Here is a 120,283-nt window from a genome sequence, read left to right as displayed (position 1 = left end):
TTTTACTTATTGGGTTAATTATTTCCTTCCCCGCTCTATAATTTTGGCAAAAGGTGGGCCCCAGAAGGGATGATTGTTTTCACTGCTGTCTTGATTAACTTTAGGTTTGGTTGGGATGGGCGTTGTGAAGTCCTTGTTTAAGGAGGCGTGGGTTAGGCAAAGCTCATGGTAGTTGTTTATGTTGTTTTTGCTGAGTGCCGGGAGATAGGAGGAGGGAGCTTTGGCTATGTTAGATGGCATTCTGTGCAGACTCAGTCTTAAAAAACCCACGCCAGTTATGCAGGGACAGACAGCTAAACTTGTGGGGCCATTTTAGAAAGAACTGCATTCAGTCCAGTGGATGATGATTTTAGAAGGTACTTTGTTTAAGCTGAGGGCACTAGGGACGTCCTATCCAAAAGACAATGTGGTTTGAATCTCTATATAGAGCGCCTTGAGGCTTCACCTCTGACCCAGCAGAAGGGTTCTTGCTGGTTCTCATTGTGTGTTCCTACTCCATTGATTGTCCTTTCTCTTTCAGAGTTCTTCTACAAGGATTGTCCCATAAATTGGCGGCTGCACAAGGAAACATGCTATTTCTTTTCTCAAACCCCACTGCCATGGGAAGTAAGCAGATCCATCTGCCAGTCAAGTCAGGCAGACCTGGTCATCATCGCTGACCGGGAGGAGCAGGTCAGTTACGGATTTGTTGAATGCTTTGATGTGATTGCTATGAAGCATCTTCCCTGGTGTATTTCAAAGTGTTGTAATCTACACAATTGTAACCTTAATTATATTCAAAATTGATTTTTCAGTCAATATCAATCTATAGATCAATTATCAATCTATATGTTTCTCTATCAGCTAAGTGTCTATCTATGTAGCCATACACATGCACACTGTTGGAATAGAAGTCCTCAGGTCTATTAGTGATCAGAGATGATTGAGGCAAGGTTATGGGAAAGAAAATATAAAAAAGAGCCATTGCCCGAGCCAATTGCTTTGACGTTATACAGGTACAATATAGGCAGGGCCACTTCAATTATGCCACAGGGAAGGACAAAAGTATGTGGCAAGGCAATTTATGAGGCATAATGCAGCACAGTTTGTGATAGTATTACTTATTTTGTCATTTTGCTCACAATACCGCTGTTTGGGGAATTGAGTTCACCTCATTAACACCATTTTAACAACAAGCAATAAGGAAGATAACAATGACTAGTCAGTCTTTGCAGAGGGCCTTCCACTGCATGGGAACCTGTGTTGCTGCGTTTTGATCTATTTGAGCTTGCTTACATTTTTTTGTTCAAGTCTGCAGATTTTGCACCAGTTGATGGATTATAAGGCAAATCCAGGTAAATCAAGTATTATTCAAAAACTGCCATGGCTGCAGAATCACATAATTCTGGTGGCCCAGAGTATAGGCAGCAGCAGGATATGACTGGTCCCTTTGCTAAAAATACTCAGTCAAGAGGCCATAGTGCAGGTTTCACTCCAGTACATAAGATGTGTAGCCAGCAAAACAAGATCAAGCTTCTCTCCTGCATGTATAGAAACTGTTTTATATATCACTTCTCTGTACATGTATGTAATTTCTGAGATGTGTAATTAACATGATTTTCTATTATTCGAATAATGCTAGGTATAGTTCAGACAACAACACGTGCATCATTCACAAACGTAATATGCACAGAAGTGAATTCAGCTCTGCAAGCCTTGCTTACACAGATCAGTAAACGTTTTTTAATATTGTGCATTCATGGAGAGGATTTCATTGAGTGTAAGTGTATTGCAGAGACGTTTTAAGGCATGGGCAAAGTGGGCTCGGGCCCAGGGCCCCAGCCTTTCAGGGGGGCCCCCATAGATCCAGCTCTGTTCTGCAGAGAGTCTTGCCCTGATGACCTTAAATAATTCTTCAACAGTTTTAAATACTGTTTCCCTTTAATTTTTTTTATGTGAGTGATGTGTAAAAGTCTATTACAGACAGAGAAATGTTGTGTTTATGATTCATGCAACATTCATAAAAAAAGTTTCTTTTAGATCAAAACAGCAACACATGTATGAGAAATGGGAAAGTGTCACAGATATTATTTGCAGTAATATTAGTGAGCTGTTGCTGTATTACAATATTGAAAACACACATCACCATCCCTGAATATTAGATGTAACAGCTTTAGAATTTGGATGACTGTGCCTATGCATCGTCAGTGACCTGGCCAATGATGGCATGAAAGAGCTGAAATTGAATCACAAATTCAAAGTTGTTCTGAAAAAAGGCCCCCCAAAATGCATTCTGCCCCGGGCCACCAAAATTCTTAAGATATCCCTGGTGTTTTGCAGTGGCGATGGGCTCCAATGAGACAGCTGCCAGGGTATTGCTCATCTACTGACACCCACTGCTCTTCTGCCAGGCATCCTAAATTCTGATGCAGATGTGAACCCTACTTCAGCAACAACTGTCCGTAGGACTATTGGAGATGAAAGATGCAATGGCGGTCTCATACTTATGTGAAGGAGCAGCCTTTCATCAGGGGTCATGTACCATCTCACTTGTAGATTCCCAGCTGGCTCTCGAAGAACCTAAAGCGCAGGTGTTCCATCCACTCGAGTTCTTGTGTCTGGCACTCATCACAACAGAGCCATCCCCTAGGTTGGATCTAGTAATATTAGAGTAAATGTGCACCGGCATGGGTCATCCAGCCTGAAGCCAAGTCAATCAATCAATCAGGAGCCTGTAAAACCTGGCTACTCACCCGTGAGGGTCTCAAGGCGTGGGGGGTGGGCTGCTGGTCCATGTTGGTAGGAGATCATTCAAAGAGCTAGATGTTGAATTGGGTCAGCAACGATGATTGCCTGAGGTGGAGGGGCAGGATGTTCCAGGTCTTGGCGGCAAGGTGGGAGAAAGGCCTTCCACCAGTTTTGGTGTTGTGGATCCTGGGGACGAAGGCCAGGGCGAGTTGGGCGGAACGGAGTTGTCTGGCGGGTGTGTGGAATGTGAGGCTGTGGTTCAGATATGCTGGTGCATCGTCTTGGAGAGCTTTGTAGGCATCTGTGTGGAGCTTGAAGGTCATTCTCATGTTGACTGGGAGCCAGTGGAGTTGCCATAGGTGGTGTGTGATGTGGCTGCATTGGGGGATGTCGAGGACAAGTCTGGCTGCGACATTTTGAGTGTTCTATAGTTTCTTGAGCTGTTTCTGGGTGACGCTGGCGTACAGTGTGTATCCGTACTCAAGTTTGCTGCTGATGAATGCGTGGGTGACCATCTTTCTGGATTCTGTGGGTATCCATCTGAATGTCTTTCAGAGCAGGCGGAGTGTGTGAAAGCAGGCTGAGGAAACTGCATTGATTTGGCGGTTCAGTGTAAGTCCAGTATGATGCCAAGGTTGTGTGTGTAGTCAGTGGGCGTGGGGCGGTTCCCAGTGTGGCAGGCCACCAGGGCTCATGCTAGGCTGAAGGGGTGGGTGACACAATGAGTACTTTGTTCTTGTCTGAGTTGAGTTTGAGGCAGCTGTCTTTCATCCTGGTAACAACGGTCTTCATTTCGCTGTGGAAGTTGGTTTTGGCGGTTGTGGGTTCGTTGGTGAGGGAGAGGATCAGCTGGGTGTCGTCAGCTTAGGAGACTATGTTGAGTCTATAGCTTCTGACGATGGCTGTGAGCGTGGCCATGCAGACATTGAAGACGGTGGGGCTCAGGGTGGAAACCTGGGGAACTCTGCAGATGATCTTTGCGGGTACTGAGAGGAAAGGGGGTAGTCTACTTTGCTGTGTTTGGCCGGTGAGGAAGGAGTGGATCAAGTCCACTGCCTTGTCATAGATGCCAGTATTGTTCAGTCTTGTGATTAGGGTGCGGTGGGAGACAGTTTCAAATGCGGCTGAGAGGTCCAGTAGGATGAGGACTGTGGTCTCCCCGTTCGAGGAGGATGTGGATGTCGTCGGTGGCGGTGAGGAGTGCGGACTCCGTGCTGTGGTTGCTTCGGAAGCCTGATTAGGAGGTGTCCATGACGTAGTTCACTTAGATGAACTCGGAGTGTTGAGCGTTTATGGCCTTCTCGATGATCTTGGCTGGGAAGGGGAGGAGGGAGATGGGTCTGTAATTCTTGAGGTCTGTTGGGTCAGAGGACAGCTTCTTTAGCAGGGCATGATCTCAGCGTGTTTCCAGTCGTCGGGAAAGGTGGCAGTTTTGATAAAGCAGTAGGTTTGATGAGCTTTGATCGGCAGTAGGTTCAGGGCTGCATCTTCATCTCCTCACAGTCTACCGTCCGTGATCAAAGTCTGAGATCTTGAAGACGGAAGTAATCAGTAAATAAGGGTGAGTTGCCAGGCATTGTCCTTCCTCAGACAGATTGCCACACGCAGTTGTAGAGAGGGTGGAGGGCCAAGGACTCAACAAACCGGTCCCCTTGATGGCCTCAAAGGAGCGGTTTGGAGCAGAGCTGGGTTTAGTGTGTGCCATGTTATAGATCCAATCATAGGAGTTACATTCGTCCAATCCTGCACTATCTTGCTAGCAGTGAGAGACTTGACATGCGCTCTAGAGAATGTCCTGACATAGAAGAAAAACTACAAGAACAACTGTTTCACTTTTGTGTTCCAAAATGGAGTGCCTTCAGATGCACGCTGGTAAAGTATCACTCTGTATTGAGAGGATCACTACGCCATACTTACACTCAATGTACACGCTCGTCGTGAATGCTCAGGAGTGTAAGAATTTCTTTGGAAATTTAAACATATGTGAAGCTTTCACTTGCCTCCCAACCTGTGCTAAATGTACTTTTATTATTGATTCTGAAGTTACCAGGGTCGGACTGGAAGACCTTCAGGTTAGAAATCATAAATGTGACTCTGCAAGTGTAAAATGCGCATACCTGCAATGTACATTAATTACAAAAAAAGTCAACATGCACACCCAGGAGTTTAAGGGATAACGTGTGCAACATTTACAAACTGTCTATGTGCACATGGATAACAGAGATGGTGTAGGGGGAGCATTGACCGTGGGAGCAAATCCATGATTGACGACAATGGTATAAACGACAATGGAGTAGTGTTGGTAAATGAATTGTTGCATCTGTGTGTGCACCCAGTGAATGGATATTTATGAGATAAAGCACAAAAATCCAGAGTATTCTGGTCTTAGTGCTCTTTTACCTCACCTGGTCCCTTTATTCTCCTGCAGCTCTTTATCAGAAATGCAAAGAAGGTGGGCTTATACTGGATCGGCTTGACAGATAAGGATACAGCAGGTGCCTGGAAGTGGGTGAATAGCTCTAAGGTACAATCAGAGACGTAAGTCAACCACAAAGCACTATACATTCATAGTTTATATGATCATAATTTATATTTCAGAGATCTAATTTTTTTATTCATTTATCTAATTTGTCAGAATTTTTCCAAAGCAACTAATTCTAAATACATCGGTAACGCTAGTCAAACCAGTATGTAAATTATTTAATGTTATGTTTTGGGACAGAAATATTGAGGCTGAAAAAAAGATGTGGGTTTGAGAATTTGACATCAGTGGCATAATAGAGTGAAAAGAGATTGGCACCATGGAGCAAAACTTTCCAATAAAAAAATGTAGAGGAGAAAGAGTGAATGTCTCATTTTTTTTTTAAATATATTTTTATTGCAGGAATCAGCCAAAATTACATAGTAGATCAAAGACATATCTGCAAAGGAAAACAGAAGCAATAGACCCCCCCCCGTGGGGGAGCACCTCTCGTATACAGCTATTCAGCCCACAACCCGAAGGCCGGGCGGCGCCTGCGATGAGTCCACACATGAGGGTCTGGTAGTCTGCTGAAGTTGATCTGAATAAATGAACGGACTTCGTCTGCTTTTCTAAATCATCCCAAACCCCCCCCCTATTTCCCACCCAACCCAACTCCCCCCAGAGGACCGGGGACTAATCACGCAGTATGAAAAACCCAAATGAAAAGGAAATGAAAGTGTCCTACGCTCCCCCCTCACTTAGCCCCGCCATCAGTGTGTTGTGCGTGTGATCAGAGCTTGTGGAAGGAAACCCTTTCCTGCTGTATAGAAGAGCAGTGTAATGTATGTCTAATGGGACTCAGGTTGTGCCACATCATCACTCTCGGAATCGCTGGAAGAGTTGTAATCACGCAAGGCCTGCACTAATGTCTCCCATTCCAGTGCAGCTTCTAGCACCTTCTCATTCTGCTGCCGCCGCGCCAGTTGGTACCGCAGGGTGCTCTCTCCCATAGCCCATTTCAGGAGTTAATTGTGCCATTTACTACCAGTTGGATCAACTCGTGCCTTCCAGTGCCTGGTTATCTCTCTCTTTGCCAGAATGTGCCCCAGGTCAATGAACTTGCTGGAGATTTTGTTTTTAGGGGTATGAGGGAACCAGTGTAGGACCCCCACCGCCGCGTCAAAGGTCAGGGATCTCCCAGTGACTCCATTAAGGGTGTCACCTATCAGCAGCCAGTATGAGGACAGCGCTGGGCAGGACCACAGCATATGTATAAGGTCAGCCGCAGGTGTTCTGCATCTGGGGCAAGCCGCTGTATCTGAGGCGAAATATTGTTGAATTTTCGCCGGAGTCAGGTAGGCCCAGTGAAGTACGTAAAAATGAACCAACTGAAACCGGGCGTGGCGCGTTCCTTTCCAGGCACGACGCATCAGTTGTGCCCACGTGGTTTCCGGTATGTCTTTCCCAATGTCGGCCTCCCACCAAGTCCTGAGTGTATCGAGCGGGGGCAGCCCTTCATTGATCAGTCTAGAGTATAAACACGTTACCGTCTTGACCGTCCCCGACAACATCATGGCATATTGGCACACCGGTGATGTTGGTGGCTCCTCCACACCCTCCACACCCTTCTGCCAATGCATCTGGATCGCTTGAGTGACTGCTGTGTGGAGCAGGAAGTCACCTCGGGGAATGTCAAAGCGGTCCAGAATCTCCTGGAAGGGCAGCAACATTCCGTCCTCATTGAGGTCTCCTACTAGTTGTAGCCCTGCGTCTTCCCAGTGCTTTAAACGCGACCAGTCTCCCCCGAGTGGCAAGGCAGTGATCATTCCCAGCGGAATCTCCGGAGCATACGGCTGTTTCATCTCCCCTCGGCCATGGGCACGATTCCAGCATAATCATTTTTTTTTTTAACATCATTTTTATTGCATCACCAATATAAATGTACAGACAAGATATTCAGCAAAAATAGCACGACATGATCCAATTCAATTGAGGACATTCGATCTTCATCCGGGGGGATCACCCCGCTCTTGACGCGGGTGGCTTCATCTCCGTCTTGGTCTCGTACTTCTTACATTGTCTGACCGCTTCATTTTGCACATAACCCTGGAATGCGTTTGTGATTTACGCCCCTCCCCCTCCCCAAATTTCGGTGCCCCAACATCCCTCCAAACCAGCTTCCTACCCGCCCTCCCCCGTGGTCGCGCTGCGCTTGAGTAACCACGTATTAGTGCCCGGTGTGTTGTAGGAGGAAGCAAACAATCGCTAAGGTGTGTTCTCCTGTATAGTGTTAGGGTCTGCTCCAGCTAGTTCGCTCTCGCCTTCCTGCCCCTCATCGTCCACATCCCTGAGCGCCTGCACCATCACCTCCCATGCAGTCGCCCTTTCCAGTGCTTTCTCGTCATTCGACCTCCAGGCCATCTGGTATCGTAGGGTACTATCACACGCGGCCCATCTCAGACACTCCCCATACCATCTTTTATACGTGGGCCCCACTCTGGACTTCCAATTTCGTGTGATCTCCCGCTTGGCCAAGATAAGCCCTAAATCTATAAATTTACTTGACATCGTATTTCTAGGTGTGTGTGGGAACCAGTGAAGGATGCCAACTGCTTTAGTATATTGGATATCCCTGTCCGTCGCGCCGTTAAGGGCCCGCCCAACTTCCCGCCAATAGTCGCCTAAAGAGGGGCAATCCCACAGCATATGACATAGATCCGCCCCTGCTGTATTACATCTGGGGCAAGCAGCGTCGGTCGCCCCAAAGTACTGTTGGATTTTCCCGGGTGTGAGGTATGCCCTGTGGATAATATAAAAGTGGATCAATTGGAACCTGGCATTCCTCGAGCTCTTCCGCGCCCTCCTCAGCAGTTGGCCCCAGGTCGTGTCTGGTATCTCCACCTGGAGGTCCAGCTCCCACTTGGCCTTCAGGGCTGCCAAAGGTTGCAAGGCCTCCCGCTGCATCCTCGAGTACAGGCACGTGACGGCCTTAAAGGTACCCGCCGCCATCATGGCGTACTGGCAGGCCATCGAGGTGCCTGGTTCCTGCAGCCCTTCCCCCCAGTGGGCTCGCATGGCGCCCGTGACTGCCGCGTGCAGCAGGTAGTCACCCCTTGGTAGGTCAAATCTCTCCTGCAGGTCCCGAAACGGCAGCAACACCCCATCTTCGTAGAGGTCACCCAGCACGTGTACTCCCGCCTCCTCCCATCCTAGCAAGCGTGACCAGTCACCTCCATGTGGGAGGGCAGTGACCATTCCCAGCGGTATTTCGGGGGCATACATAAGGCGGACACCCGCCCGCTTACGGGCCCGGTCTCAACATAGCCGTAAAGTCTGCTCCTCGACCGTCAGGTCTCCCACTCGGAGTTCCTGGTGCAGCGTAATATAAGCCAGAACGTGTCGCGGGGTGCCTTCCACTCTCGCGTCCTCGGGACCTCTATATACTCTCGCCACCTCCTGAGTAAAAGTCTGCAGCTGCGCGGCGAGGTAATATCCTTCGAAGTCCGGCACTGCCATACCTCCCTCATCTTTGGGGCGTAACAGCGTGTCGAGCGCTATGCGTCTCCTACCCGTGCCCCACAGGAACGCTATGATCTGTGACCTCAGGCGTTTGAAAACCGAACTCGGGATCCATACCGGCAGTGTCCTAAAATAATACAAAAGCCTGGGCAGGGCTATCATTTTAAGCAGGGAAATTCTACCAGCCAGGGAGAGCGGTAGAGTCGCCCAGAAGTCCATAGATCCATGCAGGGCGTTAATACAGCGAGTTATGTTGCCATCCAGCAGGTCGGACGGGGCGTGGTAAACATAAACCCCTAGATAATGTAGGCAGCGCGGCTCCCACCGGAGTTCCTGAGCAGTGAGTGGGCACGGCTCTCCCGGCCTCAGGGGAAACAGGCAGGATTTAGGCCAGTTGACCCTCAGGCCCGATAACCTACCGAACTGCTCCAGTAGCCTCCGCGCCCCCTGAAGTTCGGCGCCGGCATCGGCCAAAAACATCAACAAGTCATCCGCATATAAGGAGATGAGGTGTGGCCTCCCCCTAAAAGGTAAACCTGCGTAGTGGCGGCCCAGTCTGGCTACCGCAGCGAAGGGTTCCATTGCCAACGCAAACAGTAGCGGGGATAGGGAACAACCCTGTCTAGTGCCACGCCTAATCGGGTATTGTCTTGAGATCAGTGCACCCACTCGGACCCTCGCTACCGCCTCAGTATAGAGGACCTTGGTCCACTGTATATATCCGTCTCCCAACCCGAAGCGACGCATCACCTCATACAGGTATCCCCATTCGAGGCTGTCAAATGCCTTCTCAATGTCGATGGACAGGACAAATGGGGAGACGGTATCTGGCCAGTCCGCACCCATCAGTCTCGTGAGTCTACGGATGTTATGAGTGGTATTGCGTGTCGGTATGAAACCGCACTGGTCACCATGAACCAGGCCCGTCATGTGCACTAGCAATCTGTTGGCCAGAATTTTACTGAGGATCTTGTAGTCCGTCGTCAATATAGACAACGGACGATACGAGGACAGCGCCGCACCCTCTCTGCCCGGCTTCAAGAGTGGGATCATAAGGGCCTCGCACATAGAGCCCGGGAGTCGGCCCTTCTCCTGCGCCTCATTGTATACCTCGCGCAGCCGCGGAGCAAGATGCTCTAGGTATTTGCCATAAAATTCGATCGGTAGACCGTCAAGGCCCGGGGTCTTGTTTCTAGCCATCTGTTTTACAGCACAACCTATTTCTCCGAGGGAGATGGGCCGCCCTAACTCTTCTGCCTCTGAGTCCTCCACTCGCGGCAACTCTAGCCCGTCCAAGAACCCCTCGAGCTCCTCCGTCCCTCCCGTATCTCCACTCAGATAGAGCCCTTCATAATAAGCTCGGAACTTGTTCAGGATCCCGGGTTGGGAGTGGCAAGGCTCCTCCCCTGGCTCCTGGATCCTCATGATCGGCCCTCCCCCCCGAATAGGGTTAGCAAGCCAAGCCAACATCGCCCCCGCCTTATCACCTTCCGCATGCGCCCTCGTCACGTACGATTCCAGCATAATCATATAGTGCGTTCCTCGAGCGTGAGGTCTTTCAGAGCTAACCGTTGACGCAATGCGATGTAGGATATAACATGTCTGGGCATACCTCTTGCCCTCCCCTCCCCTCCTCTGGGCCTCGGAACTCCCTCGCCACCTCCTGGGTAAAGGTTTGCAATTGAGCCGCTAAATAGTACTTTTCGAAATCTGGCACCGCTAGGCCCCCCTCTGGTTTCGGTCTCATCAGGGTCTTGAGCGCCACCCTTCGGCAGCCCGATCCCCAAAGGAACGCCACTAACATGGAGTTGAGGAGCCGGAATGTGGCCGGCGGGATCCAAATCGGGAGCGTTCGAAAGTAATACAACAGCCGAGGGAGTGCCACCATTTTCAGCAGTGCTATGCGTCCAGCCACCGATAGCAGCAAGGTGGCCAAAAAGTCCATACTGCCTCGTAGTGCGCGAATACATCGGGCTATATTGCCGTCTAGGAGATCGGCAGGGTCATGGTATACATATGCTCCTCGGTATTTGAGGCAGCTAGGTTCCCATCTGATCTCTCTGACGGTGTCAGGTCGGGACTCCCCTTTTCGAACCAGAAACAAGCAAGTTTTGGTCCAATTGATTTTGAGGCCCGAGATCTCTCCGAATGTCGTGAGGGCCGTATCAGCCCCAGACAGGGCATTGCCCGAATCCTCGAGGAAGAGCAGCAAATCATCGGCATAAAGGGAGATGTATTGTAGCCCCGATAAGGTCTGTAGCCCACCGAAGTAGGCCCCAGTCCGAATCGCCAATTCCAGCGGTTCTACCGCGAGCGCGAAGAGCAGGGGGGATAACGAGCATCCCTGTCTCGTGCCTCGTTCCACTGGGTATTGTTGGGAGACCAGCGGGCCTGTTCTCACTCTGGCCGTCGCCGAGGCATAGAGTAACATGGTCCATCGGGTAAACCCCTCTCCTAGACCAAAATGCGCTAACACCCTACGTAAATACCTCCATTCTAGGCTGTCGAAGGCCTTTTCCAGGTCAATCGAAAGGAATAAGGGGCACGGGGCCTCTGCGTGGGATTCCTCCAGTAAACGGAATAAACAACGGATATTCATAGTCGTATTGCGTTTAGGGATGAATCCCGCTTGATCCTCGTGTACTAAGGAGCTCATGTGACCTAACAGTCTCGACGCTAGTATGCTGCTCAGAATTTTATAATCAACCGTTAGCATCGATAGCGGTCGATAAGACGCCAGGTCATTGGCCTCCCTGCCAGGTTTGAGGAGGGGGATCACTAAGGCTTCGCACATCGAGCCGGGGAGGCGTCCCAGTCGTTTCCCTTCCCTATATACCACTAACAGTCGGGGAGCCAGGAGGTCCACGTAGGTGGAGTAAAATTCCACCGGGAGCCCGTCGAGGCCCGGAGTCTTGTTTCTCGCCATCCCCTTTATGGCGCTACGGATTTCTCCGAGCTCTATGTCTTTGCCCAAGTCCTTCGCTATTTCAGGTTCCAGTGCGGGGATCTGCAAGTTCTGCAAGTAGTCATCAATCTGGGCAGTGTCCTGGGTTAGTCTACTACGATATAGCCTTTCATAATATCTCAGATAACAGTCAAGTATCTCTGGCTGTGTGTGTACCTCGGTTCCCTCCGCAGTGCGCATTGTCACCGTTGGGGCGGTTCGTCTCATGGGATTGGCGAGCCAGGCTAGGAGTGCGCCCGATTTATCCCCCTCTGTCAGTGACCTGGTGACATAGGCCTTATAGTCGAAACAACGCAATTGTTCGACTTCTACAGCTACCGCTTCCCTCGTTGCGGAAGTTTGTTCCTGAAGTTCTGGATGGCCGGGACGGAGAAGCTCCATCTCGTGGAGTTTCCGGTCAGCGTTGGCCAGGTCATCAAGGATGACCCTTCTCATTCCCACCTTCTTAGTTATGCAGTAGCCTCTAACCACCACCTTAAAAGCATCCCACTCTGAGGCCCTCGACCCGGCTGTGCCCTCGTTCGTCACAAAATATTCAGCGATTTTGTCCTCTAGGTCCGTCTTGAACACTAGATCCTCCAATATCTCGGGGTGCAGCTTCCAAGTGGGTACACTAGGGACACCCGGAAACCATCGAAAATCCGCTAACAGGGGGTTGTGGTCAGAGATGGTCCTGGTCAAGTATTCAGACCGCACGGTCGCGGACACTAGTTCCGCCGATCCCAACAGCCCATCCAGTCTCACATGTAGTTCATGCATACCAGAGAAGTATGAGTAGTCCTTGGTACATGGGTGTTGTGCTCGCCATTTGTCCGTCAGCCCCCATTGAGTCTGCCACTCTCTCCTGCCTTTAGCCACCCGTCGGACTGGGGAGTCCGGAAGGGGGGGGGTGAATGATCGATATCAACGTCCACCACCGAGTTAAAGTCTCCTCCGATCAGGAGGGTCCCCGACAGGAAATGGGCCAAGGAGCCCGATAGCGCGGTCAGGAAAGCGAGTTGGTCCATGTTAGGCGCATAATTGCAACAAATGTTCAGAGCCCTACCCCCCAATGTGCCAGAAATTGCCACGTATCTTCCCTCTGGATCCACCACGGATTTGGTAACCTGCAGGGGAACTCCAGGCCGCACCCATATCAACACCCCTCTCGCGTAAGCTGAGTATGTGGTGTAGTATACTTGCCCTCTCCACCTACGCTGTAACGCCAACCCTTCTGCTTTAGTAAGGTGTGTCTCTTGTAGCAGCGCAATCTGCACCCCTCTACGCACCAGGTAAGCGTGGATCTTGTGCCGTCTGGACATGGTGTGAAGGCCTCGCACATTCCAAGTGATACATTTCAGATTAGTGACATCAGCCATTGTCCCATATTGTTTCATCTAGGTTCCTCCAGCAATGCTCATTTATAGACAGTTTTACAGTCAATTCAACACCAATAACAACAGAACTTCCCCCTGCAACAAACTCCCTTCCACCCTCCCCAGAACAGGTCCCAAATAGTACCATCTAGTCCCCATCCAAACCGTGCCCTCAGAAAACCCCCCTTTCCCAACTATCCCTATGGTAGCCATCGCAGGTGAGCCTTAAGGGCCGAGTGGGGGTCGAGCGCCAACAAGGGGTCACCGAGTCTCAGGCTGCCGAGACACGACCGAGCTCCAGATCATGAATATCGGGCATAAAAGGCCACCCCAACCCATCCGGTGATCCATGGCCCAGCAGCGACTTCTAGAGACCCTTCACCCTCCGCCATATTCCCCCACCCAAATGGAATCAGCTCACCCGAGTTCATCCCTGCCCATCTAGTAGGCCTTCTGCCGAGTCAGGAGTAATCACAGGTAGGGTCACACTGTCAGTCTCCGAGTCCTCCGTGTCCGATCGGCCCCCATCTCCGCCAGGTTCCGAGTCCTCCGTGATGGGTCCGCCTTGGGAGCCAGATAAGTTGGAAACCATCTCCAACACTCCTCGCCGCTCGGCTGCAGTCTCCACCTTCGAGGGTCTGCCCGGTTTACCGCGGCGGCTCCGGAGTCTTTTGGATCTCCGTTGTTGTCCATCCTCCGACGTCGTTTGAAAGGAGGAACCAAAGCCATCTTTACCAGCCCTGTACAGTTCAAGCCAATTGCAGACGTCCTCCGGATTTTCAAAGAATTTGGTCGTGTCGTCAAGGATGATGCGGAGTTTCGCTGGAAAGAGTAGGGAGTACTGAATGCCCTCGCTCCGCAACTCTCGTTTGACCGCTAGGAAAGAGGTCCGCTTACGCTGGGTTTCATAAGTGTAGTCAGGGAAAATGTTCACTTGACTGTTCTCCACCTGGTACGGGCCGTTATGCCTGGCGGCATTGAGGAGAAGATCTCTGTCCCGGAAATGTAATAATCGCGCCACCACCGGGCGTGGGGAACGGCCTTGTTGAGGAGGCCTGGCCGGTACCCTGTGTGCCCGTTCCAGGGTGTAGAAGGAGGAGAGCCCTTCAGTTGCCACTGCAGTCCGGAGCCAATTCTCCAGATAGGCCACCATGTCGTCATTTTCAATCTTCTCCGGTAGGCCCACTACACGGATGTTATTCCTCCTATTGCGCCCTTCAGCGTCCTCCGCTCGTCTCTCCAAATCACCGATCCGGGTTAGGGCATCCTTTATCGTAGCGGCCAGGGTCTTTTGCGCTGGTTCCAGGACCCTCACCGAGCTCTCCACCTCTTTGACCCTGTCCGAGAGCTTACCATGATCCGCTCTAAGAAGGCCCAGACTCGTTGCGACTTGAGCAATGTCCTGTTGCTTTCCGGTGTACGGCCGTGGTGATATAGGCCTTCTACCGTTCCCAGCGTAGTGGTGCGGAGTTCCCCCACTAGTCAGCCCTCCCTTGGTGAGCCGCAACCGAGTCTCCGGGAGCACCTGAGGGGGGAAGTAGGAGCGATCACCGCCAGGCAACGCAGTCCCGCTGGACCAAGTTAGGCCCCAGTCTTCCGCCACCGATGTAGCCGAACCTCCGGCAGGACGTAAGAGTGTTGTATCGCCGCTTGCAAAGTTCCGCAGGACCCGAGGGGGTCCGGACTCAATGTCGTAGAGTACCCTCACCGTTAGTTTCAGGGTCTAGACGGAGTAAGTTCGGCCATCTCGGGCGGCTCAGCGCCTCCAGCCACGCCCTCCGGCAGTGAGGACCTTCGCAACGCCGACAGATTGATCAGCTATCTTCCGGTATCTGTAGCCTCCCGGGCCGTCGGATGGACCGCCGCTTCTCCGAGGGAGGAGATGGAAAGAAGGCGAGCGCGGAGCCAGCTGTCTCCTCCGGGCTGAGATTCTCGCCAGTTCTATCGAGCTGGAGCGGGCGCCATCTTGAACTCCGCTCCGCTTCCTTCGCAACTTCGGTTTTCGTCGAGACCAGTCGGTTTTCGGGTTTCTCCAGGTGCCCCACCAAGTCGGCCTTGCAACGCTCTTCAATTTGATCGGGGCGCTTAAGACTCTCGGGATTCAGGATAAATGCGGGCTCAGTCTCGGAGCCGAGCTCTCAGGCGGCTCTCAGGCGGCTCTCAGGCGCTCTCCTTAAAACAATGTAGGAATCACCTTAAATTCAGGAAATGTCTGAAAACCTTTCTGTTTAGCTCATTTTAACATCTATCCTGTTGGATCTTAATAGTCCTTCTGATACAATTTCTATTCCCTGTGGCTTCTCTCAGGTTCTACACCAGGTGTCACCAGCGCGGAGATACTCCTTCGGGAGTTTATTCATAGCGCTTTATAAACCTGCAAATAAAAAAAAAATATAATAATTGGGTGGGGCGTCAGGGAGTGCTTGGGCTTGTCTGGGGAGAGCATTGCCAGTTCCCCTACTCTGAGCAGGGGACCAGGCGCTGCGGCTACTATCAGCCCATGCCTATGCTGTCTCCAATAACTTCAGGCTAAGACATTACAATTGTAATTGCATTTATATAGCTCTTACTACCCCTGACGAGGTATTGAAACGCTTTTTCGGTGAGTATCATGCTACTCTTCACGAAAAAAGGATTAGTGGTGAATTGGTATAATGAAATACGAAATTAATTTTGAGCGATGGACATGTTAGTCTGATATTTGGATTGAAAAGTATGGTAGAGGGATAGACGAGCAAAGGGTTTGCATTTATATAGCGCTTGCTACCCTTGATGAGGTGTTGAAGCGCTTTTCAGCTAATGTTGGTGTCGGAATTACACTGGGAGTAGTTATTGCTCCAGGTGAAATTGTGCCACTTGTATTGAGGACCTAAGTAAAGAACAAAAAGGGTAAGGGGGCTAGTAACAAAATAGGAAGAAGACCAAAGAGAGGGAAATAAAGTGTAGGGAGGATATGAGGGGCATTGGTGGAGAAGCAGAGTCAACTGATTTAGGTACAATGCAATAATAAACCGAGAAAATAGGATGAAAAGTGTTTGAGGGGAAGATTGAAGATATGAGTGAAAAAGAGGAATGTTAAAAAAAAAAAACAGTGAAGGATTCTCTTGAAATTGGGAGTGAAAAGATGCACATATCAGGGAGCCCATCAAGGAATGAACAAAAGTCTAACATAGCATACAATATCCTTATAGTGACCCACAAACACAATGTAATGTGACACACTTCAACACAACAAAATACAACAAAGCACAGCAGTTTGACTTGCAACCGGGCTCTCAGGCGAACACCGCCATCGGCGTCCAAACCACGCCCCAAGAGTGAATGTCTCATAGGCACTTGTTATGAAATCATTGGGTTTTGTTGAGGGGATGCAGGAGGACCAGAATTCCCAATTTATGCCATTATTCATGCACAATTACATGTTTTCTCCCTGAAATGGGGAATAACCAAACCGATCAGAGCTACAAAGTCCTTTACTGCAGGTTTTTTCAGTGACTTCAGTGATAAAACTGCAGGTATTGAGCAGGCAGAAAATGTCATCAGAGGGTCTGGTGGGGAGTGTGGGGTGGTTGGGTATTGGGTGGGGCGTCAGGGAGTGCTTGGGCTTGTCTGGGGAGAGCATTGCCAGTTCCCCTACTCTGAGCAGGGGACCAGGCGCTGCGGCTACTATCAGCCCATGCCTATGCTGTCTCCAATAACTTCAGGCTAAGACATTACAATTGTAATTGCATTTATATAGCTCTTACTACCCCTGACGAGGTATTGAAACGCTTTTTCGGTGAGTATCATGCCACTCTTCACGAAAAAAGGATTAGTGGTGAATTGGTATAATGAAATACGAAATTAATTTTGAGCGATGGACATGTTAGTCTGATATTTGGATTGAAAAGGATGGTAGAGGGATAGAAGAGCAAAGGGTTTGCATTTATATAGCGCTTGCTACCCTTGATGAGGTGTTGAAGCGCTTTTCAGCTAGTGTGGGTGTCGTAATTACACTGGGAGTAGTTATTGCTCCAGGTGAAATTGTGCCACTTGTATTGAGGACCTAAGTAAAGAACAAACAGGGTAAGGGGGCTAGTAACAAAATAGGAAGAAGACCAAAGAGAGGGAAATAAAGTGTAGGGAGGATATGAGGGGCATTGGTGGAGAAGCAGAGTCAACTGATTTAGGTACAATGCAATAATAAACCGAGAAAATAGGATGAGAAGTGTTTGAGGGGAAGATTAAAGATATGAGTGAAAAAGAGGAATGTTAAAAAAAACACAGTGAAGGATTCTCTTGAAATTGGGAGTGAAAAGATGCACATATCAGGGAGCCCATCAAGGAATGAACAAAAGTCTAACATAGCATACAATATCCTTATAGTGACCCACAAACACAATGTAATGTGACACACTTCAACACAACAAAATACAACAAAGCACAGCAGTTTGACTTGCAACACAACACATAACAAACCACAAAATTACAAATAACAAAACATGGTTGGCTTACAAAGTTGCATGTGTTACCACAGTTAGATTGACCTGGAGCAATCATTTGGGGGAATCACCTTGTGAATGAATTCTTATGCATTATACAACAGGAAAAGTTAGACTGACTTACCTAACTTAGGAGTGTGTACTCCTCAAAAGCACTATCTTGTGGACATAGTGGAAGAAATATTCATTGCATCTCAAGTCGGCATCAAATAAGGTCAAGTCTTGGGGCTCGGTGGACAAATGCATTTTCTGCAGAAACCTGTGTTTGACCTCATGGACATGGGTTTAAATCTCCATAGTTCTACTGTGCCCTTCATGCTTCTGAGGTCAATGAAATGAGTTCATTGAGTTGGGTAATTCTGAACACCTGGTATTCAACCCCAAACTTTACGAATATATGTTATGTTCAGAAGCTACCATGCAGAGGTATACAAACATTTTAGTTAATTGTACCTAATCTCTTGATTCTTATTTTTTAGATTTTGGAACTGCAACCAACCTGATAACTCTAGAGGAATGGAGCATTGTGCCACATTGGGTTTTAATGGCGAGTGTGAATATCTGAGGGACTGGAATGATGACAACTGTAAAAAGGAACATAATTTCATCTGTGAAAAAGAAGCTGAAGATAGAAAGATGGATTTCATCCCATTAAATACAGAGCCAGACAATGGATCGCTGCTAATTTAGCCCTTTTATGTTTAAAAAAGACAACCTTTATTTGGATGCAACAGAATGCACAGTTAACATTAGGGAACAGGAGTTAGTTTGTGAAAACCTTTAAGAAATTAGTTTAGGTTCAAATGTGTTGCTTATAATTATTAATAACCATCACAACTTAATCAGCCATTATAAATCCATGTATAAATAAAAATCATTTGTAGGTCAACTGGTTCACTTTTCCCATAAAAAACAATCAATGAAACATCCTTTCCAGAAAATACTGAAATATAAAAAATAACTACGCACTGTACGTCAGCATCCCAACCGATCTTCTTCACCGACTTCAAAACTCCCAAAATGCCACTGCCAGACTCGTTTTTTGACCGCATCAAACACCACTCCTCAGAGAGCTCCACTGGACTCCCATCCAGAAGCACTGCCAGTTCAAATTTCTCACACATGCATCGAAGTCACACACTGCATACCTCAATCTCCAGGTTCACTCTCCCAACCCACACAACAACGTCCCTCAGTTTCGCTCTCACTCGCACATACACCCCACATCCACAGAAGTAGAATGGGAGGTTTATCATTCTGCTATCAAGCAGCCAAATTCTGTAATGACCTCCCCCAACAAATCAGGGACTCCTCCTCACTTCTTGAATTGCACAAATAACTGAAGACCTGGCTACTCAATTAGTCTTCTTGCGGACATCGAGACTGCCTGTATTCAGGCCGAGCCTCACCACGCTACTACACTGGCCTACTCTGCGCTTGGATACCCTCACGGGTGATAAGCAGTGCTTTACAAATCCACCTTATTGTACATCACAGCTACACATATAAGATGAGAATATGTGCAAATTTGTCCATAAAACATATTTTTTGTCTAATTCAACGCACAAATATTCCTATTGATAATACAAACCCATGCCAAGGCAACCTTTCAGATACTCATTTTGTGGATTTTCTAGGCCTGGAGGTTGCAGAATTCCGGTACGCGACCACACACAATGAGAAATCTGACCTCCCCGCTTTGAGAATCTCGCCAGGATGTTTATTTTCCACGCTCGCGAGCGGCAACTTGATGTTGCTGATCGCGAACGAGGAAAAAGTCTCTCCGGGATGTTGATTTTGCTAGCTCGCGGTTGCCAACTTGACGTTGAGGACCGCGAGCAAGCAAAAAATGCCCGCTACGCTACGTGTTTTTGCACTGTGCTATGTGCAATTTGCGTAGTAGCGCAAACTACGCATGCTCCGCGAGCGTATCGTAGTACTACGCCCAGGGTTACAAGGCACTGATATTGCAGTTTCCTAGACTACACTCCCGCCTGCTTGCAGAGGGAGCTCCGCCCTGGGGCGTCCCCTTGGGGCCACACTTGGCTCACCCTTATGGCTGGCCCCAATCTTATAGGATTATCACGTGGAGCATCAGGGGGATGCATACTATGTCCAAGCGGTACAAAATTCTCTCCCACCTGGATAAACGAGGAGTGCACATAGCTCGCCTGCAATAGACCGACCTGTCGGCAAAGGAGGGGGAGGCTCTTAGGCATGGAGGGCAGCCCTAATTTGGACCAGGGGACGTTCCTGGCTAAGATCACAGGTACATTGGCATCCTACCTACCGCACTCTGTAATTATCGGGGCGCCTTTGACTGCATGGCTTATCCCCAGGTGGATTCGTCCCACCCACCCCTGAGAGACCCCCAACAAACAGAATAGCGAGAGCATTCACTGATTGGCAGAGCTGGTGGGGCTCACTAGACTCCTGGAGGCACCTGAATCCCTATGGCAGGGATTAATCCTTTTACTCCCGGTGCATGAACTTCATGTTAGATTAGGCACGTATCTATGTTCCCCAGACATTCACACCAAGGTTCATACAGTACAATAGTTGACGCGTGCACTATCTGACCACAGCCCAGCCCTCCTGCACATGCGATGGGGATTACTGCGACAATGAATACCAACATGGTGCCTGAAAACTGAGGCCTTAGAGGACCAGGTTTTCCTTGAGGAAGCCAGGGAGTGTGTTGCGTCTTACTTTGCTGATAATGCAAACATGATTAACTCTCGACTGACAGAATGGTACGCGTTTAAAGTTGTAATTAGGGGCAAGTGTCTGGCGACCTCTATGGGAGTGATGTGTACACTTGACACAGACTTTGAGACGGCGGACCTGGCACTAGGTGCATTGGAGGTACAGAGACCTGGACATCCAGAATTGGGACAGCCCCTACTGGATGCCAAAGAGGAAGTGGCCAAGCAAATGGAAAGATTACATAATTTTGACTACAAGAAATACATGGAAAGTACACACGCAGAGTGGGAGAGAACTGGTCCTCTACTAGCTTGGTTGGCTAACCCAGCACCGAGGAGCTGTCCCATACTTGAAGTAGAGATTACTGAGGGGCGCATGCCATACCGACAAGAAGAGATAAATCATAGATTCCTGGGGTTTTATTCCAACCTATATTGCTCCTGTTTGCGACAGGAAGAAAGGATAATCAGGGACTATCTGTACGCTGTCCCCTTCCCCTCCTTGGGAACCGATGAGGTGGACAAGTGGAGGGGCCCCATAACCATACAGAAAGTGAGAGTGGTGATTAAGGGTCTGGCTAAGGGTAAAATGCCTGGTACGAATAATAATAATAATAATAATAATAATAAGGACATTTGTAGAACATGCAGCTACCTCCAACTGAGGTGTCCCGGGAGACAAGGTAGAAGAGAAAGAGCAGGGAGCAGACTACGGAAGGCTAAACAGCCAGGTTTTTAGCGCTTTTCTAAAAGCCAGTTCTGACTCCAACTTGTGAAGACGGATGGTATACCCATTGAGTTTTATGCTGCCTATTCCTAAGAATTGTCTCTGGTGGATTGCTATAAGGCGGCACTGGAGGAGGGTCAACTTTCAAACTCTACCCGGGAGGCACTGATTGTCCCTCTATGTAAAACAGGCAAATCTTCCATCGAATGTGAGGCTTATAGGCCATTATCCATGTTAACCTTAGACTTTAAGATACTAAGCAAAATACTGGCAACAAGGCTCCTACCACTAATGACTTACCTCATTCACCCGATCGGACGGGATTCAGCACAGGACGTAACACGGCTCTCAATATATGGAGCCTCACTGCACTAATGGCAGATTGGAATGAGATGTTGGTTGTAGAGATGGTATTCGCGTTAAATATGGCAAGAGACCGGTGGCATGGGTTCGAACATTGCGGACCATATCGAATCAGTGTGAAGTGGAGGGAGGCACACAACAGGGGTCCCACTTTCTCCACTGCTATTTGCTTTAGCCATGGAGCCCTTGGCCTCCTAGCTTGCACAGGAATATGATATCAGGGGATCCGCCTTGGGCATAAGGTACACCATATAACCCTTTATGCCGATGACCTCCTGCTTTTCCTGGGGTGCGTGGGATAGGATCTGCCTGGTGCTAAGGCATTGATGGTGGAATTTGGAGAGATGTCCGGGTTAAAGATTAACTGTCAAAAGTCCAAACCTTTTTCCCTTACAAGCGACAAAGCCCTCCCTACCGGACTGGGAAACCTTTAAATGGGAACCCAGATGCCTCGAATATTTGGGAGTAAAAGTTTTTCACTCCCGCTTGGACATTTTTGAGGGCAACCTGGGGGCAGCCTTGCAGTCCCTGAGAGCCAGTATGGAATTCTGGAGGGGCCTCCCGCTCTCCTTGGCCGGGAGGGCGGCCCTACTTAAAATGGTTGCTTTACTACGACTATTATATTACTTCACTGTGCTCCCGATGTGGAACCCCCGATATGGCACAGGGAACTGCACTCTTTAATATCAAACTTTCTGTGGGGCTCAGGCCGTATACAGGTTGCCTTGAGAACAATGCAGCATCCGGCGATCGAGGGAGGGCTGGCGGACCCTGACTTTGAGAGATGCTACTAAGACGCTCAGCTACAGTGGATGGCACAAGCAGTGGAAGACTGGCAGGCTCACTAACAAGACCCACTCTTACCGGACCAACCAACACTATGGAGGATATTACTGAGAGTAGACAGAGCTTCAACAGAGGAACTCAGACACTGTACAGGTGATGCGGTGATGCTGGAGACGCTCCTTCCGAATTACACACACCTGCACCCCCCACTTGCCCGAGCTTCCCGTGACAATATTGCGGGCACTCTCACGCAGAGGCCAATGGGAAGGACTCGGAAACTGGATGTTAATGGGGGTGATACTACTGGGGGACTTGTATAGAGATGGGGAGCTCATGCCATTTGATGTCTCCTGAGAGGGATATGATCTTTCCCAAGGACACTTCCTGCTACACTCAGGAGTCATGGCCGCGTTTCGAACACACTGAGGAAAGGGAACGACCAAACCTCCACAACATGCAGCCTGTGAGTACATAGGTACAGCGGGGGGCAAAATCAAAGCACTCACTTGCCTTTATGGGGCCCTGGGGAGGGACACCATACGACCATTAACCGTGTTATGTGAAAGATGGGTAGAAGAGTTGAATATACCCCTGGATAGCAAAACCTAGGAAAACATATTGATAGGGATCCCTAGGATAACTTACTCCGGGACGAATTCATAAATTCTTCAACAGAGAAGACGCAAGTTGCCTGAGATGTGGAGAAGTGGGAGCGGAACTCCTCCATATTCACTGGACTTGCCCACAATTAACGCACTACTGGAATTAACATTTTCGGCCACCATTGTGGATGTAATAGAGTGACCTGTCCCATGCTCCCCAGCACATTGTCTACCAAGACATGGGTTACTAGCAGGTAAAGACCTGGTCTTGATAATAGCTAAACAAGAAATAACACGACTATGGAAATCACCTGTGGGTCCCAGCATTTCAAACTGGAAAAGATAGTTAGAGAAATGGGCGGGCGTCGAGTGGAGGGTGCTCCTTAAAAATGCCAGGCGGGGAATCGGCTCTTCGGAGAGAGCCAGAGCATGGGGGACACGGGTTGAAAGTGTACGGGACCCGGCACCTGAATCAGGGTATTCCCCCCCCCGACGGTGAGATCACTTCAGAGGAGCCTGGAGCAACAGCATAGGAAGGGGTAGAGGGAGGGGTGAGCATGCAACTTATTCAGTAGCACCTGTCCTCTATTCTGAAATGACACAGAGAAGTGGGAAATAAGGAAACAGAAGGAAAACAGAAGTAGGACAATGGTAGAGGTTGCTGCAAATCATTACTATATTCAAATTGCTGGTACTGGTTGGATCTGCAATGGGGGGAAGTGTGTTAGGGAGTTGTTGTTTTTTCTGGAGATAGAGAGGGGGTAGATATCTAACTGCAGACGCATGGATTCAACCACTGATAGAACAAAGCTTGGATTCATATGTTGATGACACCATGAGGGTGTGAATAGAGCATACAGCCAGAATGTAATGTGTATTTTATACTGCCTTAAAACCTCAATAACATATCTTTAAAAAAATAAGGAGTAGCAAACTTGTACCACAAAATATTTCTAAAGCAGAAGTTGTAAGTGTTCAAGCTACCCTCACTCACCTCAAAGGTACATTATGCAGTGTAATGCAGCACATTTGTAATAGAATCAGTTCATTACTTTGACATTTTTAGGTCTCGCTTGTGGACAGCACATGCACTGTGACGGTGAGATGTTTTGTTTACCAGAAGGGGCTTGGAACCCACCCATTGTTTACCATTTGTTGGCTTTGTTGTCACTCTTTTTTGCTGCCTCCTAATTGGCCAGTGCTTCCTGTTGTTTTGTTTGGAGCATGGAATAAGTACTGATTGAATTACTTTGATTAGTATCCTTCAACTGTCTAGCCACTGCTCTCTGCATTTCAGGTACTGTTTTCTTTATGTCCCTGTCCATTTTGCTTCTTTCCCTACCCATTCCCACCCTTGTCTGTGGTGTTTCTTCTCCTCTCCTGCCTACCCTTATCCATAGTGCTTATTCTTCTCTCCTGCCCCTCAACCTTATCTGTCCTGTTTCTTCCAAGTCTCCCACCCCCCCAGTTGTCAGTGTTACTTCTTATATATCCTACCCACTACTATCCCATTATCCGAGCTGCTTCCTTCCTCCCACCCTTCCCCCTCCCCCTTTTGTCACTGATGCTTCTTCCATCCCACCCCATCCTCCTGTTGTCTGTGCCACCAACCCACCTGCCATAAAAAAAGCGCTGGGATGCGGTCAGCGCTGGATACCTCATAGCGCATTTTTTACTGTACCGCTGCCCGCCACCCTTATTCCCGTTGTCCTATCTCTGCCACCCTCCCTCCCTTTGTCCGTGTTGCCCACTACCACCCGCTGTAAGAAATAAATGCGCCATCACACAGCCAGCACTGGCTTTTCTAATTAGCTTTCTCTTTACAAGGTACACCTAAATGTACGTAGCTTTCTTAGCGGCATACGCTTAGCCTGAATGTGGTTTATGCTAACATTAACCAAAAAGTGTTAAATGTGGTAAAAAGGCCAACTGTCAATCCAACAAATTCGAATCCCTTTTGTGAGAAGGAATACATATTTAAAACAGTTGGCAGGCTGCCCAATGTTGCTGGAGAGGTGTGGTGCAGCAGCCAGGGCAACTGACTTCAGAGCACAGGGCTCACGGTTTGATCCCCGGCTCCGGAGGCAGCTCAGCTCAGCACCATGTGACTGTGGGCAACAGCTCACTTAATTTCCACGACGGCCCTCAGCGCCTTGAGACCCATTAGGGTGAGTAGTTTGCGGATTCCAAATACCGGATTTATGATTTTCTTTGTGTTTGATACATAGTTGGAGTGTAATTCAAACAAACTCTCTAGATATGATGGGTTCATGCCACAGGCATAATTGGACCCCATGCTGCTAAGACTACTAAAGGAAAGAACTGCCGCAGGGATTCTGCTCCTACACAGAACTGTGCATAGAGACTTGGAACCTCAGTGAATTAGGGTGTGCCAAAACTCACCTTAGTATCCAAAATCCCCTACCAGACTAGCAATCAGTGTCTCATTGGTTCTTCCATACCCCCAATGATTAGACAACCCAGAACATGGACTTAGAACACCTCAGGTAACGTGGAACACATGAACACTCTTTCGTTATACTCTCATACCAGTCCAAAACGAGGAGTAAATGAAGACACGTGCAAGTTTGAAAATGTATTTCTAATGCTGTGTTCTCAAGCGCAGTATCTTAGCTAATACAAGCAAACATATTATTAGCAACAAGGTTATAAGCATAGTTACTCTTCCATAAAATACAAAGGGAGAAAGCATGTTAAAATGCTATAGGGTAGAAGGCTAAATCGCACCTCAGTCTTACCCTCCCTCTACAGAAGGTCTCTTTGGGTTTACAAGGGCGCCCCCATACCTCTGGTCCTAGTGAGGTTCCGTGAAATCTGAACCCGTATTATAAAGGTCATGGTTTCATTACGAATTTGATAGTAGCGAACCGTAACTAGTGAGTGCGGCATGTACGAGTGATTTCGCCATGTTAAACCGATGGTTTCACTGTGTATTCATGGATTCTGTTCCGAACCCTCGAATTCCATTTTGTGTACGGCAGCCATTTTATGGTTGCCCTCACATAGGCCGATGACTACGGCCGAGCGAGTCTTTTAGTACACGTACACGTTAGCTGACTCCTAGGTGAGCTGAGCGAACTGACCCCGTTGCCTGAAGCCAGCCTTGCTAAACCAGTTCCTTGTCCGGTAACTGATCGATATTAGGATCAAAGAGAAGGACATTGCTGAGTTTATGGCACACACACACACCCTTCTATCTTGCTTCTCATCTGTTTCTGTTCCTTCTTTTATAATCTATTTATGATATGGGTTGTGGTCTTTTATTATGGGTTAGTCCGGCCTGCTCAAGCAAGAATGTTGGACTTTCCTGTGTAATTAATGGTGGGCTGGACAACTGAAATGTTCGGTTTGTCATCATGCAATGCTTTTGTCGTGTATACATGGGATTGGTCAACTGTAAATAAGGAATGTTTGCCTGAAGCATAATTTTCGGCATAAAAAGGGACGACCTGCTTTGTAAAGTTGAGCAGTTTCTGACAAACCTACTTGTCTCGTACTTCGTAGACTTCTGTTCCCGGTTGCAGCCAATAAATTTGATCTTTGATGCCACCGAGAAGTATCCTGTGTCTCTGTATTCTAGGACAGGGGAATCCGAAGACTTTGGGCGTGTCCCTGGCGCCGCTGGGTTCTAAAACCCGGTTCTTCACTAGTAGAAAGGTATCATATCATTTTCTACTCCAGCTCTCTGCATGCGAATGTTCTCCAACTGTGTGTGCATGCTCTGCGCAGTGCATTATTAAACGCACCAAAATCAGAGGTGGCCACAGCTGCATATGTGTTATGTCTAGGACATGCGCTGATCAGACCGAACAACAACCACTGTGATGAAATAACATTGAAGGCCTCAGCACTCACTGTTCAGACATAGCTTACCAAGCAGGGCTGATACTATAGAAAAACATATTATTCTTGTGTGAAGGAAATATTCTGATAGACTCATTTATACTATTGTGTGCCGTGTGCAGAAGCAGCAGAGAGGAAAAATGCTGTTTAAACTTCTAATAAGCTCATGCTAACTTAACACAGTGTAAAAGGCAAAGCCCATCTCCATGACAGAACCACATGGCTTTGAACAGCAACAGGTTTGCCCTTTAACACTAGTTTTGTCTTCTAAACCATCCACGAGGGTTAAACAATCGTTTTAAGGGCCCGAAAGTATTATAAAGGATTAATGGGTACGATAGAACATGCAAGCATCAGAATGTACTGGGCTTCTTCCCTCCCAGCCTGCACTCCACCCTTATCTGTCTCCCTTCTTCCCTCCCAGCCTGCACTCCACCCTTACCTGTCTTGCTTCTTTCCTCTCAGCCTGCACTCCACCCTTATCTGTCTTGCGTCTTCCCTCCCAGCCTGCACTCCACCCTTACCTGTCTTACTTCTTCCCTCCCAGCCTGCATTTCACCCTTATCTGTCTCCCTTCTTCCCTCCCAGCCTGCACTCCACCCTTACCTGTCTTGCTTCTTTCCTCCCAGCCTGCACTCCACCCTTATCTGTCTTGCTTCTTTCCTCCCAGCCTGCACTTCACCCTTACCTGTCTTGCTTCTTTCCTCCCAGCCTGCACTCCACCATTATCTGTCTTGCTTCTCTCCTCCCAGCCTGCATTTCACGCTTACCTGTCTTGCTTCTTTCCTCCCAGCCTGCACTCCACCCTTACCTGTCTTGCTTCTTCCCTCCCAGCCTGCACTCCACCCTTACCTGTCTTGCTTCTTCCCTCCCAGCCTGCACTCCACCCTTACCTGTCTTACTTCCTCCCTCCCAGCCTGCATTTCACCCTTACCTGTCTTGCTTCTTCCCTCCCAGCCTGCACTCCACCCTTACCTGTCTTACTTATTCCCTCCCAGCCTGCATTTCACCCTTATCTGTCTCCCTTCATCCCTCCCAGCCTGCACTCCACCCTTACCTGTCTTGCTTCTTCCCTCCCAGCCTGCACTCCACCCTTACCTGTCTCTCTTCTTTCCTCCCAGCCTGCATTTCACCGTTACCTGTCTTACTTCTTCCCTCCCAGCCTGCACTCCACCCTTACCTGTCTTACGTCTTCCCTCCCAGCCTGCATTTCACCCTTATCTGTCTCCCTTCTTCCCTCCCAGCCTGCACTCCACCCTTACCTGTCTTGCTTCTTCCCTCCCAGCCTGCATTTCACCCTTACCTGTCTTACTTCTTCCCTCCCAGCCTGCATTTCACCCTTATCTGTCTCCCTTCTTCCCTCCCAGCCTGCACTCCACCCTTACCTGTCTTGCTTCTTCCCTCCCAGCCTGCACTCCACCCTTACCTGTCTTACTTCTTCCCTCCCAGCCTGCACTCCACCCTTACCTGTCTTACTTCTTCCCTCCCAGCCTGTATTTCACCCTTATCTGTATCCCTTCTTCCCTCCCAGCCTGCACTCCACCCTTACCTGTCTTGTTTCTTTCCTCCCAGCCTGCACTCCACCCTTACCTGTCTTGCTTCTTTCCTCCCAGCCTGCATTTCACCCTTACCTGTCTTGCTTCTTCCCTCCCAGCCTGCATTTCACCCTTATCTGTCTCCCTTCTTCCCTCCCAGCCTGCATTTCACCCTTACCTGTCTTGCTTCTTCCCTCCCAGCCTGCATTTCACCCTTATCTGTCTCCCTTCTTCCCTCCCAGCCTGCACTCCACCCTTACCTGTCTCCCTTCTTGCCTCCCAGCCTGCATTTCACCCTTACCTGTCTTACTTCTTCCCTCCCAGCCTGCATTTCACCCTTATCTGTCTTGCTTCTTTCCTCCCAGCCTGCACTCCACCCTTACCTGTCTCCCTTCTTCCCTCCCAGCCTGCATTTCACCCTTATCTGTCTCCCTTCTTCCCTCCCAGCCTGCACTCCACCCTTACCTGTCTCCCTTCTTCCCTCCCAGCCTGCATTTCACCCTTATCTGTCTCCCTTCTTCCCTCCCAGCCTGCACTCCACTCTTACCTGTCTCCCATCTTCCCTCCCAGCCTGCACTCCACCCTTACCTGCCTTGCTTCTTTCCTCCCAGCCTGCATTTCACCCTTATCTGTCTCCCTTCTTCCCTCCCAGCCTGCACTCCACCCTTACCTGTCTCCCTTCTTCCCTCCCAGCCTGCACTCCACTCTTACCTGTCTCCCTTCTTCCCTCCCAGCCTGCATTTCACCCTTACTTGTCTCCCTTCTTCCCTCCCAGCCTGCACTCCACTCTTACCTGTCTCCCTTCTTCCCTCCCAGCCTGCACTCCACCCTTACCTGTCTTGCTTCTTTCCTCCCAGCCTGCATTTCACCCTTACCTGTCTCCATTCTTCCCTCCCAGCCTGCACTCCACTCTTACCTGTCTCCCTTCTTCCCTCCCAGCCTGCATGTCACCCTTACTTGTCTCCCTTCTTCCCTCCCAGCCTGCACTCCACCCTTACCTGTCTCCCTTCTTCCCTCCCAGCCTGCATTTCACCCTTATCTGTCTTGCTTCTTCCCTCCCAGCCTGCACTCCACCCTTACCTGTCTCCCTTCTTCCCTCCCAGCCTGCACTCCACCCTTACCTGTCTCCCTTCTTCCCTCCCAGCCTGCATTTCACCCTTATCTGCCTTGCTTCTTTCCTCCCAGCCTGCACTCCACCCTTACCTGTCTCCCTTCTTCCCTCCCAGCCTGCACTCCACCCTTACCTGTCTTGCTTCTTCCCTCCCAGCCTGCACTCTACCATTGTCTGTTTTGCTTGTCACCCTCCCACCCCTCATCCTTGTCCATGTTTCTTCTTTCCACCCCAACCCACCCTCCTGTTGTCTGAGTTGCTTCTTCCTTCCCACTTATCACCCTATCGGTGTATGGGTGGCCCACCCCCATGAGCTATAAGAAAACAATATGCTCTGACGTGACCAGTGCTGCCCACGTGTTTTGTGCTTTTTTATCCTCCCGTTGACGTACCCTCCCAGTTTCTTATTGTCCATGTTACCCACCCTGCCAGAAGAACAAAAAGCACTGTGGCGCTACCAATGCTTGTTTCACATGCTATTACTGCCTGGGCATTGTTGATGTATGCCAATAACCAATCATTTATGTGCTACACTTGATAAAGTCTGTTTACTGCTTCCTGTGTTCTTTTTTCCAAATAAAACCAAGAAAATTGTGTTTCAAAATCAAAAAGAAAAGTTTCTGTTTAATACAAAAAGAAAGCAACAGACAACTGAACAATTTTCCTTGCAAAGGACCCTCCACTGCCAGGTTATCCATATCGACTATTTTTTTTAACTTTTCTTCCATATAAGCTAGAATACTTTTTTTGTTGAAATCTACAAGTTATGCAGCAAGTGATGGATCTTGTGGGAATCCATCATTATGCGGAAAACAGAGAAGGGGTAAAATAGCATGATTCCAGGGGCTCTGACAATAGGTGGCAGCAGTATATAGTTTGTCCCCACTCAAAAAAATGTTTCGATGAGAGGCAACAGTGCAAGCTTCACTGTATTATATAAGAATTCGAACATACTCAGCAACACTGGAGAGCTGGGCGTGCTTCCTTTTCCAAGTTGGCGCTCAGGAGTGGCCTCCTCTTCCCCATCTTCTGCAGTCACATTCTAAACCAAAAAAGTTATCAGCATTAGCACATTTCCTCTGCGCTTCTACAACGAGGCTCTAAAACCGGAGCAAACTCCTCTCCCTTCCTGCGGCAGCTACACAGAGCGAATATCCCGAACAGCGTGGGGCTTGGTGACCCCAGAGCCCCAGGGAGAAGCCAAACAAGGTATGTGTATGCCTTCTCCTGTTGGAATTCTCTCTGTGCGCTTTGCTGCAGCATTTCCTGGTTGCAGTTGCATGCTGCCAGCGCCTTTCCACTAGTTCTGGGATTCATATGGAAGTTGTATCTGTATCCATAATTATGAAGGAAAAACAGGTGTTTGCGCACTTGAGATGCTTTTTTGTTTGGCTGTGGGTATGCTGTCTTTAGATTGTGGTGCAGTTTCATTTGTCTGCAGTCCAACAGCCTGAATCACGGTTTAAAGGTTAAATTTCCCATATGAGGCTTTACAAGTGTTTGCAGGGATAATATTCCTCTGGAGACAACTGAAGCACAAAGTGTGGCATAAGAGGTTCTTGCTCCACCGGTCACTGCACATCTGAATGAGTGGGTTATACCCGAGGGGACGGACATGGGCGTCTACTTCGTGCTCATTTTTTATAAATTGTGTACTGTTTTTTTTCTTTAACATCTAAGCATGTGTTACATTAAAGGCTTAAATGATTAGAAAATGTGTTCTACACCCCATAGACATTTTCTTCACCTATGGGTAATATATTGTAACTTTAATATTTGTTTTTGAGACTTTCTTCCATGGTTTTGCTCAGCTGTGTTCGTTACATTGTGCATTATGTTTCTTCTGCAGTGCTCTGCCCTCAATTGTGTTATGCTAAATTGGGAGAAAAAAAAATGTATGCTTCATGTTTTGGACATCAAGACACTCCTTTTACTTGTGATCAGCAAAACAGAAAGGTCCATAGATTCCCAAGTTTAAACAACGCTTATATAAGCTCCTTTTTTAGGTGGTTGGAGACACACTCGAAGCTCTGGACCTCTTGAGCTTCATAAAAGAAGACAGGTTTAGGAAAAGAAGAGTGTGTACTCCAGAAGTCCTTTAGATTACAGTGCGACATCTTTATCCAAATAAGTACTTGTTGATCACTTTTGGAGTACACACTCTTCTTTTCCTAAACCTGACTCCTTTTACTTGTACATGTTTTACTTCAAAATATCGGCATCGCAAAATGCTTCATGGTCATTTTGGGATGTCATTTTGCTGAGTCAACCACATGATTTTGGCGAGGAATAGCAATGTGCTGTTGCAAACATACAGATATATATATTGCAAGGATCATGCGTCGAATGTTGCCTCCAGACAGTTCTTAGTTTGAACCACAAAACCTTAAAGAATGTACTTTAAGTAATCCTGTCCTAATTTGAACTATATTAAGTCAGAACTGTACAATGTATATACTTGTGTAGTGTGTAGGGCAGGCACAGCCTTTCAGCATTCAGCTCTATATTTGTGGATTACGTTATTTCATTTTCAAATCTGTGTATTTACTTCCTTGAAAGGTTCTCTTTGTTCAACAGAACAGGACTCCACAGTTCAATCACATTAAGATCATTCTTTACCATTTCCAGCAATCTGGTCATAATGGCGTCTCCTTGAGACAACACATCTTAATATGGCACCTGACCTGTGCTGAAACACCACGCCCTCACTGCCAGAACCAGGAAGGGGCATGAAGGGGACCGGTGAAGAAGAACAAAGAGTAAGGAAAGCAACATCTTAAACATCAACAGGCAGGAATTTAGGGCCAGATGTAGGTGGCCATTTACCGGCCGGTAATTGGGTTTTTGGGATGTAGGGGGCCAATTTTACAGAATCTGTAAATTTACCGATTCGGTAAAATACCGAATCGGTATTTTTACTGATTCTGTAACTTCTAGATGTAGGTGGGACTCTTCTGAGTCCCAAAGGCCTTTCAGAATCGGTATTTTACCACCCAATCCAACCCAATCCAATTGGGTGGTAAAATACCGAATCCAGGTGTGCATGCACATGTGTGCATGCACGCCTATGCCATGTGACAGACAAACATGCCCTAAGGTTATTCCAGAAACCTTTTTTAAAACACTTGCACAGGAAACCGAGGACAATATGGCTGTCTGCTTAGACTCCACTGCATCAGGGGTTGATGTTGTGGATGCCTATGTAGAGATATGCTCACGGATTTCCAAGAATTTGGAGTCTAGAAACGGCTCACATTGTGAGAAGGTGTTTATTAAATGGTTCGACAAAAAGTGCTCACTTGCCCATAGTGCCCTACTTAAAGCGCTGAAACTTAGACCTAGGGATAGGCTAATTGTGGCGAACCTTCATAAGGAATACAAACTGGCACTTGCAAATCGCAAGAATCAAATTAAGGAAGAAGCCTGGGATCATCTTCAATCTACAGATGTGTTGAGAGACAGCAAAACATTTTGGGCTGTCATCAATCAGTCGTTTTTCACTGAGGAGGGGAAATCAGATATGGACTGCGTAATTGAAGATGAGAGTTGGCTTAATCACTTTAGAAACATCTATGACATTGAGCCCGGGGTCCCTACTCCCCCAGACTTAGTTGTACCTCGAAACAATATGTCCATTAAGTTTAACACCTCTGAAGTGGAAAAGGCGATCAAAGATACTAGCAAACATAAGGCCCCTGGCCCTGACGGGGTCCCTGCAGATCTCTACATCTTGTACCCACAATTCTGGTCCAAAATTCTAACAAACGTTTTTAATGCAATACTCACCGCAGGCTCCCCATCTTCTTGGTCAACCTACATTATTGTTCCGATTTTCAAGAAAGGGAACAGGGGGGACCCTGCTTGCTACAGGCCAATCTCCCTGCTGGACTCTGCCGTAAAGATCTTAGGCAGAGTTATTTTACAGAGATTGGGAGATTGGCTTGAGGGGAGTGGGGTTTTTTCTGATCTCCAGTACGGTTTTAGGGCACACAGGGGGCCCATGGATCAATGCCTAAACCTTCATTTTATTATTAGCAAGTACACAGTGGTGAAGGAGGGGCTTCTATATTTGGGTTTTATGGATCTTTCTTCCGCATTTGATTTGGTCAATCGTTCTAAATTATGGTTTATTTTGCGGGACATGGGTTTGGACACTACGTTGGTTAATTTTCTAAATGATCTTCACCAGAATTTGTCGGCTTCTGTTAGAGTTACAAGGGAGGGCAGATGTACCGAGCAATTTAGATCAAGAAGAGGGGTCAGACAAGGTTGCATTCTGGCCCCTCTCCTATTTACGCTCTATATTAATTCTTTGGGTAAATCCCTAGATCTGGCCACCCTGGACGTCCCGCGTATGGGAGGGACGGCTATACCGGTCCTCCTGTACGCGGACGACGCCGTCCTACTTGCTCGGACTGGTACTGGATTACAAAGATTGTTAGATCATTTTGGCTCCTTTATGGAGGCCTTAGACTTAAAAATCAACACCTCGAAATCCCACGTAATGGTGGCTGGTTTACGCAGGAAAACCAAGAAGATCAAAACCTTTAGATGCAATGGAACACCAATCTCTAGGCTACCCTTCTTTTGTTATTTAGGGGTTATATTTGATGAAAGAGGGAATTGGGGCCCCCAGTTGAAACTCAAGGGTAACGTGGTTGCAAGATCTACCACAGCCCTCATGAATTTTTCAAAAAGATTGGGTGCAAGACCCATGGAGGCTATGATCCGCATCTATAAATCAAAGTGCGTAGCAATCGCCTCATATGGGGCTGATATTTGGGGCTATGTTCCAACAACAGGGATCCAAATTATAGAAAACAAGTTCATACGATCCCTTCTGTCACTCCCTCAATCATCCCCTACATATTCTATCCACTGTGAAGTAGGCTTGGGGTATATTTCTGATCACTTAAAAATTGCCCCTTTATTACGATGGGTTAAAACCTGGCTAAATGAGGAGATCACGCTTAACCACCTAATACTCAAGGACTGTATGGCCCTGGATGGAGTGCATAGAATACCCTAGCTCGCGAATGTTAGAGCGGCATGCGTGAGGCTGGGGCGTCCAGAAATGTATCTATCACCACAGGGTCTCAGGAATGAGGATGTAGGGTGGATTAAGCGCAACTTCCTCAATTTACTTGAGTCAGATAGGGAGGAGGTTGAACTCAGGAAACCTACAGTGAGATCAATCTATCAACTTGTGATCTCCCCAGTCATGGAACCCTATCTGAAGTACGTGACCAACTCTTACCATCGTTTCCTTTTAGTTAGATTCAGGTTCAACCTCATCCACCTCACACTTGGTACCTATCTGAAGTGGGAGAACCCTGAAGATACGCCACCCTGCACATGTGATAGTTTCTCTACACAGGACACGCTCCACTTGGTGATGTTTTGCGAGCACTATTTGGTGGCCCGTAAATTTTTTTTATACCATGTTCTGAAGGAACTAAAATTCGTCCAGGTGAGGCCTGCCCTCCTACATTTACAAATGCTTGACTTTATGCAGGTTACTTATAGTGTGGCCAGTTTTTTGGTAGCGGCAGCGCGTATAAATAAAATTAGACTCACCCAAATGAATTCACTATCAGGAGGACATATAACTGAATGAGGATTGTTTGAAAATAGGGTTGGGCCTTTATATTCATGACACAGATTTTGTCTCTTTTCTCTTTGCATCAAAGATTTTAACTGTTTTATATTGTTTTGAATTGCAATCATGTGTATATCTTATTTCTGTACAAATATTAATGTGTATATAATGTGTATATAATGAATTTTTGTATTGCATTGCTTTTATGGTTTTTAATAACCGAAATAAAGATGTATTGACTGACTGACTGACTGGTATTTTACCACCCAATCCAATTGGGTGGTAAAATACTGAATCCAGGTGTGCATGCACATGTATGCATGCACACCTATGCCATGTAACAGACAGACATGCCCTTAGGGCATGTCTGTGTGCCACATGGTTTAATCATGCTTGTGACCAGGGGACGTTACTCAGTTAAGGGTCACGCAACATTTTTTGTGTGCCACATGGCACACATGCCTGTATTTGGGGTGCTAGAGGGTGTCAAAGTGACACCCCCTGCACCCTTGCTGGAATCGGTATTTACCGAATCGGTAAATACCGATTCGGTAATGCCCATTGATTCCTATGGGCTTCAATGCCCATAGGAATCAATGGGCATTACCGAATCGGTATTTACAGAATCGGTAAATACCGAATCTTAACTATTCGGTATTTACCGATTCTGTAATACCTACATCCCCCCCCCTCTATTTTACCACTTCTTAAATACCAAATCGGTAACATTCGGAATTTAAGAAGTGGTAAAATAAAATTACCTACATCTAGACCTTAGAGTCTTCTCTGCTTCATTCCCAGGCTTCAGACTAGATCCCTGATCCATAGACCTCCATTCATTCTCTTACATTCACTCCACTTAAGTTCCAGATTGTATCTCCTCTAAAAGTTCATCTTTGTGCTGATATCCTAATAGGAAAGAGTCAATCAAGTGGTCAATTGCTCCTGTCTATTTGCTGCCAGTTCCTATGTTCTCCGCTTTTCACCATTTGCAGGCAACTCAGGGGCATATTATCAAGGGGTTTAGCTCTGCTTTTTCGGCTTTAAAAGCCAAGAAAGCGGAGATAAAATTATCTCCCTATCAGCCACAGGGTGCTAACATGCAAATTTGCATGTTAGCACCCTTTTTCACTAAGCTTCCCTTTCCATCTCCAATGAGATGCAAAGTGGGCGTTCCAGAGCAAAATATTAGGAGAAATGTTGCTAAGCGACATTTCTCCTATTATCAAGCTTCACGCTAACCCTGTTAGAGACAAAAAAGCAGCGCTAACCACGGTTAGCGCTGCTTTTTTACACCTGGTATTTTCCTGACTTAGCCATGATATCCTAAGGAAGGTGGATATCATGGCTAATTTTGTGAGCCCCTATCATCAAGCTAACGCCAAACTTCGAGAGATTATCATTGGTTTTCCAGCGATAATCTCTCATTTGGCAGTTAGCGTTAGGATTTTTATCACTTCTGAGATAAACGTTGCTAATAGCAAGTTATCTCAGCGATAATTTCCGGTGATGCTTAGCGATAAAAAAATCGTTGCAAAGCCTAGTTAGCGAAAAATATCGCTACTCGTTGGTAATATGCCCCTCAATGCTCCAAAGTGTTGGCGGGCTATACTGTTATATTTCTGGCCTAGCAAAGGGGACATCGGGCGGGAGCTACCATCCAACTCTCCTTTGGTGAGACTGCTCTTAAAGATGCCCACCAAACATCAACACCTTTCATATATCTTCCTTGACGGGTGGTTCCTCTTCAGACAGACACCAGCCACTTGCTGTCAGGTGGTCCCTGTCCTAACAGTAAATAAAGAGCCTCTGATCAGAGTGCCAGTGCATCGCCAATCCTTTGACTTGTTTCTGCTCTTGGATTCTTCGCACCTGCGCTGCTCTAGCTCCTGTATTGCGCTGCTCTAGCTCCTGTTCTGCGCTGCTTTAGCTCCTGTTCTGCACTGCTCTAGCTCCTGTTCAGCTAATTCTTGTTCTGCTACAAGTTGGCTCCTGCTCTGCACCAGCTTCTGCCCTCCTCCAGTCCTGTCTACTTCAGCTCAGTTCCAGTCATGCTCTTACCTATATCAACAAGCATTTGCAATGCAATAGGTCTCGCATTTTCAAAACTTTGACCTATTGCTATTGTAAATGACAATGGCTTTCATTATTGCAGGTTTTTTAAACACATAAATAAAAGGCCTTGTCATTTACAATGCCAATAGCTCAAAATATCGTATTGCGAGACCTATTGCATTGCAAATGCTTGTTTAATAGAGCACCTATACCGGATATTTGCTATTCCCAAAAACTTTAAACATCAGCAGTCTCTGCTACACAATTTAACGGTACTTTCACTGACCTGGGAAGGATGAAATGTTGGGTTAGTTTTGCTCTTGCACTGTGCCATAGCTGACCATAGCAGATGTTAGCAGTGGGCATTTAACTCACCCATCTATTTTCCTACTTTGGACCATGTTCGGTGTGCTTAATTGTCTTTTTATGATGCTCTCCCATTTCAACCAGGAAAGTCTATCTATCTCGCACTTCCAAGCCTCTCATTTCTCCCCCACACCCTCACAGCCTCTCTCATCTCTCCCTCCCACTACTACTGCCCCCTCATCTTACACGCCCACTGCTCCCTCTCTTCTGTTCCTCACTCTCCCTGTTTTCTCTCTGTACTGACTGCTCATACATTCTGCCTTCCTCAACACCACTTTACTCTGTGCCACTGCACTCTATGACACTGCACTCTACTCTGCACTGCTCAACTCTACACCAATGCACTCTATGCCACTGCACTCTATGCCACTCTACTCTGCATCACTCTACTCTATGCCACTCTAATCTATTCTACACAACTACCCTCCTCGCCACTGCCTACGCCACTCTACACCTCTTTACACTACACCACTCCACTATACGCAACATCACTCTACTCTGAAGCAATGTACTCTTGCCACTGCAATCCACTCTACTTTGCAACACTCCACTCTGTCATAGCACTCTACACCACTGCAATCTATTCTGCATTCTTTACTCAACATCACTACTCTATAATACCAATGACTCTACACCACTTAACTCAAAAGTACTGCACTCCACACCAATCTATTCTGCACCAGTGTACTTAAGCCACTTCAATCTATTCTGTGACACTCCACTTTATGATGCTGTACTCCATTAAACTCTACTCCACGCCACTCCAATCTACAACACTGTATTCCACAACTCCTCTCTACGCAACTCCCTCTATATGGCCGGGATGCCTATCACCCCCTCCCAACACAATCCCCAAGGATGGGAAGACGGACGCAGTTCTGAACTTTTGGAAGGCGGGAGGGAGTTACCCTCCCGGCCGTATTTATTAAAATATGAAACAAAATTAAAACATTAAAATAACAGTTTCATATCATGTACAATTTTTCATGTATACATTACGATGCAGTCACGTTTATTGGCTAACCTTAACAAATCTCTAATACAAAGGTTCTACTAGCCGAGTCTAAACATCCTGCAAATGCATACTTTCTAAATAAAAATTGTACATCCTAACATTACGGGCCAACGGCAAGGTCGTAACCGGTGTCAGATCCCTACTACCAGAACTCCCCCCTCACGGTGTGAGGAGCGGGCGCACAGAGGACTGTACCTCTGTGCCAACTTCCAATTTCCCTTGTCTTAGCGGGGGCCACTTATTTAACTCGACGCCATCTTAATGGTCATCCGAGGACTCGTGTGAGGTGTCTAGAAGGTAGCGTGGACCCCCCTCCCACCCCACACTGTTCATCACATCCGCCGTCGCGGATATCCTGGCCCCGGGAAATTCCTAGGAGGGGCATCGAGCCGCCTCCTCCCCTGGGAGGGGCCTATGACCGCCTTCCCTTAGGCGACCCCATACTTAGTGGGTGCCGCCTCCCCGTGTGAGGGGCCAATGGCCGCCCCCCCCCCCGGGCGCTCCCATCCATAATGGGTGGCGCCCCTCCTCTAGGGATCTTGAAATTACTGCTCACCGATCATGACCTTACCGCCCGACCAAAATAAATACGACGTTTTTTAACCTAATGAAGAGAGCGATAAAGCGGTTAAACTGAACATTGTAATATTCATCCTCTTATCTACACATGCAACACATTTTAATTAGACTGTGATACTCCGCTCAACTGAGTGAGAAAAAATGTTATGAAGCAAATCATTTTATTGCAGTTCAAACATTGACATCTTTATTACACACAAAAACCCTGGAGAAAAAGATACTATCAAAGCAAATCAACTTCATTGCACTACTAACGTTGCCATAAGGGGCTGGTGGGTGGGTCAAAATTGCTCCTTGTTCCGTCGAGGGCTCACGTGCAACGAGAGGGTGCAGCTTCCAAGCACAGGAACAAGAGGATGCTTCTTTGGATTGTTGTTCCTTTTATTCCTCTTTGGGAGGGCGTGTACCCTCCTCTGGTACGCCTACGGGGCGTGGCCAACGGTGTAGATGTCTAGGACAACCCTTCTTGGGTGGGAAAAGGCGCGCCCCGGCTACGCCGCTTCGGGCATACCAGCCGAGACACGTCCCCCGCCCAAAATGGTTTCCCGGGGGGATCCGGGCACCCTACCATACGTTCGGGGGGACCGAGTGGTAGCCCCTTTCCATATTTATTTATTTATTTATTTTATCAATTTATAGGGCGCAACAGCTACCCAAAAAGGGTTTCCCCGGCGCCTAGACACAGCTAGTTTGAGGGCAGAAAGAGGGAGGTGGCTGTTGAGTGTTTATTGTTCAAACAGCCAGGTCTTAACAAGTTTTCTGAACCTAAAATAATTTTCTTCCCTTCGGATACAGGGGGGGAGCGTGTTCCAAAGGGAGGGTCCCAGATAGGCAAAGGATCTGCCACCTGTTCTTGCTCGTTTGAACCTTGGTATGCAGAAACAGGCTGCCGTCTGCGACCGGAGGTTTCTCTTGGGAGTATAAAGGTAGGCAAGAGTTTGAAGATATTTGGGCGCTGTTCCTGCTTTAATTCTGAACATATAATTCAGGGCCTTAAAGCGGATTCTGCTTTCGATCCTCAGCCAATGAAGATTCCGATGATGGTTCGAGACTCCGGAGTTTTTCGGAATATTGCAGAGTAGCCTGACCGCTGCATTTTGCACTACCTGCAGTCGTCCGATCACAGATTTGTTTGCGCCCAAGTACAGAATGTTGCCGTAGTCAAGCCTTGATGTAATAAGGGCATTGACTACGGTCTTTTGCGTTGACACAGGCAGCATCCAGAGGATCTTCCTCAACCATTTAACTATGGTGAGACATAGGCCGGTTACTTTACTGGCCTGTTTGTTCATGGATAGGGAGTTGTCCAGTATAAAGCCCAAGTTACGGGCGTGGGTCACCGGGGTAGGAAAAGCGCCCATCTGATCAGGCCAATGTATGGGATTCCAGAGATCTTGATCTTTTCCCAAAATCAGTATTTCCGTCTTGTCGCCGTTTAATTTTAACTGTTTTTTTGTCATCCAGTTCAAGATTTTTAATAGTCCTTCCTTAAGTAACGAGGGGGAGTGAGGACATGATTCAGATAGGGAGAAGATGATTTGGGAGTCGTCAGCGTAGTTCATAAGCGTTAGACCTGATTGTTCAACAAGGTCGGCCAGGGGTTTGAGATACATATTGAAGAACAAAGGACTCAGGATGGACCCCTGGGGCACTCCATGCGATGCAGGCAGGGTGTCTGAGATGGCTCGTGAAGATGCGATCTGGAAAGTTCGGTTAGCCAGGAAGGATCTGATCCAATCCAATGCCTTTCCTCGTACGCCATTTGTATACAGCTCTTTAATAAGAGTTTCATGGGAGATGGTGTCGAACGCTGCACTTAGGTCCAATAGCACGAGTGCGACCGTCTGACCTTGGTCGAGAAGCTTTCTGATGTGTTCAGTGACACCAAGCAGGGCGGTTTCTGTAGAGAAGCCAGCCCTGAAACCAGATTGCGAAGAATGGAGTAGAGAATTTTCTTCTGCAAAAGTGGCTAAAGCAGAGTGTACGTGTCTCTCTAGACATTTAGAAAAAGCTGGGAGCAGAGATATAGGTCTATAATTGGCCAGTATTTCTGGGTTTGCAGTTGGCTTTTTCAGAAGGGGCGTCACCATAGCATGCTTCCATAAGGCTGGGACAGTAGCGAGGTCAAGGGATGAGTTTAGGAGATTAGCAATGATCTCCAATGAGTGGGCCGGGATGCCTATCACCCCCTCCCAACACAATCCCCAAGGATGGGAAGACGGACGCAGTTCTGAACTTTTGGAAGGCGGGAGGGAGTTACCCTCCAGGCCGTATTTATTAAAATATGAAACAAAATTAAAACATTAAAATAACAGTTTCATATCATGTACAATTTTTCATTTATACATTACAATGCAGTCACGTTTATTGGCTAACCTTAACAAATCTCTAATACAAAGGTTCTCCTAGCCGAGTCTAAACATCCTGCAAATGCATACTTTCTAAATAAAAATTGTACATCCTAACATTACGGGCCAACGGCAAGGTCGTAACCGGTGTCAGATCCCTACTACCAGAACTCCCCCCTCACGGTGTGAGGGGCGGGCGCACAGAGGACTTTACCTCTGTGCCAACTTCCAATTTCCCTTGTCTTAGCGGGGGCCCCTTATTTACCTCGACGCCATCTTAATGGTCGTCCGAGGACTCGTGTGAGGTGTCTAGAAGGTAGCGTGGACCCCCCTCCCACCCCACACTGTTCATCACATCCGCCGTCGCGGATATCCTGGCCCCGGGAAATTCCTAGGAGGGGCATCGAGCCGCCTCCTCCCCTGGGAGGGGCCTATGACCGCCTTCCCTTCGGCGACCCCATACTTAGTGGGTGCCGCCTCCCCGTGTGAGGGGCCAATGGCCGCCTCCCCTCGGGCGCTCCCATCATAATGGGTGGCGCCCCTCCTCTAGGGATCTTGAAATTACTGCTCACCGATCATGACCTTACCGCCACAGGCCGGATAGTTGACCGGCTATCCGGACCCCCCACACTCCTACTAAAGGTCATGATTATACAAACCCCTTAACCATGCTATGAAGTCTCCTATGAGTAAGACATTCCCCTCCCCGGACAAATGAACCCCATCTTCGAGATACATGTGATCCCCCCGAATACATCCATGCGGAATACTGTGCAACTGTGCTGAACGAAACAATCTACCAAGCTTGTTATTGACTTTCTTTACTGAATGATTCAAAGCTGATACAGAGAGGGCCCCCCGCCACACCTTCCTTGGAATCATGTGTGACCATGCTATCGTGCACCCCGGAATCCTCTTTGCCAACCAGCTAACAGTGGATAGAACCCGCTCGAGGAGTACTCGCCGACCGAGCGCCACCAAATCATTGCCTCCCAGGTGTACTATGATTATAGACGGCGGTGACCTTGTCCGCCCTAACAGTCCCTCGACAAAACATTGAAACTGGTCAATACAGAGCACGCCCCTTCCGTGGAAGGTCACACTGTACCCGTATTCCCCAGCTGCGTGAATCATGTCACCTGCTTTGAATACGTCCGCGGCACGCCTCACGTATGAGTGGCCCACGACCCACACCACTCTTTCCTCAGCCGGTGGTCTTTAACCGCTGGTCCCCAGGTGTCAGGTCGACTGCACAGTCCACCCCGCCTCGCAAGCTCGCGAAACTGTAAACCAAACAAAAGACAAGAAGCGTGAGTGCATGACATTAGCTTCACAACATGTGCAACCGCACATACCTTTTATAACAGTTCGAGGACCATCGTCCCAATTGTTTCACCATTTCCACACTCTGACCCCTGGCTGTAGCTTCTGTAGCAGCCTCTATCCTGAAGGAATGGGTCCCAAAATCGCTCGGGTCCAAGCCCGCTGCCGCGATTGCCAAAGTTAACACCTGCTGAAACTGAAACCTTGTCAGTGGGGTGGCGTCGGTGTGTCTCAGCAAGCTTCCCCCCCATGCTACCGCCCTTTGCGCCAGATATTCCTCAACGCACTGCACCGGGCACATGGGGGACCCTCGCATGCGCTGGACAACAATACTGTCCCCCATCGCACCCTGATCGGTTTTAGACCTGGCTATTGTGATTACCATTGAATCACCCTTGATCTGAACGTGTTCCCGACACAGGCCTCCCCCATATCCTTCTTATTTCTTGCCACCAGCTCGCTCACCCGCATAGCCCCATGGAATGCTAATGCGAAAGCGGCCCGGAATAGCACTGCTTCGGACTGGGAGGAACATGTTGCGGGGAGCACCGACATCAACAGGGACAATCTTTCTAACCCAATCGGGCGCCTCTCGTGTACTCTATGACCCTCGAGGCGTTGCCACCCTCGCAGTGCCTTCTTTACCAAAAAGGACGATGTAGGGTCCCTGATGCCATACGCCTGCGCCATGAATGCAATGGCGGCCCTGTGCCTATTGGCCGTTGCTGCTGATCGGCCTGCCTTGTGGAGTGCTACTAAAAACTTCAGCACATACTCCTCCTGCCCCCACTTATCCCCTCCTGCTGGACCCAAAAATGCACAATAGGAACGAAGCGCTCCTTCGTACGCCTTCCATGTCCTGGGGGCTAAGCTGGCTCCCACGAGGTCCTGTAATCCGGGGCACCGAGTGACCAGAGAGCTTTGGGAAATGGTGCCGCCACTAGATCCGCGGAAGGTAGATAACCCCTGAAGGCCTGCATGTGGGAACGAGAGAGTGCATCAGTCGCCTGGTTCAGTACACCCGGCACGTGCCTTGCCCTAAACTGAATGTTCAGTCTCATGCACAGTAGTACAATTTCCTTTAATAATCTCAAAATCCACTTGCAGCGTGCTGCCTGGTTATTTATGCATTCAACCACGGTCATGTTATCGGACCAAAACACCACTGAGCGATCACGGAATTTGTCCGGCCAAGCCTTCAGGGCCACCAAAATGGGGAACAACTCTAGAAACCCAATGTTACCTGTGAGCCCACTGGTGTGCCACCACGTCGGCCATGTTTGCGCCGACCATCGATTACCAAAGATGGCGCCAAATCCTACGCTCCCTGCCGAGTCGGTCCACAAACCCAGCTCGTCCGAGGATGCTGGTGGTTTGCTCCATACCACTCGACCGTTGAAATCCGCCAGAAATGCCAACCATATGCGCATATCCTGGCGAACCTCTGCAGACAGTCTCGTGCGGTGGTGTCCTTCTTTGAGACCGACCATGGCTTGTGCAATAGAGCGGGAAAAGGGGCGGGCCATTGGTATCACTCTGAGGGCAAAGTTAAGCTGGCCCACCGCTTGTTGCAACTGATGGAGAGTTACCTTTTCTTTGCTAATGCACAATTCTAGCGAGGCCCTAAATTTCATTACCTTGTCCCTGGGCAAACGGAAGCATCCCTCCACTGAATCGAGCTCAATTCCAAGAAACTCGAGTGAAGTAGATGGCCCCACCGTTTTCCCCCGTGCCAATGGCACGCCGAACCGTTTCATGAGATTGCAAAATTCCAGTAAAGCCTGTGCACATTCCGTGTCACCGGCTGGCCCCAAGAACAAAAAATCATCTAGGTAGTGCATAACCTGTGTATAGCCCGTAGCTCTGGTGAACGCCCATTGCAAAAAACAGCTGAATTTCTCAAAATAAGCACAAGAGATGGAGCAACCCATTGGCATACATCTATCCATGTAATAGCGTCCTTGAAACACAAAACCTAACAGACGCTGATCCTGAGGGTGTACCGGGAGCAACCGGAATGCCGATTCAATATCCGATTTAGCCATCAGCGCTCCGGGCCCCAGGCAATGCAACATGGCGACGGCCTCATCAAAAGATGCGTACCGCACCGAACAGACTCCTGGATCAATCGCATCGTTTACCGAAAGACCCCTAGGAGCCGACAAGTTATGAATTAACCTAAACTCACCTGGGTCCTTCTTGGGGACTACTCCCAACGGTGAACAAATGAAATTAGGAACTGGCAGGTGCCTATATGGGCCGGCGACCCGGCCCCGGGCAACTTCCTTCGCAATCTTGCTTTCTACCACCACCGGGTGCTGCTGAACGGACAGTTGATTTGTACACAGTGAGTCCCCCCGAAAATCCCCCGCCGGGATGTGGAAACCATACGAGAAGCCGTCCCGTAACACCCCAGCGGAGACATGATCAGGGTATTCGTTTAGCCAGGGGATCATTGCCATGATATCTACGGGGGTAGGTAGTGGTACCCCTTGGCCGATATTAGACCTGTTTGGCACCTCCTCTACCCCCGGTATCCCCATTCTTGGCTCTGCACGAACTCTCAGGGTGTGAAGAATGTCCGCATCCTGCACACTCATGCCTGAACTTACATGTCCCCTGTGGCCTCGTGCACTTGCCTCTGTTAAAATTCCAGCAAACCCCTTTCCTACCCCCATTCCCACCACTCCTGGGTTGGTGATCACCTGCGGGGCTTTCTCGAAAGGGCGCTGCCGATTGATGGCGGGAAGGCGCCGACCCATACTCGCCAAGCGAGGACGACTTCGTCGTGCCCGGCAGGAGCTGCTTCTGCCAAGAGACGGAGTCGAGACAGTCCCACGTCAGAGACGAATCGTGCTCCTTGGCCTTACGAAACTTACTATCATAACCCCTCCATTGATCGCCTTCATATGTTTCATAGAAATCCATTATGCGTGTCTGATAACAGGCCAATTCAGTCATAATCTCTGGCTTACGTTCACCCATAATAGCAGTAAACATCCCAAAGGCCTTGTCCCAATTAGAGATCGTCTCATCTACCCTGAAGCCCGCCATTTTTGCGCGCCACACACTCGGATGCAACAAATCCTTCTGAGCCTTAATATACTCAATCTCGTGATGGTCAGTCAGGAGCGAAAACATATTCACATATTTATCAGCCCAAATCATCTCTTTCGTGGCCAGTGGAATATGCTGAACTACTTTCTCCCTTCTTGAGGGCAAAGACCCCCCATTTGCCATTGGCAATGGCTGCTTACCAGACTCCATAGCTGGTCCCGCTGATTTTCCACCGCCAGCCGCTGGTTCTTCCGAGGGAATCTGTGAGGGGACAAGAGGGAGATTCGCCTTCGCAGCATCTCGCGATTGCCGCAACTGCTTCATTAGCAACCTAGCCTCTTTGGCCGTGTCTCCGGGTGCCGCTGCACCCTCGGTATTCTTTCCAAGCCATGCGGCCAACTGGGCGGCCAACTCCGGAGGCATTTCCTCCTCGCTGGTGGGCGTAACTACAACCGGGATCGGTTGGCCTGCATCCGGGATCGGTACCGGGGCCTCGACTGGACTAACTGGGCTTGCCGGGGGTGACTCGGGAACTGGGGCCTCCCCCCCTGCCGCCCTATTCCTGGCCCTTTTACCTCTCCCTGCGGGGACTACTCCCGGCAATGCTGGTCCGATGACCTTCTTCGGTCTGCCCGTATTGTTCATTGCAGCCATCTGCTCTTTCATGCTCGCCATATCTTTCATCAGCATGCGGAGCATCTGCTCCGTCCCTGCCTTCTTTCCGGCCTTCTTGCCAGGCATCGTTGTCGGATACTCGACCCTTGCTGCTTAGCTGCTCAACGAGGTCCTGGATCCGGAGGTCCAAAGTCGCTGGAAGAGAAGGCTCCTGGAAGAGAAACATAAAAATTACAAGTTCTCAAAATTGCTCCTTGTTCCGTCGAGGGCTCACGTGCAACGAGAGGGTGCAGCTTCCAAGCACAGGAACAAGAGGATGCTTCTTTGGATTGTTGCTCCTTTTATTCCTCTTCGGGAGGGCGTGTACCCTCCTCTGGTACGCCTACGGGGCGTGGCCAATGGTGTAGGTGTCTAGGACAACCCTTCTTGGGCGGGAAAAGGCGCGCCCCGGCTACGCCGCTTCGGGCATACCAGCCGAGACACGCCCCCCGCCCAAAATGATTTCCCGGGGGGATCCGGGCACCCTACCATACGTTCGGGGGGACCGAGTGGTCGCCCCTTTCCATGCCACTCCATGTCACTTTACTCCACTCTACTCTATGACACACTACTGCACTCCAGTGCATCACCTGAGCATCACCTCTGCACCAGCATACCACCACCTCAGCATCACCTCCGCACCACCTCAGTAATCGGTCATCTGTTGATTCTCCCCTAGTGTCTGCCCGCTGCTCGTGTTGTAATTCAGGTTCTATTTCCCAACATCCTCCACCCCATAACATAAAAAAGCTATAACAAACAAGCATTAGAATAGGCAGGAACAAGTTGCCGGCATTGCAAGGACAAAAAACTCGAAGATATTTTATATTAATTCTTTCTTTCATAGGGTTGTTTAGTTGTACATAATGTCTTTTTGCTTATATTTAAGGTAACAAAAAACACTTTTTTATTATAACTTTTCAACATGCTGCACAGCAACTACAATGCTGCACTACTCGTCGACATAGTTTAAAAACATTGGCAAAGCCAATAGCTCTGGCTAAACACTTATAAGTTCCCAAAGGCTAGACCTATTGGCTATGCCAATGCTTTTTCCCTTTGTAATGGTGAAGGTTTGTGGACGTCAGTGTTACCGCATCGATCTCTATATGTAAATTCTGAATTCAGGACCGTTTTCTGTGACAAATTCCAGGTTTGACTTCTTCTTGTAGTAGAGCATAGAAAACTATTATATTACATGCAATATGGAATCAAGCTGGAATCCTGTTGTGACCCAAAATGCATAACAGTGAAACATAGAAGAATGCCTCAGCACTTGGCAGTGTGAATTAATTGTTTACTTTGGTACAATTGGACATTGACAGCAGTATGGCCATATACCAGCCATCTTAGTTTGGTCTGCAACTGAGTTGAATCTCAAGCAAATAGGTATAGGTTATAAACGGAGATATATCTATATAGCCGTTTGTAGATGCTAAACACCTCTGACAATTTCTAAGTAACTGTTACACAAAATAAAACAAACACAGGAATACTTCTAATATTCCCACTCCAATTATAACCTACGGAAGAGAGAAGAACTTCATAGTTTAGAAAGTCTCTATGATGCAATGAGAACAGTCGCAAAAACATGCCTTATTAAGGGCCAGATGTAGGTAATCCTATTTTACTGATTCTAAAATACCGAATCGTACCGATTCTGTATTTCAGAATCGGTAAATGGGATGTAGCTAATTAATCTGTAAATTTTACAGAATCTGTAGGATTCTGTATTACCGATTTGGTATTTACTTAATCGGTAAATACCAATTCTGTATTTACCAAATCAGTAATTCCCATTCATTCCTATGGGCCTGGACGCCCATATGAATGATTGGAAAATACTGATTCGGTATTTACCGAATCGGTAAATACCGAATCGGTTATAGGGGGACCATGTTCAAGGGTGGCTGGGTGTCACATTGACACCCTGTTGCACCCCTGAATAGTGCATGGTTGCACATGTGGCACACATACATGCGCTAAGGGCTAAGGGCATGTATGTCTGGCACATGGCACAGTAACAAAAGCACAAAATTGCTTTCTATTAAGGTTTTCGATATTTACCACCAACCTTTATTTGGTGGTAAATACTGAATCCTTAACTCTGCAATGCACTCATTTTTTAAGAAGTGTTAAAATGGAGGGGGGGGGGGCATGTAGGTATTTCAGATTCGGTAAATACCGAATCGTTAAGATTCGGTATTTACCGATTCTGTAAATACCGAATCGGTAAAGCCCATTGATTCCTATGGGCATTGAAGCCCATAGGAATCAATGGTCATTACCGAATCGGTATTTACCAATTCGGTAAATACCGATTTTTGCAAGGGTGCAGGGGGTGTCACTTTGACACCCTCTAGCACCCCGAATTCAGGCACGTGTGACATGTGGCACACAGACATGCCCTAAGGGCATGTCTGTCTGTCACATGGCACAGGTGTGCATGCACACATGTGCATGCACACCTGGATTCGGTATTTTACCACCCAATTGGATTGGGTGGTAAAATACCGATTCGGTAAGGCCTGTGGGACTCAGAAGAGTCCCACCTACATCTCCAATTTACCGAATCAGTAAAAATACTGATTCAGTATTTTACATATTCGGTAAATTTACCGATTCGGTAAAATAGGGCCCCTACATCAGGAATGACCATTTACCGGTTGGTAACGGCCGAAATCGTCCGTTACCGGTCGGTAAATGGACACCTACATCGGGCCCTTGGTAATTTCGGCCGTTACCGACCGGTATTGGGCCACCAACATCTGTACCTAAATCATCGACTGGTTATACAACAATCTGAAATATGTCATCTGTTTGCTGAAGGGACTTTGCGTCCATGCACCTTAAGAATAGGTTATACCTGAAAGTTACTCTCAACAGGTGTTGTTCGATGCGGATTATGTGAACACTGACCCTCTGAAGTTAGGGAAGCATGAAGTTTGTTAAAAAAAGAACTAGAATTAAAAATGTCTAATGTGTGGAGGAGTTGGGAAAGCTGGGTTTTTTTTATGAAGCCAATCGTCCATAGAAGCAACTGAGGAGAGGGTTTGACCAATTGAGAACAATGTAAGCGAAAAGACCGAAGGAAGAAAAATGCAGGACTTACTCGGTCTTGTTAGGAAAAGAAGGAAATCTACAGTGTAATATTGTACTTTGCATGTGTACAACAAGAAGGGGTGTAGTATGTGTTGAGGCATGACATCTTGGAAAATAGGTCAGAGGCGGAAAGCATTCAACCTGACCAAAACACAACTAAGTACATTGAAGAATAAAACAAAGCACAAGAAAGAAAGGGAGAAAGCGAAGTAGAACAAAAGCAGGAAGGTGAGAGGGAGAAGCAGGAGGAGAGAATGAAGATAAGGAGTGTGAGCCCTAGTAAGAGACGAAGGTGAAGAAAATGGGGGTGCAAGGAAAAAGAAAACAGAGAAGCTGGAGAAGGAGGAAAAGGAGATGGGGAGTGGAAGCAGGGTGAGGATAGATTCATTGGCAGGAGTAGAAATTAGAATGTGAGCATGAAGATGGGCTAGAGAAGAATAAAGAGTATAAGGCTAAGGCAGTCCCATAACAGACCAAGGAGAAGAAGGAAAGTGGCAACAGCAGAAGGGTGGGAAAGGGATAGGAAGGAACAAAAAGTAGAGAGGGATAAAGAGGAAAGAAAGAGAGATACATTAACAAGAATATGGCAAGGGACAAGGAGGCAAAGAGTACTACAAAAAAGAGCAAGAAAAGAGCGGGGGAAGGCAAATATTGAAGAAAGGAGGAGAAATGGAGAAGGAAGGAGAGAAAGGAGGAGAATGAGAAGGCAGAAAGGTATAAGAAGCAAAAGGAGGAAGTGGAGATGCAGGAAACACAGAAATGGGAGAATGCAGAGTAGGAGAAGGAAAGGAAGGAGTCAGTTTGAGGGAAGCAGGAGATGGGTGGAACAATAAGGGAAAGGAGCAAAAGGAAAGATGAAGACACAAGATGCTTACACTAGATGCCAGAAAGAGACAATCTCCTTGGTTTAGTTCCTCAACTTTCATGATTGTAAGGAGCTGAATAGTAAAGATGGTTGTTCTATGGCCACCTATTACAGTAATGGTGAAAATACAGTGTCTGTGTTTTATCAAGAAGATATTGAGAGTTAAACTACAGATTAAATCATAAATATGTATTTCCATTTGATACATTTTGTGGCATGACATGTCGTGGTCACATTATATTGCATAGATGCCATCGTTTCATATTGATATGTGTGACATTTTCATAATTTCAATGTAATTATGAGTGACATTTGAATGACTATGAGTGACACTCAAACCAGGAAGACGAGGGAAATATATAAATTACATCCATTTGAGCGATCAGAAAACTCTTTAAGAAGTAATTGAACTAAAGTGTGCTAAGGGCCCCGAGGACCCCGCCCAGCAGACCCGGTAGCAAGAAAGCCCCATGGTTCACCGACAAACTCAAGAGCTCCAAGAAGAACTGCCGAGCCCTCGAGAGAACCTGGCGCAGAGACCCAACACCGGACAACATGACTGCCCTCAAGCTAGCCACCCGAAAACACCACCAACTCATCCACGCCACCAAGAAAACTGCATTCAAGGAACGACTGGACAACAACGCACACAACAGCAAGGAACTCTTCAACATCGTCAAAGAGCTCTCCAACCCCAACGCCGGAAACAACGACATCACCCCTTCGCAAGACCTCTGCAACTCCCTCGCCTCCTACTTCCACAACAAGATCGCGGACATACACAACAGCTTCAGCTCTCTACCGACGAACGCCACGACCGAACCACCGCCCCCCACCACCACCCTCCGCGCCTGGACTCCGATCAGCACCGAAGACACCGTCCGCACGATGAACTCCATCCACTCCGGATCTCCTACCGACCCCTGCCCTCACCACATCTTCAACAAGGCCGACGCTGTCATCGCACCCCACCTGCGGGACATCATCAACACCTCCGTCGACACCGCCACCTTCCCGGAGAGCTGGAAGCACGCCGAACTCAGCGCCCTACTCAAGAAGCCATCGGCCGACCCGACCGACCTCAAGAACTACCGCCCCATCTCGCTGCTCCCGTTTCCAGCAAAATTCATCGAGAAGACCGTCAACAAGCAACTGGCCGCCTTCCTCGAAACGAACGGATCCCTCGACCCCTCGCAGTCTGGCTTCCGAGCCAACCACAGCACCGAGACCGCCCTGATCGCAGCCACCGATGACATCCGAGCGCTACTCGACAACGGAGAAACAGCGGCCCTCATCCTCCTCGACCTCTCCGCGGCCTTCGACACTGTCGGCCACCGTACCCTAGTACAACGCCTCAGCAACGTCGGAGTCCAGGAGAAGGCACTGGAGTGGATCATCTCCTTCCTCGCCGGAAGGACACAGAGAGTCCGTCTCCCTCCGTTCAGATCTGAAGCCACCGAAGTCATCTGCGGCGTCCCTCAAGGCTCCTCGCTCAGTCCAACCCTCTTCAACATCTACATGAGCCCCCTCGCAGACATCGCACGCCAGCACAACCTCAACATCATCTCCTACGCCGACGACCCCCAGCTGATCCTCTCCCTCACCAACGACCCCGCCACCGCCAGAGCCAACCTTCACGAAGGGATGAAAGAGGTAGCCGAATGGATGAAGAACAGCCGCCTGAAACTGAACTCAGACAAAGCGGAAGTCCTCATCCTGGGATCCTCACCGGCCGTGTGGGACGACTCCTGGTGGCCCCTCGCCCTAGGCAGCGCACCCAAACCAACAGACCACGCACGCAAACTGGGCTTCATCCTGGACTCCTCCCTCTCCATGACCAGACAAATCAACGCCGTCTCCTCGTCGTGCTTCAACATACTGCGCATGATACGTAAGGTCTTCCGGTGGATCCCCACCGAGACCAGGAAGACAGTCACCCAGGCCCTCGTCACCAGCCGTCTGGACTACGGCAACTCCCTCTACGCCGGAACCACCGCCAAACTCCAAAAGAGACTCCAGCGGATCCAGAACGCCTCAGCGCGACTCATCCTGGACATCCCCCGTCGCAGCCACATCTCCGGACACCTGAGAGACCTGCACTGGCTCCCGGTCAGCAAGAGAATCACCTTCCGTCTCCTCACCCACGCACACAAAGCCCTACACAACCAAGGCCCAGGATACCTCAACAGCCGCCTCAACTTCTACGCTCCCAAATGTCAGCTTTGATCGACCAGCCACGCCCTCGCCGCCATCCCCCGCATCCGAAGAGCCACCACAGGGGGACGGTCCTTCTCCTACCTCGCCGCCAAGATATGGAACTCCCTCCCCACCCACCTCCGCCTGACCCAGGACCACCTCACCTTCAGGAAGCAACTCAAGACCTGGCTGTTCGAGCGGTAGCGGACCCCCCCAGCGCCTTGAGACCCTCTGGGTGAGTAGCGCGCTATATAAATGCGATGATTGATTGATTGATTGATAAGGGCAGGCTGCTGACAACAGAGCAGAGTCAGACTGCGTGAATGTCACTCTTAATTACACGGAAATTATGAAAACGTCACACTTAGCAATCTGAAACCTTGGCAGCTATGACAATGGCAGTGAGGGGAGGGAAGTTTATGTCATGCATTCCGAGAGAGAGATGTGTGGCATCAATACTATGTCACATGGGCCCAGTAACACTCTCGGAAACCATTGTCACAACAACAAGAAAATAAGTTTAAAACCTGTTTTATTTGAGGGTGGGGGCGGCACTCCACCGCCCTAATGGAGGGGCCGCTGCTGCATATTCCTTTGCTCATGAATTACATGAGCAGTGGAGAATGCTTAACATTCCCACCATAATTGTTTTACATTTTCATTTTTTATTTGGTATTTCAATAGCGTGTACCTAGCCGAAAGGCAATGGATCTCTGTACAGGGTTGAGCTCAACGAGTGATGTGGGCATTAATGCATTGTAATACAGTGTTCTTTAAAGAGGTGGATCTTCAACTCTTTCCTAAATTGACAGCATTCAGCCATTCCTGATGGATTTGGGGATATTGTTCCAGATACAGGTTGCATAGAATAAAAAAAACCTGCTGACTTTTTTTTTCGTTTTGTCCTCATCTCACCACATAGCGTCTGCAAATATAAGCAAGAAACCATCCTTTGATCTTAAGCGCCCCGGGTTTCTGCTATTGCATTGGCTGTAGGCCTGACCAGGCCAGCTTCTTTGTATGAAACTTGGTGTAATCATTGGACTTAGGGGCATTAGATCAGTCTCATTTATTTGCCCCATACTAAGAGCTGTGACCAGAGGTTACAACCCATCATCATTCGAATGTCCTAAGTCCAAGCGAGCCATACCCAGTGAGGTCCTCAGCCAGTTCTCATAAAGCGGGGGCCGTGGATCCTTCCATAGCCTACAGATCTTCCTCTGGGCAGTAAGGATTAAATACATTACCAGGCCTTTTTGCGTTGCTGACAATAAAGTCATCAAGCTGTTATCAACACCAAATATTACCACAGATAAATTCAGATTGAGTTTGACTTTAAAAATAGCACCAAGAGCGCATTCCACATTCTGCCAAAACCCTTTTAAGACAACACATTCAAAAAATATGTGTATGTCATCAGCCGGGGAGAAATCGCATCTTGGGCATTTTGGAGAGGGGGCAAATTTAGCTATTTTCTTGGGGGTATAATATAGCCTATTGATTACATAAAAATTATTCTTTTTTAACGAAGCAGGTTTAACCGACTTATATAACATCTGGAGAGAGGGTTCAAACACTTCTACAGCGGTGGTCTCCAAAGCTGACATATTCCAAACTACGTGTTGTAGGGGAAGAACTAGATCATCGGCATCCAGCAGCTTCTTATACCAAAACCCAACCTCCTTTTTTATGGGGTTTGTGTTCTGACATCGAAACTCAATTTCCCAATTTCCGCCAATGGAGTCTTTCTCTGCTGTACACGAGGAGGCCAATTCCAGATATTTAAATCTTGAGAAAGAGTCTCTTATTTTTAGCCTTAATACCTCCCAAGGGTGAATCCCATCGGCGGATACGAGATCGGACCAAATCCGGATGCCGGCTTTCTTGATGGACAATGCTAGGCTATCCTCTAAACAAACAGGTAGCCCAGGTGAATCCCAGATGGGAGCAAAGTCAGAGTAATAGCCAATCCCCTATTTTTCCCTGACTCTGTACCACAAATTCAAAGCTGCTTTTAAAACTTTCAGGCGAACCTTTTTGAAGAACCTCGGCGTGCCGAAGTTGTATAAGAAACCCTCTCCACCTCCCTCAAAAGTAACCATTTCATTTAATATCTTCCCCCAATTAGATCCCCCATCGTACCAAGTAGTGCCCAAATGTTTTTAAACTGAAAAGCAAAAGAATATCAAAGTATATCAGGAAGTGCAAGGCCCCCTTTTTGAAGCTTGTGCCTTAATTTCTTCCATGAGGGCCGAGCTGTCGTACTTCCTATTTTACTTTGTATTTTGCTTATATCTCTATATGGGAACTCGAGGGGGTTAGTGCTAAAAAGGTAGGTCAATTTTGGAAAGATGACCATTTTTATCAAATTAGTCCTACCATATATTGTGAATGGCAAATTTGCCCATCTTAAAAAAAGGCGATCAATCTCTTTAGACACCTTCTTTAGATTGATCTTAGGGATGTTGTCTAGGTTATTAACTATAGTTATTCCTATGTATCTAAATTCCCTACTTGTTTTACCCGCCCAATTGTCAATGTTCCAAATCATTAAATCTGTCGTGGAGGAGTTTGCGAGGTACCTTGAATATAAACCGAATTCCTCGAGAAGGGCTACCACTCTTGGGAGCACCTCAACTGGATTATCAGTAAACAGCAGCAAGTCGTCCGCATAAAGGGCTAACTTGCTGCTACAGAGATGAACACTGAACGGAACAATTGATTCATTGAGTCTTATTGCTTGGTCAAGAGGCTCTATGTACAGGTCGAAAAGTAAGGGCGAGATGGGACAGCCCTGCCTCGTTCCCCTCGCAATATTGAAACTTGATGTTAACATGCCGTTCAATAAAATCACTGCTGAGGCGCCCTGATAGCAGTTGATCAGTGTCTGTATACAGACTGGACCTAATCCCATTATTTTTAAGACTTCCCACAGGAAGGCTCAACAGACACAGTCGAATGCCTTTGTTGCGTCAAATGCTGCCACAGCCAGAGGCATCGACCGTGCCACAGCTAAACTCAATACTGCCAATTAGCTGCAGGGTCTGTTCCTGTATATACCTCCCTGAGATAAATCCCTTTTGGTCCGTATTTACCAATTGTGGGACTAGCTTGACCAATCTCCCTGCCAAAACACTCATAAAGATTTCATAATCAGCGTTAAGCCGGGAGATTAGCCTGTATGAATTGGCATTAAGAGAATCTTTTCCTGGCTTTAAAATGAGGACGATCGTAGCCTCCTTCCACGATTTAGGGACTCTGCCTTCTGAACTGTAAACATTGTTAAATAGTTCACATAGCCTTGGAGCCAATTCATCCTGTAGCATTGTATAAACGTCACCTGGGAGGGCATCAGTCCCAGCAGCCTTGTTGTTCTTGATCTTTTTAATATGAGTTATTACTTCACTCGCTGTAATGTAGGCATCCAAAGCAGCTTGACTACCCTCAGTTAGAACTGGTAATTTTTTAAGACTCTGCCAATTTCAGATGTTCTCTGAACTGGGGGAAATCCTTCCCTATATAGATCCGAAAACAGAGAGACGTTTTTGCAGGTCTTCCTGTTTGCATGAGGATGCTCCATTCTCGTCACTAATTAGTTCGTTTATATTGTTCTTGGCTCGATCAGCCCGTGCCTTCCAGAATAGCAAAATGTTATCCTACTCTCTCTCTCTTAAAATCTCACTAGTTATATATTCTAACTTTAACCACATACCCTCACTGTCTTAGGCTATTGCTCCTCTTCTGTGTATTTTCTTGGTAGTTTTTTAATCAGTGTGTTCATAAATAATTTAATAATGTTTACACATTCAATCTTCTTTCATAACTTTAAACCTTTTCTTTGTTTTAGATTTGTACTTGCGTTTCCAGAGACACTCTTCGAAGAACTGAAGATTCAGCAGGTAAGTGAAGTAACTTTCGATTGATAGCCTTGTATTTCTATGAAGTCTGTCTCCACTCAAAAGAACAGAGAGAAATGCATTAGCAGGATACTGGTAATAGACTTCCTAATGTTCTTTAACTATCTTTATTTAATTAGCCTTTGAAATCCTTATGCACTTCAATTATTTGGAAACTTTCCGCTTTTGAAGACGTAAGCGCAATCTGAAATGGTCTCTCTAGATTTGATTTCTGGTATTTTTGAGGTTCCATAGGATTCGTGCCATCGTTTTACAGATCAGAATCGAGACGCTACTCAACAAGAGTCATGCACACAAAACCAATGCCCATAAAGGAGCCCAGCAATGTATTTCCACTCAGACTCGCAAGAGAAACATTTCCCTCTGAAAACGGAACAGGGGACCCTTTCCCCTTTGCAAATGCATGCGAAAATATTTTTTAAGGGCAGGCAGTGCTGGGACCACTGCCTACCCTTAACAAATGAAATAAAAACATCTCATTTTAAATGCATCCGTTTTCTTTTAAGGAAAATGGGCTGCATTTAAAAAAAAAAGAAAATCTGCTTTATTGAAAGGCAGTCTTAGGCATGGTGGTCTGCTGAGCCCAGCAGGCCACCATCCCTGGGAGGGCCAGCCATTACCAATGGGGTCGCATAATGCGAGTGCCTCATTAATATTAATGAGCCTCCCATTTTGCGACCCCATTGGGAATCGCAATCACTGTCTCTTGACACTGTTGTACATAGTAACTCGCAACCGAGCGCAAATTGCGAGTCGCAATTTAGTATGGTCGTACATCTGGCCCATGTAGACTTGTCCCTTTCTTGAAGTCTTATTCATAAATACACTGGTCAGGACAGGACATTTAGCAGGAATCCTCTTTGGGACCCTGACAATACCCCCCTTCAAAGAGGGTTTCTGCAGGTAAGGTTTGGTTGGGAATTTTTTATGTAAGGTGTTAGAACCGGCTGTCTCTATTTGGCAGAGGTATGCACTTCTGACAAATAGGGACACACCTTTTCTAGTCAGGGCAAGGGGATCACACCCTTTGATAACCCCTGCTCACCCCCTTGGTAGCTTGGCAGAGCAGACAGGCTTATCTCAGAGGCTGTGTGTTAAGCATTTATGACCACATACAGTAATAAAGTGAATACACTACAAATGGACACGACACAGTAGTATTATAAAAATAAGGATTTTTATATAAGGCTTAGCACAAGACCAAATAACGACAAAAATATACCACAATCTTAATAAATACTCTTGGAAGGAAAAATACTAGTTCAATTGTAGTTTCTTCTTAGCACAAAGTCTTTAGTATCAAAAACAACTCTTCTTCTTTAAAACACAGTTCTTGGCAACAATGTAGCCCACACTGGAGTTACACGACGTCGAGGCAAAGGTAATCCAAAGGTTCGGCGTCGACCGCGAGGAGTGCTACGTCGAGCCCGGAGTCGCACAGACCCCCACAACACAGTACCTTGGAAAAGCGAAGCACACGATGATCAGCGGCGTCGAGATATCCGGCGTCGCGTCTTCGGCGTCGATCCGGCCTCGGAGTCTGGGCGACCTGCAGCGGCGTCGACAGATGTCAGGCAGGAGCAGCGCTCACGAGGTGAAGCAGGATACGGCGTCGATGTCGATGATGAAGTTGCCAGAGTGAGCAGCGCTCACGGCGTCGAGAGGGCACAAAGTCGTTGCGATCAGCAGCGGTGCAGACACAAGGTGACTTGGAGCTGGAGCCGAACTCACTACTCACTGGCGTTGCTGCTGGCGTCGATCGGGCCCGGCGGCTGGCGTCGAGGAAGCGGGACACTGGAGCCGTTACTCACAATGTCGAGCTGGATTCGGCGACGTCCGTCGGCGTCGAGATTGCTGGTTTCTTTCAGAGGTGCTGGATCCTCAAGTTCAGCAACAAGCACTTTTAGCAGATGAAGTCTTTTAGCCCTGTGACTTCAACAGGAGGCTGGCACTCTTCCAGCCCTTGGAGATTTTCTTTAGCAAAGCTTGAGAGTACACACTCAGTTCCTCTCTCCTGGTTCCGTGGCAAAAATAAAGAAGCACTGCAGGATTCCCCCAACAAACAGCACACTGGCAGAAGGGGTAGGCAAGTCCTTGGATCAGCAGGCTTCTTGTCCTTGGTTCAGGTTTCCTTGTCAGAAGTGATCTAAATTCTTGGTTCAGGGGTCCTTCTCTTATACCCCTTCTTGGCTTTGATCCCTTTGTCCATGCAGGGGAATTTCCCAACATCCTGGGTCTGTTGTGGGTGTAGCCAGGCAGAGGCACCTGGCCTATTCACTGAGCAGGGCTGGGTCCTCAGACGCCCAGCAGGAGGTGGAGCCAGCATTGTCACTGGCAGGAGCAGAGCTATCGGCCTCCTGGTAGGAGGTGGGGCCAGGATCGTCCATGGCAGGCACAGAGCCATCAGTCGCCTGGCAGGAGGTGGAGCCAGCATTGTATCAGGCAGGGCAGGCTATCAGGAACTACTCTCCCCCTACTCTCAATGCAAATGTCCCACTCATCCCACACTGACTCACTCAGACCTCTGGAGCCACCCAGCTCCTGTCACACACACACCAAACCAGCAGAAACCAGAAATAGTTAGACAAGAAAATAGCCACTTTCTAAAAGTGCTATTTTCAAACCCAGAGTCCAAAAACCATCCACACCAACGGATGCGTTATTAAACCCCGAGTTCAGGGATACCAAACTTGACATTGCACCATGCTCCCCGAGCCAGCTAGGATTATAGCATTGATAATTATGGCGGCCCATTCTAACTAATGGAGAGCAGGTTACCTTGCAATAGTGAAAAACGAATATGGCTGTAATTCACTATTAGGACATGCCAACTTGGTCAGGCTTGTCCTACCTTATACTTACAATGCACCCTGCCCGTGGGCCTACCATAGGGGTGACTAACATGAAGTTAAGGGAAGGTTTAGGGACTGGCAAGTAGGTGTACGTGCGCAGTCAGCGTGACAGTACCAGACTGCACGTAGGTCTAGCAAGGGCAGACCTTCAGACATACTTTTACTAGGCCGCTCTTGTGGGTGGCACAACATGTGCTGCAAGCCCACGAGCAGCATTTGTATTTACAAGCCCTGGCACTCCTGGTGCACTAGACTAGGGACTGACAGTAATCCAAATAAGCCAATCATGGAATTCAATCAATACAGCAATTTTACCTAGGGAGCACTTGCACTGTGGCACTGATCAGCAGTGGCACAGTGCCCAAAGCATTATACCAGCAAAAACATCGTAAACAGAGGAGGCAAACAGAAAAAATGGAGGAGAGACTCAAGCCAATTATGCCAGGTCTAACATAAGGCCTTGACTAAGCGCGGATCATTAACATCTGTATACTTCTCCCACGATCTTTCATCTGGTCCAAAACCTTTCCAATCAATTAAATAAAAAAGTTCAACATTTTTACTTACAGTAAAAAAACCCGGGTTATGTCTGTGTCCATGTGATGGGAAATCCAAACAGAGCATCTGCCACTTTTTACTTTTGTGTAATTTTTATACTGGTTTTAGAAAGTTTTATCTGAAGCAATTATTTTTAGAACATAACATGTGCAATACAAGAGCCGCAATGCAATTGTTGTTTAACTTGGCCTCCCCGGATGTGTGTTATCGCGTGGCCACTTATATCTTAAAATGTATCTGGCATAGGAAATCAATTATCATATGACTCCTTTTCCCCCGTTTACCCCTTGGCTGTTACATTTCATGTCACGAATGTGTCTTATTCTATCTAATGACTTATCGTTTGAGTTACATTGTTTACACGTGTATCTATTGATATGCACTTTATATTTATTCTGCATATTTGCACCTGCCGAAAGTACCTTATGGTAATGACTGTCTTCCGGTTCTTGCATTTTTGCACTGGCGTTTTGCACAAACCTCTATTGTAAACAAATTGTTGCTAAAATGTTTAAAGCGATCAAACAGACGTTGCACTTTATCTTTAATACTGCATATTTGCACATGTCAATAGCACTTTATGCATATAACAGGTCTTTCCGATTTTGCACTTTAGATTGGCGTTTTTTTGCACTAACTTTTTCTATAACAACTGCTGCTAAAACGTATATAATAACCAAATCTAACTTGTACTCAAATGAGACATACCTTATTGAACTAAAATAAGATTGGCATGGATATCGATGTAATTTTAATTGTTTCATTATCTAACTTACATAAATATGATTTGAAACTGTACTTATGTATGTTGCTATATGGTCGTACTTGTACAAACCGAATAAAGCATTTTGAAACTGAAACTACTTTTGGAATCGAATCTGTTTGACTTCATAGTCAACACCACCGTGTCAGAACCCCTGCGCAGGTTCTAACAGTTTGAGGTACCAAATCGTTTAAGGCATGCCAATATTCTCCTAGTAGTAACACTAGGACTGAATGGAATTGGCGAAGAAGGACTAAGATGGCCGCCACAGCCGAAGAGCAGGTTGGTGGTCTAGTCTCTGAGCTGCAGCTGCAGAGGAATCAAGGTGAAGCGCGAGCGCGTCAGGAATTGCGCACTTCACCGTAGTTCCCAGCCGGTTAAGGAGTACAGAAGAGCGTCCATGTCAAAGTTTTTCATAGGCTCTTATAAAAGACTAGAATCCTATCCTTCAGAGTACCCATAAGAGTTTAGCAATTTTCAAGGAGAATTCGACGCCCCGAACCAAGAGCGAGATTTGAGGAGCAGAGCTTGACACCGGGGCAGTGTCGAGTTCACCAGAGAGAAGAGTCGACGTCGAGTAGAGGAGCAGAGCCAAGAATACAGTAGCTAAGTGAAAGTCCTTACGAAAATTAAAACTATTAAGAACATACTTACCTGACTATAGTAAAACCGTGGTTCACTGGAAGTCTAGAAAGCAAATGAGATTGAGAAAGAGTTAGCGTCTTTTGCAAGTGAATACAACAGTATGCAAAGGTTGCTTATTCAATGTAAATATGTAAATACTTACCAGATACTGTAAGGTTGTGATGCAATTTTAGAAAAAACCTATAAAAGACAACAACAGAGATTAAGAAAGTTAAGAGGCATAAGGAAGACAAAAATATAAGAGTATTAGAGACAATATAAGGCGAACTCGTCTAGTTAGTGAAGTAAGTGCACTTACTTATTACCAATAAGTAGTAACAGGCTGGGATGGACTGACAAAAGAAAGTAATATATATATATGTTTTCTATTCCAATAGTAACAACTAATAGAGCAAGGCTAGTTGAACTACAACAAGATAAGACAGAAGAGGAGCTTAAGTCCAGAAGAACAAGGGTGGGTGAGATAAGCAGTAGAGCAAGGCTAAACTAAGAGTAGAAAAGGATAGGATTGTAATGGTGTATTACCTTCCAGGTTCCACAAGAAGACAGAAGGCGTCAGCACGTAGCCGACTGAGGAAGCCTACTCTGGACCAGTCTCTTCTTTGTTGTTTATTATTTTATCCAATTCCCCCGTCCCCCGAAGTAATGATTTGGAGGTTCTGTTAAAAGACCTACGAACATTGCTAAGAGGGATTTGGGATCTAGCATCTCTGTTCCCGTGCAAGAGCTGGTAAGCCATAGCTTGATAAGCATTGAGTTCTGACACACTGTCAAGTAACACTGGTTCTGGACGGGTTAAAAGTCGTAAACATGGTTTGACTTTCTGTAATAGAGAGACGTGAAAAACTGGGTGTATTTTTGAGTTCTAAGAAAGTGTCAAATAATAGGTTACAGGATTGATGATCTCCTTGATTGGATGTGGACCAATAAAACGTGGATTACATTTTCGAACACCTTTCAGTTTTAGATTCTTCGTGCTAAGCCAAACCTTGGTTCCCACCTGGAAGGTGGGTTCTTTCTTTAATTTTTTTATCAGCAAAACGCTTGTAGTTATCCTTTTGCATGAGTCAGGTTTTGAACAGAGGATTGGTGAACCTGAGCTAAATGTTGAACTAAATCTCTTACTGCTGGAACCTCAATACTACCACACTCGAAAGAAGAGTTTGGGTGTCGGCCATGATTTAAATAAAAGGAGTAATGACCAGTGGAGAAATTTTTTGCATTATTGTGGGTGAATTCTGCTGTCCACAGATACTCTGCCCAATCTCGTTCCCATCTAATCAAAGCGACCTAAGATATTGTTTGAAATCTTGATTAGTTCTTTCGGTTTGTCCATCTGTTTCTGGGTGAAAACTGGTAGAATATGGATTTTCTATGACTAGCCCACTGGTTTATGCTCTTCAAAACCTGGATATAAATGGACTATCTTTGTCTGAGATTATAATCTTGGGTATACCATGAATTCGAATGATATGTTGATTAAAATGTTGTGTTATTTGATTGGCTGTGGGAATGTTTTTTAGAGGGATAAAATGTGCCATCTTTGAGAATGTGTCCACACACACTAAAATTGTATTATAACCTTGTCTAGAAGGTAGGTCTACAATGAGATCTAGTGGCACTGTATGCCAAAGGTAAGGTGGAGTGAGTAAAGGTTGCAATAACCCTTTGGGTGCCTGTCGTTCTGAATTTCCCTGAGCACAGATCTCACAGCTGTTTACGTATTGTTGGATATCCTGATTCATGTGTGGCCACCAAAATCTTCGTTTAATTAATTCTTCAGTTTTATGGATCCCTTTATGACCTGCTAAATGACTGTCATGACATTCAAACAATGCCTTAGTCTGCAATTCTGTAGTTGGTAGATACAACGCTCTATTATGATAAGGTAGCTGATCTCGAATCTCTCTTTTCTGATCTGACTCAGCCCAATCTTTCATCTCCTCAAAGCTTATAGAGCAGATGATTTGCTCTTCAATGGTTTCTTCTGATATTGCCCCTATGATCATTTCCAAAGAAATGACTGTTTGAACTTTTAGCGGACTTTCCTGAATTTTTGTATCCAATCTCGACAAGGCATCTGATTTTCTATTCTTGGTTCCAGGTCTGTATGTGATCATGAAATTGTATTCTGCAAAATACAATGACCACATAAGTTGCAGTGGAGTCAAAGTTCTAGCAGACCTCAAGAACTTCAGGTTTCTGTGATCCATGAATACTATTACTGTATGTCGGGCACTCATTAAATAGTGCCGCCATTCTTTAAAGGTATCTTTTATGGCCAAAAATTCTTTTTCAGTAAGGATATAACTTATTTCTGCTGGAGTCAATTTTCTAGAATGATAAGCTACTGGATGTAATTGTCCAGTCTCCTTATGTCGGTATAACAACACTCCCCCATTTGCTAAATCTGATGCATCCGTTTTGAGATAGAATGGTTCCGAGGGATCGGCATGAAGGAGTACCTTCTTCAGCTTCTTCTGGCCATTTGAATGTTACTCCCTTCTTCAACAGCCGGGTAAGGGGAAAGATTTTCTGAGAAAAGTCATGAACGAATCTTCTGTAGAAGTTAGTGAAACCAATAAAACTTTGTACATGCAACTTTTTCAAGGCATCACTGTCTTCAGTTGTAAACATTTTAAGTGGGGGGATAATTCCAACCCACATGATCCTACTCGTACTCGAGGATTCAGAGTGTGGGCACAGGACGTTTGTGGAATCACTAGGACGTGACCGAACCCCAACATTGAAGAGCAACAGTTATATCGTTGAAACTCATTGCTATTACTTTCCCCACACTGGAGGATCATGTGGGTTGGAATTATCACCACAGGTGATCACCCGTACTTGCTGAAACAGTGTTCCAATGGGAACTTTGCAGAATATAGACTGTTCACCTGATTCTTGTAATTATAATAGGTTCCTTATATAGCATTATCTCACACCATATAACTTAGCTACACAATTTTACTGCCAGATTGCATGCAGACTCAAAAAGCTGCCCCTGTATTCCTAAAACTCTGCAATGAAAAATTGACCTTGACTTAAAACTTCAAATTGTTGCCTCATGCAGCGAATATTTCAGTTCTGATGAAAGTCACCTGATTTTTTTGGGCAATTATTTGTTTTCTCATTTACTTCTATATATTTTAAATCTTGTCTAAAAAAACAAAGGCAATAACATGCAAATGTTATTTCCAAGACAATTTTATTTCCAATGACACTATTAGCTCAGTACCCCAACGCAAAATTTTAAGTCCTCCGATTCGAGTGGTTGAACCCTTTCCAACAGAAATTACGTCGGAATGTAGACCTCGCAAATGTATACTCTGATTTGCTGAGGCAGACTGAAAGGTATTCTACAAAAATACTTCCCGTCAACCAAAGTCTATTTTTGATTCAATAATAACCACATCATTCAAACCATTTTATTAGCAACAATGAGAATAGGAGGGTAAGAGATGGCTTATTGTGTGAATTAGGTTAATTACCTATATACACTTTATGTTACCCTCCCCCTTTTATGATTTCTCTCTTTGGATCTACCCTTCTTCCATTGTGTGACTACGAAGGCCACTACTCCTCCCTGTGACCAAACATGAAGTAGCCCCTTTAATCAAGGGTAAGGAGAAAGGGTTTGTCTTCTTGTACCACTCTTAGCACATAGTGCCGATTGATTAGTATGCAGGATTTAGTACTTCTAGAACCTGATTATATGTTTGTAGTAGAGAACTATTGAATTCCCCATCTATAGACATTATAAATTGATTACCACCTAAGATATCACTAGGACTTTCTTAAATGGGTTTTTGGTGATCTCTGCGGTTGTTCCACTCACTCACTCACTCCTAGTAATTATGTTTGTTTGTACACGTGTTGGTTGCTCATTGTCATGATGTAGGAGACCAATGATTGGAGTCGTGTGGTCCACTGGGTTTGGCTCCCAGCCCAGTACTGTTTGCAACTGACACAAAAATACTTGTCTTATTATCTCTCACCATGATTGAAAGGCGCATAATGAACTACACATGATACTGTCCCAGGTATGACTCACTTGGGTACGCCTTAGGTGATTTTCCCATTTCCCTAGTAGTAAAGAACGTAGGGGACACTACTTTTATTTTTTGTTTGTTATAGGGATCCGACGGCCCTGACGAATGCCCCAGACCTTAATGGCTCCTAGCGTGGGCAGAAACATGTTGTCTTTTTGAGAGATGGATCAGAGACATCTTTCCCTGTAGAGTCCATCGATTACTTCTGATTTTAACGCACCTCAGGTCCTCACAAATAAAGGTGATAACCGAGGAACCTGAAGGCACTTTTAATTGAACTGGATCCCGCTTTATCCTGTAAGAATTATGTAAGTACTCCCTCCTACCGCCAGAAGTCTTCGCGGAGGTCGAGTCCGCCCTGGTAGTAGCAGCTTACGAGGGTGGGGAGAGGATGTCTATGATGAAGCATGACATAATATTTTGTGTGACACATACTCTTCCATTAAGGATGGCCTTCTAGACCTCCTTTTAGATTCCACATTAGGCACTCTCTCTGGATCTCCAGTATGAACTGCTCTTTCACTGCTTATACATTAACTATTGGCTACCTTCTTCTTTTGTGTTTACTGACCTCATTCATGGAACATGCCACTAATGTTGGGTGAGTACTACTATTTTCAAGAACCAATGGTTGTCAACCAAGTATACACTCTTAACACACCTCAGCTTGGAGCTGTAGAGGCTTATGATTGTACTGTAAGGACAATGTATTAGCAAGCTGGTGTTCCCCTCCTTTTGTGTATATAATCCCACTAAGCAACAATGACCAATAGCCACTGTATCAACCACTAACCTTAGATTCTGGAACAGCGTACCTGCCTTGCCTAAGTCAATTTACTGCCTCGTCCAGGGTGGTAAGCACTGTATAGTTGCAATTTGAATTATAATACAAGCTTCAGACTTTACAAGTAAGAAAGAATAGGTGAAGCTGTGAATCTCCCAACTTCCCATTTGTCTGTTCATAAGCCATTATAGTTTCATAGTCCTAGTTGACACTGGGGATGGGTCAAGGTATATAGTAAGCAATCAGATAAGTGCATTTGATGCCCGTCTTGACTAGCTTGAGTTATGGAACCATCAGGAGATAGATGCATAGATAGGTAGATAGATAGATAGATAGATAGATAGATAGATAGATAGATAGATAGATAGATAGATAGATAGATAGATAGATAGATAGATAGATCTCAGAGACCTCCTATTGCTATACATTGGAAAGACTAGGGGGTCCATTATGATGTCGGGCGGATTGCCTTCGCCAGGCTGGCGGTAGACACCGCCGGCCTGGTGGAGGCAATCCGCCCGACACCTATGCCTAGATTCACCCCCACCGTATTAGGTCGGCGGGGGGAGCGCAGCGGACAGAAAGACCATCCTCCGCTTTACCGCCGCGGTCGCCTTGTGACCACGGCGGTAATGGAATATTATGGTGGCGGTGTCCAATGGACACCGCCAGTCATATTACAATGGCCACATATAGGTGCCTGCCCATGGAAAGGCAGGCAGTGTTTGCTGCGGCTGCCCCCTGCGGGGCCCCCAGGTGATGCCGGTTTAGGGGGAGGACAGGGGTGGAACCCATGGTACCCCCCACATTTGCATATGCAAAGCGGCAGGCACTGCGCGGTGCCTGCCGCTTTGCACATGCAAATGCGTGCACGAGTGTTTTGCATTGTGGCGGGCGGTGCGGAGTGCACCGCCCACCACAATGCAAAACATGGAGGACGTGCCCGCCACAGTGGTGGGCACATCCTAATTCCCCCTATGGGACCCCCGCTCTAACGGCGGGCGGTCACGTTCTCCGTTAGGGTGGTGAGCGGACAAAGTCCACCCGCCATCCTAATGAGCCCCTTAGTTTCTCTCCAGTTCACTATTTGAGATTGCAGACGGACAGACTCACTTGCAAAATGTGTCTCTCTCAAGTGACTGACTACACTCTCTCAAGTGATTGACTACAATTCCTGCACTCCCCTCAGCCATAAGGTACAGGAAACACCATGACCACTGATTGAGACATGCCTTAGGTGAGACTTGAGAAGTAGATGGTGAAAGATTTTAGAGGTAGTTGGCATGGAGAAGTTGAGAAATAGGGGGTTGGCTGGCTCAGAAGCCAAGAGACATTACAGCTGCAAACTACAGAATGTACAAGTGCAAAATCCTACCACATTTTAAACTTTGCTCCCATTGTAAATTAAAGTACATAAAAAGGAGTGAGCCAGTTCCTTACTGAATTGGAATACAAGCAACCAGAGGTCATTTTACGCTGGACGGTTCCTATTGGACTAGGATTAAGGCTGATTTGAATGTGGCTGGGTGTAATATGATGTGGCAAGGTGGGCAAAAGAATGATGGATTTCAATGAGAACCAGAGTAATTTGAATTTCCAATGGATGAGATTAATTCAAGCATTCCATTCATCACTTTTTTGTATTTTTATTGTGACCACTCAAGTGTAATGAGTCTGCCCAGTTGTGAGTCCTTTGCTCACTATCCCACTGGAACTAAGCTGCATCCCACTGAAGATGCCAAATTAGGTATGTCCAGATTTGTGTCCTGTGCTCACTATCTGACTTTAACCAATCTGCACCCAACTGAAGGACCTAATTTAGACTTGTAATTGAAAAAATTGAGAGTGATTATGTTTAGGGGTGGGCGGAATTTGCGTAGTCGCGGTACGCAAAGCTCTGCAAAACGGTAAAAAATCTCTGCGAGCATACATAGTTCCGCCAACACGCCGAATTGCTTGTTCTGCCCATTTGCAATGCTTTTTTCGTGTTTGCAAATGCTGTTTGCGTGCTCGGGGGGGGGGAAATATCTCGCGAACACGCATTTTGAAAACGCGAACAAGCAAAAAAGTCTGCGAAGCTTCGGATCGCTGGATTTTTGGCCATTCCGCATTCTCTGCGGAACACGAAATTACCCAAATTCCGACAGCGGAACGGAATTTACCGCCCAGGCCTCATTTTATTATGAATTCCTGGAACAACAAAGGAATATTGATGTACAATTCGAAATGAATTGTAATTTTTATTTCTCTGTGTTAGACCTGTCATCCTTAGGGTGTTTTGCCTGCTTACCCTATCTTGTTGCTGAATCTTTTTGTTAGCCACAGGACTCTGAGCACTTTACCACTGCTGACCAGTTCTAAAGTGCATGTGCTTCTCCCCTTAACATAGTAACATTGGTGCCTACACAATTTACATATTAAATGTACTTGTAATTCCTTTGCAAAGTGGAATATCATATATTCAGGGGCCTGTAAATTAAATGCTCCTAGTGTGCCTGCAGCACTGATTGTGCCTCTCACGCTGGTAGCCTTTCAAACCTGTATCAGCTTGCCACTGCAGAGTATGCATTTAAAACAATTTACCATGCCTCAAACTCCTCTGTTATTCCACATACATCACCTCGACGGTAGGCCCTAGGTAGCTCATAAGGCAGGGTGCTGTGAAAGTGAAAGGTATTAGATCTACTTTCATGTTTTTCATGTCCTGGTAGTGTCAACCAGTTAAATACTACTGGGAGGCTTACTCCGCTCATGGGTTAACATTGGGAATGAATACACTTTTAAGTTGTAATTCCTGATTAGAAACGAGTAGCTGTGTCATGCTATTTGGAACGGTAATGATAAATCCTCTTTACAGCTAAAGTTGGATTTAGCATTACTACTTTTAGAAAGGTCACTTTTAGAAAGTGCATATTTCTCTGCTCTTACAGCTCTTTATGCCTGAAATCTGTCTCCAATACACTTCTGGGGTTGGGTGACAGCTACACTTGGTACATCCCTCTAGACTGCTAAAACACAGGAAGATTAGGAGTGCCTGAGCACTCATTTGCATTCTAAAGGCTTATCCTGGGCAGGATGGGATCGAGGAACCTCCACTTACTCCTGAATAGGCAGAGTTCTGTCCCCACACAAAGGGCTGATTACCCCATACAGATAGTCTGGAGCCAGGGCTGGGAAGATATGACTTCTGTGCACTTCAAAGGCCCTTCTTTGAAGTCTCTCCTACTTTAAAGGCTCAACTGGCAATAAATACTGGGTTTCTGACCCCCTCAAATCAGGCACTTCTGGATCTACAACTGGACTCAGTCAGAAGTACTGCTTTGATGCATCAAGGACTGCCACTCTGCTGGACTGCAGACCTGGAAGGATTGCTTTTCTGCTGTGCTGACTTGCTGACTGCTGCTCTCTGACCCTGCTGAGGGCGAGCTGAACTCTGCCTTTCACCCCAGGTTTTCTCCAAGGGCGTGATAGCTTTCCTCCTATTGTTGAAACTCAGGAAAATCAAAGTCTCCATGCCCGCTCTTGTGCCTGGTTCACTTGAAAGGGGAACAAGCTACATGCCTCATAGGCATTGACGCATGCACTGACTGCGTGAGCAGAATTCAACACATAATGCCTGTGGCAGGAGCATAACCTGGCACATTGCTCAGAACCTGTGCAGCACACACAGAACCGCGCATTGCCACCACAGCAGTCTTCAGAGATCAATGCATCCCTAGACTGCGTGTAGAAAATCTGCGCATTGCACTCGGAATCAACACATCTCAGCTTTGGATCCTTGCCTTCGGAACCGACGCATCACCACCACTGCATGAAGAAAATCACTGCATTACCTTGACTGAGGGCTCGACATCAACACATCGCTAGTCTGCCCCCTGCATCTCACTGTTGTGACCATGATTGGCCATTTTTCTAACCCTATGTGGAGTCTTTTTGTGGATGTTTTCATTGTGATACTTTGTGTTGTTTTATGCATACATTTTACAAATTGCCTCTTTAGTTTATGCCGACTGCTCTGTGCCAAGGTACCAGATTGTGAGCACAGGTAACCATTTTGGGGTCTATAAGTATGTCGGGCGGATAGCCACCGCCCGCATGGCGGTGGCGATCCGCTCGCCATTTACCACCGCCCGAATCCCATTTCAATCAGCCATATTACAATTTCGGGGGACCCCGGCGGACAGAAAGACCGTCCTCTGGTTTTCCACCCATCGACCGGGCGGAAAAGGGGCTTGATATGGTGATGGTGTCTGCAAGACACCGCCATCCATATTAAGCTGCAGGCGGTGATGTGCCTTTCCATGGCGGCGTTGCTGCCATGGAAAGGCATGCGGTGTCTGCATATGGGGGCCCGTTGCTGGCCCCAAGGGTGTTGGGGGGGGTTTTGGGTGCACATGGGGGGTACCTATGGTACCCCCCTGCATTTGCATGCACAACGTGGCCAGCACCGCGCGGTGCCTGCCACGTGCATGCAAATGCACAAGGTGCAGCCACAACATTGTGGTGGGCGGTGCTGTGTGCACCGCCCACCACAATGTTGTGGATGGGGGATGCCACAGTGGCGGTGGCATCCTAATTGCCGGTGCGGGACCACCGCACCACTGGCGGCCGGTCCCAGCACCGCTAGGGTGGCGGGGAGACGAAATAATAGGCCCCTTAGTGTGTTCCCTGACTAGAGTGGGGGTTCCTACTTGGGCAGGGTGCATGCCTCTTCCATCTAGAGACCTTTTTATAACACAGTGACCAAATGGGAACTGTTCTGTCTTACAGAATGACTAACTGCATAAAATATTTCTTCTATGTTTAATGTCTTGATGGATAAGGTTTTTCTTGACTGTTCACTTCACATATGAACAAGGCATATGCTGGAACAAGTGGACCTTCTTCTTCTTACCAGCCAACACGGTTTTCTTTTATATGTCTTTCATTATCATTTCAAGTCAATGAAAAAAATATTGGTTTGACATTATTTAGTTAGGATAAAAAAGGCATTTTTTCAATATTTAAAAATAATAGCAGCCTGATAAATTGGACCAATTACAAAAGCATTTTACAAGAAAATGGTAACTCCTAAAGGTGGGTAAAGAACACATGTTCATAACTCATATCTATCCAAAACTAAATATTGCTAGTGAAAATAAATGTGATCTGAAAATCAGTTTTTCCCGCTAGTGTACTAATAAATGTATGTTCACCCATTCATTACTGCAGGGATGATATCAGACCATGGTACAGTACAAACAACAATGAGAGAAAACATGCTGACTGAACTACAGATTGCATGAAGGAATGACTTTACAGAGAACACTACTCTATTATTACCAACAAAGACTTTTATTGTGATTTTACTACATTTCAAACTTTTAACCCCTTGAATTCTGCTTCTGATTAAATACCTGTATTTATAACTGATACAAATGATAAATAATGTGGTCTAAACGTTACATGCGGATCCCCTGCGGGTAATATGCTATTGATCACCATTGCTGGTGGAGCAGAGGTGCTCCTGGATCCAATCAAGGATTTACTTTACCTGAATCATGGCCCCTCCCCCCTCAACAAAGGCCATTCACATCACATTAGACTCTACAAAGAAACCTTAGCAGGCAAACAGTGAAAGGGCACCCGATCTAAGTATAAGGAAGAGTTTTAAATTGGATGCAAGGAAACAAATACAAAGTATCTTTTTTGGGTAATTTGGCCTATAGCGACCAATTAATAGACACGTTGTTTTGTTTTCTAGCCATGAGAAAGACCTCGCAGACAGAGGACAAGAAGTTGGTGACAACAAAGAATCTGGTAGACTTAGGGCTGGGGGTCAGCCTTCTGCTGCTCGCTACATTGATTGCTCGCGTAATACTCTGTAAGTAAGATTTACTATCTTTAAACTCTTTCAAAGAGATGTAATGAATTACTAGGAAATTAGACTTTCCCAATCTCTCCTCTGTTTCTGCTAGTGGATACAACTGTGATCAAATGGCATTTTCTGCTCATTTGTGGCTGCCCTGACGGTACTCGTTTCAATGCCATTCCATGTTTGAGAACAAGGTAAAACTTTAAGTGAAAAGTACTATTTTCACCCATGACCAAATTCAATTAATGAGACAGTGTGTGCCTGTACTTTTCTAAGTAGCACAGATTATTTGACATGAAATAATATCCCTTTAAATAAAATGTAGTTCGTCACTCTTACTCCTTTCTCCAATCTTCTTAGATTCAACAGTTACTGCCAGAGCCCAGCTTACCCAGGAAAAGTTGGCACAACTGGGGAGCAATCTCAGCCTGGCAAGGAAGTACATCGGGTGCAAAGAGAGAACTTCTGGCACTGATTATGGGCGTAAGTACTCTAGCATGGACCGGTGTTTGTACTGTGCTACAGGCCGACGAGAGTCACGAGCAGGCCTGGAAATTTCTAATGCCAGATCCATATTGAATGAGCAAGAGAGCATCATAGGGACTCTTCAATAAAGAACTTTCTTTATAAAACAGGCCAATTGTTATTTTTTATTGCACATATTCCATACATATTGAATAACAATCCAAAGTTTTTTTTAGGTAGGTCTGGTAAGGGATTTATGAAATACCCAATGCTATTTCAGTGAAGCTTTAAAAATGTCTCCAAAATAATACTTGTCAGGAGTAACAGTGCTAGTCTGAGTGTTCTGCATCCAATAGATCAAAGATACCTTTAAGTGAATGTGGTGTTCTAAAAATCCCATAAAAATACCAACAAAAGCTTCAATACACAGCAACCCAACCAAGTGCATTACTTTGCCACATGGCAAATTGCATAATGGTTTAGAAGAAAATTGTGCCCCATTATACAGAGCTGCAATGGAGGTTAAATGGTCTGAGATGGATTGGGGAAGGCTCATGAATTGAGAAAAGAAACAGAGGCTGTACACAAGTATTTGGAGCAAAGCATACAGCCATCAGACAACTTTGTACCTCCCAAAGGACTCCATTTGATAGTCCTGGTGGATGCTGGCATCATTACAGATCCTAGGTGCTGTGATGAAATTTGACCTTGCTCTGATTTTAGTTTTGTACTTTAGACTTCAGTCTGATGGTGTTCTGGGTAGGGTGTGCTAAGATGCATTGGGTAGTGTGAGCTTCTCAGGAAGATTTTTCATGATGGTGGGGTGATATGGTCTTACTTCTTAAGGCTCCTGATTAGGAGTGGTTTGTTGAGAAAAATGCCCTTGGTGGCAATGTGGGAGTCTGCAGAGCAGATTGTTGCCACCTTCCAGACACCAGAGGGTGAGGGCTTGACCAGTAGTTCTGAAGTCGTTGAACAGTCAAAATATAGATTTTTTATTATTGAAGTACATTTACATCGAGTTTTAAATATCGTAGGGCCAGAATATAGACATCAAGAATATCTACAACCAGAATATCGAACTTAAGGTAAGAAATATCGATGTTGCAAATATCGATGTTAGTAAAATCGATAGTTAATTTATCGATGTTAATAATATCGATATTTATATTAGTTATGTATTTTATATGTATGTGTTCTATATTTTTTGTTAAGTAGTTTACTGTTTTTTTAATATATGTATACATTTTTTTGAAATTTGTAACTTTTTTCAAAATAAATTATGCTTTTTAGTACCGTAGCGGGTTGTGAGTTTATAGGGGAATAGGGTGGGAAGTAATTTATTACAGTAAATTAAATGATAATTTTTATGAACTATGAATTATTTTTAATAACATTTTGAGTTTTAGTTCTGTAGTGGGTTGTGGGTTTATAGGGGAATAGGGTGGCAAGTAATTGAATTTTAATTAAGTAATTATTATTTATTGGAATTGATAATTAATTTATAGTTACTTAATTATTAATTGGTAATTATTATTCATTGATAATTATATTATTTGTATTAATGTATGATTGGAGAGGGATGTGGGTTTATAGCGAAAAAAGGTGAGAAGTAATTTAATTTTAATTAGGTAATTATTAATGTTTAATGATTAATTATTGGTATTCATAATTCATTTATTGTTAATTAAGTATTAATTTGTAATAACTCATTATTAATTGATAATTATATTATTGTTATTAAGTTATTATTGGAGTGGCTTGTGGGTTTAAAGGGGAATGGGGTGAGGAGTAATTTATTAATTGGTTATTACATTTTTATAAAATATTATTCATTGGTATTGATGATTAATTGTATGTTAATTAATTATTACCTGGTTATTCATTTTAATACATATTATTTATTAGTATTGGTAATTAATTTATTGGCAATGAATTAATAATTGCAAATAATTTTTTATTAATTGATTAATTGAAAATTTAATTAATTGCGTTACATTTTATGTGGAGTGTGTTGTTTGTTTATTGGGGAATTGGGTGGGAAGTATTTGATTTTATTAAAGTAATTATTAATTTCGATATATTAGTATTTTTTATTTTATTTATTGTTAATGTATTGTTAATTTATTAATAAAGCATTAATTAATTATAATATTTATTTATAAGTATGAAATTTTTACCACCTACGCTATCTAATGCTTTCCCTACTGCTGCACTCTCTGGAGTGGGAATAGTAATTTTTACCCCTACACTCTCCAGTGCTTTCCCTTCTGTTGCACTCTCTGGAGTGGGAATAGTAATTTTCACCGCTACACTATCCAACGCTTTCCCTACTGTTGCACTATGTGGAGTAATTATATATATTAATTTATATGTATATGTTTCATTTATTTTAATATTATATGTATTTGTTTTTATTTTTAAATATGTTTTAATATTAATTATATTTCTTTATGTTCTTAATTTTACATTATTATTAAAACATTGTAAAAAACGATATTTTTAACATCGATGTTTTTTCCCGATATTTTTGTACTTACCATTCTGTAGATTGGACTTTGATATTTTTAATTTCGATATTTTTGTGTCAATATTTTTGTACTTCGATATTCTGTCCATCAATATTCTGTCAGACATTCTCTGAAGTCATCTTCTGAAAGGAAATATTCCACTTTGTTTAGATTAGAAGGCAAATATGATACTAGACACTTTTTAATTCCTTAAAATGTGTTCCTTGTGGTGAGGTCCTGGGTATATCAGAGTGACTTGGCATTGAGTGTAACATGCTGAATGAATAAGTCCAAGTTCATGTTGTTGAGCCAGTGTTTTTCTAGTTGATGAACATTGTTGTTGGCGATTAGAGGAAATCCATTTTTAAGGGTACGAGCTTATGGGAGGTGTTGGTTGGGTCCAGTTGATGGAGTGTTACTGATATTTTTCCTGAGTACTTAAAGAAATGAGCTGGTAGTTTTGGCTATGTGAGAAGGTATATTAATTAGAACCAGTCCTTAAAAAGCTAAACCACTTATTCCGGGACAGACCGATAAACATGTGGGGCCATTGTAAAGACTAAGGGGGTCATTAGGAAGACGGGTGGACTTAGTCCGCCTGCCATCCTATCGGATTACAGGACCGCCCTACATAAGGGCGGTGGTCCTGTGGGGGGGTATTAGGATGCGCCCGCCACAGTGGCGGGCGCATCCTGCATTTTTAACATTGTGGCGGGCGGTGGTCGCAGCACCGCCCACCACAATGCTAAAAATCAAAGCACCAGGCACAAATGCTAAAAATCAAAGCGGCATACACAAAGCGGCAGGCACCGCGGGGTGCCTGCCGCATTGTGTATGCAAATGCAGGGGGGTACCAAAGGTACCCCCCATGGGCACCCCCCGCCTCGCATTCACCATGGGGGCCCGCAGGGGGCCCCCAAACTGAAGACTGCCTGCCTTTCCGTGGCAGCATTGCCGCCACAGAAAGGCATCTCCCTAAGCCCACACTAATATGGATGGAGGTGTCTGATAGACACCGTCACCATATTAATCCTTTTCCGCCCCGGTCGCATAGTAATATGGCCGGGGGTAAATGGGTGGTGGGCGGGCAAGTATGTCTGGCAGATCGCCACCGCCCGCATGGCAGTGCCGATCTGCCAGACATCCTAATGGGCCCCTAAATGCGCAAATATACATTCAGCGCATTAGATGATGAAGTTATGGACTGCTATGCTTAAGCTCAGGGCCTTAGAGACACCGCCAACTAAAGCAGAATGTGGTTTGAGCACCCTGAGGCCTCATGTCTAACCCAAGAGAAGTAATGTTTTTGGGTGTTCACACTGTACCTTTATATTTCAGAGTTCTTCTACCAGGTCTGCCCCACAGATTGGCTGCAGTACAATGGAAAATGCTATTTCTTTTCTCAAAACACCCTCACATGGGACGGAAGCAGATCAGAATGTCTGACAAGTCAGGCAGACCTGCTCATCATCAATGACCACATGGAGCAGGTTAGTTAAGTTTGGGTAATGCTTTGTTGTGATTGCTTAAAATCATCTTCCATGGTATATTTCTGCTTCAGAAGTGATGTAGTCTGCAGTATTGTATGAACAACTTAAGAAAAATAGTCAGTCTATCAAATTGGACTAAAAAACCTCTGTGTGCTCCGAAGAAAAATGCTCACCAGGCTCAAATTGTTTGCCCAGTAGTTGGCATGAGTATGAATTCCATCAGCCCACCTATTTGGCGAGCCTCGTCATCTGGAAAACTAGAGGGGTAGAGTCAGCATAGCCAATGTTGCTCAAAGGCTAACAAGGTTAAATACCTGACCTCATACTCCCGATGATCTCAGCTAAAGTGCTTGTTCAAAGTATGAGAAAGCTGATGAAGTGCAGTGCAAGTGTAAACATGAATAATAAAAATTACTATGAGGACAAAAAGTATGTTTATTAGATATTTTCCAAATGTCATAGATAAAAACAACCTGATAGTATGGAACAAATTTACTATCTCCTGGCAAAAAGTGAGGTCATTGTCTGCAGTATTATAACCTTACTTGTATTTCAAAATGATTTTTAATGAATTTCAATCTATATATCAATTGCCAATATATGTACAGACCAACTGATAGAAATCATCACTACAAACTTGTCCCCTCACTCCAATGACATATTCCTTGGAGACTTCCATCTTCACTGGGAAAACCCCCTAGACAAGCAGGTTAACGCCCTCAAAATCTTCCTAGCAGACCAACACAAGACATCTCAAAGCCCACTCACTCCAAAGGTGCTACTTTTTACTGGATCATCTCCAAAGATAAAATAATTGAATCTATCTCTTTCACCCCTTGTGATTTGTTGGACCATCACACCATTACCTTCCAAATTCCATCCGCCAGAAAGAAAACGTACCCGTAGCAGGTCAAGCCTAAACACTGGATAAGAGACACGAAGAACCTCAACTGGTACAACCTAGCCTCCCACTGTGAGAAAGCTCTCACTCCTCCCAATAACATGTCAGACGTCAATGACCTCACTGATCACTATAACTCCACGATGACCAAAATCTTCAACCAAGTTGCCCCACCAAAACTCTAAAGAATTCCGGACAAAGATAAAAACTCATAGTTCAATAGAGCCCTGAATGAAGAAAGACGCAAACTGAGATTAACGGAATGAAAATGGAGACAACATCCCTCCCCTACCCAACTCAAACTACTTAGAAAATCTAGGAAATCCTATATTAAAAGCATTCTACATTCAAAATAAGACTTTTTCAGATCAGAACTAGACAATGCCAAAAACAGGCTGAAGAAACTCTTTGAAATACTAAAACAACAATCTAACAAATTGGCAAAATCCGCACTCCTACTCACAAAATCACAGATTAGTAGTAACCCTGGGCGTAGTTCACGTAGTAGCGCTATGCATAGCTACACGAAGTGCACTTCGCAAACTGCTTAGTGCACTGTGCAAAATGCTGTTCGCACTGATTGCACAGTCCCGGATGCTTGTCTGCCCTGTGCAATTAGGGCAAACTGCATCTTGCACAGTACAAGTGGTCGTTTTCTGCTGCTTGAGTAGATTTCTACTCGAGCGGCAGCTTTCTCAACGTGGACTGGTAGTTTCTCATTGCGAGCGGTCGCGAGCATACTTGACCACCCGCAATGAGAAACCTAACCTCCCTGCGTTGAGGATCTCGCCGGGAGGTTTATTTTCCACGCTCCCGATCAGCAACTTGATGTTGCTAATCGCAAACGGGGAAAAAGTCTCGCCGGGATGTCATTTTGCTCGCTCGCGGTCGCCAACTTGACGTTGAGGACCGCGAGCAAGCAAAAAATTACCGCTACGCATGTTTGCACTGTGCTACGTGCAATTTGCGTAGTGTGAAGTAGCGCAAACTTCGCAAACTACGCGAGCATAGCAGAGTACTTCAGCCAGGGTTAGTGAAGAGTTTTCCTCATTCTTCACAGCAAAAACCAACTCCCTCGAACTTGAACTAGGGGTGACAGCTAGCAATTCAGCCACCCGAAAGAACACACAAGATGAAAATACTAAACAACTGGATCTACCTCTGCCCAAAAATAACTCTTACTGGTCTACCTTCACACTTTACGACTTCAGTGACATCACCAAAACATTAGCAACTACCAAACCCAACAACCACTTGAATGACCCTGTCCCCTCTAGATGCCTACCCGACATCTCCCCTCTCTGGACCAAAATCATCAATGCCTCGCTAGCGCAAGATCACATCCCAGACTGCCTAAAAACTTCACCCTATCCTAAAAAAGCCAACAGCAAACACCTCCAACCCCATTAAATTTTGATCTATAACCATCATTCCCTTGCTAGCCAAAGTCCTGGAAAAGTGCATTCAACAACAACTGAACTAATACATCACGGATTTCAAACTACTGAACGACTGCTAATCAGGTTTCAGACCCGGCCATAGCACAGAAACAGCCATTCTGCATATAGTAGACGACGCCCTCCGCCCTCTTGACCAGCATGAAACCTACCTATTAGTCCTGATCAACCTCTCATCAGCCTTAGATATGGCCAATCACGACACAATGCTAAGAAGACTAGAAAACAGGATGGGTTTATCTGGCACAGTCCTTCAATGGTTCAAATTCTTTCTGGAAAACAGAACACAATCGTTCATGATAAACAAAAATCTTTCTCCCTCCTTACCCAACCAACTTGGTGTTCCACAAGGCTCAACCCTATCCCCCACGCTTTTAAACCTATATGTCAAACCACTAACCGAACTACTACAACAAGCAAATATCTCCTACCACATATACGCGGACGACACTCAACTTTACATCAAGATCTCCTCCACTGAAGAGACTATGAGGATGAATCAAGCTCTTAAAAAGACTGTCCACTGGCTAACAAACAACTTCCTCAAGCTAAACTCACAAAAAACAGAATTTTTTTTAATCTCCACCCCAAAAAGCTCGCTGGAAATAAAGGAATGGACTAAGATGATCACGGCGATGAATTGCACGTCAACTCTGGTGGACTCCACCAAATCGCTTGGAAATACTCTGGACAAGAACCTTAAGATGCAAACGCACATCAACCTGCTGGTTAAAAATGCCCGCTTTCACCTCAGCTATCTAAGAAAAATGAAACCATTCAGTGACCTCAAACTGCAGTTCAGGCTAGTTATTTCAAGATTGGAGTACGGATGTACTACTCTCTCAGGGCTTACCAAAATCTCAACAGCCCCTTTAAAAGCCTGTCTCAATGCAGCAGCAAGACTCCTAACAGTATCTAGGAAATTTGACCACATATCTCCACACCTGAAGGCGCTCAACTGGCTACCCTATGATGCCAGAATCCAACTAAAGATGCTGTGCATCACTCATAAAACAAGACCCCCCTGTACCTATTCCTAAAACGTACCATATCAGGAGGAAACAGACACTCGAGGAGCGCCACAATCTACTCCTGAAGCCCTCTCGTTTCAGCAAGAAAAAAACCTTCTGACAGAGCATTCAACGGAGTGGCATGAAGAATATGGAACTCGCTACCTCAGCACATCAGAAAAATCTCATCTACACAATTATTCAAAAGGGAAGCAAAATCATTCCTGATGGGCAAATTCTTCCCTTAACTCCATAAGGCACAAACCAGTCCATGACTTCGAACTTGTTTCCTCGCTCCCCTCAATGACACCCTCACCGCTATGACTGATGCGTACACAAACGTGCTCCTACTGTTGCATGCTCATTACTTCTACCTAACTAAACTTGTAAGAACTTTGATATTGAATCTGTTCTTTTTTGTCTTGTAAAATGATGTATACTCACGCTGCTTTCCTTGTAAAGTGCTCTGATACTCTACCCTCGGTCTTGTTCGCGCTATAGAAAACTCTAAAATAATAATGTTAATAATAATATTTTTCTCTACCAACCTCTTTGTCTATCGTTGTAGCTATAAACATACACACACACATACCCACCCACACACACACACACATACACACACACTGTAAAATAGAAGACCTTGCTCCAGTCTATTAGCAGTCAGAGATTTGGCTTTGTGTAGGGAAGACATGATCTCCACTAACATACACTGAACAGGTACAGTTAGGGCAGCAGCAGAATAAAGGTGTTTTCTGTAGCTGTGAAAGGTTCTTTAAAGATACACAAATACAAGAAAACACAGAACAGTTAACAGTAGTGCAAGCCTTCCTCCCACACAAAGATCAAGTACTGCACTACATCAACAGCTCAATCTTCTCTCACATAAAAAAACAGCAGCAGTAGAAGCTGCTCTCACAGAAACGCAGAGTAGATCCAACCTCTAACAACAGTACGAACTTCCATCTCACAGTACAGTTGCAGCAGAGATGGCTGCAGTGCATGTTTCACTCATACCAAACAAATGAAAGCAGGATTGTAAAGTTGACACACACAGACACCCACACACACACAGCCGCTGTTCATGCTTCATTCACACACAGAATAGTTTCAGCACAAGCGACTGTAGAAGAGGTTTTCCTTGAAGTAACAGAATAGGTACCTTACTGGAGTCAGCTATGTTATACACAAAAGGTACATTAGCAGCACTCAGACTTCCATGCTTATATACATCACATACACCTCCAGCAACAGAGAGCGGACACGCTCCTCCCACGCAGAACAGGTACAACATTGGCAGAACATGAAGGATAAAACTTACACATGCATTGCTCATAACTATGGGCAAATTTTGTGAATCTGGCGTTCGCGAATTTAGCGAATTTGCAAACTCGCAATCCGCAAAATCCGCGAATTCCTGCGAATTTGCGGATTTTTTTTTTTTGTGTTCGCAAGTGTTTCTGCCAGTTCGCGAGGATTTGGTAGTAGTTTGCAATTGCGAACTTACTTATTGGCTCGCAACGGTCGCGACTATGTTGTTTCTACGTCTGGTTCATCATCACAGCCTCCCAGCACCCTCTGTTTCACCACTGCCACCCTCTCTTTGACCCATGCCACCCTCTGTTACATCAATGCCACCCTCTGGTTCATCATCACTGTAGAAGATGGGGGGGAAAAGCAAGCACACCTGCCCTGCTTCAACTGACATGAATTAATTTGGGGTTAGTTTATTAACAACACCTGCCCTGCCCCAACTGACAATAATGAATTAGGGGCTAATTAATGTGTTACTAAATTTGAAGTTCCAGCCTGGCACCTGCTTGTCTGCTCCCTTAGCTGTAAATCAGGACCTTTGTGGCATACAGTTAAGGTCATAGCAGGGTCACACAATTGTTGCAAGCAGGCAACCGAATTCTGGAGGGCCCCCTCAGGAAGCACAAGAGGGAATCGTTACAAATCATGAGATTGACCTTTTGCACCTGCTCATTTGTTTTGCTTTTGCAAAAATCGTTTTTCGGTAATTTCGCGCTATTTGCGAGGCTCGGCGTCGTGCGAAACCAACCGCGGAAGCCGCCAATTCGTGCGAATGAGCTTTATATTTTTTTGCAGCGTGTTATTTCGCGAGTTTTTTTGCAGTATTCGCGAGCCGCTTGCAGTGCAACACGCGAATTTACCCCAAGGTCGAGTACGGGCGCGGCCATTTTGTTTGCATGACGTATTTCCGTTTCCGCCCGCTACGTATAATCTCGCGAGGTAAGCGCATTGCGAGTACAAGTTCGCACGAGATCGCGAGGAAAATTGCGTGCGAACTCACTTTCGCGCTCGTGAACGGGCGGCCATCTTGTTTTTCATTCATTTCCTGTGTCTGGGCATGGTGTTTATCCTCTTGCTATCTTTGCCATCCTTTGCTTGTTTTCAGTTTTTTTTCCAACGATTTTGCTTCTTATCTATCCCTCTCTTTTCCTAGCTGTATATTTTTGTCTTTTCTGCTATTTTTGTTTACTTTTAAACTACTTTTTAAACTCTTTTCTTTTCTTCTTCCCTATCCTATTCCTTCTTAATTTTCTACTTCCTACCTTACCTGCCCAGACCATGGTGAAGCCGGGCGCCGTGAAGCTGCCCAGGCACTTGAGGGACGCAGCGGCGGCGGGGAGGAGGAGTCCTGGACCCCGTGCCAGGACATCATGCGGGCGATTGAGGGGGGAGCAGGTGACCCGACGGGAGATCTTCAGCCCGGAGGAAGTGGGCGCGCTGGTCTACTTCGTCCAGCGCCGCCTGCCCAGGACCATCGCGGGAGGCGGCAGGATCGCGGCCGGCTACAACATCCGGGAGCGCCGGAAGCGGTGGCAGAAGGTGTGCTGGGCCATGTCCCAACTCTCCGGGGTCCAGCGCACCTACAGCCAGGTCACCCACCGCTGGACGGACGTCCTGGACAGGGAGCGCGACCTGCTGGACTAGCTCGGCTTGGAGATCCCCAGGCTTGGTGAGTAGTAGTAGCTATTTCATCACTCACTACTATGTTTTCTCCTGCTCTGTGTTGTTGTATTGCAAATATTTGTTTTTTACATGGAGCAAGCCAATAATGCTGCTGACGATTACATTGTAGTTAAATTATATTTCAAAATCTTCTGTGCATTTCAGGTGCACTGCTCTCCTTCTCAGTGGCGTTGCTACTATGCTTATTTGTTTTCTATTTTGTGGTCTCATTGGCCTGAGTAACAATTATGTATGAGTGTACTTTACAGAACTGCGTAATGCTAGACACTAGGGGGCAGATTACATTTACAAGCCCCTTGCGCCACGTTTACGTTGCCTTGCGTGACGCAACAGCGGCGTAAACGTGGCGCATCCCTGCGAGTCATTTACAGCGTGACGCATCTAGGGAGATGCGTCACGTTATAAAGCCATGGGCCTGCGCCACAATGGGTGCGTTCCTAGTATTCAGGGTGGGCGGTCCTGCGGCTGTGCGCCTCGCAAAAGTGCCTGCGTGAAATCTACAAGATTTAACGCAGGCACTTCTGCGACGCTGCTACGTCAATTCAATTCCTTATGCCTGCTTGAAGCAGGCGTAAGGACTGACACAGCATGTTAAGTATTGGGTGGCCCTGAGCATTACTGGAGTTGCATTGCGTTGGCGACGTGACTCCAGCGATGCGCCACTCTTACGTGACGAGATGCGTCACGCAAGTGCCTACCCTTGCGCCAGGGCGCGCCGCATTGTAAATGAGGCGCATCTGCCGTGTCGCAAGGGTAGTTTTGCGTGACGCATTTGATCTGGCGCATCTCTGGAGATGCGCCAGAACGCGTAAGTAAGTATGCCCCTAAGGGGCAGAATTGCAATTACCGTCGCATCCCTGAAAAGTAGCAGGGATGCGCCAGTAATTGTGCGGCCCGCTACCACCACCAAACATGGTGCGCCGTATTTGCAATGCGGCGCACCATGGGCCCAAAACGTCACCGAAGCTTTACTGCTGGAGTTGTGTCGCAACGATGGCGCAGCTCCAGCAATGCTCTGGGGTACCCTATCTCCCCAATGCTGGGTCAAGCCGTACTTCTGCTTCAAGCAGGTGCAGGGTTTGTGTGACGCATCATTGTCCTAAAGGTGACTGATTGAAATTTTGTAGATTTCCCTCAGCCACTTTTAGGATGTGTTCCAGCGCAGGAATGCCCTCCCTTGCGCCGGAACGCCCCCTGATGGCGCAGGGCTTTATAACGGGATGCATCTCCCAAATGCGTCACGTTGTTATAATATTATACGCCGCACCATGGCGCCTCTTTTGTTTAGCTGCTGCATCACAAAAGTCACGCAAGAACGGAGCAAAAGAGCCGCAAGTGGCTTAAATCTGCCCCTTCCTTTGTACCCCTGACAATAAGAAAAATAGTGGCGGTGGATTGATAGTTTGACTATTTAAATGACTGGTTATGTAGCAGGCAGCTGTTAGTGTTGTTACTGATCTGACTGAAATCACAATGGAGTTTGTCTGTCACTTTGCGTCTTGCCTGCGGACTGCTGCCTGCCAGTCCTAGGTGAACCTTTCAGTACTTTGTTTAGTGAGTTACGTGACTTTCGAAGTCGCAGGTCCGCAAATCAATGAAAACTAACCCTAATCAATATAATTTCGCGGAAATATTCTGTTATTGTTGTTTTGAAATGTTTGATTTGGTTGACATTGACAAGCAACAATCATCCATGTTTTCTGTTCTTTCTTTTATGTTGTACGTCAGCTCCCCCCAGGGGCGAGGGGACACAGGAGCAGCAGGCGGCGGATTCTGTTGAACAGGGCCAGGATCGGGCAGGCAAGGGCTCCTTTGCTGGCCCCAGTAAGTTTTCATTTTAGACTAGTACCTATTTTTCCTAGCGTTCCTCATTTGATTTTTTCAAAATCGTCTTTGATCTTCTTGTAGACTGTATCTAAATTCTTATCCTGCCTCTACTATGACTCCCTGTGGTATTACTAGATTATTCTTATTAGTCTGTCTGTGTAGCTAACTAAGATTGCACGGTTGGCGAAACTCCCATTCTAGTCAGCAATAGCTCTATCAACTTAGTGCAGTGCAGTCCTCTGGGATTGTCCATAATGTCTTTTGAAGTGTTCTATCTGCTTTGAAAATTCCCAACTATAAAATGTGAATGACCACCAAGAAAGAATAAGATACTACCTTTTGGTTTGGATAGGAGGACAATCCATACCACTACTGTTGAGGGGACAATTCTTCTGCAGAAACAACTATGGACAATAAATAGTGCATTGCTTATCAATTATAATAGGCGCTGTTAGAGTTTCCACATACCTCTGTGATAACAGACTTTGAACGCCCAATGTCCTTACTGAGTGACTACATAGTGTGGCACAGTCATTTACCTCCCGAATTCATCAATGATTGATCCCCAATGATGATTATCCAACGTAGCTCAAGAGTACGGAGTCAGAGTCAAGAAGTGTCAGAGGCACGGACTCATGCTTGCAAAAATTGCAAAACCTTTCGCTCAGTCACTCTAGTCTGGACCAAAAAACACAGAGTCTATTTAAGTTTAAAAGCTTTATTAAAAGTAAACACATTTATTAAAATGAAGTCATAATAAAAAAACTAAACGTTTAACTGAGACTGGAAAAGTGGTTAGTGCTGACGATTAATTGAAGACATTTCTTGTGGTCGAGCCGAGCTCTCACCTTGTTTCAACTGGATCTTGTTGTTAGAAGTCCATCTTCTGTCTGTGTGGAGAAAAATGGTGCGTGTTAAAAAGCCAGCCTTCATCAGTTGTGCCAAAAAGTGCAGCAAGACAACACCCTTCCCTGGAAAAAGGGACATTTTTTTTACTTTAGAGTACACAGTCACAAATTACATTGTTTTCACATGTCTTCATTCCTGGACCAAATACTAGTGAGTGGTTTATTCTAACATTCTTAAATGTACTTTGTAGGTGGAACATCTGGTGGCGGGGCCAACGCGGAGGTGGTGGTGCTCGACACGGAGGCGGAGGGCAATTCCTCAGGGGAGGATGCTGCGGTTCCAGTGCCGGCTGTGAGAGTTCAGACGGTGGTGGTGGCGGGCAGAGGTAAGCTCTTATATATTCCTTACTTATTGAGATTGAAGACGTGGCTGGGAAGGAAAGAATATGAGATGCATGGCTGGGTGAATGATGAAGCAATGATTGGTGGAAGGACAACAGCCTGGGTGGGTGACACAGAAACTGTATGTGTCCATAATATACCTGGATCATGCTACTATCTGACTCTTAGATAGCATATGTGTATCTAGAGCAGGGGTACTCATAGTACGGCCCGCGGGCCGGTGGCGGCCCGGCAAGCCTTCCTTGGCGGTGTGCAGACCTTGCAGACAATCACTGCTCCCCCGGCCCCCACAGAGCAGAGGCTTTGTTGTATTTCACCTGTTAGCGCCCCTGCATCTCCACTCTGACAATCACTGCTCCCCCGGCCCCCACAGAGCAGAGTGGAGATGCAGGGCCACAAAGAGGTGAAATAGAACAAAGCCTCTGCTCTGTGGGGCCGGGCAAGCAGTGATTGTCAGGGTGGAGATGCAGGGGCACTACAACAAACAAAGCCTCAATAATATGTTAATGGTCTTTTAAAGACCTGTTAAGTACTTTGGTGTGGCTGTCTGTGTGTGCGCGTTGAGGAAGCTGTCTCAGCCCGGGCTGAAGGCTGACACAGACAGACACACACACAGTGAGATGACAGAGGGGGAGGGAGAGGGAGGGCAGGAGGGAGAGAGAGATGGAGAGGGAGGGCAGGAGGGAGAGCAGGAGGGAGAGAGATGTATGTAAATGCTGGGTCTGGTGGCTCAGTGGATGAAGGCATCTGCTGCAGGGACCTGTGTGCAACCTCATGGTCACAAGTTTTCGTTTTGCTTTAGCCCCGCCCCCTCTGACTCCGCCCCCACCAGTGCGGCCCTCGGCCACAAACTACACTGTAAATTTAGCCCCTGAGAGAAAGTTTGTGAGTACCCATGATCTAGAGAGAGTAGACGGTCAGTGGATGAACTAAGTGTAACTTTGAAGAGCATGTAACACAGCACCCGCACGTCCGTTCCAGTGTAGGAAAGGCAAGGAAAAGAAGTTGTAATTTTGTTCAAATACTACCATCAATAGCAGCAGTAGTTTGTATTGCAAGCACAGCACAGATCCGGTTATTACGGTGGCCACTCCCTACCTCTCTTAATAAGTTTAGTAGTACTCAGTCATTCATGTGGATGTATCACTGGTCACTCAATAAAAAGCAAAGCACCTAAAGTCATCCCATATGTAACCAAAAACATCCCATGTGAAGTGATAGATAATCAGATTATTTATCTTCTTCATTTTTCCATTTCTAGTACTCATTTGCACTGTAGGGTGAAAGTTAAATTAATTAAGCAGTAGCCCTTGTAACAGAGTATTCTCAGTGCCACCCGTAATAGAAAAGTAAGAGCTTCACCACCTGCATGTACTGGACCGGTACAGTAACGCAAGTCTAGGTCACTCATCATGGCGTGCATCTCTTTTTCTCGGGTGCAAGTTCACTGCGCTGGCATTATGCCGGCTTGCAGAAGATAACGTACCAATTTTCCTAAACAAGAGACAAGAAGAAGAATAAGACTGGTGTACTTTCATAGTCGACTCCAATGGAAGTCCATAGTGCTCGTAGAATTTGTTCCTTAAACTCCCACTAATGTTAGAGCAAGGATGAAGAAGTGGGAGGTTAGATAGATACTGGCCTCAATAGTTATGTAATGCGCTTGCAAGTTGCTAGTTGTACTGCAACACAAATTTCTGCTGAATGATTGAGTTAATCTTAAAGAGCATTGGTTACAGACTATGTATTTCTTTCTTCATATAGATGCTCCTTCCAAACAAACAAGGAGGAAGGAGCTGGCTAGAGCGGCCCGGCAACGGAGGATCGCTGCCACTGTTGCAGAATATCGGCGGCTGGTGGCCCTGGAGGACGACGAAAGTGTGCAGACGACCACAACAACAACGTCATCTGCATCGGCCTCCGTGCCCCCATGGGCTGCCACCCAGCACAGTGCTCCAGCCAGACTGAGCCGGGCTGCCAAAGCCAAACGCCACCGCCGAGCAGCAAGGACAACAGCTGCCTCTCACAGCCATTGTAACTGCAAGGCACGCCTGCGCCGCAGTACCCTGAGGGTGTCCCGCCTTCAGCAGGAGCTCCACCACTTTATAAACGTGTTGGAGGGGCTCCGCGTAGAGCACGCCTTGCTCCGCCAGGAGTATGATGCCCTGGCCCAAAAAGTAAACAGCATCCACCCATAGTGTTCCTTGCCCCTTTTTTAGAGACTTTTGGGGGGTGGGAATCGGGAGTTGGGTTTGGGACTTTTAAAGGACAACCGTTGGGGTTAGGGAGTGTCTTGCGGGAGATTATTTTGTTAGGGATATAAATATACTTTTTCAAACTTTATCTGAGCATACCTGGTTTTACTGCTTGCCTGGTGGGTGGGGGTTTAACAGTAACTTTGTTTTCCTGAAAGTTTAGTTCCATTTTCTTCCTTTAAGTGTAAATGCCCAAATGTTTTCAACACTAAGTGCCTCTCACAGAGTAAGTGAAGTGAATTCAAGAGTCCTAGGACTTTAGTAGTACTACCGTCAGTCTCTCGTCTCTCCTAATACTCCATTGTACTCCCTCCCACCAAACGCTTATCTTACCTGTAATTTGTGTTTGAAAGTAGGGCTAGACCCAGGGCTGGCTCCAGGGGAAACAGCGAATAAGGTTGGCGATCCTGGGCGGATAAAATGTCCTCATAGCGGTGGTACTAGTGGTGTGACACAGTGGCAGTTGCATGCCTATGAAAAAAAAGAAAATGAAATCTGGTTTGTCCTCCTGAGCAATACAACGGTACAATAGAGAATATAGCAGGTGACAGTACACTAGAACAGTGCCACATTGTAGCCTAACAAATGGTAAAGTATAACTACTAATTCGGTTGAAGTTCTTTGACATTAGCCATGGGTCTTTGTCAAGCAGAGTAAGAATATATCCTCGGATTTCTTCACCAGCCTGTTGCTATCACCTTATCCTCCCCAGCAAGTGTGTGGATTTATTGCTGTAATTTAGTCACACATCAATCAAAACCACACAGCCCGGGGGAAGAGGGTTAGGGTTTGAAAAATGGATGGGTACGGGGGTTTTTGGGAAAGGTTTTGGGAGACAAGAAAAAATAGCACAGCATAGACAAACAATTGTGAACATAAACAAATCTTTGGGTACAAACCTATCCATCAATCTTTGAAAGTGCATGCACTACTGCATGCATGTCAGTGAAAAGTAAGTAGTACTTTCGACAACTGTGGAAGAAAGAATGCGACAGCACAGGGCGTGTGTGGAAATATTTTATTTTATTTATTTATTTATTTTTGGTGTTCAAATCTGCTTTATTGATACAAGCACAGTAGGATACACAGCCTGAGGTGCCCACAACCCGGAGGCCGGCAGCAAATAGAGAAGTAACTTTACACAGCCTTGAAGCCGGCATCCCGGAGGCCCGGCGGCGCATTACAGAAATAAATAGCGTCTCAGCATCGTCCGGTGGGGCAGGTCAAGGAAGGATGTGCCACAGTCGAACAGGTTTTTTGTGAGTGAGGGGAGATCCCCACTCTTTTTTTTTTTTCTGTTAACTTGGAGAAACAAGATCCAAGAGAGAGAAAAGAAATAGAAAAAACAAACATCCCAACGAGGTTACCTTAAGGCGGTGGTGCATTACTGTGCGACATTATTGTACGGTGGTGGTGTATTGTGGCGGCTCTGCCAGGTGCCTTTGTGTGGGGTGATGAATGTCCCAGGCCCAACTTTCTAGATGAGCGGCAGTTCGTGGGGGTGATAGCGCAAATCCAGGGGGGATATGCAGGATAATGTTTCCCGAAGGGGGGGGGTAGGGGGGGAGGGGGGCCCTCGTCTACATAGTTGGGAGGGAATGTGGGCATAGGAAGGGGCGTGGGGGTAGCACCATGGAGACCGGGGCCGCATGCCTTACGGGGAGACAGCAGGGGCACAGAGGATCTTTAAGTGGAGGAAATCCGCACGCGGCCTACACAGCCAAGAGTCAGAATGTAGTGGAAAGTATTATTGTGATTGAGGAATGGTGGGCTCATCGTCCGACCGCGCATCATCGTCTGAGCGTTTAAGCAGGTAGTGTACCAGCGGGTCCCAAATGTCCCTAGGTCTACTCGTGAGAGGCAATAATTCAGAAAAAGTGGTATGTTGATCCTGGCAATATGTTAGATCATTTAGCCAATCTTTGAACTTGGGCGCTCTGCCTCTGCTCCAACGGCAAGCGACACGTCGCTTGGCCAGAAGAAATGCTATGTCGGCGAATTTTCTGCATCCCTTAGATAAGTGCTTTGTATACCCAAGGATGGCTACCAGAGGGTCCACAGGAATCTCCTCATCCACCATCTGTGCAACAGCCTCAATGACCTGTCGCCAGTAATCAGCAATCTGGGGGCAGGACCATGCCAAGTGGAGAAAGTCAGCATGCTCAGCTCGACATCGTTCACAGCGGTCGCTATCGGCCAGTCCGAATTTATATTTCCGGACCGGTGTGTAGTAAACCCTCTGCAGGTATTTATAGTGTATAATCTTCAACCTGCAGCTGGCAGAAATGCGGGAAGTCAATGTACAGCAGTACTTCCATTGGTCGTCTGAGACCTCAGTATCAAGTTCCGCTGACCAGCGCAATCGGGCGGCTGAGACTGGCAAAGGAGCAGCTCCGCGATATTGGCGGTAGAGCCCAGAGACCAAATGAGCCCCATCTTGTGACTCCAAAAGGTGATGTAGCGGTGGCAAGGTCGCAGGTTCAGCAGGGTAATCGGGAAGGATGTCCCGCATCCCAGCTCGTAGACGAATATAGTAAAAAAGTTCAAGGGGCGTGTGTGCCTGCATTTTGAAGAAAAGATCCGCCGATTTGAAAAGTCCGTTGTGAAGCAGATCTCCCCAGCAGGTGACATGAAGTTTATCACAGAGTTGCCGGAACCCCAGTTCCGATAACAAGGCAAGCCTTGGGTGATAGGCAAGAGGTAGTTTAGGGGAGTAGGGCAGCGTGCAGAGCAGCCGCCGAGCGATGCGCCGCCACGCATCTAGCGTGCATGACACCGAGGTGTTGGATGTAGAGATGGAAGTCTCGGGACAGTGTATCAGGCCGTTCAATGGAAGTGGGTGTGGTATCCAGTCTTCCACTGCTATGTGCGGCATGAAGGGGGTAGGAGCCATCCAGTGGTAGGCAAAATGCGCTTGTGCGCACAGGTAGTATGCCTCAAAATCAGGGATGTCGAAACCGCCCTGGTCATAGGGAAGGATCAATGTGGACCATTGTAGTCGGGGAGATTTGCCACCCCAAAAAAGTCTGCGCAGTTCAGCACGGAGTGTCTTGAAGAAAAAAGCGCCAGGATAGTAGGGGATATTGAGGAAGAAATACAGGAAGCGGGGCAATATAACCATTTTTATGAGGGAGGCCCTGCCAGCCATGGAGAGTGGCAACGTGATCCACCTGTCGACGGAGGCAGTCAATTTGGTTATGGCTACTCCATAGTTGGAGCGGAGCGTCTCACCTTTATCTCGTGCCACACGGATCCCCAAGTAGCGAAGATCATCTCGGCACCACACTAACGGGTAATCCAGTGGGAAGTCACGGACCGCATCCGTTAGGGGAAAAAATTGTGATTTTGCCCAGTTGATGTGAACACCTGACAGACCTCCGAAAAGGACGAACTCACGAAGCAGGGGGTTAAGATGCATATCCGGGAACTTGACATATAGTGTGATGTCATCCGCATAGAGGGACACATCGATTTGCCGCTGCAAGCATTGTATCGCTCCCTGTCGGTGCAATTGGCGCATGCGGCATGCCAGTGGTTCGACCGCAATAGCAAATAATAGGGGCGAGAGCGGGCATCCCTGGCGGGTACCTCTCGTGAGGCTGATGGGCGACGATAACTTCCCATTGATCAGCACCCTCGCCGTGGGGTCTGTGTAGAGGAGGCGCACCCAAGCTAAGAACAGTTTAGGGAAACCCATGCGGGCCAGGACCGAGAAGAGGTAGGGCCATTCGACAGAGTCGAATGCTTTGGTAGCATCTAAGAAAACAGCCGCCACTGGCATATCAGGATGGACCGAACGAAGCAGGGAGAAAAGGGTGCGGAGATTATGGGAAGTGGATCTACCCGCCACGAAGCCAGATTGGTCGGGCAGGACAATTCTAGTCATGAGCAGGGAGAGTCTCGTGGCGAGAACTTTGGCGAGGATCTTCACATCACAGTTTAGAAGGGAGAGTGGACGGTAAGAGTCACAAGAGGCGGGGTCCTTACCAGGCTTCAGGAGAGAGGTGATAACCACCTCGCGCATAGAGCGGGGCAACACCCCATCAGCTAACGATTCGGTGAAGACTTCGCTCAGCACGGGTGCCATAATATCAATATAAGCTTTGTAGAATTCGGCTGGGATGCCATCGAGTCCCGGGGCCTTCCCGTTTTGGAGGGACATAATGGCTTCGCGCACCTCCTCGAGCTCGAAAGGTGCCGCTAGGAACTCTCTATCGCCATCGCTGAGCCAGCATAGCGCCACGTCGTTCATATAGTCAGCGTATGGAGCATCCGCCTTGGAAGTGTATAGCGTTGAATAGTGCGTCGTGAATGCAGCAAGTATCTCATCCGATTCTCTAGTGACAGTGCCAGTTTCATCAGCAAGCTCTAATATGATGTTGTATGCTCGCGGTGGGCGCGTGAGTGAGGCTAGTACTTTACCAGGCCTATCCCCTTCACAGTACTTCCGGGCCACCCAATGTCTGCCCCGGTATTTCGCCTCCCTGGCAGCCTCCTCCTCAAATTTGGATAGTGTGTCCCTAAAGGCCATCTGTAGGTGTGGGTCGTCCCCTGTCGCCATTTGAAGCTCTAGTGCTCTCAGTTCTCCCTCTAATGTGGTGATGGTACGTAGAATATCCCGCAGAACCCCATGGCTTTTAGATATGCAGAAACCCCTTATGGTGACCTTGAAAGCCTCCCATATGTGTTCCACTGATTCCACTGAGCCCTTGTTCCTAGGGATGAAATCCCCAATCTCCTCGCCTAGCTCTGTGCGGAAAAGCTCATCAAGAAGTGTATCTGGGCTTAGCCTCCACTGCGGCCTTGGATTGTCCCACCCAGGAGTCCGGAACTGCAGTCTAACAGGGCTATGATCTGAGTAGGTTCTGGGCAAATGGTCGACTCCTAACAGTTCCTTAGTGATGCTGCGGGTTACCAAAAAGTAATCCAAGCGCGCCCAAGTCCCGGTGTGAGATGTAAAGTGTGTGCCCTCCCGTCCGTGGGGATGTAGCTGTCGCCAGGCATCAAACAGTCCACCCTCCTCTACCACCCCCTCCAAAACCTCCCTAGCTCGGGGCTTGTAGGAGCTAACCCCATCTGCCCTATCCAGGGAGGGCGCCAGCGCCAGATTAAAATCTCCACCCCAGATGACATGTCGCGCCCCAATCGAGACAATTCTACCCCACAGTGTAGAAAAAAAGGCAGGTGAGTCTACATTCGGTGCATACATTGAGACAAATAAATAGATGTCATGTCCCACCCTCCCCCATAGCAAAACATACCTCCCCTCCCTGTCCGCCTCCTCCCCAATGTGGTGGAAAGGCACGCCACGGGCCACAAGTATTGCCACACCTCTTGCATAGGACGAATAGGAAGAGAATGCGCGGGCCCCTGCCCATTTCAGTCCAAACGGGGTGCTCTTGCGTATGGGCATGTGTGTCTCTTGCAGCATAGCTACTTGTATATGATGTCTATTTAAATAGGCAATAACATTCCTGCATTTCCGAGCATCGTTCAACCCCCGAACATTCCAAGAAAGACATGTCAATCGCGCAGTCGAGTTTACAGCAGCCATGGGAATAGTGACAGTAAAGAAGAAGGGGCCCAATTAGGCCAAATCATGAAGCCACACCTGCGCCCGGAGGGCCAAGTCCAACACCAAGCCAGTATATATATGCACAGTTCAAGTAATGGTAACCTTACGAAGTCCAATCCCCCCCCACCCACCCCAGCATCCCAATCATGCCAGCAGCCATAAGATCCCCAAAAACAACCCCCCCTCACTCCCCTCCCCCCCAACTCCTGGGTGGCAATCAGCCAAACAAGCAATAAGTCAATGGGGAATACCCGATAGGGGAACATCTGAAGGTGCGCGCTGCCACTATCCGGCCCATAGCTCCAATCTGTACCGCCCTCGGTGGAGGCTAGGGCCGAGAGAGCGGTCCTTGGTATACGTTACCACTGGGGTGCGATGTCCAGTAAATGTCCTCACTCGTGTACCTCTCCATCGCCCAAATGGTGTTTCAGCGCCAACCAGCAGATAGGTACAATGTTATCATAGATCAAAGTTCATGAAGGCCATCAGTCTCCTTGGCGTTCTGGAGGTAGTTCATCATTCTCTAGTTCGTCCTCAGGTGCCTGGTCATCTCTGCGTGCTCTCCGGATCGATTTAAGGTAATCCTCGGCCTTCTGCGGGTTGGTGAAGAAGCGTTGCTTGCCCTGGTGAGTAATTCTCAGCTTCGCCGGGTATAAGAGTGCATAGTCTATTTGGGCCTCCCGTAGTTTCTTCTTCACTGGAAGGAATTTGCGCCGTTCATCCTGAACCATCGGTGTGAAGTCAGGATAGATGGAAAATGTGATGCCTTCAAACCTCAGCGACCTTTGTGTCCGGGCTGCTCGAAGGGCCGTGTCGCGATCTCGATAATTCAGTAGTCGAGCAATTATGGGCCTCGGTGGTAGGCCAGGTTGGGGCATAGGTGCCAGCGAACGATGGGCCCTCTCCACTATGAACTGGGATGAGAAAGCTTCCTCCCCGATTGAGCCCTTAAGCAATTTCTCCACATAGAGCTCCATTCTGCCTGTGGCAGTGGATTCTGGCACATTAGTAATGCGAATGTTGTTCCGGCGGCTACGTGCTTCCAAGTCCTCGTTCTTTGCCGCAATTATGCGGAGGAGGTTATCCATTCTTGCCAACTGAGTCGTGTGGGACGCGGCGGCGTCGGTGTTGTCGGAAATTCTTTGTTCCGCAGACGTGAGGCGTTCCTCATGGCGGTCCACTTTGTGGACCAAGGCATCCAGTCGGGCCTTGACGCCATCCACCTTCTCCACCACGGTAGCAAATCCTTGCCGCATTTCCTGTAGCAGGTTGGTAATGTCCGTAGCAGGGGCAACGGGTGGGGCAGGCTGCGGGGGCGACTCACTGGGCCCCGGGCGCGTCTGCGTCGATGTATTGCCCTTGCGGGAGTTATCGAAGCTCAGTTTAGGCTGGCGAGTGTCAGGTCGCCCCATGGCGGTGCCTCGAGGTAGGCGAGGGTCCAGCTAGGATAGGGAAGGTAGAGAGAGCCAAGTGGGCGATAAACAGCCAGCTGCACGTCAGGAGGGCCACAGGTTCGAAGCTCTGTAGTGTCACGCAGCATGTGCCACCAGCAGCGCCATGTGTCCAATGAATGTACAGAGGCAGCAGCCGCCCGCCTTGTCCTGGGCCCCCAGCAGTGGTCTCAGGCACCTGCCAAGCAGCTGGAACTTCGAGGCACCGGTCCCTCCGTTACGCCGCAGGGCCAGATCCAGGGAAGCGCGCCCCACCAGACACCACCAGGCGCGATGCGACTCACCGGGTAGTATTTTTGATGTATGGCAGTCCGGTATCCCGGTTGTAGCCTCCGGCGTCTCCAGCGCTTGAAGGCCTCGTAGCGCCGTGCAGGCAGGTAGTGCGGGAAGCGACAAGGGGAGCCTGCCAAGACGTGGTCGCTCCGTCCCCCGGTTGATGAAGCCGGCGGGCAGCGCCGCGCAGGTCCGGGCCCGCGGCGGCACCAGGAACAGGCACGGCAGCAGATGTCCCGGCAGGAGCAGCTCTCACTCTGCACCGGCAAGGCCTCGCCCGGGTGGTGAACTAACGCGGGGCCGCCGTGTCCGCTCACCCTCCCCGCTTCCACCGCACTCCGGTCCGGAGAGGTAAAGCAGGCACAGCAGGCAAGGCCGCAGTGCAGCCTGGGCACCTCGTGGCAAGCCCCGGGGTCGCGTAGCTGCAGCGGCCGGGCGCCCTCCTCAGTTAGCTCCAGGGCAGGCGTCGGGTAGATTTCAAGAGCCCGTATCTCCGGCCCTGAGGATCGCAGCCGCCTCAAACTTTGTGCGAGTGTGGGGATCAGTCTCTAGATGCAGGATCCGGTCTTTTGGTGGCAACTCGGCACCCCGTGGCACAGGGTCAATGCAGGATTAGTGACCAAGGAGCGGGAGCTGCAGAGCTAGGCAGCCATTCCGCAAGCGCGCCCTCTAGCGCCCCCGGGCGTGTGTGGAAATATTGATAACTATATTCAACATAAGGTCTCTGTTGCCAGATACCTGAGAGCCTTGCTGGTCACTATAAATCCATTCACAACACTCAATGGGGTTGGTCTGGAAGGTGTAGTAGATAGAAAAGGAGAAATTGCTCTTTTTCTAGGTGTCCCCTCGCTCACCAGGGTTGCCCCTTGGTGACATGCTTCATCATTGGGGCCATCCCAGTCCTCTACGGGCTGGGGCGTGCTGCGACTTGCGAATTACGTAGGAGCACTTACAAATGACTATGTGTGGTGCAGATGTGATTGTGGAGTGGACTAAGTGATGTGTTAAAGGATCAATTTAGAAGCAGAGAGAGATCCAAGAAATGCAGTCACAGTCCTAGAAAAACACAATGGATACTGTATTTGTATGTTGTTGTAGTTGTCCTGTTGAATTTGGTAAGTAAGTTGCATGCAGAAAAAAAATCCTCTTATTAGCGGCACTCCTCCATTGCAGCTGACGCTCCGTCCATCGATGTTGGTCACCACCAGAAGACACCCTGTAAAAAAAGCACAGCATGGACAAACAATTGAACATAAACAAATCTTTGGGTACAAACCTATCCATCAATCTTTGAAAGTGCATGCACTAGTGCATGCATGTCAGTGAAAAGTAAGTAGTACTTTCGACAACTGTGGAAGAAAGAATGCGACAGTACAGGGCGTGTGTGGAATTATTGATAACTATATTCAACTTAAGGTCTCTGTTGCCAGATACCTGAGAGCCTTGCTGGTCACTATAAATCCATTCACAACACTCAATGGGATTGGTCTGGAAGTTGTAGTAGATAGAAAAGGAGAAATTGCTCTTTTTCTAGGTGTCCCCTCACTCACCAGGGTTGCCCCTTGGTGACATGCTTCATCATTGGGGCCATCCCAGTCCTCTACGGGCTGGGGCGTGCTGCGACTTGCGAATTACGTAGGAGCACTTACAAATGACTATGTGTGGTGCAGATGTGACAGTGGAGTGGACTAAGTGATGTGTTAAAGGATCAATTTAGAAGCAGAGAGAGATCCAAGAAATGCTGTCACAGTCCTAGAAAAACACAATGGATACTGTATCTGTATGTTGTTGTAGTTGTCCTGTTGAATTTGGTAAGTAAGTTGCATGCAGAAAAAAAATCCTCTTATTAGCGGCACTCCTCCATTGCAGCTGACGCTTTGTCCATCAATGTTGGTGACCAGAAGACACCCTGTCCACTCCCTGCCTGGCGGATGCTGAATTGCGGCTCGCTAATGTGAAGCCTGACTCCATCCTTTTTTCCCCATTGCACAGACTGAAACCTGGCCTGTAATTATTCAACGAAAAACAGGAAGTGATATAATATTACAACACCACTGATAAATAAATATAAGGTATGTAGGCTGTGGAGTGCAAAAACTCACACTTTGATTTTCCTAGTAGACAGTACAATATTTTTGACAGTGCGTACTCTGTCTGAGTCACCTTTTGAAGGATAAATAAGTATGGGCAAATGAATGTAGCGGATCTTTCCCCTCAAGCTAGGTGTACTGTAAACTGTGTTTTAGAACAAAATTAGATCTTCCCAGCAGTGCTCCCACCCAGACCCTTACTAAAGCCAGTCGCAAAAATGTAGAAGATCCCCAATCAAATCGTAAAAAACGAGGCCTAGCAGAAAACTGGTGACAAAACGTACTTTGAAAGTAAAAGTAGGCCCAAATACCCTCTTACCCACCGTGGATTGCATTCAAACCACTTGCAAGCAACCAAGCAAAAGTATCCATAGCCAGCATCGCTCCAAGACTCAAAAACCCCCCCACCCAAACACATGCAATAGAAATACTGCTAACCCTAACGAACCCTAAGTTAAGAATAGTGGCAAAGGCTTTCTTTAACTATGCCTAATCCCCCCTTTCCCACCATGGATTTTCTTCAAATGACTTGCAACCAAAATTACACATTCTCACGAGTGCTCTAAGACCCCAGAACTCAGTTGCAAAAATCTAGAACACCCCGAAACACATGCAATCCTGCTGCTAGGGCTAACCCTAACGAACCCTAAGTTACAAAAAGTGGCAAAAGGCTTTTCGGCGTGGATTTTGTCCCAACCATTTCTACCCGGTATTAGACCTTCCCAGGAATGGCCCAAGACCCGCCAACTCACCCGCCAAAAAGCATAACACCCCCAAACAGGCCAAAAGCAACATCTCCTGCTTACAATATTTCTCGGCCGGGTCCAAACGCGCTACGTAGCTAGGCCATAAGTCCGGTTTGCCACCACGGATTTCCTGAAAAGCAAATGCAATCAAGATTAGAGTGTCCCAGCAGTGCTCACAGACCCCGAAACTCACCCATAAACAGACGGAACCCCCCCTAAGAGCACCTCAAAGGCAAGCAAGTCAGCAAAAACACACAAAAAATTCCGCCTCGGATTTGGTCCAAACCACTTTTATCCGGTATTAGAGCTTCCCAGCAATGGCCCCAGAGCCGTCAACCCAGGAGAAAACGAGTAGAAGACCCCCAAACAGCCAAAGAGCAAAAGTACAAAAATGGGGACTTAGTCATTTTTTCCCAAATTTCCCAAATCACTCCGCGCGCGCTCTGCAGCTAGGCCCTAACTCCCCTCTGCCACCATGGATTTGCTTCAAACCTCTTGCAAAGTAAAGTATCCATAGCCAGCAGTGCTCCCAGACCCCTAAACCCACCCACAAACACCAGGAAGCCCCCCAAACAGGCCCCCGAAAACGCTACATTGAGCAAAATGTCAGAAATAGCACAAAAAAAATCGGCCTGGATTTTGTCCCAACCACTTCTTCCCGGTATTAGACCTTCCCAGAAATGGCCCAAGACCCGCCAACCCACCCGCCAAAAAGCATAACACCCCCAAACAGGCCAAAAGCAACATCTCCTACTTACAATATTTCTCGGCCTTCGGTCCAAACGCGCTACGTAGCTAGGCCATAAGTCCGGTTTGCCACCACGGATTTCCTGAAAAGCAAATGCAATCAAGATTAGAGTGTCCCAGCAGTGCTCACAGACCCCGAAACTCACCCATAAACAGACGGAACCCCCCCTAAGAGCACCTCAAAGGCAAGCAAGTCAGCAAAAACACACAAAAAATTCCGCCTCGGATTTGGTCCAAACCACTTTTATCCGGTATTAGAGCTTCCCAGCAATGGCCCCAGAGCCATCAACCCAGGAGAAAACGAGTAGAAGACCCCCAAACAGCCGAAGAGCAAAAGTACAAAAATGGAGACAGTCATTTTTTCCCAAATTTCCCAAATCACTCCGCGCGCGCTCTGCAGCTAGGCCCTAACTCCCCTCTGCCACCATGGATTTGCTTCAAACCTCTTGCAAAGTAAAGTATCCATAGCCAGCAGTGCTCCCATACCCCTAAACCCACCCACAAACACCAGGAAGCCCCCCAAACAGGCCCCCGAAAACGCTACATTGAGCAAAATGTCAGAAATAGCAAAAAAAAAATCGGCCTGGATTTTGTCCCAACCACTTCTACCCGGTATTAGACCTTCCCAGAAATGGCCCAAGACCCGCCAACCCACCCGCCAAAAAGCATAACACCCCCAAACAGGCCAAAAGCAACATCTCCTACTTACAATATTTCTCGGCCTTCGGTCCAAACACGCTGCGTAGCTAGGCCATAAGTCCGGTTTGCCACCACGGATTTCCTGAAAAGCAAATGCAATCAAGATTAGAGTGTCCCAGCAGTGCTCACAGACCCCGAAACTCACCCACAAACAGACGGAACCCCCCCTAAGAGCACCTCAAAGGCAAGCAAGTCAGCAAAAACACAAAAACATTTCCGCCTCGGATTTGGTCCAAACCACTTTTATCCGGTATTAGAGCTTCCCAGCAATGGCCCCAGAGCCGTCAACCCAGGAGAAAACGAGTAGAAGACCCCCAAACAGCCAAAGAGCAAAAGTACAAAAATGGGGACTTAGTAATTTATTCCCAAATTTCCCAAAATCACTCTGCGCGCGCTTTGCAGCTAGGCCCTAACTCCCCTCTGCCACCATGGATTTGCTTCAAACCTCTTGCAAAGTAAAGTATCCATAGCCAGCAGTGCTCCCAGACCCCGAAACCCACCCACAAACACCAGGAAGCCCCCCAAACAGGCCCCCGAAAACGCTACATTGAGCAAAATGTCAGAAATAACAACAAAAAAAATCGGCCTGGATTTTGTCTCAACCACTTCTACCCGGTATTAGACCTTCCCAGGAATGGCCCAAGACCCGCCAACCCACCCGCCAAAAAGCATAACACCCCCAAACAGGCCAAAAGCAACATCTCCTACTTACAATATTTCTCGGCCTTCGGTCCAAACGCGCTGCGTAGCTAGGCCATAAGTCCGGTTTGCCACCACGGATTTCCTGAAAAGCAAATGCAATCAAGATTAGAGTGTCCCAGCAGTGCTCACAGACCCCGAAACTCACCCACAAACAGACGGAACACCCCCTAAGAGCACCTCAAAGGCAAGCAAGTCAGCAAAAACACAAAAAAAATTCCACCTCGGATTTGGTCCAAACCACTTTTATCCGGTATTAGAGCTTCCCAGCAATGGCCCCAGAGCCGTCAACTCACCTGCAAAGAGGTAGAACAACACCCCCACAAGTGCTGAGTCTTTCTTCATTGGGCGTAAACCAGCCCTCTGCTTTGATGGAAATAGGAGTCTGGAGGAGGAGGATAGAGGAGCATGTTCTTCTGAACTTGTGAACCTGAGGAATGCAGACTGCGGCACCTTCAAATCAATTAGCAAACAAGTGAAGACAGTTCTGCTGATGGGCTTGTTTTTGTGATTATCTGATTAAAGTTTGAATTATATTAACTGTGCACAACAAAGAAAGACAGACACACAGGAATAAAAGTGAGTAAGGACGAAAAAGAAAGTTATTGATTCGTTGTCTCATTTTCAGGGCTTGGTATCACGGTCCATGAATGAGAATAAGGCTTCGTCATCATACTCTGCGAATTCAGGCAGGGTGAGCTCAGTGTCACCTGACAGAGAAGAAATTCCCTCATCTATGTTGCTGGCCACCTCGTCTTCATCCGGCGCACTTTCTCGTACTCTGAAATCTGGTGGTATGAGGTGCTGATTCATCTTGATCATTGTTAACCTCTCCACATTTTTGGGCGAGAGGCAGCTCCGTTTGGAAGTTACAATGCCACCAGCAGCACTGAAAACACGTTCAGAAGACACGCTTGCTAGTGGGCAAGACAAGTAGTTTAAAGCCAGGTTGGTGAGCTGTGGCCACAATTCTTTTTTCCCATGCCAATACGCCAATGGGTCAGCATTAACATAGATCTCTGTTGAGTCATTCAGATAGTCCTTGACCATCGAATCAAGGTTCTCCTCCAAGGTTCCTCCACTTTGCTTAGCTGTTGCTGTGACTTTTTGAGAACCAAACCCAAGCCGAGCTAGCCAATCCTCTTCAGCCTCCAATGTTACTGTTGTGTCTGGTGGTGCAGATGATCCGGTTGCCGGTCTCTTTAACGGCTGAGAGGTCACTTGTGCCGCAGCCACAGGTGCAGAAGTGGATTGTTTTGACTGGGGATGGCCTGCTGATGCTGATGTACTGCCTTTTCCTTCAATTTGCTGCCGTTCTCTTTCAAACCTCTTGGCTGAGGAGGCTATCCACTGTTTGTACTTTGTAACATCTTCATCAGCAAAAGTAAAGAATGCTTGGCCTGCCAGCGCCTTTTTGTAGCGTGGATCCAGAATAGTAGCACAAATGTAATGCTGGTTTGAGTGGATCATTTTAAGACGGTCATCACCTTTTAGGTGCTCTGATAATTTCTCAGTCAGAACAAAAGGGTCTTGGTTTTTTTCATCTTTTTCAAACACAGAACACACCTCCTTCAGTTGGTGCTCCAGCATGTACAACAATGGGATAGCTTTCCCCAAATTACAGTCCTCCTTGCTGACTGCACGCGTGAAGAACTCAAAAGGACGAAGCATGTGTATCAGGCTTTTAACTATGTTCCATTGCACCGCACCCATCCTCAGGTCCTCCTTCTGAGCTGTACCCTGTGTTAAGAAATAGTGATCGAGTACCGTATACTGCTCATACAGACGCTCAAGCATGTAGAAGGTTGAGTTCCAATGTGTTACCACCTCCTGGATGAGTGCTTTCACTGGCATTTGACGTTCATATAGCAGGCTCCTCGGATGCTTCCGGGCCTTAAAAGAATGGCTGAAATGGTTGCACATTTTTCGGCAGGTGTCCACTACTCTGTACGCTGCACTGTCTTTATCACCCAAGAATTTTTTGACAAACAGGTTTATACAGTGCGCCAAACACGGCACTCTGAAATAGTCACCCAGCTGCATGGCCTTAACTATATTGGAGCCATTGTCCGTGGAAACATAACCAACCTGGCGTTTTTTTGGGGACAGCCAGTCAAGGACCTTTGTGTTGAAGACATCCAAAATGTTTTCTGCTGTGTGACGTTTCTCCAAACCAAACATGGCTAGTGTTGCATGTTTCCGAGCAGCTTTAAAAACAATGTCCGAGTCAACACCTGCGTTTAGCTTTGCTTTAGCCCCTGAAAAAGAGACCCAGTGTGCAGTGATGCACATGTAATCAGCGCCTGCGCCACTGGTCCACATGTCTGTTGTCAGATGTATAGTGTGAACAGCACTCTTCTGCAAAGCTGCCCCAATCACCTCCAGAACATCTTCATGTAGTGCTGGAACCGCAACTCGGGAAAAATAGAACCGGCTAGGAACCTTCCATTTAGGGCAGAGCGCTGCCACTAATTCTAGAAAACCAACCCCTTCTACAAAAGAAAAAGGGAGAAGGTCCAGAGCTAGCATTTTAGCCAGCTTAGTGTTATACAGACGCGTCAGTGGGTGGTTGCGTTCATATTGCGCTTCTGTAAACAACATCTTTTTAATGTTGCCCTGGACCAAGGATTTACGGGATGATGATGATATCTTCGACCCAGTTACGCTCGCTGATGAACTTTTTCGCATTGATGTCTCACTCTCTCCCACACTCTTAGTGTGGCTCACATGGGGTGTGCTGCTGACAGGGGTACTGGGTGTAAGTGAAGTGTTTGAATCGTCTTCTTCCTCCTCGTCATCATCAGATGAAAAATCTACGTTTTCATTACGTGCAATTCGGGCTTCCTTGACCGCCTCTAGGTGCGCAAACCATTGGACAGCGTGCGTTCTTCTAAGATGACCTCTCTGGCCTCCGGTACCATAGTTGGTACCAAACTTACCACGACTAACTCGAAGCTAACAAATGCTACAAATGGCTACGTTTTCCTTTTTTGGGCAAACACTAAAGAAGTCCCAAACTGGAGACTTGAAATGTCTTTGGGGGCCGGAGGAGGCTGCGATACTGGTGGTGGTGGTCCTGCTGCTAATGCCAGATGAAGTGGAGGATGTGGATTGCCGAACTTCAGTACGTTTTGCACTTTCACCACCACGAATTGAGGTCGAGGTGGATGGAGGTCCCTTCTTGCGAGAAAGAAATATGGAGGCGGTAGGTGTTGGTGTACTAGTTAACTCCAAATCTAATGATTGTTGTGTTTCCATTTCCATTGCCTCCTCGTCGACATCATCATCACGCTCAGCAGCTTCTCGGGATAGGGTCAAAATGTCTCTTTGCTGCATGCCCGCTGGGGCTGCAGTGACCTTTATGATGACTGGCTCGTCGTCATCGTGAGAGGCTTCACCAGCAGCAGTATCCGTCACTTCTTGTTGAGCCTCATCACACTCCATAGCTATGAGTTTTTCGACGACCTTCCTTTTACGCTTAGGTACCTTTGTCAGATCATGGTGTGCCTCACTCTCAGACTGCCGTGATGATGGTTCCCAATCTTCATCCAGAATGGTGTTTAATTCAGTGAGGTACTGTGGCTCACTGGTAGTGAGGTAGTGTGGCTCACTGGTTAGAGGTGGCAGACCCGAGAGCAGAGGACGGCCCGGGACCAGGGTTCGATTCCCGGCGCGGCAGGTTTCTGGACCAGGGTCAGCGGACTCGATAATTCTCTCGTCTCGGTGCCCACTCTGATCAGCGATCACACTCGGCAACTCTGGGCATTAGCTTGCCTCATCCTCACTAACGGCCCCACCAGACCGCCGGGGATGCCTGGTCTCACCCTGGAGATACCCATAAGGGACCATCTCTCAGGGAAGCCAGGAAGGGTTTCGCAGCGGTCGAAGCGCCTTGGGACCCTCCGGGTAAGTAGTGCGCTATATAAATGCCTATACATACATACATACAGGTGGGCTTGAAGAAGATGTAGACACCAACCTTGATCTTTTCCTTGCTAGGGATGTGGAAGACAATGAATGATCATCAGGAGGAGTGGCTTCCAATGATACCTCGGCTTGATTGTCAATTTCCTGATGTGCCCCTACTTCGGGAGGAACAAATATTGTGGGCACTTGTGACCCTCCATGCACCTCTGCTTGCGCATCTCCTTGCGCTGCGTCTCCTTCCACATGTACTTGGGCTTGTACTTGCACATGGTGTTGTTGTTGCGGCTGTGGTTGTTCAACACTTGTCAGATGAGTTACAACAACCTGTGTTGATTCAGGGACATTGCTGCTACTTTCTTGCGATGAGCCAACATCACTGGTCGATGGTGATTGGAGAAGTACACTGACTGCCTCTGAAGCACTCAAGGGCTTTGACTTAAGTTGGCGTGGTGGTGGAGGCACTGAACCCAATGGAGCGGGGGTGCTGCTCCCAGCTTGGTCCCCAGCAGATCCTGCTGCTGCTGCAGGCGTACTTTTTTTTTGCTCCCAAAAAACGCGGCGGCCGGCACACCAGCCTCCTTGGTAACTTGCTTCTTCTGCTCCTTACTAGCAACTTTCTTGCTAGAGGAGTTACGGAGACCTTTTTTTGGGGCCATCTTCTTCAGAGCAGGTCAGACAGCAGGCCGCAGTTGCACGAATTGTAGAGTTGTCTGAGGCCAGACGTGACGTCGCGTGACGTTATGCTGCACACACACACCGCTGCAGGACTTCTTCCTGGCACTGGTGGTTCTCTTGAGTCTTGTGCACCTAAAAGCAATGGAAGACAGAGGAACATCAGTTCAGTTATACACCCCAAAAAAATCGAAAAGAAACAGAAAAATCAGCACAATCCCATGCCCTCCATGATGCATTAAATGACACCCCACAGAAAGACTAGGCACATGCAACACTCACTAGTCACTACCCCTGGTGAAAAGGCCACAACAACAGGCCCAAAAAACGAAAATCACAGAAAAATCAGCAGAATCCCATGCCATGATGTTTAAATTCAAGACAACCCACAGAAAGACTAGGCACATGCACCACTCACTACCCCTGGGCCCTGGGTATAATGGATGAAAGCTAGGCAAAATGGGTGCAGGCCTGAGAACACTGCCTGCATTCAAAATGGCCCCCTCCATCACAGCACATTGCCAGGGCCTGTAGCAGCACTCAAAATGCCCCCCAACCACATGGCCTGTCCATCCACAACAGGCCCAAAAAACGAAAATCACAGAAAAATCAGCACAATCCCATGCCATGATGTTTAAATTCAAGACAACCCACAGAAAGACTAGGCACATGCACCACTCACTACCCCTGGGCCCTGGGCATAATGGATGAAAGCTAGGCAAAATGGGTGCAGGCTTGAGAACACTGCCTGCATTCAAAATGGCCCCCTCCATCACAGCACATGGCCAGGGCATGTAGCAGCACTCAAAATGGCCCCCAACCACATGGCCTGTCCATCTACAACAGGCCCAAAAAACGAAAATCACAGAAAAATCACCACAATCCCATGCCATGATCTAGCCCCTCCATGATGTTTAAATTCAAGACAACCCACAGAAAGACTAGGCATATGCACCACTCACTACCCCGGGTGAAAAGGCCACAACAGGCCAAAAACACGAAAATCACAGAAAAATCACCACAATCCCATGCCATGATGTTTAAATTCAAGACAACCGACAGAAAGACTAGGCACATGCACCACTCACTACCCCTGGGCCCTGGGCATAATGGATGAAAGCTAGGCAAAATGGGTGCAGGCCTGAGAACACTCCCTACATTCAAAATGGCCCCCTCCATCACAGCACATGGCCAGGGCCTGTAGCAGCACTCAAAATGGCCCCCAACCGCATGGCCTGTCCATCCACAACAGGCCCAAAAAACGAAAATCACAGAAAAATCACCACAATCCCATGCCATGATCCAGCCCCTCCATGATGTTTAAATTCAAGACAACCCACAGAAAGACTAGGCACATGCACCACTCACTACCCCGGGTGAAAAGGCCACAACAGGCCAAAAAAACGAAAATGACAGAAAAATCACCACAATCCCATGCCATGATGTTTAAATTCAAGACAACCCACAGAAAGACTAGGCACATGCACCACTCACTACCCCTGGGCCCTGGGCATAATGGATGAAAGCTAGGCAAAATGGGTGCAGGCCTAAGAACACTCCCTACATTCAAAATGGCCCCCTCCATCACAGCACATGGCCAGGGCCTGTAGCAGCACTCAAAATGGCCCCCAACCACATGGCCTGTCCATCCACAACAGGCCCAAAAACACGAAAATCACAGAAAAATCACCACAATCCCATGCCATGATGTTTAAATTCAAGACAACCCACAGAAAGACTAGGCACATACACCACTCACTACCCCTGGGCCCTGGGCATAATGGATGAAAGCTAGGCAAAATGGGTGCAGGCCTGAGAACACTCCCTACAATCAAAATGGCCCCCTCCATCACAGCACATGGCCAGGGCCTGTAGCAGCACTCAAAATGGCCCCCAACCACATGGCCTGTCCATCCACAACAGGCCCAAAAAACGAAAATCACAGAAAAATCACCACAATCCCATGCCATGATGTTTAAATTCAAGACAACCCACAGAAAGACTAGGCACATGCACCACTCACTACCCCTGGGCCCTGGGCATAATGGATGAAAGCTAGGCAAAATGGGTGCAGGCCTGAGAACACTCCCTACATTCAAAATGGCCCCCTCCATCACAGCACATGGGCAGGGCCTGTAGCAGCACTCAAAATGGCCCCCAACTACATGGCCTGTCCATCCACAACAGGCCCAAAAAACGAAAACCACAGAAAAATCACCACAATCCCATGCCATGATGTTTAAATTCAAGACAACCCACAGAAAGACTAGGCACATGCACCACTCACTACCCCTGGGCCCTGGGCATAATGGATGAAAGCTAGGCAAAATGGGTGCAGGCCTGAGAACACTCCCTACATTCAAAATGGCCCCCTTCATCACAGCACATGGCCAGGGCCTGTAGCAGCACTCAAAATGGCCCCCAACCACATGGCCTGTCCATCCACAACAGGCCCAAAAAACGAAAATCACAGAAAAATCACCACAATCCCATGCCATGATGTTTAAATTCAAGACAACCCACAGAAAGACTAGGCACATGCACCACTCACTACCCCTGGGCCCTGGGCATAATGGATGAAAGCTAGGCAAAATGGGTGCAGGCCTGAGAACACTCCCTACATTCAAAATGGCCCCCTCCATCACAGCACATGGCCAGGGCCTGTAGCAGCACTCAAAATGGCCCCCAACCACATGGCCTGTCCATCCACAACAGGCCCAAAAAACGAAAATCACCACAATCCCATGCCATGATGTTTAAATTCAAGACAACCCACAGAAAGACTAGGCACATGCACCACTCACTACCCCTGGGCCCTGGGCATAATGGATGAAAGCTAGGCAAAATGGGTGCAGGCCTGAGAACACTGCCTGCATTCAAAATGACCCCCTCCATCACAGCACATGGCCAGGGCCTGTAGCAGCACTCAAAATGGCCCCCAACCACATGGCCTGTCCATCTACAACAGGCCCAAAAAACGAAAATCACAGAAAAAATCACCACAATCCCATGCCATGATCCAGCCCCTCCATGATGTTTAAATTCAAGACAACCCACAGAAAGACTAGGCACATGCACCACTCACTACCCCGGGTGAAAAGGCCACAACAGGCCAAAAAAACGAAAATCACAGAAAAATCAGCACAATCCCAAGCCACCCAGCCCCTCCATGATGTTCAAATTCAAAACACCCCACAGAAAGACTCAGTGCACCCACCACTGAGTACCCCTGGGCAAAAGGCCCCAAAACAGCCCAAAAATCGAAAATTCCAAAATTGTACTTGCAGCAACTGTAATGCCCCAAACAAACTTACTTGTGAAATTTCTAATCCAAAAGTGATCCAAAGAAAGTCAAAAAGGCCTCAAATCCAAATATCCAGCAGCATCCACAAAAAGTTATCCTTCCAGCTCCAGATCCAAATGAAAAGTGGCCAGGAGATGGACGAAGCACTGGGAGGAGCCTGCTGGACAGGAACAGGAAGTTGAAGACTGTGGGGCACTTCCTTCCTCCCACCCCCCCCCCCTCCCCAAAATGGACTCCTCGCAAAAAAAGTGCAGGCAAATGTCAACCTAAGGAGTTATTCAGATAAAAATCATCATTTCAAGAAGGTTTATGCTGCTTGCTGGTGGATTTCTTGTGCAGAATTGCAAATTTTATATTTTCGCGTGTGCGAGATTGTTGCTCCTCGCCGCATCTCAAAGCTCGCAATTGCGAAGTACCGCGATACGTGATCACGGCGTACTCGCGTTGACAAACGCTCGCTGTAAAAGTTGGTAAGCCGCGATTACGTAATTGCGCTTGCCAAATTCCCGCGGGATCCCGCAGCAAGATCCAAAATGGCGCAGCACTCGCAAAATATCAAGAAAAATAACTCGGCAAACGATGATAAACGCCGCGCGCTGCAAAATTGTATCACCAAGAAAAAAAAAATCCGCTGCGTGCGAATTTGCGGATTTTGCGGGAAATTCGCAAATCTCGCGGATTGCGAATTTACCGAAAATCCGCAAAATCCGCGAGCGTAACGGATTTTCCGCCCATACTTAATTGCTCAGCACAATATGTACAGTAAAATAAGTTGCTGGAAGTGCTGTCTTTCTCATATATACACACACATACACACACACACGCACATGCTCAGAAGCACAGCAACAGGTACGTTGGAGGCAGGCAGCGGCCATGCAAGTTTACAGCCTCAACATTGAGAGGAGTAGAGCAAGCTCCCTCGCACAAACAGAGCAGGTGCAGCTCATGCAGCAGTAGGAGGGGCTTCCACAGACAGCAGCAGAAATGTCTTATCCCTGTACAGAGATATGCACTGTACATGAAGCATCAGTGAAAGATCCCCTCCTACTGAGAACTAACACTGCAGTAGTAACAAGGCTTCAGCCGCACATCAGTCCAGCACTGGATGCTGCAACTGTGCAAGCTTCTGATACACAAACTGAACTGTTCCCTCACAGATGGCAGCAATATACATACACTCAAGTTCCAAACATGTACTGCACAGGAAGAAGCGATGTACATTTCTCTCACACACAGGAAAAGCACATCAAAGGCAGCATAAGTGCAAGCTACTCACAAACACAGCTAATGTAGCAGAAGGGATAGAAATCTTTTAGCACAACATTTATTCAATACAAATTGTAATGGTCCAGGCAACCCTCACTCAGTACACAAGTACATTACAGCTGACGCTGAGCAAATCTCTTTTCATAAAAAGATGTATGGAGATGGTGTAGGGAGAGAGGGGACGATGTTATCAAATCTAGGATTGAAGACAGGATAAAAGGAAGCACAAAATGTGCTTGCACCTCTGCAAGCAGTGCACACTACTCTGCTTTTACACTGTGGCACAGTCTACTAAAGTTGGCGGTGGTGACAGGCTGCAGGCGCCCAACAGTGTTTTGATGGATCTCAAATCATAAAGAAATTGAATTTAAGGTGTATCCTAGTGAGAGCGGTTGCTGCTCCGCAGTTACACCCAGCAATTTTCCATACAGAGGGTTTTGCTCAGTATATTTTCAGAATCCTTGCGTGCACCCAGCTCCGTTGAATCTATGAGTTGTCTAGCATCAAAAGTGGCCACCTGTGGCTGAGACAGGTCAGGGATACCCTAGGTACTCTGGGATTTGTGATCTTTTGCAGAACCTGTTCCCTTTGCTCTCCTACAGCTCTTCATCTCAAACACAACAAAGACGGATATCCTCTGGATTGGCCTGACGGACAGGGATCAAGAAGGTGCTTGGAAGTGGGTGAACGGTCTCAGTTTACAATCTGAAGCGTAAGTCATCCTCCAAGCAAATAGTTAATGATTTATATTTCTGAATATTATAGTTTTCTTTTTTCAGCTTATTTTACTTACCAAAAACCACAGGATCTAGAACAGCGACGTGTTAACTAAAGGTAATAAGCATGGGCCAGGCCAGTAGGTCTCTCTTATTTCTAAAAGGGCGTCTTCAGTCCTTGGTGAGTTTGTGCCAGCAATAACCCATCTTACATGCTCAGTCATTTATCCTTGAACATATACATCCAATCAGCTATCATATGACTCATTCTTGCATCATTACATTTGTCAAAATTGATATTGTGAAGAAAGGTAGTATGGAAGGAACAAAGGAATACATCAGATTTAATAAATGTGTTAAACTCAGAAGCTAGAATTCATAGTTTTAGAAATTGCATCCAAATAGGAGATGGCTGAGCAGAAACAAGAGATCAGAGATGTAATTTCACCTGTGAAAGAAGACAAATAGAAAAAAGTCTAAGGATCACATACAATTGTGCCACAATTTGGTTTGTTTCCATATTCAGCCTGCACCCTGTAAACACCCAGAGAATACTGACTGCAAATGGGGTGGTATTTACCTGATGTACATTTAGGGGCACATTTTGATTGAAGTGTGTTGGATTTGAAGATGATGTACTACTAAGGGAAGTTATTTACCATACTGGGGTCACCAAAGAGCAGATGGGCCCATTCGCCTACTCTGATTTCAACAGGTTGTGCTAAAGTCCTGATGTGCACAATTTGCTCCCAGGTTGAATTCCTGAATTTTGTCGCATTCTGGAGATTGTACCCAAATCAGAAATGTCAATGAAATGAAGGTGTGAACTGTAAGTGGCAGATGACAAAGGGAAGAGAAGAAGTGGAGCTTTGTATTCTTGCGAAAGACTTTTCACACAAACACAAAGCTCAGGAAAACATTTGCCGGGGTAAATTGAGCACGGATAAGGATAGGGGAAAGGAGATGGTCAGTATCAGAGAAGAGTGGGAATGACTGAGAAGAAGAGAACAAAACAGAGAGAACAAGTCTAGCAGAGTCCTGACACAACAGCGGATTGGCAGACAGATATATCAATGAGATAGGGCAATCTCTTCCAGGCGATTTGAGTCAAAACTCTATTCAGCACAATCTCATTGGACCATAAAAGAACAAGCAGTATAAAATTGCTACAACAACAGAAGTAAAAAAATGTGTTTAAAAAGACAGGGTAGTGATCATGCAATAGTATTAGACAGCTCAGCTAAAGAATGTTAGCTACAAATAGCACCTAAGTGGCTTCCCCAGCATAGAATTACTCCAGCAACACAAATAAAAACAGGTTAAAAAGACGGGGTAGTGATCATACAATTATGATAAACAGCTTGGCTAAGATACATCGTCCGCAAATTGCACCCAGCAGGCTACAGCAATATGAAAAACAACTATACACAGCATTAATGGGAGAACCATCTAAAACAGCCAAAACTTATGTGTAACTAGATATGCTTTTTCTGGTTTGAATCACACTCCATATATAACAGGCTATTTTGGAGCATGTAGACTGATCCATCGCACACAGCTATTATGACCCCTGATACTATTTTCAACAAAGATTGGTTTCAAGAAAACTTTCCATGGATCGTCAAAGAAACAACAGACTAATGTACAGTGCTGAGTGCTCTGCTTCGAAAGGCCATCACATGGGCAAGGTACTGGGCCCCTGTGCCAATGATTCAAAATGGGGATGGTAGCAAGGAGGTATATTATGCCCAGCCGCAGCCTTGTAAGAAAAAAGCAGTGTTGAGTGTTGCTCACCCGTGAAAGATACCATAGGAGGCCCTCGGGAAAGGTACCTGACAAATAAGAGACAATTGTTGATTTTTGGACTCAAGAAGAGCCTCTCTTTTCTTTCATAGCACATAGAAATGAGGCCTTAACCTCATGTTTGTGTAAAGCAGGATTTCTGTAGGAGACTTGGAGAATGGAGGTATCAAACATTGATTTAGAGACCTTGTTAATATAGGATAGCCAGTGTATTTTAAAGACATGGTCTAACGCTAGACAATCCATATTGATTAATTTTGTAAAAGGTGTTTCAGTTTTAGCCCAAATTGAGTGCAAATGTAAATTGAGCTTAAGCGGGAGCAAGTCCCCCAAGCGGGTTAGCCCCACTTCCTTAAGCACAATAGTGGATGGTGTAGAGGCAGGGGTAAACAATAGGGGCCTAAGGAAAGCATTCTCTTCCACCTGAAGACAACAAGATAAATAACCTCCCAGCCCCCTCCATACATCGCAGCAGAAAGGGTTCTTGTTTTGTAAATTCTGATCATTTCCCTAATGGGCCAACTGCCAAGTTTACAGGAGAACCTAAAAATTCCCTCGCACACTGTACTAATTTTGGATCGAGCGTTTTGAATATGTTGAGTCCATAAACAGTAAGACAGTGTAAGACCTCCAGCCCTCGGTCTAAGTCCACTCTCTCCCTGCAGCTCTGCTGTGTGCTGTCTCTTGCCTCCAGACCCCGACGTCCTCCTTGAGAGGTACGAGGCTGCTACCCGCTCCTGCTGCCCGCTCCAACTGGGACCAACTGCCTTCAACCACCGTAACCTTACTCAGCCGTTTTTTTCTTCTTAATTTTTCCCTGTTGTGCCACTGTTATTGTGCCCATCTGTGTCATGCTATAATTCCACCACTGTTTTTATTTTCTCATGCCTGCTTGTTCCTTTCACCGCGGCTGCCCCTGCGGCCCCTCCCCCCCGGAATTCCCTCCCTGAATTCCCCCGTTCCCGTCTCTCCTCCCTCCCACCTCCCTTACTTAATGGCTGCCGCTGCGGGGTCGTGCAGCAGACGCGCCAAAGGCAATCCCGTCTGTGCTTGTCCCTGACTCAACCGCGGCCAGCGCCAGGAACCCTGGACCTCCCACTACCATCGCTATGAGACCACCACCTTCCTCGCACTCAACCCTGGAAGATTTAGAGAATGCCAACAGGCCTCACCGAACATGACCCACAGCCAGTTCTCCTGCGTCCACTGCTGCCAGGCCCTCACCCCCACCCAAGGCACCAACACTGTTGACACCAGCACCAGCGACACCCTAAAATGCATCCTCCTCAAAGTATGCTCTGTACACAAAAATGCCATGGAAATCTGGAACCTACTTGACACTCTCTCGCCCGACAACGCCTTCTTCACATAGACCTGGACCAACGCATCCGCCATCCCAGACAGATACAAGATCCAGAGGAAAGACCACCACGACAACCCAGGAGTGGGCCTCACCATTGCCCACAAGAGCACCCTCCGCCTCACCACCTCAAGCGAGACCTTCCCCTCCGCCAAACACCTGCGCTTCCAGATCCAGACCACCCCCAAAGCCACACTCCGAGGAACCCTTGTCTACAGACCCCCTCGGTCCCCGAACACCCTTCGCCACCACCATCACTGGCTTCATCGCACCCCAAGCCATCTCCTCAACTAAATACATACTTATTGGAGATGTGACCCTCCACCTTGACCACCTCAGAGACCCCAACTCCACTATCCTTCATGACAACCTCGACAGCATTGGACTTAAAGAACTCGTCAACACTCCGACCCACAGAGCAGGACACCCTCAACCCCATCTTCGCGGCAGGAAACAGCATCCACTTCAGCCACACATGGCAGCCGCCATGGACCTACCACCACTGCGTACACTTCACCATCAACAAACCCAAGGCACCTAAACCAGCCCCACACCCACCACGAAGGAACTAGAGCAAGGTTTCTGACGAGCAACTGAACTCCACCCTCCCCCGAGACAACTACACCTGGGCTCCCGACGCAAACGACGTAGCTAGAGAACTCCACATCTGGATCTCTGACTGCGCAGAGGCGCTCGCCCCGTACGCAACCCTGACAGACAACACCCCTAGGAAAGCCGCCTGTTTCACCACCGCTCTCCAAGAAGCCAAACGCACCTGCAGACGCCTGGAGAAGAACTGGAAACACCAAGACAACCGAAAACCACACCACCTGCAAGGACGTCATGATGGACTACCACAACCAGATCAGAGCCACCAAGAGGAACTTCATCCACAACACAATTCTGGCCAACCCCACCAACCCCAAAGACCTTTTCAGTGTCATTCAAGAATTCACCAACCCATGCAGCGAAGTCACAGACCTCACCCCATCCCAAGACCTCTGCGACAAGCTTGGAACCTATTTCCACCTCAAGATCAAAAACCTCTACGACAAATTCATCAACCATCCACCAGGTGCCACAGATGGCCCCAGTCCCCCAGAAACACCAGCTAGCCCACCATCTCCAACTGGACACCGATTACGGCCGAAGACGCTGCATCAACCATGAAAAGCATCCCCTTGGGGGCCCCCTTCGACCCCTGCCCACTTACATCTACCACAGAGCTGCGGTCGCCAACGCACCCAAACTACAACGCACCATCAACACCACCTTCAAAACAGGCACCTTCCCAGATTACTGGAAGTGCGCAGAAGTCAGACCCCTGCTCAAGAAGCCCACAGCTGACCCCACCAACCTCAAGAACTATCGGCCCATCTCGCTCCTCCCTTCACAGCACAGAGACCACCCTACACTCCGCCACAGACAACATCCGCACCTTCGTGGACCAAGGCCACTCCGCAGCCCTCATCATACTTGACCTATTAGCGGCCTTCAACACTGTCTCCCACCGCACACTAGTTTCCAGACTACACGACGTAGGCATACAACTGAACTGGATCCGATCATTCCTCACTGGAAGAAGCCAAAGGATCAGACTCCCACCCTTCCTCTCCGACCCCACAAAAATCACCTGCGGTGTCCCACAGGGTTCATCCCTGAGCCCCATCCTCTTCAACATCTACATGGCCCCCCTGGCAGCCATTGTCCGACAACACGGCTTCAACATCGTATCCTACGCCGACGATACCCAGCTCATCCTCTCCCTCACCAAGGACCCCACCACTGCCAAACTCAACTTCCATAAAGGGATGCAAGACGTCGCAGTGTGGATGATCAACAGCTGTCTGAAGCTCAACGCCGAGAAGACAGAAGTCCTCGGTACCTCCCCTTCTGCATGAGACAGCACCTGCTGGCAGACCGCCCTCAGAAGCCTCCCTACCCGCTCAGACCAAGCCAAGAACCTTGGCATCGTACTCGGCTCATCACTTACCATGAACCGACAGGTCAACGCCGTCACCTCCAGCTGCTTCAACACCCTACGCATCCTCCGCAAGCCCTTCAAGTGGAGCCCCCTGAGTCAAGGAAGACAGTCACCCACTGACTTATCACCAGCAGACTGGACTATGGAAATGCACTCTACGCCGCCATCAACAAGTCCCTACTCCGCAAACTCCAGACAATACAGAACACCGCCGCCAGTCTCGTCCTCTGCATCCTCCGACACAAACACATCAGTCAACACTTACGAAGTCTCCACTGGTGCCCCATGGAGAAGAGAGTCACTTTCAAAATCCTCACTCACGCCTACAAATGCCTACACAACAACGGCCCCAAATACCTCAACGACAGAATCAACTTCCACTTACCCAAAAGAATCCTCCGATCTTCCAACCTCGCACTGGCCAAAACCTTGCGCATCCACAGAGCCAGAGCAGGCGGAAGATCCTTCTCTAACATTGCAGCCAAGACCTGGAACGAGTTACCGGCAGACATCAGACGCCCCCTCCCTGAACACCTTCAGGAAGACTCTCAAGACCTGGCTCTTCGGCTAAACAGATCTGCTGACTCCCCACCTCAGCACCTTGAAAGCATCATGGGTGAGTAGCGCGCTTACAATTCCCTGATTGATTGGTAAACCATTGTTAGTGAAAAGGATATCTAAGTAGCAAAATTAATTGAGCTTTACAATAGGACAGCCCTTGATGAAAAATGATTTACACTTCTGGCTGTTTCTACCATAGGTCATCGTAAATGTTTTAGCTATATTTATCAATAATTTCTTAGCCTCCATAAAGTCCACAAAAGTGTCTATGAGTCTCTGCAGCCCGGGAGCATCCCAACATCTTAGGATCGCGTCATCTGCATTCAAAAGCCCTGAGACTGAACGTCCACCATCTATACGCGAATTGGCCCTCAGAGCCTTCAGTGCACCATCCACTCCATTGATGAAAAGGAAAAAAGGGAATGGAGCAGGATGCAGACCTGTCTGGATCCCCTCTTGATATTAAACAAGGGAGACCATTCTTCATTCCAATCCAATCAGGATTATAAAGCGTGGCTAATCACCAAATAGGTTAACCAGGATCTTGCAGGTCCCGGAGGCTTTTTCCAACAGCCAGGTCTTGGGGGCTATTCAGAATTGTGGAATTGAGGTGATGATCCAGAGGTCAAATTCATAAGCTTCATGAAAGGGTTTCAATGCTTTTGTATTTGACTTGTGAGGGACATCTAGTAACGACTAGTGGAACTGCAGCTTGATGTAAGAATAATTTCAATGCATTTGCATTTGACTCGTGAGGGAAATCTAGAAATGACTAGTTGAACTGCAGCTCTTTGTAGAATTATTTTGATATTGGATACCATAATATTCACTGCCCACTGCTAATCTCGTCCCATAATGCTTTGCAGGGCCTTTGGTTGGGATTGTATTTTTGCCCATAACTGTGCTTGGGGTGGTCCTAAGAGGATGGGACCACCACTGAAGTTCAACAAGATGTGTTTTTTGTTTATGCTCTTTGTGTTCAAGGCATCTGCTTGGTCCTCCCACTAGGTTAGGGGGGACTCCAAAATCTTCACCTCTCTCAATGCCTAATAATTTACAGTTCATTTTTGTGAATTGGTTATATGCATTTTACCATGTAAAATTGATTTATCAAAGCATTTGTGAGTATTGTTGATATTGCTGCTAAGCTACATCGAGCATTTTGCGAAGTGTGTAGTAGTGCAAACTACGGCCCAGGGTTAGTTCTGTGGTGATGGATGTGGCTGAGCCTAAAAATGTCTTCAGGCTTTCCTCGGTGCTCTGTGAAGTGTTATAGTGACGTTGTGAGGAAGATCACTCTATCAACAGGGGTCCTTTCCTAATTTCCTCCATGATTTTACCTCCTTCCTCTCTCTCGGCTGGTCAGTTCTTTCCAAATTCCACACTCTGAGACATCCTAGAGGTGTGTAAACCCAAACATAACATGACATCCTAAGCGTGGTCGAAAAGTATAGCGGAATACAATGAAACACAATAAAAGACGACACATAAAACAGAACAACAAAACACATTACACGAATCACATAGCAGGTACCACATAACATAACATGGCTGCCTTTTGCGGTTGCAAGTGTTTCCTGTGGCAATACTGTTGGGGCAGCAAAACCTCAGACGAATCAGGCAACAGAAAGAATAAGATTGACTTATCTAAATCACGAGGGTGCACTTCTCGAAAAAAATAATCTTTTGTACTCAGGAGATGTAATGCCCCCTTCAGCTCAAGCCCTGGTCAGAGGTGGTCCAGTCTGGGGGGTCAGTGAACGTCTAATGCATTCCCTTCACAAACCTGTGTTTCACCTCATGGCCACAGGTTTGCATCCCATTGGGTTCACACAGCCCTTCATCCTTCTGAGGTCGATGAAAAGGGTACCACTGGCTGTCAGGCAGATATACAAACATTTTCGAAAATTGGAACACATTTCTTGATCCTTTTTTTTAGATTTTGGAGCTGTAATCAACCTGATAACTCTGATAACTCTGGAAATGCAGAGGATTGCGCCACAGTGGGCTCTATAACATATTGCGGAGGAGCTTCAAGTCGCTGGAATGATGCCAGATGTAATAAGAAGTACAAATTCATTTGCGAAAAAGAGGCGGAGGACAGGAAGATGGATTTCCCAATGTGAAATACCGAGTTAGACAATGGGTCACTTTTAATTCAGCTATTTAATGTTAAAAAAAAATCAATGGCTCACATTTACTTACAGCGACTGATTGCACAATTCTCATGGGACAACAGGGGTTACTTTGTCAAAATCTGAATATTAGTGATGCGTAATTCCCTTGTATATGAGAAAGATTTTATTTAACTAGATCTCCAGAATGTTATTATTTGAATTTTCCTTTTTTAGAAACAGTTAATGCAATCTTAGGTAAATAGATGAAAAAAAATTTAAAACTGAAAGAAAAGTCTTCTAAAGGCCAGACCCGGTGATAGTGTAAACTATGAAGAAGAGGGGGGGGGGGGGGGGGACTTGAAAGAAAAGTCCCATTTCAGTAAGTTAAATAATTTACAACATTTATGATAAGAAGGTGTTCTTCAAGAAGTATTATTCAAAACAGTGCAGTACAAGAAAGGGTGTTATCTTTGGTGTGGCATTCTAGGGCCTCCTAAGCAATAGTTTCACAGTCCTTGAGACTGAAAATTTACTGTAGTTTTGCTACATTTTAGGTCAAGCCTAGGCAGCGCATGCGCTATTCTGCAGCCATGCTGTATTAGGGTATGGACTTGAAGCCACGCACACTCTCCGCCCATATTTTTCATTGGCTTGTGTCATTTTCCTTCGTAAATGCTGGCTTTTGATTGTTTAATAGGCATGTTAGTCCCTCCTTAGCACCGTCTTGTCTTCATTTGTAACCTCCATTAGGACTGTCCCTTTTACTTTGGTTGTTGCACGGTATGTCTTATTTAGTCTGTAAGCACTATTTTCGTTAATGAGTTTCTCCTACTGCAGGCAAGTCATGCTTTCCTGCAACATTCAGCTCGCCATGCGCGCTTTCACTTCTCAAGCAGCCCGGGACAATGGCGGGGGATTCTTTGAATAAGTCTCGCATTTACAAGCGTTTGAGCTATTGGCATTATAAATGACAATATTTGTATTTATGTGTTAATTAGTAAAACAGAAAAAATAAAGGAATTGTCATTTACAGTGCCATTAGTTAAACTCTCACAAATGTGAGACCTATTGAATTGCATATGCTTTCTGAAATCACGACCGTTTTCTTTGACAAATTCCAGGTTTGACGTCTTCTTGTATTAGAGCATGGAAAACTACTATATTTCATGCCATATGGAATCAAGCAGAATTCCTGTTGTGACCCAAATTGCATACCAGTGAAGCTTAGAACAAGGCCGGAGTACTTGGCAGTGTGAATACATTGTTTACTTTGGTGCAATTGGACATTGTCAGCAGTATGGCCATATACCAGTCACCTTAGTTTGGCCTGTAACTGGGCTGCGTCCTACGCAAATAGGTATAGGTTATAAACTGAGATATATTTATATAGCGGTTTGACACCAAGAATCAAGTGGGACTGCATTGCCCAGAGTGCTGTGGCCGCCGAGTTGAGGAGGAGGAGCCGGAGCCTGTTTCTGGTGCAGGAGCGTCATGAAAGTGCGGGCCGTGCCCCGCAGCGCCAGTCCTTGCCCGTCATTGACAGGGCAGAGTCACCCCCGTGGATCTCTTGTGTAACAGTGACTGTGTACTACCACCTATTGGGAGATTGAGCCCTGTAAATTACTCACATGTTGCTGTGACTGTACTCTCTTCATTTCCTGAGACTCACATAAGTACAGTATCCGCGCGGTAAGCATGGACACTTAATCATCAAGCATAAATTTGAAATCATTATAGATACTGTGGGCACTTAGAACATTCCAAACATCTTGTCATTTTTCAGACTTTTTGCTGCTGTTTATTTGTTTTCAACAGTTTTTTCCCTGTACCCCTGTGTACTCTTTGATAACTTGTGGGCACGATGGGAAAAAAAGGCCATAAACAATCAGTCTCCCCCCTCAAAGTAAAAGGTGTCAGGGGCCCCTCATTTAATGTTAATGAAATACCTTACTGAGGCGATGGGGTAATAGGGCAGCAAATTACGACTGTGGAGGAAATGATAAACTCAGGCGGGCTGGGGGCGGGCTAGCAGCTTCTACGAGTAAGGAGGAAGTGACAGATTTGACAACAACAACAGCAGAGCCTCCTAAGGCACCACAAGCCCAGAATGGATGTGTTCAAAATGTGCTGGAACATATAATCATTAGTGATCTGGAGTGTGATGCACAGCCTCCAGCGAAACACCCTAGAATATTTACAAACACAGGCCTGACTAAATCATCAACTGGTTATACAACAATCTGAAATATATGTCTCTTCGCTTCAGGGACATTGCATCCATGTCTCTTAAGAATGGGTTCCACCTGGATGTTACTCCTGACAGTTGCCCTTGGATACTGAGTGAGC

The 120,283-nt window shown here is 47.0% G+C and overlaps 2 protein-coding genes across 2 annotated transcripts; both read left to right on the top strand.

Annotated features, from left to right (window-relative positions):
• Window positions 1-520: 520 nt before the first annotated feature.
• On the top strand, window positions 521-26,969 carry LOC147668819 (C-type lectin domain family 4 member E-like; the record flags this gene model as incomplete). Its single annotated transcript, XM_086948431.1, has 3 exons — window positions 521-672; window positions 5,156-5,265; window positions 17,991-26,969. Coding segments are annotated over 3 exons (473 nt in total), but the record flags the coding sequence as incomplete, so codon positions are not given.
• A 29,259-nt stretch (window positions 26,970-56,228) lies between these two features.
• On the top strand, window positions 56,229-118,088 carry LOC147668818 (lectin BRA-3-like). Its single transcript, XM_086948430.1, has 6 exons — window positions 56,229-56,262; window positions 71,678-71,797; window positions 72,149-72,271; window positions 76,102-76,253; window positions 109,999-110,108; window positions 117,760-118,088. Exons 2-6 carry the CDS (start codon window positions 71,680-71,682, stop codon window positions 117,944-117,946), a joined length of 690 nt encoding a protein of 229 aa, XP_086804556.1. The 5' UTR covers window positions 56,229-56,262; window positions 71,678-71,679; the 3' UTR covers window positions 117,947-118,088.
• The last annotated feature ends 2,195 nt before the right edge of the window (window positions 118,089-120,283 follow it).

The sequence above is a fragment of the Lissotriton vulgaris genome, unplaced genomic scaffold (genome assembly GCF_964263255.1).
Source record: "Lissotriton vulgaris unplaced genomic scaffold, aLisVul1.2 SCAFFOLD_5683, whole genome shotgun sequence".
Classification (NCBI taxonomy): Eukaryota; Metazoa; Chordata; class Amphibia; order Caudata; family Salamandridae; genus Lissotriton; species Lissotriton vulgaris.
The sequence above is the reverse complement of the archived record's forward strand: the minus strand, read 5'-3'. Positions and strand labels throughout refer to the sequence as shown.

Coding starts and splice junctions, on each gene's coding strand:
- LOC147668818 (XM_086948430.1), top strand. CDS start 71,680: ATGAGAAAGACCTCGCAGACAGAGGACAAGAAGTTGGTGACAACAAAG. Junction 71,798..72,148: donor GATTGCTCGCGTAATACTCT/GTAAGTAAGATT, acceptor CAATCTTCTTAG/ATTCAACAGTTACTGCCAGA. Junction 72,272..76,101: donor TTCTGGCACTGATTATGGGC/GTAAGTACTCTA, acceptor TTTATATTTCAG/AGTTCTTCTACCAGGTCTGC.